Source organism: Neoarius graeffei, chromosome 18 (genome assembly GCF_027579695.1).
Source record: "Neoarius graeffei isolate fNeoGra1 chromosome 18, fNeoGra1.pri, whole genome shotgun sequence".
NCBI classification, from domain to species: domain Eukaryota; kingdom Metazoa; phylum Chordata; class Actinopteri; order Siluriformes; family Ariidae; genus Neoarius; species Neoarius graeffei.
The window spans coordinates 53,045,936-53,190,114 of NC_083586.1; the positions used below are offsets into that span (position 1 = coordinate 53,045,936).

Below are 144,179 nucleotides of genomic sequence, written 5' to 3' on the forward strand. Positions count from 1 at the left end.
GCAGATAAAAGGCCTGGAGTTGATTTGAGGTGTGGTGCTTGCATTTGGAAGATTTTGCTGTGAAGAAAACATGCGGTCAAAGGAGCTCTCCATGCAGGTGAAACAAGCCATCCTCATCTCATCTCATTATCTGTAGCCGCTTTATCCTTCTACAGGGTCGCAGGCAAGCTGGAGCCTATCCCAGCTGACTACGGGCGAAAGGCGGGGTACACCCTGGACAAGTCGCCAGGTCATCACAGGGCTGACACATAGACACAGACAACCATTCACACTCACATTCACACCTACGGTCAATTTAGAGTCACCAGTTAACCTAACCTGCATGTCTTTGGACTGTGGGGGAAACCGGAGCACCCGGAGGAAACCCACGCGGACACGGGGAGAACATGCAAACTCCACACAGAAAGGCCCTCGCCGGCCCCGGGGCTCGAACCCAGGACCTTCTTGCTGTGAGGCGACAGCGCTAACCACTACACCACCGTGCCGCCCCACAAGCCATCCTTAAGCTGCAAAAACAGAAAAAAAAACATCCGAGAAATTCCTACAATATTAGGAATGGCAACATCTACAGTTTGGTACATCCTGAGAAAGAAAGAAAGAAAGCACTGGTGAACTCATCAATGCAAAAAGACCTGGACGCCCACAGAAGACAACAGTGGTGGATGATCGCAGAATAATTTCCATGGTGAAGAGAAATCCCTTCACAACAGCCAACCAAGTGAACAACACTCTCCAGGAGGTAGGCGTATCAATATCCAAATCTACCATAAAGAGAAGACTGCATGAAAGTAAATACAGAGGGTTCACTGCATGGTGCAAGCCACTCATAAGCCTCAAGAATAAAAAGGCTAGATTGGACTTTGCTAAAAAAAAAAACATCTAAAAAAGCCAGCACAGTTTTGGAAGAACATTCTTTGGACAGATGAAACCAAGATCAACCTCTACCAGAATGACGGAAAGAAAAAAGTATGGCGAAGGCATGGTACAGCTCATGATCCAAAGCATACCACATGATCTGTAAAACACGGCGGAGGCAGTGTGATGGCTTGGGCATGCATGGCTGCCAGTGGCACTGGGTCACTAGTGTTTATTGATGATGTGACACAGGACAGAAGCAGCCGGATGAATTCAGCCGGAGGTATTCAGAGACATACTGTGTGCTCAAATCCAGCCAAACTGATTGGTCGGCATTTCATAATACAGATGGACAATGACCCAAAACATAAAGCCAAAGCAACCCAGGAGTTTATTAAAGCAAAGAAGTGGAATATTCTTGAATGGCCAAGTCAGTCACCTGATCTCAACCCAATTGAGCATGCATTTCACTTGTTAAAGACTAAACTTCAGACAGAAAGGCCCACAAACAAACAGCAACTGAAAACCGCTGCAGTAAAGGCCTGGCAGAGCATTAAAAAGGAGGAAACACAGCGTCTGGTGATGTCCATGAGTTCAAGACTTCAGGCAGTCATCGCCAACAAAGGGTTTTCAACCAAGTATTAGAAATGAACATTTTATTGACAATTATTTAATTTGTCCAATTACTTTTGAGCCCCTGAAATGAAGGGATTGTGTTTAAAAAATGCTTTAGTTCCTCACATTTGTATGCAATCATTCTGTTCAACCCACTGAATTAAAGCTGAAAGTCTGAACTTCAACTGCATCTGAATTGTTTTGTTCAAAATTCATTGTGGTAATGTACAGAACCAAAATTAGAAAAATGTTGCCTCTGTCCAAATATTTATGGACCTAACTGTAGTTTATGTTATGAAATAACAGCACGTTTTTTTAATGTTTATTCGGCTTAGCTTATGTGGTGCAATCATCTGCTACACTCTGTCTCTGTTAGTATAGAAACAATAATATATTAGAACAAGCTCATTAATGCTATAAACCCACAAAAATGTAACATTTCACTTTTCACTTCATATTAAGGTTCAACATGTCAAAAGGTTTAATGGCTTTATTCAGTTTGTTCATTATTGACATCAACCGGGTGCATCAATCACAGACTACTGCTCAGATGTTAGTCCTCTTGGTAACAATTTGCACAATTAAAGCAATCATAATTGGTGACAAAAGCTAAAAGCTTATTATAACGTTTATACAAGACATGTTTAATATAAGAATTGTATACAGCTTTCTCTTTATAGTGTTTGTGCTGATTTTCAAATGATTCAAATTCAACTCAGTGTCATGGGGCCAATAATTAAAAGCACTTAAAGGCTCTTAAAGGCTCTTAAAGGCACTTAAGGCACTTTTGTATCCAAAAAAAAGGAAAAAATTGTAAAGAGAACTCCTTAAACAGCTTTCTTGAACCCTGTGTCATAAATCTGTCAAACATGTCATGACAATTTACGTCCTAATAATTGTCATGACGTAGTATTAATCATCACTCATAGTGCTCGAGTCAGGATATGCATTATGGCAAATGTCATGACAAGCATGTTGTGATACTGTCATTTGACACAATATACGTTCAAATAAACATGCGATCTTTAACAATTATTCCACAAAATCAAGTCGTACATGAGATGATAGGCATAAGTCATGTACTATGACATTGAGTGGAAAAACTGTTTTATTCTATCCACATTCACTGGATTTTGAGAAACGGAGCATTTTTATTTTTTGCATATTCGATAAATAAAAACTTTATACAAAACGTCCAACAAAATAATTTCCACTTCGGCGGACTTCTTAAAAACCTATCGACGGCTGCACAAATTGACTTTAGTGTTGTTTTTTTGTACAAAGTGCCGTCTTGCTGTCGTGCCGGGGTATAGAATAGCTTTAGACGTTTATTTAATTCTTCCTTGGTCATTTCAGTTCTGTAGCTTTCAAACTTCTTTGCGCTTTTTAACCTAAAATAATCCAACAAATTGTAATGCTTAAAGATAAGAATGTAAACAAACCGGCGAAATGACAGGAGCAATTTGTGAAAAATGCGATAATAATTCTTGAATTTTTTTAAAAAGATACGTTCTTACCATCAAATACTTTCATTCCATATTTTGTTGCTTTGTTTTTGTATTTTTGGGGTTTTGTTTTTGAGTAGAGTTTTTCTTTTCTCCTCGGTTGGTTCAGCAACACGCTCCGCCATTTTTTTTTCTCTACTCACGGTATATGAGCTGATATCCTAGTGGTAGAGTAGCCAATCAGAGTGCACGGTTGCTCATATCCAGTGAATGTGGATAGAATAATAGCAGTTATACGACAATGCTGTTGAATTCTCAAATCAGAAGCTGTTGATTAATTTTCTATAACAGCACAGCTCTAGCGGTAGTTCCTCCTTTAACATATTGTATTTGAAGAGTTTGGTTCCAAAACGCTATATATCCAATTCGATTGTTTCGAGAAAAATCACTTTTTCTGATTATGGGAAGTGATAAAAGGAAAATCACTGTATCCTGTTTTAAAATTTATTGACTAACTCCTTAATGATAATAAACTTCAAAAATGAAATCCAGAACTAATTAACAGCTTTTAACTGAACCAAGTAATTATTTTTTTGTCAAGTCGCTACATATCCACGCCACGGCATTTTCCCCCAAAATGCTACATCTCATCTCATTATCTCTAGCCGCTTTATCCTTCTACAGGGTCGCAGGCAAGCTGCAGCCTATCCCAGCTGACTACGGGCGAAAGGCGGGGTACACCCTGGACAAGTCGCCAGGTCATCACAGGGCTGACACATAGACACAGACAACCATTCACACCTACGGTCAATTTAGAGTCACCAGTTAACCTAACCTGCATGTCTTTGGACTGTGGGGGAAACCGGAGCACCCGGAGGAAACCCACGCGGACACGGGGAGAACATGCAAACTCCGCACAGAAAGGCCCTCGCCGGCCCCGGGGCTCGAACCCAGGACCTTCTTGCTGTGAGGCGACAGCGCTAACCACTACACCACCGTGCCGCCCAAAATGCTACATATCCCTTTCTATTTAAAGTGCATTTAACCGTGTTCTTTCATGACAGATTATATTATTTTATAGATTATTTTATTTTTTTAGATTATTTTATCAAAATTATTCATAATTCAGCGTGAAATTGTCCAATAAATGCGAGAAGCGATTTCCTACTTCATGAGTGCAGCCATCTTAGAAGACTTCACGCCAATGGCAGCCTCTGATTGGCCAAATGGATATGTCTGGTTTTGAGAAAAATCAGTGATGGCACTTGTTGCATTTTGGAATGAAAGGCCATAATGCAGTGTGTAAATCAATGGCAGATATTGTGTTTTAGCAAAAACTAAATACGGTACAGGGGTGGCATGGTGGTGTAGTGGTTAGCGCTGTCGCCTCACAGCAAGAAGGTCTGGGTTTGAGCCCCGTGGCCGGCGAGGGCCTTTCTGTGTAGAGTTTGCATGTTCTCCCTGTGGGTTTCCTCCGGGTGCTCTGGTTTCCCCCACAGTCCAAAGACATGCAGGTTAGGTTAACTGGTGACTCTAAATTGACCGTAGGTGTGAATGGTTGTCTGTGTCTATGTGTCAGCCCTGTGATGACCTGGCGACTTGTCCAGGGTGTACCCCGCCTTTCACCCGTAGTCAGCTGGGATAGGCTCCTGCGACCCTGTAGAACAGGATAAACCGGCTAGAGATAATGGGAATGGGGGGGAATATGATACGAGTAAGATATGATAATTGCTGATGGTCTGGTGGTGGGAGTTTCAATTTTTTAAATTTGGAGTTTTACACGTTTTATACGTTTAGATAGATAGATAGATAGATAGATAGATAGATTTGGGAGGGTTCCCTCAGGGAAATTAAAATTCCAGCAGCATTATTATAGGATAAACAGAGAATAGAAACTAGAGAAAACTTCTAGATAAATTAAGTATTAACATATACAAATATAAAAAAATAAAATATGAAAAAAGTCCAGCAGGAGAGGTATTGCACATTTATATTGCACATTTGGAACCAAACTCTTCATTTGTATTAATGTATTTGTTCTGATCCAGGGAGAAGAAAACATGTCCTTTATCGTTTCTGGAAAGAGTCTCTGGTGTCAACGTTATTTTTAACGGAAGGACTCGACCACAGTGCTGTTATTGAAAATTATTCAGGTTTGGATCTTATATTTCCAGTTGTAAAGTAGAAGCTGTCATGAAATCAGGTATAAAACGTATGATAATTAAGGACTGATTAGCCAAGAATGGTCATCGAGTATGTAATGTTTATCTTCGGATCATGTCTGTTTAATGATGCAGGGTTCAAGTAAAGAGTTACAGACAAATCAAAAAAACGTACTGACATCCATAGCAAAAAGTGATACAGTACTTTACACCAAGAAACATGAAATCCTTCCATATCAGGAAGAACGTCCGTAAAGTAAAGGCAGCATCCAGGCATCACACACTGTGTTAACAGGTATTATAAAACATATACACGCTCTCTCTCTCTCTCTCACTCTCTCTCACACACACTACTACTATACATAAAACAATCACTAATTTTTCTAATTTTCAATTTTTTTTTATAGATTTTAAATACCACCTACAGCTAGAAATAGTACTTGTAAAGCTGTCCAAGTGTTTAAATGATCAGAGTGTCGAAATGAAAAAGGAATGCTCCTTGAAACGAATCAGATTACTAAACGGATGGTTAGTGGAGTCGACTAAAATGTCTCGAATAGCAAAAAATAAGCGATGAAGTTCCCAGTGCACAGAAACCCTGTTTGATGAGAATGTAAATTCACCTGTATTACTGTAAGCTTACTGAGCAAATCTGTATTTCATATATATATATATATATATATATATATATATATATATATATATATATATAAACACATTTTTTTCTCCTTAAAGCTATAGTTAACTGATTTGTCTGCAACAAAATAATCCAAAGTCAAACCAAAAGTCATATGTGCTTGCTAGCAGGTGACAATAGAGCACTTCATGTTTTAAAGCAAATTCTGCAATATACACATTCTTCGACGAAGAAACACGAGTTGGACCAATTTACACAACTAACAAGCAAAAAAAAACAGTCAAATAACACACTATAACACGTAAAAGAAGACTAGAATGATTAAACATGTCCTCTTGGGGCCTCAGCTGGTGTGTGCCGATCCATCAGGAGTTAGGACGATCGGAGGAGGTCGCTATAAGCTGCAGACAAAGCAGAGCCGTTAGAGCAGAATTAGCGTGGAAAGTCATTGTGTCGTGTGTGTGTGTATGTTTTTATGTACTACTGAGGACCAAATGTCCCCACAATGATAGTAAAATCTGATCATTTCAACCTTGTAAAGATTTCCAGATGGCCCCCATAAGGAAATTGCTGTTTTTTTTTTGTTTGGTTTTTTTTAAATTGAAAAAAATAAAAGAGCCAAAAAGTTTCCTTTTCATTACTGAGGTTAAAGGGCTGATGACACGAACATGACTCTATGCAATTTCTTAAATAAACTATACAACATGGCAAACATGTTAGATTTCTGCTATAATTATGTGAAAAGAAGCTGTTGTTACGCGAATATCCAACTTTTAATTGCACAGCGCAAGAAAACTGGGTCCGTGGCTCACGGCCATGTTGTGACGTCAGCGGGAGAACACGCTGCGGTTCACTGGCTGTTCTACTCTGGTTCTACTCAATGGAAATGGCGCATGAAAACGCCGGTGAACTCTCTAGTGCTAGCTCTTCCTCTTCTGGGAGTCTAAAATTGTGTTGATCTCTTCCGAATAGAATCTATGATAGCCTACCCTCTTTACCCTTTGCCTCTCGTTGCTAGGCGGCAGTTACATGAAAGCCGCAAGCTTTCACAAGCAAATACATGACTGATATCACACCGACTTTATGATTACATTTATGATTATCGTGTAGAATCTATAGCTCTACGTACCTTTATCTTATGTCGTTTCACAACACATGTTCTGACAGGAGGACTGTCTTTGGATCCGGCATAGCTACTAGTAGACCACCTCCGGAATACTGGCAGTGTTGCCAGATTGGGAGGTTTCCCGCCCCGTTGGGCGGTTTCAAGTGCATTTTGGTGGGTTTTGAACATATTTTGGGCTGGAAAACTTCAGCAGTATCTGGCAACAGATCTGGCAACAGATACTGCTGACGTTTTCCAGACCAAAATATGTTCAAAACCCACAAAAATGCACTTGAAACCTCCCAATCTGGCAACACTGTGTAGGCACTGCTGATGGTAGTAACACACGTTTGTGCTGAACTGAACACCCAAGAGATTCTTTAAAGCTGGGAAGGGGGTCAAAACAATCCAAATCGAAGTGTTCAGAGCACAGGACGGATGTTGGTGAGGGCTCCCACTTGTCACGAGTGCGCCTGACTTGCTTCACCCACTTCGCATGCAGCTCGGGATCTCTGGGAAACTTGAATAAACTTACCCCATCCTTGTGGGTTTTGGAGCAAAAGCCGGCAACACAACGCGAAGGCATAATAACTAATATATATATATATATATATATATATATATATATATATATATATATAAAATAATGTATAATAATAATACTAATAATGACAAACTGAACACCTGTCGCATCAACAACAAACTGGTAAGTTAGGAGGAAGATTCTTTCGCTGACGTCATATAGCTCCTCCTCCTCCTTCGTCTCCTGGGTGCTGCAGCCCCGTCAAATTTGCCCAAATAGCGTTTTTTATCATAACTTGTAAAATAGGCGCCTACGTGAATTAATATATGGATCATCGGGAATTACTTTTTATGTTATAAAACATCGCCAAAGATGTCAAAAACGTGTCATCAGCACTTTAAGGTGAGGATTAGGTTTCGGTGCAGGCACAGCATTAATTAACTGCAATAATAATTATGTCAGTGAAAGGTCTTCACAAGCATAGACATATAAACATAGACGCCGCCTTCTGCGTAGAATCATACGTCATCCTCGCCGCCATATTGGATGGGGCAAAGTGGAGATTCTTCAACCGTCTCTGGTATAGCGTCTAGACAGTAGCCGAGAATAAAGATGCCTCATTCATGTGCTGCGTTTAACTGTACCAACAGGTTTACCGTCCAAACGAGATCACATGGGATTACCTTTCACAGGTGAGACTGGAAAAATACTTTTCATTGTATTTGGTCATTATAACGTAATTTTACGAACAGATTTTTCTGACTTTGTGGCTAATGTTGCCGCTTTTCCACTACAAACGCGACTGAGCCGTGCCGTGCTGAGTCGAGCTGAGTCGAGCTGAGCAGGGCTGTTGGAGTTGCATTTCGACTACAACTGCGCTGAACCGTGCTGGCTGGAAGTGGGTGGACACATTGGGTGGAGTTAGCGAAAGTGGGTGGACGTCACGTGATGTCGTTAAGCAGCGCAAACAGTGACATCAGTGACCTTTTAAGCGGTAGTCTCACGACCCGGATACTAAACAATAAACATGGAGGACATGCAGTCGTTAGTGTTGCTGGTCTTGGTGCTGTGGCTTGTTGTCACCACCAACGCCAACAGATACTGGCAAGAGCGTATAGATGAGGCGAGGCGCATAAGGCTTCAGAAATTCTCGTAATTCTTCTTCTTCCGGGTTTGCGGTGTTTACAGATCCCAGCGTGCTCGCGGGGCGTGTGTGGGCATGTGAGGACACTCCTCCTCACCAATCAGTGCACAGGGGAGTGTCTCCTCACGCCTCCAGCCTCACTCGGCTCGGTTTGGCTCGCTTCAGCCCCACTCCAAAACGGTGCGAGTTTTAGGGGCTAAGCAGGGCTGAAGCGAGCTGAGTCGTGCTGTTCTTTGGTAGTCGAAACGCGAGCCGTGTCAGGCTGAAGTGAGCTGAAGTGAGCTGGAAAAGGGTAGTGGAAAAGGGCCATATGAAGTCTCGTGCATAATAGCCGCTCGGTGAAACCTGTCTCCAAACAACGAAGTATTTCCTTCGTAACTACGCTGATTGTTGTTAGTTGCTTAGCTAACTTTTCACATACTATGTAGGTTTCCCAAAAATAAAGACATGAAAAAGCAGTGGGAGACTAGCCTGGCAAGCCAGACTAAATGTGAATATTTAGTCTGGTCTCGGTCGTAGACATTTCCGAATTATTAATACTTATAATTACTAATACTATTATTTATTTATTTATTTATTTATTTATTTTTCCTTGTCTATAATTGTAAAGCGTCCTTGGGTTTCTTGAAAGGCTCTATATAAATTTAACTTATTATTATTATTATTATTATTATTAAATATGTAAATTAACATTTTTAATCGTTAAACTATTACACTGTCTTACATTTTAATAAAGAAACATTCGTTTGACATGCTTCTTGTACATTTCATTATTTCAGAACATTACAACAGCTTTCACAGTTAATACTAATATTTTAAAAAGTGCATTACTTTATCTGTAGAAAGTCACAGGATGACCACGTCCATTTATTTGAAGGGATTAAAACTGATTTTTTTTTTAAATAATATGAAAGAATCCGATTTATCTGATGATAAAAACAGTAAAGATTTGTGGGATAGCTTACCTTGTGGATCAGACTGATTGCCAGCTTGGTTTCTACCACTCTCAGGGTCGGTTCCTACACACATACACAAAGCAGGATTTCACAGCCTGCCACATGAGCCTTCACCTTCATTAACCCACAGTATTTTTAATTACTAACTTAATTAAAAACCTCGACTCTGGTGGGACTCAAACCCACAACCTTTGAATCACTCCCCCAAGTGTTACTTAGAAGTCCAATGCGCTATCCATTGCGCCACAGAGCCACTTGTTGAGGTTGTGGCTTTACATGCTTTTGTAACCCGACACCCCCTGGCAGATGGTGCTGTAATCACCCCTGGTTCCTGCCACTAGGGGCAGTGTAGCACCTCAACACCAACCCCACACACTTCACACTCAACTGCAGTGCTGAATATGGATTGCAAAAGGGCCATTATGACATTGTGTTCAAAAATAATTCATAATTCACTTCAAATTTGTTTCACTCGTAATATCTGAACATACACTACATGACCATTTTTGTTACTTGTGATAAAAGGATAAGATTGTGATCGGAAATATTTCTGAAAACTAGCATAAATGTAATGTAATGTCATGGTGTTACTGCGACCGGTTTTGAAATTTTGAACTCTCAAAAGGAAGAAGTGCAAAAGTTTCATTTGGGCCTAAAGGTGTGCAAACTTTTGCACTCAGCTCTTCCATTAATCTGTCTGGAATATTTGTACTGTCTGGTCAATCACTCACCTCCTTGCCCCTTAAAGCAGAGTTTCTTCTTCTGGTAAGCGAAATAGCTGGACGCGGCGCCAAATATGGCCACTGCCACAGCGCTAATGATGCCCGCCATCTGCCCGCCTTCGGCCGCTGTGTGTCAAACAAGGACAGAGTTAAAGAAAGTCATGAATTAGACCTTAGCAGAAGACTGAGGAGTTCTCCAGCTGAACTCTGAACATCGATCACTGCCCTCGGGTTCAAGCTAAAATCAATACAAATCATTTTCACAGCGGACTCACTGCCAGTTCAGTACAACTCAAACGCACAAATGTCCTGCTGGAAAACACGAATATTTAACTCATCAGGTAATTATGATGTTAATCAACACACCACTAGCTGAGTTGTCTATAAATCATGTACGATGAGATTGAGTGGAATAACTGTTTTATTCTATCCACATTCACTGGCTTTTGAGAAACGGAGCGTTTTTATTTTTATTGTTTGCAAATTTGATAAATAAAAACTTTCTACAAAAAGTCTGACAAAATAATTTCCGCTTAGAATGTAAACAAGCCGGCGAAATGACCGTAGAAATTTGTGAAAAACGCGATAATAATAGTTCTTGAAAAATAAAAAAAGATACGTTCTTACCATCAAATACTTTTATTCCATATTTTGTTGCTTTTTTTTGTATTTTTGGGGTTTTGTTTTCAAGTATTTCGTCCTTGGTTGGTTCAGCAAAACGCTCCGCCATTTTGTTTTTCTCTACTCATGGTATATGAGCTGATATCCTAGTAGTAGAGTAGCCAATCAGGGTGCACGATTGTTCATATCCAGTGAATGTGGATCCAGTAAACCAAAATATACCAAATACAGAAAATCTTGGCAAATCTGTTAGATTATGTTGTTTTAGAAACAAAGCAAAAGTCAACAGAACAAAAAGTTCAACATTGTGGTCGCCTTGCACTGACATCACACAAAATATTTGGGATCCACAAAAAATGCCAGGGACCCCAAATTGGCCAATCATGTGGGTCCCTGGACCCAGAATGAAAAATCCTACTGCCATCTCTTTCTTCTTCTTTTTTAGGGTTTTTTGGTGGTTGGCAAACCAACTTAAAGGTGCGTTACCACCACTGACTGGGCTGGAGTGTGGAACAGGAGATACTGGGGGAAAAAACAACCCCCCCCCCCCCCCCCCCCCAAAAAAAAAAAAAAAATTTATTTTAGCTATTTCTGTTTCTTTTAAATACTTGATAACAATTTTCTGGATTTTGTTTTCAAGTAGAGTTTTTATTTCGTCCTCGGTCCAGTAACATGCTCCACCAGTTTGTTTTTCTCTACTCATGGTATATGAGCTGATGTCCTAGTAGTAGAGTAGCCAATCAGAGCACACGATTGTTCATATCTAGTGAATGTGGATCCAGTAAACCAAAATATACCAAATACAGAAAAATCTAAATGTAGAATTTAAAAAGGAACCCAAGTGTACACTGCAAAAAAAAAGATATCTTGTTAAGAGAAAATATTTTTAATACGGGTGAATTTATCTAATATTTCTTATTAGAAGATTATTAGGAGTCATATTTAAGATTATTTAGCTGACTTTTAGACACTTTTAACTATTTCAAGCTTTAAACTTTCTTATTATATTGGCAGATAATTTTGCTAATTTTAAGCATTTAATTATAGAAAGAGCCAAAATTATTCTGCTCATAGAATAAGAAAATTTCAAGCTTGAAATGAGTAAAAGCATCCAAAATTAAGTACAGCAAACCTCACCCTTTTTCCTCCAAACACAATGTTGGTCATTATGGCCAAACAGTTCAATTTTAGTTTCATCAGACCACAGGAGAAGCTGTTTAAAGGCACAGTTAACTAAGTGTATGTAAACTTTTGACCGACGGAATTGTGACGTTGTCAATCAAAAGTGAAATAATTTGTCTGTAAACAACTGTTCGAAAATTATTCATGTTAGAGCCATTTTTATGTTTAAGTGAAAATTCATATTTGCATTGTAAGAGATGTAAAATAGATATAGACTGCATATATGTACATTTAGAATTTATATTTCCATTAATACTTTTTGTTATAATATTTCTGGTTAATTTGTAGAATAAGAAGAATAAGAATATAAATGCATCTTAGTAATGTTAAGAATTCATTTAGTAATGTAAGAACGTAGTTATTACGACGCTGTGATGCAATTTGACTTGCTGCGGAAGTAGTATAAAAACGTGATCACGCATTAAAGACGAGAGAACAGAAGCCTCGAGCCAAGGAGCACCACAGTCTTTTGACCAGCGCCATCGGCACCGTGCCTTGTTGTAGCACGTCAGATTTAGAAGTTAGGAATTCATCTTTTGTTTTGTATGATTTAAAGTTTTAGTAAAGAGACAGACAACTCAGAAAAGCTGCATTCAAGACTTTTTATTTCTGTTGTGTGCCGCGTCTGAAAGAACTTCGAGGTTCAAGGCTAGTGAGAGCGAACCTGCACTCACAATTCATGTCATGCACGAAGTAGATGTCCTGAACGACTTGTGCTAACGTGTGCTAACATGAAATCTGTGGAGTGGTTAAAAAAATGAGTTTTAATGACTTCAACAGATGTGTATGTAAACATTTGACTTCAGCTGTATATTATCCTAACCTAACGATGAGGTGACTGGATTGTTGAAGCTCATGATAATACACTTATTAATCAATGTTTAATTTTTTACTTTTTTTTTTAAACACTCCTTTTTGGGTGGCACGGTGGTGTAGTGGTTAGCGCTGTCGCCTCATATTTAGAGATTGGTATACAAATCTCTAAATGGTACAGGGCCCAATTACCTCTCTGATATGTTGCAGCGGCCGAACCCAATCAGATCTACCAGATCAAAACAGAAAAATTTACTATTAAAACCAGTTGTTAAAACAAAGTGTGGTGAAGCAGCTTTTAGCTACTATGCAGTACAGCTATGGAACCAACTGCCAGAGGACATTAAAAATGCTCCTGCTGTTGGCAGCTTCAAATCTAGGTTAAAGACCAAGCTGTTTTCAGATGCTTTCTGTTAAATAATTAATATTGTCTTCTTTTTTAATAATGTTTTAAATTTACTTTAATGTTTTAAATTTACTTTAATTTTAACTTTATTCTATTTTATTCTTTATTCTATTCTGCTGGTTTCTTTTTTTTCTCCTCCTATTTCTACTTCATTTTATTATTTTATTTCTACTATTGTTTAATTCTTATTATTTTCTTTTAATTCTTTTAATTAATTGTTTTAGAATAAAAATAAAATTATTTTATGTAATTTTATTTCTCTATTGTTTACTGTTTTTGTTTTTACTTCTGTAAAGCACATTGAACTGCCATTGTGTATGAAATGTGCTATATAAATAAACTTGCCTTGCCTCACAGCAAGAAGGTCCGGGTTCGAGCCCCGTGGCCGACATGGCCGACTCATCTGATAACTAATTATCAGAAAAATAATTAAGAACTAAAGCAAAAACAAAAACTCATCTGACTTTTGTTATGTAAATAATTCAGTGTTTACATTACAACCCCGATTCCAAAAAAGCTGGGACAAAGTACAAATTGTAAATAAAAACGGAATGCAATGATGTGGAAGTTTCAAAATTCCATATTTTATTCAGAATAGAACATAGATGACATATCAAATGTTTAAACTGAGGGAATGTATCATTTAAAGAGAAAAATTAGGTGATTTTAAATTTCATGACAACAACACATCTCAAAAAAGTTGGGACAAGGCCATGTTTCCCACTGTGAGACATCCCCTTTTCTCTTTACAACAGTCTGTAAACGTCTGGGGACTGAGGAGACAAGTTGCTCAAGTTTAGGGATAGGAATGTTAACCCATTCTTGTCTAATGTAGGATTCTAGTTGCTCAACTGTCTGAGGTCTTTTTTGTCGTATATTTCGTTTTATGATGCGCCAAATGTTTTCTATGGGTGAAAGATCTGGACTGCAGGCTGGCCAGTTCAGTACCCGGACCCTTCTTCTACGCAGCCATGATGCTGTAATTGATGCAGTATGTGGTTTGGCATTGTCATGTTGGAAAATGCAAGGTCTTCCCTGAAAGAGACGTCGTCTGGATGGGAGCATATGTTGCTCTAGAACCTGGATATACCTTTCAGCATTGATGGTGTCTTTCCAGATGTGTAAGCTGCCCATGCCACACGCACTAATGCAACCCCATACCATCAGAGATGCAGGCTTCTGAACTGAGTGCTGATAACAACTCGGGTTGTCCTTCTCCTCTTTAGTCCGAATGACACGGCGTCCCTGATTTCCATAAAGACCTTCAAATTTTGATTCGTCTGACCACAGAACAGTTTTCCACTTTGCCACAGTCCATTTTAAATGAGCCTTGGCCCAGAGAAGACGTCTGCGCTTCTGGATCATGTTTAGATACGCCTTCTTCTTTGAACTATAGAGTTTTAGCTGGCAACGGCGGATGGCACGGTGAATTGTGTTCACAGATAATGTTCTCTGGAAATATTCCTGAGCCCATTTTGTGATTTCCAATACAGAAGCATGCCTGTATGTGATGCAGTGCCGTCTAAGGGCCCGAAGATCACGGGCACCCAGTATGGTTTTCCGGCCTTGACCCTTACGCACAGAGATTCTTCCAGATTCTCTGAATCTTTTGATGATATTATGCACTGTAGATGATGATATGTTCAAACTCTTTGCAATTTTACACTGTCGAACTCCTTTCTGATATTGCTCCACTATTTGTCAGCGCAGAATTAGGGGGATTGGTGATCCTCTTCCCATCTTTACTTCTGAGAGCCGCTGCCACTCCAAGATGCTCTTTTTATACCCAGTCATGTTAATGACCTACTGCCAATTGACCTAATGAGTTCCAATTTGGTCCTCCAGCTGTTCCTTTTTTGTACCTTTAACTTTTCCAGCCTCTTATTGCCCCTGTCCCAACTTTTTTGAGATGTGTTGCTGTCATGAAATTTCAAATGAGCCGATATTTGGCATGAAATTTCAAAATGTCTCACTTTCGACATTTGATATGTTGTCTATGTTCTATTGTGAATACAATATCAGTTTTTGAGATTTGTAAATTATTGCATTCCGTTTTTATTTACAATTTGTACTTTGTCCCAACTTTTTTGGAATCGGGGTTGTACATAATCTCACAACAGAAAGAAAACCGGTGGCATGGTGGTGTAGTGGTTAGCGTTGTCGCCTCACAGCAAGAAGGTCCGGGTTCGAGCCCCGTGGCCGGCGAGGGCCTTTCTGTGTGGAGTTTGCATGTTCTCCCCGTGTCCGCGTGGGTTTCCTCCGGGTGCTCCGGTTTCCCCCACAGTCCAAAGACATGCAGGTTAGGTTAACTGGTGACTCTAAATTGACCGTAGGTGTGAATGGTTGTCTGTGTCTATGTGTCAGCCCTGTGATGACCTGGCGACTTGTCCAGGGTGTACCCCGCCTTTCGCCCGTAGTCAGCTGGGATAGGCTCCAGCTTGCCTGCGACCCTGTAGAACAGGATAAAGCGGCTACAGATAATGAGATGAGACACTCCTTTTTACAAGTCCAAATCTGGCCCTTTATAAGGCCAAAATAATTTGATCAGATTTAAATACAAGTCAAATATGGACTTTGCTAGTACAGCTGATGAACGGCTCCGAAACTTGCTTATAGTTTTAAAAAACACTTATTCTATTAAAAAAAAATTCTGGGGGGAAAAAATCCAACAAAAAAGAATCTCACACAGACATCTAGACTTCATCTTCTTAATGAATCCTTTTAATTACAAGTTAAATTCAATGCAAAATACCATCTCTGGTGGGACTTAAACCCACAGCCTTTGAATCGCTCCAACAAGTGCTGCTTAGAAGGCCAGTGCACTAGCTAGTGCACCACAGAGCCACACATAACTTAAACAAACATATTCAAACTGTAATAATACATTTTATTTTTTTCGCGGTCCAAATCCTGCGCTCAGATTGGCTGGCGAGCGGGTCCGTATCCTATGGTACGGACCCCGGTTACGGACCCCGGTTAGGGATCTCTGGCGACTCGCTCGTTCACAACAACAACAAACATAGTAGCATTTTTTGTCAACATTTATCTTTTTTTTTATAAGATTTATTTATAAGATTTTTATCAAAAATCTTATAAATTTTTGCTAGCATTTCTCAGGAGAATAGCATTAATTTTACAGCATGGATAGCGATAACGACAGTGTTCACAGCGAAAGTAAGTTTTACTACCCTGAGGAAGAAGAGATAAAAGAAAACATTTCAGGAGAAAGCTAAAAACCTGTAACTTGCTAACGCTGAGCAAAAACATGGCTGAATCCTGAATGACTCCTATTTGTATAAATAGGGGACTACATACACTACCGTTCAAAAGTTTGGGGTCACTTTGAAATGTCCTTATTTTTGAAAGAAAAGCACTGTTCTTTTCAATGAAGATCACTTTAAACTAATCAGAAATACACTCTATACATTGCTAATGTGGTAAATGACTATTCTAGCTGCAAATGTCTGGTTTTTGGTGCAATATCTCCATAGGTGTATAGAGGCCCATTTCCAGCAACTCTCACTCCAGTGTTCTAATGGTGCAATGTGTTTGCTCATTGCCTCAGAAGGCTAATGGATGATTAGAAAACCCTTGTACAATCATGTTAGCACAGCTGAAAACAGTTTAGCTCTTTAGAGAAGCTATAAAACGGACCTTCCTTTGAGCAGATTGAGTTTCTGGAGCATCACATTTGTGGGGTCGATTAAATGCTCAAAATGGCCAGAAAAATGTCTCGACTATATTTTCTATTCATTTTACAACTTATGGTGGTAAATAAAAGTGTGACTTTTCATGGAAAACACAAAATTGTTTGGGTGACCCCAAACTTTTGAATGGTAATGGTAGGCGGCAAAATGTAGTTTTTTTTCCTGCCATGGAAGTGCACTTGTATACCGAGAAGGAAGCAATTTGTATTACAGCCGTGAATGAGGATTCAAAATGGCGGCTCGGCTGGGTTTTCCCTTTCGGGTGCTCTCGTTTTCTGTTAGAATTTGGTAAGGAAAAAAATAAATATATTATTTACCAGCTTAAGGTTGGTCCATATGGTGAAATACCGTGACCTCGGCCTTGAATACTGACCTCGGCCCAGAGGGCCTCGCTCAGTACTTTCAAGACCTCGGTCACGGTATTTCACGATACGGACCTCCCAGCTGGTAAATAACATGTGTATATATATATATATATATATATATATATATATATATATGCGCCCAAAATAATTAAATCAGACTTATACACAAATCTGATATTGACTTTGTTTTTGTAGCTGATAAAGAACTCAGAAGCTTCCTGTTTCTCCTGAACTTTCATTTAACTTTTACTTCACCTGTCTATCAACAGAGAACACAACTAACAAATTTGAAAAGCACTAATTGCAGAAAAAACAATTGGGGGAAGCTTGACAAAATGTAAAATAAAAGAGATCTTCTTGCAGTCCTTTAAGGTCCTGGAATCATCTTTTTAATCTCAACTTAACACCTTGACTCTGGTGGGACTTGAACCCACAACCTTTGAATCACTTCACCAAGTGTTACTTAGAAGTCTAATGCGCTATCCATTGCGCCACAAAGCCACTTGCTAGCTTCTAGATGGACATGAAGGACACTTGTAAAAACTTTACTAGCCGTGATCATGAACATTATATAATCTCAGTCTGAGGTGGAGGCTGTGGATTCCTACAAGTACCTCGGACTGTGGCTGGACAGCAAGCTGGACTGGAGTTGCAACACCAACCACCTGTACAGGAAGGGACAGAGCAGGCTGTACTTCCTGAGGAGGCTGCGGTCCTTTAACATCTGCAGGAAACTCCTGTGGATGTTCTATCAGTCTGTGGTCGCCAGTGTCCTGTTTTACACCGTGGTGTGCTGGGGGGACAGCACATCCAAGAAGGACACATCCAGGCTGGACAAACTGATCAGGCAGGCCGGCTCTGTGGTCGGCATGAAGCTGGACTCTCTGGTGACGGTGGCAGAGAAGAGGTCTATGGACAAACTATTGAACATCATGGACGATGCCAGTCACCCTCTGCACACCGTCATCAGCAACCAGAGGAGCCTGTTCAGTGACAGAATGCTCTTTCCCAAGTGCAGGACGAACAGACTTAAAAACTCCTTTGTCCCTCACGCCATCAGACTGTACAACTCCTCTCTGGGGGGGAGGAGGGGGAACAGGAGGACAGAGGACAGGAAGGAGCAGTAGCCTCATCTCATTATCTCTAGCCGCTTTATCCTGTTCTACAGGGTCGCAGGCAAGCTGGAGCCTATCCCAGCTGACTACAGGGAAAAGGCAGGGTACACTCTGGACAAGTCGCCAGGTCATCACAGGGCTGACACATAGACAACCATTCACACTCACTTTAGAGTCACCAGTTAACCTAACCTAACGAGGAAACCCACGCGGACACAGGGAGAACATGCAAACTCTACAAAGAACCTGGCTCTTCTTGCTGTGAGGCGACAGCGCTAACCACTACACCCCCATGCCGCCCCGGAGCAGTAGCCTAGCCTGACAAAAAGCAATACTGGACAATGTGCAATACCTCTCCTGCTGGACTTTTTTCTCTTTTCCCATATCTTATTCTTTTTTATATTTGTATATGTAAATACTTAATTTAATTTATCTAGAAGTTTTCTCTATTTTCGATTCTCTGTTTATCCTCTAATGATGCTGCTGGAATTTTAATTTCCCTGAGGGAACCCTCCCAAACGGATCAATAAAGCTCTATCTCATCTAATCTAATCTAATCAAAGTAGCATTTTTAAACAAGGGAGGCACGGTGGTGTAGTGGTTAGCGCTGTCGCCTCACAGCAAGAAGGTCCGGGTTTGAGCCCCGTGGCCAGCGAGGGCCTTTCTGTGTGGAGTTTGCATGTTCTCCCAGTGTCCGTGTGGGTTTCCTCCGGGTGCTCCGGTTTCCCCCACAGTCCAAAGACATGCAGGTTAGGTTAACTGGTGACTCTAAATTGACCGTAGGTGTGAATGTGAGTGTGAATGGTTGCCTGTGTCTATGTGTCGGCCCTGTGATGACCTGGCGACTTGTCCAGGGTGTACCCCGCCTTTCGCCCGTAGTCAGCTGGGATAGGCTCCAGCTTGCCTGCGACCCTGTAGAACAGGATAAAGTGGCTAGAGATGAGATTCTATTTTGTGCTGGAAACCAAATGCTTGGAACTCACCAAGTTCGTAAGGGGAAAAAGGGGGTGCCAAGACTTTTGCACATATACTGTGTATTTGAGATATATCTAGAATATATCTCAAAGATGAAATGTTGTATCACTTCATGAGCGCAAAACGTAAACAAACATTTGAAAGTGAAGTAATTTAATCCATTTCTGGATATGAACAAATGGAAAAAAAACCAGGATGCGGTGTGTATTTCTAACACTAGGTGGCGATTAATGAGGCCCTGTACAGGAACTTATACTCTGCTAAAGTTACTGCTATCAAGCATTACATTACATTAGAACTGTGGTGATAGAAAAAGTTACGGCGACAAACATAAATGCATCGTGACTACAGTTTTAACTGCCTGGATATGAAAGCTCATTCATTTGGGGAAGTATTATTCAACTGCACATGAGTCATTCTGTTGTCACGAATCGGAAAAACAAAACCACAGAGTAATGAAAAGGTGGAGTCTGCTACTCCACAATGAGTCAGAGATGTATTGCTCAGTAATTACACAGCAGATCCAGATGTTTCGACCCTGTAACAAGTGAGTGTGTTTACATGGCCGACTCATCTGATAACTAATTATCAGAAAAATAATTAAGAACTAAAGCAAAAACAAAAACTCATCTGACTTTTGTTATGTAAATAATTCAGTGTTTACATTACATAATCTCACAACAGAAAGAAAACCAGTGGCGTAGTGGTTAGCGCTGTCGCCTCACAGCAAGAAGGTCCTGGGTTCGAGCCCCGGGGCCGGCGAGGGCCTTTCTGTGTGGAGTTTGCATGTTCTCCCCGTGTCCGTGTGGGTTTCCTCCGGGTGCTCCGGTTTCCCCCACAGTTCAAAGACATGCAGGTTAGGTTAACTGGCCATCTCATCTCATCTCATTATCTGTAGCTGCTTTATCCTGTTCTGCAGGCAAGCTGGAGCCTATCCCAGCTGACTACGGGCGAAAGGCGGGGTACACCCTGGACAAGTCGCCAGGTCATCACAGGGCTGACACATAGACACAGACAACCACTCACATTCACACCTACGGTCAATTTAGAGTCACCAGTTAACCTAACCTGCATGTCTTTGGACTGTGGGGGAAACCGGAGCACCCGGAGGAAACCCACGCGAACAACATGCAAACTCACACACACACACAAGTTATTAGTTTAATGAACTAACGAGACCGTCAATAGCTCACTCCGGCCCCGTCTAGTCCGGAAGGAACAATCTAAAGTGGGCCACCTTGCGCAATGAATGCTGCAAGCTATATACACTATATACAAGCTATATATAGAAGCGATATCCACCCTAGGAATACCGACCTATTTGGCAGAAAGAATCCAAAACGGCGAGGAATTGACCAAGAAGAAGCGATTTTTGTTGAACTGCTTATTAAGGCTTAATTAGTCTATTATTAACTTCATTAATAATTGTAATTAAGCAAATCTGGGTAGAAGTTATATGCACCCTAGGTCCCCTACCTTCATGCCAGAAAGAATCAAAATCAGTGAAGAATTGAGGGAGAAGAAGCGATTTGTGTGGAAACTGCTCATTAGGGATTGATTAATTACTCCATATCTTCATTATTAATTGCAATTATGCAAATTTGCGTAGACGCTATGTATATGCACCCCAGGCAGGCCTACCTTCCTGCCGAAAAGAATAAAAATCGGTGAAGAACTGAGAGAGAAGAAGCAATTTTCGTTAAATATGGACGATGCCGGACAACACACGATGGCATAAACTCATCGCCTGTCAGCCAGATGAGCTAATAATCAATATATTTTCATGTACAACTAATCTGATCACAAAATCAATTTGATTTCGTTGTGTAAATAATTCAGCTGTTTTATAAAAAATTCAATGTTTTTATATTATTTAAGTAATTTTATACCAGGCTTGTAGTACTCGAGTCCGACTCGGGCCCTAATTTTAAGGACTCGTGACTTGATTTGAACTTGAGCACTGATGACTCGGACTCGTGTATTAACTGCATTCGGACTCGTAAATTGGAGATGAGGACCCGGATTTTTTAAGAGAAAGCACATTCACCTGTTCATACGTCATGTTCAGGAACAAACTAACGTTAATGGTGCTACAATGCCTGGAGAGAAGGCCGCTAGGATTGTCCACTTTGCTTATACAGACTTCTCGTGCAGTGGGAAAAAAATGCACTGCTATGTGTTCCATATGTAGAAGAACTATCGAGGACACGACGGGGACGACCTCGAACTTCAATTGTCATTTGGTAAGACTCCACCCAGAGAAGGAAGTGACACGCTATGGTCATTGCTCTGTTGATAGCGAGGCTTGCTGAGCGATGAACTAGCTAGTGTTAACCCTCTCTCATTAGTCTGGCTAACACGACTTCAAAGCTCTGCAAGCATTTGGTCTGGCAAAGATATTAAGCCCAACCGTTTCCCAAAGTGCGTGGTTGACCCACCTCCCTGAAATGCCTCAGTTTGCTACTGGTCGAAGCCAGAAAAGGCTGTGACGAAGCTTAAACCAATCACATCACTCTTTCCTCTGACGTATGTGACGCAACGGGGCTAACTGGTGGATTAAACTCTTACCGAAGCCGGTCGGGAGCAAGGCGAAAACGTCCTTCCTTTCAATAAATACCTCCAGGGCTACTCTTTGCTCCGTTTTCAATGAGAACTTGCTCCATGTTCGTAATGTTTCTAGTGAATGAAGCGCTTCCGGCATAGATTCTGTAAACAATCTATGGCTTCCGGTCGCAGTTCTACTACGTCACTGCTTTGAACACGCCTCTACCCAGGGCCGTTGGAGATGCTCAAAGTTGACTGGCTCCCGATTTTTCGGGAGCTTGGAAGAGCTGTAGATAGCTTGCCTGGCCAGACTAAGCTCGCAACAGGCCCTCATGTTGCGTCACGCTTAGGATGGGCGGGCCCAGGCTACTCTCTCATGGCATTTTCCCTGTTAATAGTGGGCGGGGCTTGTGTCGGACTCAACTCAGTGGACTCAATTCGAAATTTTCTTTAATGACTTGGACTTGAATGCTGGGGACTGGAGCGAGCCTGGACTCGGACTCGAGGTTTATTGACTCGACTACAACGCTGCCTTATACCAAGAAAACTCAATTTTTTACGTGTTGTTACTATCAAAGTATGCAAACATCTTACAAAGTCATTTATGATCTTACGTAATATTAACCTCCAAAAAACTGCCACCTTCAAACTCATGACATCCGTTTGTGCTGATTTTTTTGTCATAAAAATATTCCTGGTCTTCATTTGGTGTTTTAGATATTGGTATTTTTTTTGTAACGGTGATATTTCAGTATAAGTCTATGGCCAAGAATGATGTCACAGTGCATTAAACTGTAATCAGCTCACACCCGGAAGCATAAATCTAACCTAATTAGTGTCATTAGTTTGTAGTGATTTATGCTGTACGAAAATAGTTTGCATCTGTGATTTTATTTTTGACAAATTACACTTTCATTTCACTGGGATGTCACATTCAGCCACTATTATGGACTATTATGCACCACTGTAATATATAGTGTACTATAATATCTCAAAAAACAAACCAATGATTTTTACAGCATAAACACAAAACAAAACAAAAAAAATCTGTGGTCGCATTTAATATCTTTAACTATGGAAATACAATTTCATAGAGGTATAATGTCATCCATGTTTGATCTATGAGTTTAAAAGGTTCTGCCTGGCTGGCTAGTCGCTTTGCTGCTGAATATTCATTTGCATTTAGTTTTGCATGTTTGCAAATTGTTAAAGGTGCTGACTGCAAAGTCATCTGAAATTTTCTAGGGTTTTTATCATCATATTTTCCTATGTCTCACAAGAACAATATCATGCGGACGAGATGTGATCATTTTGATATCCTAATGGCCCTTTTCCACTACCCTTTTTCAGCTCACTTCAGCCTGACACGGCTCGCGTTTCGACTACCAAAGAACAGCACGACTCAGCTCGCTTCAGCCCTGCTTAGCCCCTAAAACTCGCACCGTTTTGGAGTGGGGCTGAAGCGAGCCAAACCGAGCCGAGTGAGGCTGGGGGCGTGAGCAGACACTCCCCTGTGCACTGATTGGTGAGGAGGAGTGTCCTCACATGCCCACACACGCCCCGCGAGCACGCTGGGATCTGTAAACACCGTAAACCCGGAAGAAGAAGAATTACGAATTACGAGAATTATGAAGCCTTATGCGCCTCGCCTCATCTATACGCTCTTGCCAGTATCTGTTGGCGTTGTCGGTGACAACAAGCCACAGAACCAAGACCAGCAAAACTAATGACTCCATGTCCTCCATGTTTATTGTTTACTATCCGGGTCGTGAGACTACCGCTTAAAAGGTCACTGATGTCACTGTTTGCGCTGCTTAACGACATCACGTGACGTCCACCCACTTTCGCTAACTCCACCCAATGTGTCCACCCACTTCCAGCCAGCACGGTTCAGCAGGGTTGTAGTCGAAATGCAACTCCAACAGCCCCACTCAGCACGGCACGGCTCAGCCCAACTCAGCACGGCATGGCTCAACCCAACTCAGCCGCGTTTGTAGTGGAAAAGCGGCATAAGGGTCGCTTTTCTCCATTACGGGACTGTTTTCCTCCCTCCTAAGGTAAACAGTATGGCGCTACGGAAACAGCTGAACGTTTGAACTAATTATCATAACTATAGAACTGCATCAGACCAAAATGGCGACGTGGGGAAAACATCGTGACTCTGCATCGACCTCGGAGACTTTTGAGTCGCAGGGATGTACGCTACCGTTCAAAAGTTTGGGGTCACCCAGACAATTTTGTGTTTTCCATGAAAAGTCACACTTTTATTTACCACCATAAGTTGTAAAATGAATAGAAAATACAGTCAAGACATTTTTCTGGCCATTTTGAGCATTTAATCGACCCCACAAATGTGATGCTCCAGAAACTCAATCTGCTCAAAGGAAGGTCAGTTTTATAGCTTCTCTAAAGAGCTCAACTGTTTTCAGCTGTGCTAACATGATTGTACAAGGGTTTTCTAATCATCCATTAGCCTTCTGAGGCAATGAGCAAACACATTGTACCATTAGAACACTGGAGTGAGAGTTGCTGGAAATGGGCCTCTATACACCTATGGAGATATTGCACCAAAAACCAGACATTTGCAGCTAGAATAGTCATTTACCACATTAGCAATGTATAGAGTGGATTTCTGATTAGTTTAAAGTGATCTTCATTGAAAAGAACAGTGCTTTTCTTTCAAAAATAAGGACATTTCAAAGTGACCCCAAACTTTTGAACGGTAGTGTAATTTGTGGTTGACATTCGCAAATAGATCCATGAAACAAAAGACAAATATATATTTTCTTTGCTCCTGCTTTTAAGTTTATTTCTCTGTAAGATCAAAACATTAGGTGTATAACTCCATAGTTGCTACCCCGGAGTCAAGGCCATGCACTGTAAGGCTAAGATAGCGAAGCGCTAGCTAGAATGATTTAGTTATCTGTCCAGAAAAAAAAAAAAACGTCATCTAATCTTGCTCTATCTTGCAGTGACACTCACTAGGCAGGCTTTTCTTTTCTTTTCCACTGGCGGGAGAGCCGAGTCCGCCATGTTTGCCCACACCAACTTGTTTTGGTTAAAAGTAGGTCAGACACGCCCCACGGTGGTCATATGATATTGTTGCTCGCTTGCTTTGGCAATCTTCAGAATCATAAAATGCAGGACGCCTTTTATCTCGGCAAAACATACACACAGTATACACAGTGTGTAGCAACGAAACATCTCGAAACTCCAACAGCTATAGACATAGAACAGGTTGCCCAGAATTCAACTTTGCAGTCAGAAACTTTAAAAACAAATATTGTAAAAAAAAAAAAAATAGTAACAGAAGAAGAAGAAAAATAGACCGGTACCAAAATCCAGAATTGTGACACCCAAAGGCATTTTTGAGACAAAGTCGGCAAACAGTCTTATTTTGTCAATTTGGGTGTGCCGAATTCAAATCTGCAATATGCCGAGCTCTATCTGACCTCTGTTGACCTCTAGAGGTCATTGAACTTTGGGCCTGTAAACGTCTCAGCTGAACCCAGTTTCTCAGCTTTCTAAGGAATGAAATGCACTAAAATGATTAATGAAGTTAGCAAATGGCCTTGTTTGTTAAATGTTTGGGTGCTGAATTCATTTTTCATTTGTAAAACGACATATGACCTCTGATAACCTCAAGGTCATTAAACTTGGCCTACAGGCCTATGCATTTAACGGCATTTTTAAACTGACTTTACTCCCCCAAAAAGAATATGAACAGACAAAAAACAAATAGAAAGGAACAAATACAACATTAAATGCCAGTCCATGTACATGTGACTTACTTTTCACAATGAGAATGCCGAGGCGATCACCTTACATAACATTGCATTACATTTAGCGGTTATTGTTTATACAAAGCTACTGAAAAAAGGACAGATTCAGCAGCATACAAAATGTGGGGGCATACAGGGCATACAGGTTAATCAGGGTTAGTATATATGAGAGTTTTTTTCTTTGTTGTTTGTTTTTTGTAAAGGCTTTACCCCGTTTAAAACAAAACAAAAAACAAACAACAAAGAAAAAAACTCTCATATATACTAACCCTGATTAACCTGTATGCCCTGTATGCCCCCACATTTTGTATGCTGCTGAATCTGTCCTTTTTTCAGTAGCTTTGTATAAACAATAACCGCTAAATGTAATGCAATGTTATGTAAGGTGATCGCCGAGGCATTCTCATTGTGAAAAGTAAGTCACATGTACATGGACTGGCATTTAATGTTGTATTTGTTCCTTTCTATTTGTTTTTTGTCTGTTCATATTCTTTTTGGGGGAGTAAAGTCAGTTTAAAAATGCCGTTAAATGCATAGGCCTGTAGGCCAAGTTTAATGACCTTGAGGTTATCAGAGGTCATATGTCGTTTTACAAATGAAAAATGAATTCAGCACCCAAACATTTAACAAACAAGGCCATTTGCTAACTTCATTAATCATTTTCGTACATTTCATTCCTTAGAAAGCTGAGAAACTGGGTTCAGCTGAGACGTTTACAGGCCCAAAGTTCAATGACCTCTAGAGGTCAACAGAGGTCAGATAGAGCTCGGCATATTGCAGATTTGAATTCGGCACACCCAAATTGACAAAATAAGACTGTTTGCCGACTTTGTCTCAAAAATGCCTTTAACTCCTTAAATAAGCACTTTTTTGAATTTTGGTACCAGTCTAAAAGAAGAGGAAGCCAAAACTAACAAAATTCATAAATTCAGTGTGCGGATGAACCCAGTGATTGAGCTAAATTCATGATTTCTATATCAAATAACTTGAAATCTGATAATGTGTTTCATCCAAACTTAAGAAATTGCTCAGGGAAAAATAACGCAGATTAAACCTTGCAGAAAGACTGCAATTATTCATATGGATATTTCGAACAGTTTTGGAAGTTATGCTCATTCTGAATCCATAAATATTCTGATCATGTACACAGTTTTAAGGACGCGGCCTCCTGGCTGAAACCAAGTTCCTAAATATTTGAGCGATTATTTCACTAGGAACTCAAGTATTCATAGTTATAACACTCGACGTAAATCTGACCTGCATTTACCAAAACCTAAGCTTACGCTCGGTAATCAAACTTTTAGATATTCAGATTCTATACTTTTTAATTCACTGCCAGCAAATATTAAATCAGCTTCATCTCTAAAACAATTTAAAAGGCTCGTTAGATCATATTTTTCGTAGTCTTATTTATATTAAATAATTATTATGACATTTTTGTTAGTTTCATATATGTTAACAATCTAGCATTTAGACGGTTGCACTGATTGACTTCAAATTTTCAGGGTAAGCGGGCAATGGTCCGTAGATTACCTGATTAAATTTTAGGGGTAATTGGGTCAAGGTCACCAGAAAGGTCAACCTTTCGGTCAAAATAACATATTTTCCATTATAACTCAAAAACAATTGCCGATAGACAGATATTATGAACATATAGGAACTCCCATATGGGCTTTCATTTGGCACCATGATCTTTGACCTTCAGTGACCTTGAAAGGTCAACCTGAAGGTCACGGATTTTCAGAGGGCTGTAACTTGAAAACAGTTGATGGTAGACAGATATTTACCATTATCAGCTTATAAGAAGTCCCATATGGGCTTTCATTTGGCACCATGACTTTTGACCTTGAATGACTTTGAAATGTTAAACTCAAGGTCATGGATTTTCATAGGACTATAACGTGACAGCTAATGATTGAGAAATATTACCATTATCAACATATAGGTATAAAATAAGTGCTGCCGGGCGAGGTTTGTTTTGCCTGGCAACACTTGTTTTCACTGTATTTATTTCCTCTTAAGACCATAATGGTAGTTTTAATTAAATTTTTAGATTAATCGAATCGTATTAATGAGATTATTAAAGATTATTGTTGTCGACAGGAAGCCAGACTGGATGGATGCTATACCAGAATGCTGCGAATGGTCTTGAATGTGAGGGACTTCATCAAAAACGTGGACCTATACGGAAACCTACCCATGCTCTCGGCTGAAACTGGCTGGCCATTGCGTGTGACACGACGACCTCCCAGGAAATCCATTTCCTCTGGGAGGTCTGGGAACCAAAGCATGGCCAGGCCTCGCAGGGGGGGTCAATTTCTAACACCAGCTTAAGTCGGACACCGGTCTCGAGGCCACTCTGGAATTGAGGGCATGCATGCTGGACAGCAGCGTGTGGCAAGAGCTCCCAGTTGGCCGAGGAAACCCAAGATGATGATGATGATGATAGATTCTTGCATCGTATTTTTGAAATTGCAAATTAGTACAGTTTTATACTGTATTTTTGAAATTGTAAATTAGTATAGTTTTGCAGGGCCCCTATGGATACCAACTGTGCTGAATGGGCCACCCTGTTGAAATAAAGTTGATCTACACTATATTGCCAAAAGTATTTGCTCACCCATCCAAATTATCGGAATCAGGTGTTCCAATCACTTCCATGGCCGCAGGTGTATAAAATCAAGCACCTAGGCATGCAGACTGTTTTTACAGTTTGGAGCTGGCCCCTTCCTCTTCCAACATGACTGTGCACCAGTGCACAAAGCAAGGTCCAGAAAGACATGGATGACAGAGTCTGGTGTGGATGAACTTGACTGGCCTGCACAGAGTCCTGACCTCAACCCGATAGGACACCTTTGGGATGAATTACAGCAGAGACTGAGAGCCAGGCCTTCTCGTCCAACATCAGTGTGTGACCTCACAAATGCGCTTCTGGAAGAATGGTCAAAAATTCCCACAAACACACTCCTAAACCTTGTGGACAGCTTTCCCAGAAGAGTTGAAGCTGTTCTAGCTGCAAAGGGTGGACTGACATCATATTGAACCCTATGGATTAGGAATGGGATGTCACTTAAGCTCATATGTGAGTCAAGGTAGGTGAGCAAATACTTTTGGCAATATAGTGTATCTCTCTATCTACCAAGAAATATTGAAGAACTCCTTAGGAACTGTTGTGTACTGAGCTAACTCGTTTTTTTCTTCCTAGCCAATAACAAAAATGGGCAAATCAAGTATAAATGCAGGGGTGGCATGGTGGTGTAGTGGTTAGCGCTGTCGCCTCACAGCAAGAAGGTCTGGGTTCGAACCCTGTGGCCGGCGAGGGGAGTTTGCATGTTCTTCCCGTGTCCATGTGGGCCCTCTCCGGGTGCTCTGGTTTCCCCCACAGTCCAAAGACTTGCAGGTTAGGTTAACTGGTGACTCTAAATTGACCGTGAGTGTGAATGGTTGTCTGTGTCTATGTGTCAGCCCTGTGATGACCTGGCGACTTGTCCAGGGTGTACCCCGCCTTTCGCCCGTAGTCAGCTGGGATAGGCTCCGGCTTGCCTGTGACCCTGTAGAACAGGATAAAGCGGCTAGAGATAATGAGATGAGAAGTACAAATGCAGTAAAGCAACTGTACATTTGCACTGATCTTAGACCATCTTTCATATTTTAATGAAAGAAAACTTATTTTAAAGCCACAAGCAATCAGCCAGCTGTCGGCTCATTTCCGAACACACAGAAAGGCAGCAGAGGTCACACACATTAACACACACACCATTCTGAAAATGTCAGTGAGGATGCCATGTTACAGACGAGTTCTGCTCAGAGATTTAATAATAGCTGTTGCTTCACTAGTGAAGGAATTCAAAATGGTTTCACCTTTCATATAAAGTTTATTTCAGGAAACACAGAGCCTTGGGCAGTTAGACACTGGAAGAGGGGAAATGGACACCGTGAATGGACAGTAATACACCGTAATCAACAACGCAATGTTGTAACAAGATTGTTCATTCAGTAGAAAAAAAACAAAACAAAAAACCCAGAGAAAATAGTAAAAGTCTACAATAAGGAACACGTGCAGTGCTGGCTTCCTCTCTCATTTCTTCACATCTCTCTCGGAGCATAATGCGTGTCTGATCTGCGCTCTTCTGACTAATGAACACGTGCTATGTGTGGTATGTGTTATGACTCATGCTCTCTCAGGCCTACTGAAATGTCAGGAACAGCGAAGGTCAGCTTGTTATGACAACATGTTTCAAGGAATAAAGAGATTACACCAGAGAGAAGGCTCTTAATTAATAAGGTGTCTCGCTTAGGACAGGCGGGTTTACTACAAACACGAACTAGACGGCAACGGTTTTGACTACAGACAGAAAGACAGATGATCTCATCTCATTATCTGTAGCTGCTTTATCCTTCTACAGGGTCGCAGGCAAGCTGGAGCCTATCCCAGCTGACTACGGACGAAAGGTGGGGTACACCCTGGACAAGTCGCCAGGTCATCACAGGGCTGACACATAGACACAGACAACCATTCACACTCACATTCACACCTACGCTCAATTTAGAGTCACCAGTTAACCTAACCTGCATGTCTTTGGACTGTGGGGGAAACCGGAGCACCCGGAGGAAACCCACGCGGACACGGGGAGAACATGCAAACTCCACACAGAAAGGCCCTCGCCGGCCACGGGGCTCGAACCCGGACCTTCTTACTGTGAGGCGACAGCGCTAACCACTACACCACCGTGCCGCCCAAGACAGATGATAAGGAGACAAAACAATGTCCATATCAAAAAGACTGGAAGGCAAAACAAGAAGATTTTAGTTTTCAGCTGTACTCTGTTTTTATAACTAAAGAGCTATAGGTAGCAAGGTCATCAATTTAAGTTGGTTATAATTTCTGTTGTTTGTTTTTTACAGTGAGCAAGAGATTTCTGGGAGGAAGATGGAGAAAACAATGAGATAAATACTGTAGCTTTATCATATGACCCGTACAAATCCGCGTGTGCTCTTAAAGTGCATATCACGGGTAAATTCAGGAGCAAGATCAATGTAATTCTCCTATTTTATATTAAACTTTGGTCAAATCTCTGTAACATTCTGCATTCTCTGCAATTTCTTTACCTTGTGCAATACCAGAAAAATTCAGTTGAAATCAAGCCATTTGAGGCGAATTGGTCTGCCTTTGAAAAAACTTGGCATTTGGATTTCCCGGGAAACACTGATTTTCGTGACGTCGCGTGCGGGACGCCTCCCTCTGAATCCTACGTCAGCGCTGGTTTGTTTATGAGAAAACGACCTGGCGGTTTTCTGCAAATTTCTTCAACGTTGGTGTAGCAACGTTGGTGTAGGGTGTAGCAACACCAATCTTGATGGGATTAATACTCATCGTTTCCCAAAAGACCGGACAATGAGAGAGAAATGGGAGCGCTTGGTCTACACAGGCTGTGCACTGAAACCGTGCAAAGCTCGCGCAGCCTGCTGGCGCTTCCGCAGGTAACGTCACGAATCTGGCTCCAGACTCCCTTGGGATTTTTCCAGACGCGTTTTGTTATTTTATTTTTTTCTGCTGTAGACAGATGGCCTTGTGCAAAATTACCCTTCTGGATGAGTGTGTCTAGGGACATTCTTTCATATAAAAAAACACAAAATTGGTCCAGAATATGCACTTTAATAAAACCATTGGAAAAAGTCACATGACTAGGCAGATACGAATTTTTGAATCCGGTCCGGGAAAAGCCGTACACGGCTTCCATTTCCTCGCCTCTGCCGTTTCCATTTTGCTCCAAATTGTTACTTTGAAAAATGAGTGACACAACTGAGCACAGTGAAAATGAATTTTATTCTCCATCCCTTATTGAACAAGCTAAAATTGCTGAAGAAAATGAAAAACAGTACTTCCAAGTGAAGAAATTAACTTGTACAAAGACAACAACAAGAAAACACCATTAAAAAAAAAAAAAAAAAGTACGACATGAACCTTTTCAAAAAGATTTCTTGCTGAAGTTAAGGAGGAAAGAGACATAACAGTCGTCCCTGCTATGGAGCTCAACAGGTTGCTATGTAGTTTCTACTGTATATACCGTACAAACGAAGAAAAAATTTAATTTAGACTACGAACCTGACACTTTGTCTTCCTTTTCGCAAAGTATTCAACGCTACCTTGACAACAACAACAACAACAACAACAGTACGATAAATATCCTGAAAGATGAAGACTTTAAAAAGTCCAGGGAAGTCCTGAAGTCCAAGCACAGAAACCTCAGAAAAAAATGGAAAAGGCAACTGTGTATGTTAGTTAAAAAAGCTCATATGATAAAATGCTTATTGACTGAGTTTGGTCGGGCTGGATGGGAAAATATTTGGGTCTTGGTCATTTGTATGGCATGGCATGACCTCGAGTCAAATATTTTCCCGTCCAGCCCACCTACTCAATCAATAAGTACATAATATTTTTCAGCATGACCCTGATTTGTGGAGACCATGGCCTAATGGTTAGAGAAGCAGCTTTGGGACCGAAAGGTTACTGGGTTGATTCCCTGGACCAGCAAGAATAGCTGAAGTGCTCTTAAGCAAGGCACCGAACCCCCAACTGCTCCCCAGGCTACTCTGGGTATGTTGCTCTAGATAAGATTGTCTGCTAAATGCCTGTAATGTAATGACTTGCTATTGTTCTGCTGAGTTACTTGAAAAGTTAGCACTAGATTGACTTTGGATATTGCAGGCCAAGCTGGAATTGTTTAAATACCCAAATATTCGTTCACTCCATTGGGATTCACGTCTGTATTTAATATTCAGAAGCGTTGTCTTTACCTTCTTATGTCTTATACAAGCGCACCCCATGGACAATGAAAGAAGGTTTCTCCATGCAATATTGTGCACAATATTTTCAATTATTAAACATACAGGACATCTTTTCAATGGAATAAAAATGTGTTCTATTCCCTTCTAGCGGGTTTCACTCATTTGGTTTGACAGCATGAAAAATTGTCAGCATATCGCTTATCCTACACGACTGTTCAAAAGTTCGGGGTCACTTTGAAATGTCCTTATTTTTGAAAGAAAAGCACTGTTCTTTTCAATGAAGATCACTTTAAACTAATCAGAAATCCACTCTATACATTGCTAATGTGGTAAATGACTATTCTAGCTGCAAATGTCTGGTTTTTGGTGCAATATCTCCATAGGTGTATAGAGGCCCATTTCCAGCAACTCTCACTCCAGTGTTCTAATGGTACAATGTGTTTGCTCATTGCCTCAGAAGGCTAATGGATGATTAGAAAACCCTTGTACAATCATGTTAGCACAGCTGAAAACAGTTGAGCTCTTTAGAGAAGCTATAAAACTGACCTTCCTTTGAGCAGATTGAGTTTCTGGAGCATCACATTTGTGGGGTCGATTAAATGCTCAAAATGGCCAGAAAAATGTCTTGACTATATTTTCTATTCATTTTACGACTTATGGTGGTAAATAAAAGTGTGACTTTTCATGGAAAACACAAAATTGTCTGGGTGACCCCAAACTTTTGAACGGTAGTGTACCGGTATGTGTATTATGTCACTCTACCCAATGGAGAATGAGCATGCAATATTGTTACGATATTGCATGTTTTCAAGACAACATGATGTCACATGCCGGAGCTGATGCGAATATCCAACGAGAAAGTTTGCTGCTGCACATGCGCAGAAGCATTTCTTTGTTCGCTGGGAAAGAGAAAGACATACTGAACACCTGAAAGGCTACCAAAACTTCATTAGATATTCTTCATGCATATTTACAAGAGCCGAACCTATCAACGGGCATCGAAAAACTGGAAAAGAGGCACGTCAGAGATGTAAAACTTCCGTGCTAGTGAGCGACTGTGAGAATTTGTAAATAAACATGGCTGCCAGGTTTGCATCCTTAAAAACGGAAGATTTGGAGAGAATTTTGGCTGCCAGGTCGCTCCGTTGTGTACCATTGGGTAGCTGTCGATGTTGATTTTAAAAGTAACGAAGTAAATTTCACAGGGAAATGAATCTTTAAGTCTGAGCGAAAAATACTTTGGCGAGCGTGTGTGGAAAAAGAGTCTGGAGACAGAAATCTTAGTTTCTCAGTAGTTAGTCTGTGCTACTTGCTCTGAGTAGCACTGACCTCATCTCATCTCATTATCTCTAGCCGCTTTATCCTGTTCTACAGGGTCGCAGGCAAGCTGGAGCCTATCCCAGCTGACTACGGGCAAAAGGCGGGGTACACCCTGGACGAGTCGCCAGGTCATCACAGGGCTGACACATAGACACAGACAACCATTCACACCTACGGTCAATTTAGAGTCACCAGTTAACCTAACCTGCATGTCTTTGGACTGTGGAGGAAACCCATGCAGACACGGGGAGAACATGCAAACTCCGCACAGAAAGGCTCTCGCCGGCCACGGGGCTCGAACCCAGGACCTTCTTGCTGTGAGGCGACAGCGCTAACCACTACACCACCGACCTGACTCCTTTATTAGCATTCACTAACACTACTGATGAACGCTATACCGGCTGGAAGGCGACTTCACTGCTGACAGCGCTGACTCGCAGGTAAGCTAGCGTTGGCCTTCGAGAATGCTGATATGAAGAGAGTGTGGATGTATAATACTACTACTAATAATAATATTGGCTAGCTTTTTTTTCATGGTCTATCAGATATATTCCATTCAGCTTCTCATCTTCGACTCGTTCAATATCATGCTAGCTGAATGGAATATAGCTGATATACCACTCAACGCCAGCCAATATTATTTAAATATTTTGGCATTCATTTTGGGATTCGCCAAGTGCAGAATAAAAAAGTCATGTGACCAAAATTATGTCTTAATTTACTGACATATAAATATTGATGGCGGCACGGTGGTGTAGTGGTTAGCGCTGTCGCCGCACAGCAAGAAGGTCCGGGTTCGAGCCCCGGGGCCGGCGAGGGCCTTTTTGTGTGGAGTTTGCATGTTCTCCCCGTGTCCGCGTGGGTTTCCTCCGGGTGCTCCGGTTTCCCCCACAGTCCAAAGACATGCAGGTTAGGTTAACTGGTGACTCTAAATTGACCGTAGGTGTGAATGTGAGTGTGAATGGTTGTCTGTGTCTATGTATCAGCCCTGTGATGACCTGGCGACTTGTCCAGGGTGTACCCCGCCTTTCGCCCGTAGTCAGCTGGGATAGGCTCCAGCTTGCCTGCGACCCTGTAGGACAGGATAAAGCGGCTAGAGATAATGAGATGAGATAAATATTGATCATATGCAACATGACATGTCAATACGTATCCTTGAACCACAGTCAGTCAGTATAATAGAAAAAGTATACTGTATAAAATAACAGCAAATTATCGCTTAAAAAAGCCATTGATGTGCGGAACATTAACCAAAGAAATTGTGAAGTTGTGGAAATGAAATCAGACACCCAAAGTGAACAACTTCAACACTTATTTTTTAATCTGTTCCTTATTTTATTGTCCATGAAATTAAACAGGGTGTTGCTGATACGGATTTGGCTTTTTTGACTAATTATTTGCATAGACTCATTAACTTTCTGTTTGTATAATATTAAAATAAAATAGTTGCAAGACTAGCTCATATGCACGGCTGGTTTCAGTTCGTGTTATTAATACACCTTTGCTGCTTTGCCAGATTTATTTTGAATTGCTGTAATGAACAGGCTTGTGGTTAATTAGGAAAAGTAAGTCTTATTTTTAAGCAAGGTTTTCAGAATCAGTATTTAGTTACTCATCCAGAAAGACCAACATTACTCAAAGTCTGTAAAATGCTGTTTGGGTTGAAGAAAGAAATCTATTTGGGGCTAAGAAAATCTTACGAGTTACAATTTTCTAATACCTAATGTACTAGAAATTCAGTTGAAGGGCCCGGTCCCACAACACTGATAACTATGACTATACCTATAACTATAACTCTGACTGTCCCTCTGCCTGAATTTAGTTGCAGTCTGGAACAGAAACACCACAACTATAATATCGCTTGGTCCTGACACTCGGGGAAATAAATGCATGCAACTTAGGAATAGTCATGGAAGTTTTTTCCAAGTAGTAGCACATTATTCCAGGTCATACTGTACAGCTTGGACTTCAAAACAACCCATGTACACACTCCAGTGGCTGACATAATACGGACAGGTCATGGATTATGGAAATATAATAAATAAAAAAGTATACAAAATACGGAGTGGTTACGGATTTTAATACCGATGCATCACAGATGCTAATCATTTACGGACTGGTCGCGGACGTTTCAGTATGTTACAGACTGGTTACCGATTTCATACGGATGATGCATCACAGATAAAAAAAATAAAGAAGTCTGAAACAATTAAATGTTTGGACGGCCAAAGTTCATAATGAAAATATCTTACCTGCATTTATATGTGTATTAATTTACTATTGATATTTCACGGAAAATATCATATATCCATGAATAAAAGATCCGTACTTTGTATTATATTTTTATTTTCCGTGAATCCGTATTCTGTGACTTCATGATGCAACAAGGATGTACAAAGATGCCCGGGGAAAATGGGATGTGCTCAGACAACGTCACATGTAAACAATTACCTGATTGATCAGATGTTTTATCGGATCAAGTCCAGGCCTGGAAAAATCGCTCCAGAAGCAATTTCACCGATACGGATAAACCCAAGCCTGGGCTATAGGCATCGTTATCGGTCTGGTGTGAGCACCGACCACATAAACTGCAGGGGGCCAATTTATTTACAGTTATCGTTATAGTTATAGCTATACTTACAGATATCGGTATTGTAGGACCGGGCCTTAAATGTAAACAATTTATTCAATCTAGTGAAATTTGAGAAGGTTTTGCTAATTATATTAATTAGAATATTTTTTAAAATATTTTTTTAATATTGGAAAATCTCTTGCAGAATTATTTCTAATGTACCTGTGTGGTGTGACGTTTTTAATTCTGAATGGATGAAACAAAAACAAAGTACAGTACATGTGAGCTTTAAAGAGTTGGGAGTTTTGGGAGAACGTAAGTAGCTCGGCTACTTTTGGAGAGGAATGTACCATTAACAGCCCTCAGGGGATGACTTCATACCAGAAAACCTCAGAGGAGGAGCTGGTTTGGTTTGCAACTCGAGCCAATTACAAACATTACTAAAACCACCACGAGTGGATTGTGAGCAGGGATTCAGTGAGTTCAAGGAAGAAGGGTCGTTGTGAATGTGGGAAAAAGGCTGAAATTGTGTAGGAAGGGAAATACAAAGAAGGATATGTCCATTAAAAATAATGAAAGGAAGGAAGGGACGGTTGAAAAGTGGCTCCTGGTTCAGATAAAAGAACAATTTCAGATCTAGTAGCTTCTCGTACGTCAGAGTTCAAGAAAGACAAAACAATTACGAACACATCCCATATCCCAACGCAAAGACTGAGCAACTCCAGACAGACAAAGCTTCATATTAAAAGAAATACCGACAACAATCACACCACCAAACCACCTTTCGTAACTTGCTCAAACACGCCTCTTGCTTTTAATGAAACCAGACAAAGAGACTCGCTGCCTATTGGATCATCAAGACTGCTTCTCTGCTTCTGCTGAGTCCAGGAGCTCCAGCAGAGTTTCTAGAAGGGACATTACAACTTGTTTCAAGTTGGCAATCCAGGCATGGAGGCCTTCTGGCAAGTTATCTCCTACCCGTAGCAACGTCAGGAGCTTCAGCCACTGCGGGTATGGTTCTGCAACGACAGGATATCGAAGCAGAGATTTTAGGGCACTGTCTCTCACATAATGGACAGCCAAAGAAAACCAAGCAAACCATGCTTTCTATTATGTTTTAAAACAACCAAAAACGCTCCATTAGTGACACAACCAAGAACTGCCAATATCATGTGTGATCAAAATGAAGAATGAAGCCAGATGAAATCAAGGCATCCACACAGAAATACAGTATTAGACCGATACCTAAAACATCATCAGATTTTCACACAAGTCCTAAAAGTAGATAAAGAGAACCCAGTTAAACAAATGAGACAAAAATATTATACTTGGTCATTTATTTATTGAGGAAAATGATCCAATATTACATATCTGTGAGTGGCAAAAGTATGTGAACCTCTAAGATTAGCAGTTAATTTGAAGGTGAAATTAGAGTCAGGTGTTTTCAATCAATGGGATGAGAGTCAGGTGTGAGTGGGCACCCTGTTTTATTTCAAGAACAGGGATCTATCAAAGTCTGATCTTCACAACACATGTTTGTGGAAGTGTATCATGGCACGAACAAAGGAGATTTCTGAGGACCTCAGAAAAAGCGCTGTTGACGTTCATCGGGCTGGAAAAGGTTACAAAACCATCTCTAAAGAGTTTGGACTCCACCAATCCACAGTAAGAAAGATTGTGTACAAATGGAGGAAATTCAAGACCATTGTTACCCTCCCCAGGAGTGGTCGACTAACAAAGATCACTCCAACAGCAAGGTGTGTAATAGTCGGCGAGGTCACAAAGGGACCCCAGGGTAACTTCTAAGCAACTGAAGGCCTCTCTCACATTGGCTAATGTTAATGTTCATGAGTCCACCATCAGGAGAACACTGAACAACAATGGTGTGCATGACAGGGTTGCAAGGAGAAAGCCACTGCTCTCCAAAAATAACATTGCTGCTCGTCTGCAGTTTGCTAAAGATCACGTGGACAAGCCAGAAGGCTATTGGAAAAATGTTTTGTGGACGGATGAGACCAAAATAGAACTTTTTGGTTGAAATGAGAAGCGTTATGCTTGGAGAAAGGAAAACACTGCATTCCAGCATAAGAACCTTATCCCATCTGTGAAACATGGTGGTGGCAGTATCATGGTTTGCTGTTTTGCTGCATCTAGGCCAGGACGGCTTGCCAACATTGATGGAACAATGAATTCTGAATTATACCAGCGAATTCTAAAGGAAAATATCAGGACATCTGTCCATGAACTGAATCTCAAGAGAAGGTGGGTCATGCAGCAAGACAACGACCCTAAGCACACAAGTCGTTCTACCAAAGAATGGTTAAAGAAGAATAAAGTGAATGTTTCGGAATGGCCAAGTCAAAGTCCTGACCTTAATCCAATGGAAATGTTGTGGAAGGACCTGAAGCGAGCAGTTCATGTGAGGAAACCCACCAACATCCCAGAGTTAAAGCTGTTCTGTACGGAGGAACGGGCTAAAATTCCTCCAAGCCGGTGTGCAGGACTGATCAACAGTTACCGCAAACGTTTAGTCGCAGTTATTGCTGCACAAGGGGGTCACACCAGATACTGAAAGCAAAGGTTCACATACTTTTGCCACTCACAGATATGTAATATTGGGTCATTTTCCTCAATAAATAAATGACCAAGTATAATATTTTTGTCTCATTTGTTTAACTGGGTTCTCTTTATCTACTTTTAGGACTTGTGTAAAAATCTGATGATGTTTTAGGTCATATTTATGCAGAAATATAGAAAATTCTAAAGGGTTCACAAACTTTCAAGCACCACTGTAGAAGTGTGTTTGCAAAATGTTCTACAAATGGCTTTAAAAATACCATCTGAGATCACCAAGCACTGGATCACAAGACCACCGCAGTAATTGCTTCCGTGTGCTGGACTGTCTGACGCTTATGTAAGAGTTATGGGGTATTTTATTCATCAGAACTGCAGCGTTTCTGAATTGCACGCTTGTTAAAAACACACGGAAAGTCCCACAGGGATTTCATGATACGAGGAGCAAACAAAGACCAAAATAAAGCACACAAGCTTTCATAAACTAATACTACCCGAGACGCTATGGTCATACTGCTATGACTTATTTACATAAGTGCATGTATTTTACTACGTGTCCTTTCTGTTACGATGTGCTGGGACTTCTTTCGTTCATATTCAGATTTCCATATCCTAACTGTGCGAGTCTGAATCCAACCAGGAATACTTATAGGTCACTATTCATCAGCAAATATCCAAAACTTTCCAGATTGTCCTTAAAAATGTTTGTCACACCTGAGAAGCACAGTAGACAGTTGCGTTACCAGTGACATGGGTGTCATTAGTTCTGACAATGAAAAATTAAGTTAGAGAGAAGGGAAGGAAAAGATAATAAATGGAACCAGAGTGTCAAGGACAGAGTCGCTCATCTGGCCTGCCATCAAAACAACCATGACTACCAAAATATCAAACAGAACTGAAATGTGACAATGTGAGAGAGGACCAACCTCCACGACTAATTGTTTACGACAGGAAAATCAACAAAGGATTAAATTTTGTTCCCCAAAGGGAAGATCGACCCAAAACATTGATCAGAACTGAATTCGCATGATAAATGAGAGAGGAGATACAATTCAAGTCAGAAGAAAATGTGTTAAGTTGACCTAATTACTAATTTCCATCACAGTATCGGTACTGTTGCGCTTCGCTGTAGTGTGGACAGATGAAGCGGCTCTGTCTCATCTCATCTCAGCTCATTATCTCTAGCCGCTTTATCCTTCTACAGGGTCGCAGGCAAGCTGGAGCGTATCCCAGCTGACTACGGGTGAAAGGCGGGGTACACCCTGGACAAGTCGCCAGGTCATCACAGGGCTGACACATAGACACAGACAACCATTCACACTCCCATTCACACCTACGGTCAATTTAGAGTCACCAGTTAACCTAACCTGCATGTCTTTGGACTGTGGGGGAAACCGGAGCACCCGGAGGAAACCCACGCGGACACGGGGAGAACATGCAAACTCCGCACAGAAAGGCCCTCGCCGGCCCCGGGGCTCGAACCCGGACCTTCTTGCTGTGAGGCGACAGCGCTAACCACTACACCACCGTGCCGCCAAGTGACTCTGTATCGATACAAATATAATGCGCATGCGCAAAGTCACACACCTCAATCGATGTCTTCGCTGAATAAAATAGTGAAGAACGGAGATTCGTTTGTTTCTTTCTCAACTGCCGCGCGCGTTTTATACGATTCGACTGAATAAATGACCACCAGAAATACAGACTGTACATTGACAACAAAAAGCACACACACGTTGTTTCATCCGTACGGAAGCCGAGAGAGGCCCTTCATATAATCCTTTTTTTTAATTCACCTTGTTATCCCGAGATAACGACATAAATAATTCAGGATCTCGATAAAACAACACAACTAATTCGAGATCTCGAGAAAACAAAACAATTATTTCATGATCTCGAGTAAACAGCTGAGAAATGGTTCATTCAGGTGCGCCAAGAGACTTGTGATATGCTGACTTTGGGGCTATTTCTCATTCTGTATAGACGCAACTTTGGTCATTAGAATGTCTGGAATAATCGATCACCTAATAAGGCGATATTTTGATCAGGGGTTGACACAGGGAGAGATTGCATTAAGTCTTTTAATAAGGGATCATTTCAAAATTAGTCCGCGGCACCTCCGCAGAAGACTGGCCCGGCTTCGTCTCTACCGACAGAGATACAGTGATCCAGCTGAGATCATGGAATAATTGTTTTGTTTTCTCAAGATCTCGAAATAACGGATGCCATATATTCTCAGAAGGAAGTTACTCGGTAACCACGGAAACATTTCACGTACGCGCATTTCAACTACCGTGAAAGAAAACCGCAAACATTTCTCGCTAGTGTGGACAGATGCACTAAACTGTACCGGTATACTTTGTATCGATACAGTTATACCACTTTCGTACCGGTATAAGTGTGAACACAGCAATAGAGACAAACAACCATTCACACCTACGGTCAATTTAGAGTCACCAGTTAACCTAACCTGCATGTCTTTGGACTGTGGGGGAAACCAGAGCACCTGGAGGAAACCCACGCGGACACAGGGAGAACATGCAAACTCTACACAGAAAGGCCCCTGTCGGCTACTAGGCTCGAACCCAGAACCTTCTTGCTGTGACACGACAGTGCTAACCACTACACCACCCTGATTACCAACTTCTTAGCAAAAAAACTGACAGTACAATGACCAAGTGTTGTACAGAAGGTCTAGTTCTTTCAAATAAAACAATCAGAACTAAAATCCATTGAGAACTGAGGGAGGAGACACGATTTAACTGAAAATAAACAAAGCTGTAAACAAATGGTTTACAACAAGAAAATCAAAAAACAAACGACCAAGTTTTGTTCCCCGAGGAAAGATCTACCCAAAACATCAACCGGTTCTGAAACCAGGTACGAACTGCGAGAAGAGATACAATTCTGATGAGAAGTCCCAAAATTCGTTAAGTTGACCTAATTAGCAGTTCGTCAGCAAAAATTTGACAATGCAATGATCAAGTTTTGTGCAGAAGGACTAGTTCTTTCAAACGAAACAATCAGAACTGAAATCTATTGAGAACTGAAGGAGGGAGGAGACATGATTTAACTGAAAATAAACAAATTGTTTACAACAGGAAAATCAAGAAACAAACGACCGAGTTTTTGAGTGTATTCAGACCAGGATAGTTCGATAGTTCACTTGCTTTGGTCTGAACCAAATGTTTTTTTTATTTTTTCATTTTGGTGTGGTTCGCTTTCACACTGTACATTTTAGTAAGCGGACCAAAATCTGTCAACAAAGCCACGCGCCCTGAGGTCGTTCAGCTATTGGTCAGAGACGACACGCGCACAAAGCGTTAAGTTCAAAAGTAGTCATGGAGGCTTTCCGTGCTCTTATTCTTTTTAATGTCATCAAAGCTATATGTTTTTTCCAGTTTTTACTGTTTTCACAATTGTGCGATTACTATGCTGTTGTACAAGTAATTTATCAACGACGACGACAAAGGGCAAGGCGGCTACGGAGGATAGCGCTGATGAGCACACATCATGTTGTGACAGTTCTGGCTCTTCACGCAATAGATGAATTTCTTTTTTGCGTCGCTAGTACCGCCACTTTTTGAAAAAATGTCCCTGATTTTAATGTAGGTCTGACGGAGTTTCTTCACTTTTAGCCGACATTGTTCTGGGGAGCGCGTGAACCCCTTCTCCTTCATTTTCTCACTGAATACAGCAAACACGTCGGCATTTTTGTGTGTTCTCTCCAAAAGCTCAGATATGTGGACATCTGCCCATATATCCACAAGGGTACGCGTTTCTTCCTCGGCCCACGTTTGCCCCCTACTCATTTTTTGTACTCTGTAGTCTAGCCTACCACTGGTCTGAATGACTGAACGACTGTTGTAAGGTTCCCTTGACAACCGAAACAGTGTTTGCACTTTGCGGTGGAGTGTCAAGACTCTGTTTCCCATAATGCTCGACAAACGACGGAAGCTCCCGAGGTACAAAAAAGCAAAACTGTCGGATTAGGTCCGGTCTGCTTTCACACCTCCAAAAGATCCGCACCAGGGTTCCTTTGGTCCGGACCGAGTCTGACCTTGCAGCTCGGTCTCGGTCCGCTTGTTTGGTCCGGACCAGAGTTCGGTGGTTTGTATTCAGACCAACCCAAAAGGTCCGGACCAAGGGAAATTTGGTTCGTTTGGTCATTTGGTCCGGACCAAACAACGTAGGTGTGAATACGCCCTTTGTTCCTCAAAGGAAGATCTACCCAAAACATCGATCAGAACTGGAATCGGATGAGAAATGAGAGAGGAGATACAATTCGAGTGACAGACCTGGAAAATGCGTTACTTTGGCCTAATTAGTAACTCGTTAGCAAAGAATCTGACAAAACAACGAACAAGTTTTGTGTGAAGTGATGAGTTCTTTCAGACAAAACAATCAGAACAGAAATCCATGGAGAACTGACGGAGGAGATACCGTACGATTTAACTGAATTGTAGACGACGGACGCCACGCCATGGGAATAACTCATCGGCCTTATGGCCAGATGAGCTAAAGATAATAAATGGAAGGGAAGGACGGTTAGAAAGTGCCTCATGTTTTAGACAAAAGAACAACAAAAGGACACAAAATATCCACATATTTCCAGACTGTACATGAAAAAGTTTCTAGTCACACCTCAGAAGAACAGTCGACAGTAATGGTGCCATTACCAAGGAACACTCTTGTGCCAGAAACACTGTAATCATCCACAATGGCAAAAATATAAGCCGAGGCAAGAGCGACTACGTGATAGTGCAAGAGGTGGAGCTTTCCAAGTTGACCGATGTTTTTCCTGTTTTCAGAGCACGGAGTACCACAAAGACCAGCTTTTTTTTTTTCTCTTGAGCAGATATTTTATTCATGTTAAAAATCAGACATTAAAAAGCCACGAGTCCACATTTAAAAATGCTTCCTGATCTGGCAAGTGATTAATGATCCATTAGTGTTTCAGTGTTTCCTGAACAGATACAATCCTACAGGGCTCGACATTAACGGTTGTCTGGGACAAGTGATCCTTTATGTTGGACAAGTTCATCGTCTCAGTTAAATACGCCGATATTCGGGTTACATATCAAATTTATCAGTTTATTCACATGATTTCCGAAGCATCTCACTCGACATACTGTTTTGATGAATCGCCGGATGTTTCTACTCGGAAAGAGCGATGTGCGCATGCACAATATTCCGCTTGCGAAACCGGCCAATACCGCTTCGTGTATTTGAGCTGAAAAGGAAACGGTCGTTTATCAGACCCTCCAGGATTTCGCGATGTTGCGATTTGCAACTTCAACGCAAATTCGACCAATCCCCGCGAATTCAGGGTGGTGTTGCAATTATATCCAATCACCGCAACTTTCCCGCAAATTTGACCAATCGTTGGCATCGTCTTGAGGTGACGTCGACAAACTACCTTCCGCCTTACTTCCGAGAAGCAGCATGTGCGAGTCAGTGTTTATGTAGGCTTAAATTGTTACTGAAAGTGTGTTATGTTTACAGTGAAGGACTGTGCGCACTTTACATTATTTTTTTACTTAATACAAGAAATTAATGGATGCCAACATTTTTGCCAAAATGGTATTTTATTTTCCATTGTTTAGGCAGCTTCAGCATCATACTGTGAGATTCTGTTCAAATTGTTTTTTTTCTTCTATGAAGCCTGAGCCATTTATTTTATTAGTTTATAATTGTTTAATTTAGTCTTCAGGAGAGACTGCCTGCACACAGTACTAGTATTAATAGTTTTTTTTTTTTTCTTACATGAAAGCTGAGGCATTTATATTATATTTTAAGGTAACTTCATGTTGTGCTGTGAGGTTCTCTGCACTTTAACTGTTGAACCAACAGGTGCATTTGGATAAGTAAAGCCTATTTTTCTGCATTTTTGTAGTCCTGGTAATCTTTTATATTGGTAAAGTTGTTTATAGGACCATTTCTCAGTGTCTTTGTTTTTTTAATCAATAGTTTTTCAGTAATAACTTAATATTTAACATATCACTCAATTTTAATCACAAAAAGAGAAAATCGCAACAATTTCTCGCAACTTTCACTTCCTCCCGCAATGTAATCGCAACAAAAACCTAAAACACCGCAACTTTCATCGCAACCATTAAATACCATACAGGAGCCACAATGAATAATTAGACAACAACAATTAATCAGTGGAGGATATATATTCAAAGTTAATAATTTAAAAATGAAAATATATATAATTTTAATTTTCTGGTTTTCAATTTCTCATAAATAAATTAATGATTGATGGAGTCCAATTTTTTTCTGCAGTGAATAGATTTTTGTGTTAAAGTAATTCTGGTGAAATTAGTTTATTACAAATAGTTTATTTGTGGGGGGGGTTTCTCAAATTTTTCTTCGGACAAGTCAACTTCACATTCGGACAAGTAAATTTCCTTTCAACTTGCCCGACAGGACAAGTGGTTTCAAAAGTTACTGTAGAGCCCTGTCCTACTGGGAAAGGAACTCTGGACATACTGTATTTCAGAGCGCAGCATTTCCTATGGAGATATTTTCCTTGAAAAAGCAACGGCTCCTGTGAGCTTCTGTGGGCCACACAGTTTCATGACTCACTCTGAAGTTATGAACACACTCTTAGTAAGAAAGACTCTAACTTGTACCCTTAAAGTGCATATTCTAGACCAATTTCATTTTTTTTAATATGAAAGTATGTCCCTTTACACACTCATCCAGAAGGGTAATTTTGCACAAGGTCATCTGTCTACAGCAGAAAAAAATAAAATAACAAAACGCGTCTGGAAAAATCCCAAGGGAGTCTGGAGCCAGATTCGTGACGTTACCTGCGGAAGCGCCAGCAGGCTGCGAGAGCTTTGCACGGTTTCAGTGCACAGCCTGTGTAGACCAAGCGCTCCCATTTCTCTCTCATTGTCCGGTCTTTTGGGAAACGATGAGTATTAATCCCATCAAGATTGGTGTTGCTACACCCTCCTACGATACATCTGTTAACCATTTTAATAATTACGCAATAACGTTGAAGAAATTTGCAGAAAACCACCAGGTCGTTTTCTCACAAACAAACCAGCACTGACGTAGGATTCAGAAGGAGGCGTCCCGCACGCGACGTCACGAAAATCAATGTTTGCCGGGAAATCCAAATGCCAAGTATTTTCAGAGGCGGACCAATTCACCTCAAATGGCTTGATTTCAACTGAATTTTTCTGGTATTGCACAAGGTAAAAAAATTGCACAAAATGCAAAATGTGACAAATATTTGACCAAAGTTTAATATAAAATAGGAGAATTACATTGATCTTGCTCCTGAATTTACCCGTGATATTCACTTTAAAGCTTTTTCAGTTTCTTTATCATTATCCACATATTTGATCTGGCATAGGGTTGTTGTTTTTGTTTTTAATACCAAATGTCCTTCCTGATATCCCTCCCCAATCTATCCAGGCTTGGGACTGACACTAAGTATGCACTGGCTTGTGCAACACCATTGGCAGAGTATTTTACCTACAGTAACCTGCATGTCTTTGAACTGTCTGGGAAACCAGAGCACCTGGAAGAAACTCACACAAGCTCCACACAGACAGGCCCCCGTCAGCCGTGAGGTTCAAACCCAGACCCTTCTTACTATCCCTTACAAAAAAGAAGTTTATTCAAGTGTGCTTCTAGTATACTTCTTTTAAACTAAAAATAAGAGAGTATGCTTTCAGTTGACTTTTTATTGACTTATCAGAGATATACTTAATAAAGTTATACATAAGTATACTTGGCTTATACTGAAAAGTATATAGAAAAGTCTAAGTATATTAAGCTTACTGTATACTGAAACTTTTGATCAAGACATCTCATTATCTGTAGCCGCTTTATCCTGTTCTACAGGGTCGCAGGCAAGCTGGAGCCTATCCCAGCTGACTACGGGCGAAAGGTGGGGTACACCCTGGACAAGTCGCCAGGTCACCACAGGGCTGACACATAGACACAGACAACCATTCACACTCACATTCACACCTACGGTCAATTTAGAGTCACCAGTTAACCTAACCTGCATGTCTTTGGACTGTGGGGGAAACCGGAGCACCCGGAGGAAACCCACGCGGACACGGGGAGAACATGCAAACTCCACACAGAAAGGCCCTCGCCGGCCCCGGGGCTCGAACCCAGACCTTCTTGCTGTGAGGCGACAGCGCTAACCACTACACCACCGTGCCGCACTGATCAAGACATACTTAACAAAAGTGTAATAAAGTATTAAAATATTCGTGCCTTATGTTTAAGTGTACTCGCCCTGTAGTTTTGCTTATCCTTTTGATAGTAGCCTATAAAATACTGCTTTTTCACACATATTGGCTTCTTTGTGATCTACAGCAGGATGTTTTAAATCCCATCTTTTAAACCTACATGTACCATAAGTTTGTGGTCAACTCAAAACACTTCGGTTGTCTCCTGGTAGTGTGCATGAGGTAAGGGTTCGGGCTAGAAAACTAATAGTATACACTACCGTTCAAAAGTTTGGGGTCACTCTGAAATGTCCTTATTTTTGAAAGAAAAGCACTGTTCTTTTCAATGAAGATCACTTTAAACTAATCAGAAATCCACTCTATACATTGCTAATGTGGTAAATGACTATTCTAGCTGCAAATGTCTGGTTTTTGGTGCAATATCTCCATAGGTGTATAGAGGCCCATTTCCAGCAACTCTCACTCCAGTGTTCTAATGGTACAATGTGTTTGCTCATTGCCTCAGAAGGCTAATGGATGATTAGAAAACCCTTGTACAATCATGTTAGCACAGCTGAAAACAGTTGAGCTCTTTAGAGAAGCTATAAAACTGACCTTCCTTTGAGCAGATTGAGTTTCTGGAGCATCACATTTGTGGGGTCGATTAAATGCTCAAAATGGCCAGAAAAATGTCTTGACTATATTTTCTATTCATTTTACAACTTATGGTGGTAAATAAAAGGGTGACTTTTCGTGGAAAACACAAAATTGTCTGGGTGACCCCAAACTTTTGAACAGTAGTGTACCTAGAAGGGTAATTGCAGTATACTTCAAAACTAAAAAGTGGACTAGAAGTGTGTAACGAGTAAACCAGTAGTATATTTCCAGTATACTACAAAGTATACTTTAGTAAACTAAAAAGTGGACTAGAAGTATAAAACAAGTAAACTCATAGTATATTTCCAGTATACTATGAAGTACGCTTTTGTAAACTAAAGAGTGGACTACAAGTACAAAACTAGTAAACTATTAGTATATAAGTTTACTTGTGGTATACTTGCAGTACAAAATAAAAAAATACTAGTTGTATACTCAGAGTTTACTTCTCTTAGACATAAAGTAGACTTTTTATAAACTAAAAGTGGGCCAATTTAGTCCCAAGAAGTATTAGATTAGTTTACTTACAAGTAAGTACATTGATATCAGTATACTCAGTACACAAAAGTATACTTAAGGAAATATACCTTAGCTTTACTGAAGTAAACTTAATAAAATGAACCTGAAGTATACTTCTTTTTGATAAAGGATGAGGCGGCAGTGCTAACCATGGCACCGTCATGCCACCTTTCAGTATTTCCCTTTCAGAAAATGTTCCAAGTAGAACCATACAAGACATCAGAACGCCTGAATCGATCAAAGAAACCTCAAGAAACCCTAAAAGAAATAGATCCATGGCGAAGGAGGCATAAAGAGTTTGTTAGATCCTTAAAGTGACGAAGGTTCAGGAATCATTTAATCCACTCCCCTTTCTGAATTGTTCGAGCTGATACCCATCCCCATAGCTGGTATGCATCATCTTGTTTCAATACATTTTATTTCCTAATGCCGGACGCCCTAATCACGTGTTAGTCTGTTTACAAATCGCTCGCTCGGCTCGGCAGCCAGTTCGGATAAACTTCGGCTGTTTCCGTACCCAAGTGTATACATTAGCATGCAGTGTTTTTCCAGCTCATTCTCCTTCACAGGCATGAGGCAGCGGGCAATACAGCGTGTGATTCAAGTACCGTACTTAGGGGTTATTCCAGCTCCACGGGGTACTATTCGTCTTTTTAATACATCGACCTGTGTCACTTTAAAGGTTTTATGAAGAACCCGAGAGTTTTGTGACTGGAACTGTTTAGGAAACCAAGACGATCTTTGGAGAGCTGTTTTTCTAAGAGTGTCAACATGTATTTCAAATACACTGTTCTTTCACTGTGTAGACGATTACCCCTTTTCCACCAAATCAGTTCCAGGGCTGGTTCGGGGCCAGTGCCGGTGCTGGTTCACAACTCGTTCAACTTGCGAGCCAGCTGAGAACCAGTTTGCTTTTCCATAGCTCGCGGTGCTAAGCGAAGCCACATCATTACGTCGCTGTATACGTTAGTTACGTCACTACGTTTGCATAAACCTTGGCGCGAATATCGAAGCAACAACAACACGGAGAATAACCAGCAACTACAACAATAATGGATGACTTCGCGTTTGTACAGCTGCTGCTTCTCGTCGCTTAAAAATGGCGATCTTTCACGGTCTTGTTATTGTTGTTGGTCTTAACAACTCCGCCCCCCGCTGACGTAAGCGGTTCTTTCCTCTGGCCCAGCAGAGAGTTGGTGCTAGCCTGGAACCGGTTTTTCTGGCCCCAGAGCCAGTTCTTTGTCAGTGGAAACAGAAAACCCGGTTCCAAACTAAGCACTGGCCCCGAACCAGCCCTGGAACTGCTTTGGTGGAAAAGGGGCAGATGTTACTGTACTGCTGTAAATTAGTGAGAAAAAAGTTCCCTTACAAAACTGTTTCTGTACCTTCCATACACACAAAAACGTATAAGATTTGTGCGAAGCTGGCTTTAACAACATGAACCCAAAAGACGCCTTTAGGGCATGTGTCCACCAGATGCTTTTTTTTTTTTTTTTGTGCTGGCAGTGCAAAAAAAAATTTCAGAGTGCTTCTAGAGCATTCATTCATTCTCTGTAGCCACTTTATCCTTCTACAGGGTCGCAGGCAAGCTGGAGCCTATCCCAGCTGACTACGGGCGAAAGGCGGGGTACACCCTGGACAAGTCGCCAGGTCATCACAGGGCTGACACATAGACACAGACAACCATTCACACTCACATTCACACCTACGCTCAATTTAGAGTCACCAGTTAACCTAACCTGCATGTCTTTGGACTGTGGGGGAAACCGGAGCACCCGGAGGAAACCCACGCGGACACGGGGAGAACATGCAAACTCCACACAGAAAGGCCCTCGCCGGCCACGGGGCTCGAACCCAGGACCTTCTTGCTGTGAGGCGACAGCGCTAACCACTACACCACCGTGCCACCCGCTTCTAGAGCACTTCTCTCAAAAGTTTCTGGTTACAAAAAACATCAAGCACTTCTGTATTCCTTTGCTGTGAACGTCAAGTTTCTATTTACTTTCGAAAGGTTCGCTCAAACGATGGATAGAAATCACTTCCTGGTCTTGGCACCAGTTCTCAACATGGGAATTCAATGTGCGGTGTTAGATCATAAATAACTGGGTTGTCAGTAACAACCTGGATCAGTTTCTCCTCCAGGATTGATATTGTAAGTCCCGCCCCCTTCTTGATTTTGATTGGTCGATGAGAGAGACGTGACGGTGACGAGGTCAGCACTGTTCCAAAAGTTGAACTATAGTACTTTCAACTGAAAGCTGAGCTCAGTGTAAAAAACATTTGTACGCTGAGGGTGATTTAGCGCCGTCACTGCTGGACTTCATAGGATTTGTATAGGAAACAAACACTGTCAGTGCAAAAAAACACATTTCTGGATTCAGGCCCTTACTGTTTTGTTTACCCTGAAAAGACTATCACTATTAACAAGATCTAGGTAAGACTGTAAGTCCTAAATATAAATGAAAGAAAGTGAATTTACCTTTAGGTTGGTCATCTTGAAAATCTAAACAGACAAACATAACAAACAAATGTAAGATATCAAACATTTTTGACATGCAGTCTGGTATCTGATATAAATATCTGTATTTATTCTATCCACATTCACTGGATATGAGCAATCGTGTGCTCTGATTGGCTACTCTACTACTAGGATATCAGCTCATATACCGTGAGTAGAGAAAAACAAAATGGCAGAGCACATCAACTCAGATATACCACTTTGTTATCAAGTATTTAAAAGAAACAGAAATAGCTAAAACAATACAGTTTTTGTTTGGGTTTTTTTCCTCCCAATATCTCCTGTTCCACACTCCAGCCTAGTCGGTGGCGGTAAAGCACCTTCAAGTTGGTTTGCCAACCACCAAAAAAAAAAAAAACCCTAAAGAAGAATCAGAAGAAGAAGAAGAAGAAGAAAATGGCGGCACGTGTTGCTGAACCAACCGAGGATGAAATAAAAGCAATAAAATATGGAATGAAAGTATTTGATGGTAAGAACGTATCTTTTTTTTATTTTTCAAGAATTATTATTATCGCATTTTTCACAAATTGCTAATGTAATTTCACCGGTTTGTTTACATTCTAAACGGAAATGATTTTGTCAGACGTTTTATTTATTGAATTTGCAAAAAATAAATATACAAATGCTCCGTTTCTTAAAACCCAGTGAATGTGGAGAGAATAAGTTATTCCACTCAATCTCGTCGGACATGCCTTAAAGACGACTCAGTACTACGTGCCTCGTCAGCTATCAGCTCATGTACGACTTGATTTTGTGGAATAACTTAAGTATACTAGGGAAGTAAGCAAATGTGAACACATTATTCTGAACAAATAGATAGTGTGTGCAAAACACTTTTTTGTTTAACACACACTGTAATTCCATTTATTTTTTTCACAGTCCGGTTTCCATTAAATCCTGCACTCTGATTGGCTGGCGAGCAGGTCCATATCCTACGATACGGACCACAGTTACGGACCCTGGTTACAGACCTCTGGCGACTCGCTCGTTCACAACAACAATAAACATAGTAGCATTTTTTTGTCAACATTTATCTTTTTTTATAAGATTTATTTATAAGATTATCAAAAATCTTATAAATTTTGCCAGCATTTCTCAGGAGAATAGCATTAATTTTACAGCATGGATAGCGATAACGACAGTTTTCACAGCGAAAGCGAGTTTTACTACCCTGAGGAAGAAGAAATAAAAGAAAACATTTCAGGAGAAAGCCAAAAACCTGTAACTGTTGCTAACGCCGAGCAAAAACATGGCTGAATCCTGAATGACTCCTATTAGTATAAATAGGGGACTACATAGGCGGCAAAATGTAGTTGTTTTTTTTTTCCTGACATGGAAGTGCACTTGTATACCGAGGAGGAAGCCATTTGCATTACAGCCATGAATGAGGATTCAAAATGGCGGCTCGGCTCGGTTTTCCCTTTCGGGTGCTCTCGTTTTCTGTTAGAATTTGGTAAAGAAAAAAATAAATATATTATTTACCAGTTTAAGGTCGGCCTTGAATACTGACCTTGGCCCAGAGGGCCTCGGTCAGTACTTTCAAGACCTCGGTCACGGTATTTCACAATACGGACCTTCCAGCTGGTAAATAACATATATATATATATATATATATATATATATATATATATATATATATATAGTATACTGTATGTTCCATATGTTATTTCATAGTTTTGATGTCTTCAGTATTGTTCTACAATGTAGAAAATACAGAATTAAAATACAGAAAAACCTATGAATGAGTAGAGAAGGGGTGTACAAACTTTTTAAAGAAAAGAAACCTTTATTCGTCACCTGCACACTTCAAGCACAGTGAAATTCATCCTCTGCATTTAACCCATCTGAAGCAGTGAACACACGCACACACTCAGAGCAGTGGGCAGCCACACCAGAGCGCCCGGGGAGCAGTCAGGGGTTCGGTACCTTGCTCAAGGGCACCTCAGCCCAAGGCCGCCCCACGTTAACCTAACTGCATGTCTTTTTGGACTGTGGGGGAAACCGGAGCACCCAGAGGAAACCCACGCAGACACGGGGAGAACATGCAAACTCCACACAGAAAGGCCCCCGCCGGCCACTGGGTTCGAACCCGGAACCTTCTTGCTGTGAGGCGACAGCGCTAACCACTACACCTGTATAAAAATTCTCATATCTCTGCATTTAACCAGAATCCTCCCTCATGCCTCTCTGACTAAGTGTGCCCTCACCCCACAACAGCACAACTTCCTGCCTTTTTATACTTCCTTCCTCTACCAACAAACATCACAGCTTTCAAGTGTTTTTCATTGTATTGAAACCATGAAAAGCCTTTACTTTTGAACCATCACATTTCATCTACTTAATTCATCCCAGATCATGTTATTTTAAACCTTTAAAAACGTCTGTGTAGAATAATAACTTGTAATATGTTATATGAGTGATTCCACGCTTATGGGTACTGAAATGGGGACATGAACTTATTTTTAAAAATTCACCTAAAACCATTTCTTTTTTTTTACCATCAGGTCACAAAACATGTAATCTTTAATGAATGATATGTTAAAAGATAACTTTAATTTTCTGAGATGTAATAAAAACATATTTATGTGCCAAAGTCAGAACGTAACAGAAGTGTTGTGGACATATATATTCTCAATTTTAACAATGAAGAATTACTTTTTGAAACATAGGAAGGTGATGTTTTAGCAAATATAATTAATAAACATGTGTAGTAGAATAAACATACACATTCTTTCAATAAGATTAACATGGTATAGAGCTAGATTGTAATTAATTTGTAATACACGCGAGATGGACAATCGTAACAGAAGTAATGGAACAGACATCATTTTGGAACTCATAGGCTTGACTTTGGCATATAAATATGTTTTTATTACATCTCAGAAAATTACAGTTATCTTTTAACATATCATTCATTAAAGATTACATGTTTTGTGACCTGATGGTAAAAAAAGAAATGGTTTTAGGTGAATAAGTTCATGTCCCCATTTCAGTACCCATAAGCGTGGAATCACTCATAAAAGAAATCCAACTAATAAAGTCCACAGACATCTTTCTATCTTTATTCTCATAAGAAGTGCCAGGATTTATGACTATGCATGCGAAGATGTTTTGAGAACGTTTTCAAATATGACTGAAGTGCGAGTAACCAGCGAGTATCTGTCAAGTGGGATTCCAGCACGAATCTCAACCTCTCATCTCATCTCATTATCTGTAGCCGCTTTATCCTTCTACAGGGTCACAGGCAAGCTGGAGCCTATCCCAGCTGACTACGGGCGAAAGGCGGGGTACACCCTGGACAAGTCGCCAGGTCATCACAGGGCTGACACATAGACACAGACAACCATTCACACTCACATTCACACCTACGCTCAATTTAGAGTCACCAGTTAACCTAACCTGCATGTCTTTGGGCTGTGGGGGAAACCGGAGCACCCGGAGGAAACCCACGCGGACACGGGGAGAACATGCAAACTCCACACAGAAAGGCCCTCGCCGGCCACGGGGCTCGAACCCGGACCTTCTTGCTGTGAGGCGACAGCGCTAACCACTACACCACCGTGCCGCCCCGAATCTCAACCTGTATAGTCATTTTCTTAACCATTTATTTAATAGCAGATAAACTAGTAAATTAGCTACTGAGCTTAAAATGAAGGTTCCGTGCCGAAAAGTTTATGCAATGGGTCCAGACTCGGTTTTAAATGGAAAAATGAGATAAAAACTAAAATGTTTAGGATTATACGAACAAATTCAACACGAAGAGGAATCAGTTAATAGGAGTTTACAAATCATCTTTGAATTTCAGGGACAATTAGAAAAGCTTTGCAAATTCTTATCAAATTTCCCATGTGCTGTATTGTTGTTGAAAAAAAAAAAAAAACTTACCTGTGGTGTCCCCAGAATTGGCTACAACCAGAAACAGAAACATCAAGAAAAAAGAAAGACATAAATAACAGTACTTCAGTCTTGAATGCACTGAAAAACACATTTACAAATTGAAACCATAACAATAAAATAACTGTTTTAGGATGCTTTCACGCACGGTAACCATAACAACACCCTAAGCAATCCTAGCTAGCATTGGCTAACTAACTCGTCTAGTTTGCTATCTAGATTAGGTAAAATTACATCAGGGTAGAAATGTTTAAAGCTAGACGGCCTTTCGATTTCATAAAATCGGTGAAATTTAGTTCCCTCTGAAATTTGGTCATTGTGAGAGATGTTTATTTCTGTAATATCTCACAAAATACCAGGCCATTCTGTAACTGGGAAGTTATTTAATTTGAGGGGATTAAAGCAAATAATGTGCATGAAATAGCTCGCTTCATGCAGTCAAGCAGACAGATGAAGTCCATGTGTGTCTGCGCATGCGCAGGTTTACCTTTGAGCGTGCGCTGACAGTTCCATCATTCTGTCGCTAAACGAACAGCTGATCACTCCGAGGTGCTCGCTGAGCGCCGATATTTATTAGTTTGGTCCTGCGTTTCCTTTCCTTCGTATATAACATAATGTCTTTTCTTCTTGCTTTCTTTCCGTTCCTGTAGTCAGTCTTTCACGTTTCATTCGCACACTCACGTCCTCCATTTTTCTCTCCTGTTTCAAATTTGTATCCCACAATGCCTTGCGCGAACGGGGAAAGCCCACCACGTCATGCATGATGTAGTACAGACCTGGGCATTTTACGGCCCGCGGGCCGCATCCGGCCCTTTGGTTCATTCTGACCGGCCCGCGTAAGGTTAATTAGAAATTACAAAATAAACGTATTTTCTAATTTTACCTCATGCATGGACTGAATGTGCATTGCTTTTATTCTGAAGTTGTGTTCAACAAAAACGCAATGCGCGCGACATGAACATGACATGAAATCCGACGAACCCTAATCTCGTGATAACTACACTACCGTTCAAAAGTTTGGGGTCACCCAGACAATTTTGTGTTTTCCATGAAAAGTCACACTTTTATTTACCACCATAAGTTGTAAAATGAATAGAAAATATAGTCAAGACATTTTTCTGGCCATTTTGAGCATTTAATCGAGCCCACAAATGTGATGCTCCAGAAACTCAATCTGCTCAAAGGAAGGTCAGTTTTATAGCTTCTCTAAAGAGCTCAACTGTTTTCAGCTGTGCTAACATGATTGTACAAGGGTTTTCTAATCATCCATTAGCCTTCTGAGGCAATGAGCAAACACATTGTACCATTAGAACACTGGAGTGAGAGTTGCTGGAAATGGGCCTCTATACACCTATGGAGATATTGCACCAAAAACCAGACATTTGCAGCTAGAATAGTCATTTACCACATTAGCAATGTATAGAGTGGATTTCTGATTAGTTTAAAGTGATCTTCATTGAAAAGAACAGTGCTTTTCTTTCAAAAATAAGGACATTTCAAAGTGACCCCAAACTTTTGAACGGTAGTGTACTTCCGTAATTTGTCCAGACCAACCACAAACTTGTATGTCATCCTTCAAACGGTCCAGCCAATCACATAGTGTGACGTCACCAGCAGGCGCCGGAGCCCGAGCCGATCTGTAGATCTGATCCCTACACCGAATCGACTGATGATCATCTGTCAGCTGTGCTTCGCATCTCCACCTCAGACATTCAACCTGACTCTGATGCACTCGTTAAAGACCAACAGAGACTAGAGTTCTCTCACTGAACAAATAAAAAACTGAAAAACACCAAATGAGGTGATTAGACTACAAATGTGGGCATCATTATTATAATATGATGCGTCTTGCTTGATATTTGGAGTAGAAAGACAATATTGTGATGTCTTTATTGTGTTTTGGGGTGAATGTGACTGAAAAAAAATGGTACAAACGTTGACATTTTGTTAACCGTTGTTTTGGGAAATTTGATTGAATAAATGACATTTTTTGTAAGGCAGCCTCGTTTTTTCCATACTCTTACCAGTCTTAGCAGCTTGTAAAAACAATGTTATTTATTGCTTTATATAAAGAAATACAATTAATATTATGCAGAATTTAGTTCAGCCTTTTGGTCCGGCCCTCCACAAAATTTTCTGTTTCTCATGCGGCCCCATGGAAAAAATAATTGCCCACCCCGATGTAGTATCTTATACTGGGTCATGGTGAAGCAGGAAAAAATAGCGGAAAATTTAGGGCCGCGTGGCTCTAAATTCATTAATTGTTCTATTTTTAAAAAACTAATAAAATTGGAAGTCTGTGATTCGAATTCAGTAGCTTTCAGTCCACTAAACAAGAATAATTTGTTGTCGGGGAAAATTTATGACCTAAACCTGAAAAATCTGAAAGGCAGTCTAGCTTTAAGATATTCTTAAAGTACCCTAAAAGTTTACGAAATAACTTTAAGTGGCTTTCCCTGACTTCTTACAGGCAACGAAATGCTGTTAAAAAGAGCGTTTAAGACATCACTTAGTTAAAGTTACTAAATTTAACATTTAAATGTACTTAAAGTCATGAATACTTTTAAGAATACCAATAAAGGGTCTTAAAGTTACTAGTATGTTTAATTAACTTAAAAAGTTCAGTAAAGTTGCTTAAATTTCCTCCGAAATTTAAGGGCTGGTCTTAAAGGTAACTCAAATACACGACAAAATTTAAGTTTCCTTTAAGGTTTAGATTAAATGCAATTAAATTCACATTTCACAAAGTGAGTGACTCAATTTTGTGACTCATGGCACACAGTTATAATTATAGTATAACAAATAACAAACAATGCAAGTAACCAAAACATGAGCTTAAAGAGATAATGATGCTACTGCGCCGTCATGCCATCACCGAGACACAGACGAGTGATTAGACACATACATGTCAACCTATACGGAATGTCCGTATTTTATACAGATTTGATTCAATAAATGTAGTATACGGGCGTATAAATAAAGTTATACGGATTCTTTAAAAAAAACTTCAATATTTATTTAGAGCTATAATCAATTCCCACGATGATAAAAGAGCGCATAACATTTACAAGCGTACTGTACGCCACAGACAGCCAGTAAAGAGTCTTATGAAATCGCGCGTTATCTTGTGGTAGCGAGACTTCGTTCCACTTTTGATCATGCGCACACCGCATTGCGAGAATCCCGCCAACCGGGAAGTCATAGACATATAAACATAGACGCCACCTTCTGCGTAGAATCATACGTCATCCTCGCCGCCATATTGGATGTGGCAAAGTGGAGATTGTTCAGCCGTCTCTGGTACAGCGTCTAGACAGTAGCCGAGAATAAAGATGCCTCATTCATGTGCTGCGTTTAACTGTACCAACAGGTTTACCGTCCAAACGAGATCACATGGGATTACCTTTCACAGGTGAGACTGGAAAAATACTTTTCATTGTATTTGGTCATTATAACGTAATTTTACGAACAGATTTTCCTGACTTTGTGGCTAATATGAAGTCTCGCGCATAATAGCCGCTCGGTGAAACCTGTCTCCAAACAACGAAGTATTTCCTTCGTAACTACACTGATAACACTTTGTGTTTTTGTCAAACATTGGAGCTTTGTATTCATTCTGACGGTTTATTGTTATTAATATTGAATAAAAAGTAACTGGGATATATCATTGTTAATTATCATTCAAATTTTAGGTAAATTATTTTAATTTGCATCTTATACAGATTTTATAAGGGAAATACGGATTTTGGAGGTTGGTTATACAGGTTTGATTGACCAAAGGTTGACATGTATGTAGACACTCTGTACAGACAGAACAGATGGGGAATAATCCACAACGATACAGGGACTAAACATGCGGGCAACATTTTAGTGACATTGCTCGCTGAATTATTAATGTGCACAGAGTTCAACAATACATTTATAGTCCTGCAGTCAATTCTATACTCTTGATACTCTATAAGTTGCCTCTGGTGTATATGCAGGATGTACAGCTGTGTAGAACACGTCGTCTGTATATGGAATCTCAAAGATTCCTTCCTGTGTCTTTAAAAGGTTATTTAACAGATCAATAGACGACAATTTTCACTTTGGTAATCACAGATAACATATTTGGCTCGGCTTCGTAAAAGAAAGCTCAAGGTTTGGTTTTTTTTTATTATTATTTCACTAATACTATATTATATTTTATTCTATCCCATGGTCATGGCCATGGTTCTCGACCGGAAAAGGGTGGCTTGCCCTCTCCAGGTTGGTGGAGAAGTCCTGCCTCAAGTGGAGGAGTTTAAGTATCTCGGGATCTTGTTCACGAGTGAGGGAAGGATGGAGCGCGAGATCGACAGGCGGATCGGTGCAGCCTCCGCAGTGATACGGTCGCTTTACCGGTCCGTTGTGGTGAAGAAGGAGCTGAGCCAAAAGGCGAAGCTCTCAATTTAACGGTCGATCTACGTTCCGACTCTCACCTATGGTCATGAGCTTTGGGTAATGACCGAAAGAACAAGATACAAGCGGCCGAAATGAGTTTCCTTCGCAGGGTGGCTGGGCGCTCCCTTAGAGATAGGGTGAGAAGCACAGTCACTTGGGAGGAGCTCGGAGTAGAGCCGCTGCTCCTCCACATTGAGAGGAATCAGCTGAGGTGGCTCAGGCATCTTTTTCGGATGCCTCCTGGACGCCTCCCTGGGGAGGTGTTCCAGGCATGTCCCCCCGGGGGGAGGCCCCGGGGAAGACCCAGGACACGCTGGAGGGACTATGTCTCTCGGCTGGCCTGGGAACGCCTCGGTGTTCTTCCCGAGGAGCTGGCCGAGGTGTCTGGGGAAAGGGAAGTTTGGGCTTCCCTGCTTAGACTGCTGCCTCCGCGACCCGGTCCCGGATAAAGCGGAAGAAGACGAGACGAGATTTTATTCTATCCACATTCACTGGATATGAGTAATTGTGCGCTCTGATTGGCTACTCAACTACTAGGATATCAGCTCATATACCGTGAGTAGAGAAAAACAAAACGGCGGCGCGTGTTGCTGAACCAACCGAGGACGAAATAAAAACTACTCGAAAACAAAATCACGAAAAATACAAAAAGAGCAACAAAATGTGGAATAAAAGTATTTGATGGTAAGAACACAACTTTTTTTCCTCATCTCATCTCATTATCTGTAGCCGCTTTATCCTGTTCTACAGGGTCGCAGGCAAGCTGGAGCCTATCCCAGCTGACTACGGGTGAAAGGCGGGGTACACCCTGGACAAGTCGCCAGGTCATCACAGGGCTGACACATAGACACAGACAACCATTCACACTCACATTCACACCTACGCTCAATTCAGAGTCACCAGTTAACCTAACCTGCATGTCTTTGGACTGTGGGGGAAACCGGAGCACCCGGAGGAAATTTACGCGGACACGGGGAGAACATGCAAACTCCACACAGAAAGGCCCTCGCCGGCCACGGGGCTCGAACCCGGACCTTCTTGCTGTGAGGCAACAGCGCTAACCACTACACCACCGTGCCGCCCAAAAATTATTATTATTATTATTACTATCATCGCATTTTTCACAAATTGCTCCTGTCATTTCGCCAGAAATGATTTTGTCGGACGTTTCGTATAAAGTTTTTATGTATCAAATTTGCAAAAAGTAAAAATAAAAATGCCCCATTTCTGAAAATCCAGTGAATGTGGATAGAATAAAACAGTTATTCCACTCAATCTTGTCGTACACGGCTATCAGCTCATGTACGACTCGATATCGTGGAATATTTTGCACTGAAGTGTAAACAGTTTATTGTCTTTTTTTTTTATTATTCACTGCTCATGTTCTGGTTATGAAAATGAAATAATGTTCAGTTCTGATTTGATCAATGGAGAATACAGAGCAAAAAAAAAGAACCAGAGAGATGAGCACATACCTCTAGACCGACCCCCTTGGCCAGGATCAGGTTTGTGTCCATCAATATTAAGATCTGAATCACTAAAGGCACCTATAAACATAAAGAACGTTAACAGGATTGACAACACAGAAACAAACACACACACATATACGGTATATCATAGGGTCCTTACCTCCATCATTTGGTGGAATGACAGGTTGCTTTGGAGCTGCAGAAACATACAATGTCAAAGTCTTAATATTTGGAAAAAAAAAAACCTCACCCCAACTAGAAGAGAAACGTTATTGCATTGCTGCTTAAAGGGGAACAGAGGGCAATATATAGAGTAAATATAACAATAAAACACACATTAACGAACCTTATTCAAGACCTAGAAAAGTTTTTTGTTCTAAGGTTGGAAAGTTATAGTGTTTTGAAAGTAGCTCGAGCAAACTATTTCCGCAGTTTGAACAGCCCGCCATGATATTAATTTTATCCAATCAGAATGCACGTTCATTTTCTCTGCGTAACGCTCATGACGTATGTATGTGCCCAGTTGTGTTGGCTCATTGAGGTTGGGAATAGCACGTGTGAAATACCTGTTTCTGCCTCTTGCGACGATTTCGCAAGTCCACGGGTGGCGCCTATCTCATTGCAGCAAATAAATTCTGCTGGACTCGTGAGCAACTCCACGTTACATTTTCCGCACGAGCACCACGCCGTGTCACCTGCACGCAGACGCTCTGCCCCACGCTCGCCATGCCCATGGTCAGCATCAGTCTCAGCTTTCTTCTCTTATTTCATCACCGGAGTCGAGAGTACCTCTCCTAGGTTCAAACTGATACCCTTCTAAGCCATAGCCTGCTTGCAGTGTGTCTTGCGGGATCTCTTCGTATGATTCGACAGAGCTGTCGCTTTCACTTGATGCGCCCGACGCCATGATTACACGCTTATCTCCTCTATTTCAGAGAGTTCCGCTAGTGCAGTGGGTAGCGCTGACGTCACGGTCTTTTAAAAATGGCGACTCTTGTGCGGTTTAGCGTACCGACTATTATATTTACAATTACCAAGATATTTCGTTGTTTTCTAGTCTATAAATTTGATAGAATACTTAAGAATACGTTACTTTGTCACATCAGCAACTGTATATATTATATCTGGTACCCCGTTAAAGGGGCAGTCTGTAAAGTTTAGAGCCCTCTGCTGCCTGTAAGGTGAATCACATCTACAAGAAATAGACTGCCAAGACTTCGCACAATTGACAAACCCTCTCTGTAGATATGCTGTACTCATCACAGGTTGCTTTTTGAAGAAAAGACGGAGAACTGAGCAATTGTGTTAAGGCTGGGCGTGGAGCCAGAAAAACGTAAAGAGAAACCTGAAATGAAGAAACTAGCCCCAGATTCGTGACCTACAAACAAAGCGATTGCAAAGTTTTTCCTTAAAAAGGTGCCTTTATGAATGCTACAATTCTGGAGGTCAACAAAATCTTTTATAAAACAGCAAACTGCACCTTTAAGTTGCAATAATAATAACATTAGAATCATCACTAGTAAGAATTCATACAGTCCTAAGTTACCCCTTTTCCACCAAATCAGTTCCAGGGCTGGTTCGGGGCTGGTGCTGGTTCACAACTCGTTCAACTTGCGAGCCAGCTGAGAACCAGTTTGCTTTTCCATAGCTCGCGGTGCTAAGGGAAGCCACGTCATTACGTCGCTGTATACGTCAGTTACGTCGCTACGTTTGCATAAACCTTGGCACGAATATCAAAGCAAAAACAACACGGAAGCAGCAGCAGCAGCAACAACAATAATAATAATAACAATAATGGATGACTTCGCGTTTGTACAGCTGCTGCTTCTCGTCGCTTAAAAATGGCGATCTTTCGCGGTCTTGTTATTGTTGGTCTTAACAACTCCGCCCCCCCGCTGACGTAAGCGGTTCTTTCCTCTGGCCCAGCAGAGAGTTGGTGCTAGCCTGGAACCGGTTTTTCTGGCCCCAGAGCCAGTTCTTTGTCAGTGGAAACAGAAAACCCGGTTCCAAACTAAGCACTGGCCCCGAACCAGCCCTGGTGGAAAAGGGGCAAGTGTCGCTGAATTTGCAGACATGGAGTGTGTTGACTGGTTAAACGCAGCCAAATCAAAGAACGTGATACCGTAGATGATAACATTAGAGATTTATTTGAGAGAAATTATGAAATTATTTGTGTGTGTGCACATGTTTGCGTGTGTGTATTCTTACCTTCAGTTACTGGGTCTTCGAGGTCTATTAAAAAAAAAAAAGAAATTTTAACGTGCAATCGTGAGAAGGAAGCAATGAAGCAGATTTCTGAGATAGTTTCACAGCTAAAGGAAAGACCTTTGCTTCATAACAACTTGCTTTTAACTGGTTTGAGACGTAGCAGTGATTAAAATTATACCTGGAAGGAGAGCATCTTCAAGGTCAAGGCCTGGGAACAGAAAAAAAAACAGAGAAACTCAGAGTTTTCTATAGAAACGCTCACATAGTGTGTGGCAGCCTGTGAAAACCCTTCACACGGTCAGAGTTTGAGACTAAATATATCTCATCTCATCTCATTAGCCGCTTTATCCTGTTCTACAGGGTCGCAGGCAAGCTGGAGCCTATCCCAGCTGACTACGGGCGAAAGGCGGGGTACACCCTGGACAAGTCGCCAGGTCATCACAGGGCTGACACATAGACACAGACAACCATTCACACTCACATTCACACCTACGGTCAATTTAGAGTCACCAGTTAACCTAACCTGCATGTCTTTGGACTGTGGGGGAAACCGGAGCACCCGGAGGAAACCCACGCGGACAACATGCAAACTCCACACAGAAAGGCCCTCGCCGGCCACGGGGCTCGAACCCAGACCTTTTTGCTGTGAGGCAACAGCGCTAACCACTACACCACCATGCCACCCGACTAAATATATATATTTACCTTTTTTTTGGAAATGTTGTCCACCATCTCCGTTTTGATGATGATGATGATGATGGTTTGACAGCACAGGATCATTTCAGATATTCTGATGAGCTGTATAGTCATGTATACATTTCGCAATCCAGCAACGATCGAATCATAAAATATAGTGCACTTCAGTAGCAAGGTTTTAGACGTATTAAGGTAAACGGACTGAATTAATACAGTCAGTTAAATAGTTAATGTCTATAACGGAGGTTCAATATACCGTACCAGCATGCAGACTGCGTGAAACAGGAATGATCCATAATCAAACCGAGAGAAACAGGCGAGGGTCGGAAAAAACCAAACAGAATTCTGAAAGCAAGGCTAAGAAACAATCACACAATAACAATAAACAAGATTTTGCCAAGAGCAATAATACACAGAGGATAGAAGAAGGAAAACTAATCATGAATCAGACACAGAACAGGTGAACACAGGACTCGTGACTTGACTTGTATTTGAGCACTCGGGCATTAACTGCATTCGGACTCGTAATTTGGAGACTCTGATTTTCTTCTTTATTTTTTTTGTAACATGCCATAATAATTTGGCATAAGATATTTATGTCTACGTTAAATTTTGTACTAATTTTGTGCAAGCATGTCACACCTGCGTACCTTGGCGCGTGCATCGGACAGACTCTCAGGCACGCTCCAGACAGCACGCGCCTTAAACGACTCACACCTGCACAGGATTAAAGTGCATATCACGGAAAATTCAGGAGCAAGATCAATGTAATTCTCCTATTTTATATTAAACTTTGGTCAAATATCTGTCACATTTTGCATTTTGTGCAATTTTTTTTAACCTTGCGCAATACCAGAAAAATTCAGTTGAAATCAAGCCATTTGAGGCGAATTGGTCCGCCTCTGAAAAAACTTGGCGTTTGGATTTCCCGGCAAACATTGATTTTCGTGACGTCGCGTGCGGGACGCCTCCCTCTGAATCCTACGTCAGCGCTGGTTTGTTTATGAGAAAACGACCTGGTGGTTTTCTGCAAATTTCTTCAACGTTATTGCGTAATTATTAAAATGGTTAACAGATGTGTCGTAGGAGGGTGTAGCAACACCAATCTTGATGGGATTAGTACTCATCGTTTCCCAAAAGACCGGACAATGAGAGAGAAATGGGAGCGCTTGGTCTACACAGGCTGTGCACTGAAACCGTGCAAAGCTCTCGCAGCCTGCTGGCGCTTCCGCAGGTGACGTCACGAATCTGGCTCCAGACTCCCTTGGGATTTTTCCAGACACGTTTTATTTTTTTCTGCTGTAGACAGATGGCCTTGTGCAAAATTACCCTTCTGGATGAGTGTGTAAAGGGACATACTTTCATATAAAAAAAACACGAAATTGGTCCAGAATATGGCCTTTAAGGTGCAATCAGCGCACCTATATAAAAACTGTGGAAACACACTTACTTTGCGAAGTATTGAGTTGTGTTGCTGACATCTTATCGAGCCTTATTTCCTTGTTTGGTTTCCTGATCCCTGATTTCCTGTTTCTCGTCTTTGATTCTGCCTGCTTGTGCCTCGATGGACCGTTTCACCGTTTTACGATTTTGCCTGCCGTTCTGGATTGTTTACCGTCATCACTTGTATTAATAAACACACCTCCTGCACTTACATCTGTCTCCCAACCATCTCTGACAGAATACTTCACACTCCCTGATAAAGAGAAGCACATTCACCTGTTCATACGTCACGTTCAGGAATAAACTAATGTTAATGGTGCTGAAACAGCCGCCGTCAAATGGTGCGGTTGGAGTGTTGGACTCGGACTCGACTCGGATCAATAGTGGACTCGACTTGAAGTTTTCTTTAATGACTCGGACTTGAACGCTGGGGACTCAAGACTGGACTCGGACTCGAGGTTTACTGACTCACTACAATACCGGGGCACCATACATTGAGAGGTGGAATTCATGGCAACAAAAAATAAGATTTGGGCCCACTTTACACGGGGACGGTCTGAAACAAAAACGCAAAAGTCCGTTTTCGTTCTCACTTTTTTCCGCGTCTACACGACCGTTTTCAAGGAGGAAATCTGCGTCTATACGGTGACACATAAATGTGTGGAATTCAATTGGATGTCATAGAGTGTGCCGAGCGGATGGAGTAGTCAGTCAGAATGATGAGCAAAACAAGGAAAATTCTTGTACAAAAATAGTTTTCTTTTTATTCTTAAGCCGGCAGTTAACACAAACAGGACAAACAAAAAAAACACTGATGACAAAACCAAACAAACAAACAAAAAAATTCTGGGACAAAATGCCCACGCAAGCTAGGCTACTCTGGCATTACTCACACAGAGCTCAAGTCACGCGTCCTCTCCCTGCCGAGGCCATCCCCCCAATGAACAGTGCAGCGCATATTTAAAAGACTACGGCACAGTCTTAACACAATTAAAATCAATCAACACATCTAGACAGATTTTAACAGTTCTAAACATTTTCACTGCATGCATTACACTCCTACAACAATGTGCAGACCTTAAATATTACAACAAACACTTACGTAAGATTTTTAGACCATTTCTCTCCGCTCTAATGAGCTGCTTTCCCGCGCATCGCGGAAGAAACCTTGAAAAGCGCTTTCAGACCTGCATTCTGGTTTGGTCCCGCACCCGGAAGACTACAGCAGGTAAATGGCTACAAACATTTCTGGCTGATGTTAGATAAACTCTAGCAGAAAAGGATTCAGATGTTAAACGTGCGCACTTAATGAATCTTTACACGCTATTGTTTATAGTGAAAACTAATAAATGCTTGCGCTGTTTAAACCTGTGTCGCGTCTTTTACTATGAACACATGTACCAAACATTTCAGGTTTACATATCTAAAAGTTGTAACAAATGTACCCGTAACAAAACATACTTGTAAAGCCCCCATTACCAAACCCACAACAGACATACAACACAGATTGTATTTGGAATGTCTTTGCAACTGTGGTTTAGTCCATTGCACTTGACCATTGAAACATGACCAGCGGGAGGAACCGCTGTTTAGTGACAGACGCATTGCGCTCTGTCACAGATGTGCATGCCAGGCGGCTAGGCGGTGCTGTGAAAGACCTCCGCTATGTCTGCACGCATGCGCAACGTCTTCCGTCTTGTCTGATCTGCACATCTGCGCCGCGAAAGCTTTGACTACTCTGGCTATGGTAAGTAAGAAAGTAAGTAAAAAGTAAGAGCATACTATACCCGCCTCTGTTCATTAACGGTATATGTGCAGATTCGGTATAGATGTTCGAAGGACTCCTGGACGTTTATTAAAGCTGCCAGAGCAGCTTGAAGGTCCGTTGGATCGATGTAATCAGACATGCTCTTACTTTTTTACTTACTTTCTTACTTCCCGGGCTGGCATGTACAGTATATGACATATGTATGACGTAAACACGTACCCGACGTGAGCAGATCCGAGCAGAGTTTCGCGTATTGGGTAGTTTAGACGGATATGCAACGGGAGCTGTTTTTAACATATCCACTTTGGAAGGCGTTTTCAATTTTTTCCGTTTTTCAGCCTCGGAAACGCCGTCCCCGTGTAGACGAAAGGCACTTCCGATAAAATATTTAGTCGTTTTTACCCGACAGCGTCCTCGTGTAAACGGGCCCTTGGAGACAAAAGCCAAGGCAAGTTTCAAAAGAGTGCAAAATAGAAATCATTTTGGTAAAATATTTTACTGTTTTCTGTTAGTGAAAACCTGATTTTATACCAAAGTCAGAGTCCCTCCTGTGTCAGGACCTGGTCTGCCCAGGGAGTTTCCTATCCCAGTACTAACTAGGCTCTTAAGGCGGCACCGATCTTCATCTCTACAGCCCTCAGACTCTCGCCAATTATACAGCTAGGGTTACAGTTTGGGGGGGTCCTCTGGTAACCACAAGAGTTTGACTCCCCACTCACATCTGTATTGCGGCACCTCGCCAGATGGCAGTAGGTACCATTTTTATGATGGTCTTTGGTATGACCTGACCGCAAGTAGAACTCGCAATCGCCCAGTCGAGAGGTGGACACGCTAACCACTCGGCCAGCTTTAGGATGATTTTACATATAATACAGTACGTAGACAGGTGTGTTTTACTGGGAAATACGCCACTCGTATTTTTCATACGAGCTACATCTAGGACATGTAGAACCAAAACCGTGTCATAAATCTCTATATGTCACTCGTGAGGAAATCGATGAATTGTTTTGATAAATTTGGGAATTTTTGTTTGTGAATGTGTCGATATAATAAAAAGTAAATCCCACGTTGGCTTTAAGATATGAAGTTTATCTCCTCATGTTGAAAAATGCGCATTTTTCACATGAAATACATCACGGATCTGAGTGACATATTCAAATAATACTGACTGGCGTTGAGTGGTATATCAGATATATTCCATTCAGCAAACATGATATTGAACGCGTCGAAGACGAGTCGCTGAATGGAATATATCTGATATACAATGAAAAAGGCCAGCCAATATTATTATTATTATTGTTATTATTATACATACTCATTCCTTTCATGTGTTCATGGCGTCTTTCTCTTTCAAAATTCTCTCAAAATCTTCTGTATTTAACGAAGCAAACCTGGCGGCCATGTCTGTTTACAAATTGTCACAGTCGCTCGGTAGCGCGGAAGTTTTACGTCTCTGACATGTGACGTCATGTTGTCTTGACAACCATGCAATATCGTAAACCATATTCAACGCTCGTTCTCTATTGTGTAGAGTGACGTAATACACGTAGGATAAGCGATATGCTAACAATATCGTGTGCTATCAAACCAAATGAATGAAACCCGCTAGAAGGGAATAGTTTTTATTCCATTGAAAAAGTGTCCTGTATGTATAATAATTCCAGATATTTCACTCCGATGACGTCACTCCCAGTGTTTTCCCGCTGACTAGACGCACGTTGTCAAAATGGCGAACCGGTTCAAAATTAAAATTCTTCTGATTAACTTGCAAATTTTTTTTTGTGTGTGTGTGTATGTGTCCATATAATATAAAGAACATTTCACGGTGGTGAGAAGATATGAAGTTTATCTTCTCGTGCTGTAAAATATATCACTCGTTTGCTTCGCTCACTCATGATATATACATTCAGCACTTGAAGATAAATTTCATCTCTTTGTGTAACTGTGTAATACGGAAGCCGAGAGAGGCCCTTCATGTAATCTTTTTTTATTCGCCTTGTTATCCCGAGATAACGACATAATTAATTCAGGATCTCGAGAAAACAACACAACTAATTCGAGATCTCGAGAAAACAAAAGCGTTATTTCATGATCTCAGCTGGATCACTGTATCTCCGTCGGTAGAGACGAAGCCGGGCCAGTCTTCTGCGGAGGTGCCGCGGACTAATTTTGAAATTATCCCTTATTAAAAGACTTAATGCAATCTCTCCCTGTGTCAACCCCTGATCAAAATATCGCCTTATTAGGTGATCGATTATTCCAGACATTCCAATGAGCAAAGTTGTGTCTATACAGAATGAGAAATAGCCCCAAAGTCAGCATATCACAAGTCTCTTGGCGTACCTGAATGAACCATTTCTCAGCTGTTTACTCGAGATCATGAAATAATTGTTTTGTTTTCTTGAGATCTCGAATTAGTTGTGTTGTTTTCTCGAGATCCTGAATTAATTATGTCGTTATCTCGGGATAACAAGGTGAATAAAAAATTATATGGATTATATGAAGGGCCTCTCTCGGCTTCCGTAGTGTAATATCCTCTATTTACATATATAATTTTTGTCTGTTTCCCAGAATTCAGCTGCAGAGACATGTGATGGGTTTTCCTCAGACACCTCACATTTACAATGTGTATTAAAAGACTTTTTTTTTTTTTTTTTTGTGTGTGTGTGTGTGTGTGTGTGTGTGTGTGTGTGTGTGTGTGTGTGTGAGAGAAACCTCACCGCCTCCTCCTGTCTTGGGTGGTTCAGCTGTATGAAAATGAAAACAGTAAGCAAAATCATACAATCACATGATCCCAGTTCCTGCTCTTAGATCATGTAATGCCATATAATTACGTATTACAGAGTTCATTTTTAGACAATTATCTGTTCTACATATCGTAAAGGTTCCTATTACGTCAAGTTGCATATCTAAGTCTATCACCAAACTATAATATGCCTTGAAATGTTAAAAAACTAAATTCTGTAATTTATTGCAACCATTTGAGTATATTCAGCACGATAACACATTTGGAACGTTTTTAGAAATTCCTAATATGAGACATTTGTTGTAATATCAAGAGTGTACCAATAAAAATAAATAAATTAAATACAGTATATAAGAATTTTACCTGGTTTAGGTGTAGGTTCATCATCCCCTTTAAAAGAGAGCATAATAATTAATAATAATTATAAAAGCCGCTCCGTGATAAGTGAAATAAACAATTACAAAAAATACAAACCGTCTTCGGGATATTTAAGAAATGAAATTATTATTACGAGTATACATTTTAAAACATGTTTCAAGTTGACATATAAGTGTTAATTTACCTCCGAAGGCATCTCCAAGATCCAACTCTGCAAAAGCAGAAAAACTTTATTATTAATATCAAACATTTATATTTCTGTGCTATCCCAGCTGACTATGGGCGAGAGGCGGGGTACACCCTGGACAAATCACCAGATCGTCGCACGGCTGACACTAATGGCCCTTTTCCACTACCCTTTTTCAGCTCACTTCAGCCCGACACGGCTCGCGTTTCGACTACCTCAAAGCAGCACGACTCAGCTCGCTTCAGCCCTGGTCAGCGCCCAAAACTCGCACGGTTTTGGAGTGGGGCTGAAGCGAGCCAAACCGAGCCGAGTGAGGCTAGGGGCGTGAGGAGACACGCCCCTGTGCACTGATTGGTGAGGAGGAGTGTCCTCACATGCCCACACACGCCCCGCGAGCACGCTGGGATCTGTAAACACCGTAAACCCGGAAGAAGAAGAATTACGAATTACGAGAATTTCTGAAGCCTTATGCGCCTCGCCTCATCTATACGCTCTTGCCAGTATCTGTTGGCGTTGTCGGTGACAACAAGCCACAGCACCAAGACCAGCAACACTAACGACTCCATGTCCTCCATGTTTATTGTTTACTATTCGGGTCGTGAGACTACCGCTTAAAAGGTCACTGATGTCACTGTTTGCGCCGCCTAACGACATCACGTGACGTCCACCCACTTTCGCTAACTCCACCCAGTGTGTCCACCCACTTCCAGCCAGCACGGTTCAGCGCGGTTGTAGTCGAAATGCAACTCCAACAGCCCCACTCAGCCCGACTCAGCACGGCACGGCTCAGCCCGACTCAGCCGCGTTGGTAGTGGAAAAGCGGCAGTAGAGACAAACAACCATTCACACCTACGGTCAATTTAGAGTCACCAGTTAACCTAACCTGCATGTCTTTGGACTGTGGGGGAAACCGGAGCACCCGGAGGAAACCCACGCAGACACGGGAAGAACATGCAAACTCCGCACAGAAAGGCTCGAATGCTGGGCTCGAACCCGGACCTTCTTGCTGTGAGGCGACAGCACTAACCACTACACCACCCTCGAAAAAGAAATCATTTTGGTAAAATATTTTACTGTTTTCTGTTAGTGAAAACCTGATTTTATACCAAAGTCAGAGTCCCTCCCGTGTCAGGATCTGGTCTGCCCAGGGAGTTTCCTATCCCAGTACTAACCAGGCCATTAAGATGGCACCGATCTCCATCTCTACAGCCCTCAGACTCTTATAGCACTAGGGTTACAGTTTGGGGGGTCCTCTGGTAACCACAAGAGTCTGACTCCCCACTCACATCTGTATTGCGGCGCCTCGCCAGATGGCAGTAGGTACCATTTTTATGATGGTCTTTGGTATGACCCGACCGCAAGTAGAACTCGCAATCGCCCAGTCGAGAGGTGGACACGCTAAGCACTCGGCCAGCTTGAGTTTGATTTTACATATAATACATAGACAGGTGTGTTTTACTGGGAAATACGGCACTCGTATTTTTCATACGAGCTACAGCTGGGACATGGAGAACCAAAACCGTGTCATAAATCTCTGTGTCATTCGTGAGGAAATCGATGAATTGTTTTGATAAATTTGGAGACTTTTTGTTAAAAAGTAAATCCCACGTTGGCTTTAAGATATGAAGTTTATCTCCTCATGTTGAAAAATGCGCATTTTTCATATGAAATACCTCACGGATCTGAGTGACATATTCAAATAATATTGACTGGCATTGAGTGGTATATCAGATATATTCCATTCAGCGAGCATGATATTGAACGCGTCGAAGACGAGTCGCTGAATGGAATATATCTGATATACAATGAAAAAAGCCAGCCAATATTATTATTATTATTATTGTTATTATTATTATACATACTCATTCCTTTCATGTGTTCATGGCGTCTTTCTCTTTCAAAATTCTCTCAAAATCTTCCGTATTTAATGAAGCAAACCTGGCGGCCATGTCTGTTTACAAATTGTCACAGTCGCTCGCTAGCGCAGAAGTTTTACGTCTCTGACGTGTGACATCATGTTGTCTTGACAACCATGCAATATCGTAATCCATATTCAACGCTTGTTCTCTATTGTGTAGAGTGACGTAATACACGTAGGATAAGCGATTATGCTAACAATATCACGTGCTATCAAACCAAATGAATGAAACCCGCTAGAAGGGAATAGAACATGTTTTTATTCCATTGAAAAAGTGTCCTGTATGTATAATAATTCCAGATATTTCACTCCGATGACGTCACTCCCAGTGTTTTCCCGCTGACTAGACGCACGTTGTCAAAATGGCGAACCGGTTCAAAATTAAAATTCTTCTGATTAACTTGCAAATTTTTTTTTTTGTGTGTGTATGTGTCCATATAATATAAAGAACATTTCACGGTGGTGAGAAGATATGAAGTTTACCTTCTCGTGCTGTAAAATATATCACTTGTTTGCTTCGCTCACTCATGATATATACATTCAGCACTTGAAGATTAATTTCATCTCTTTGTGTAACTGTGTAATATCCTCTATTTACATATGTGTCAGATAACATTATCCAGGGATAAATGTCGGCCCGGGGGCATTTTGAGTTATTGACAGATTCAGAAAGTACAGTTTCTAAGCTTTCCAATGATGCCTTCCATGTGGAGATCTGACAATATTTGAAGAATGTGTGGCCTTTTGAAAGTGCATACTTCTTAAAACAGGAAAGGGAGAAAATCGCCCTCAAAGTTTTCCATCTCAGCTACTCTGGGTGTAGGGTGGGCACATAATGGTGCTCATCTGCATGACATTAAGGAAAGCCCTACCCCCTACGAGCTAGCACGATGCTATTTTCATGTAAACAAAGATCACCACGTCAATTTTCCTTCCATGCAAAGTATGCCCAAAACAATTATGAAGTACAAAAATAAGTCCTAAAGTATACTTTAACGTTTTGTGGCTGAAAAATTACTCACACCGTAAGAAAGAAAGATAGCACGATGATGACACAACTAACACAACGCTAGTTTCATGTAACCAAACCACAACACTCTCCGTTACATGCAAAAATAACCACACAGCCTTAGATTAATAAACTCACCCCATCAGAAAGAGAAACGGCGCCTTGCACACACCAATGCCTCCGATGGAATGTAGTCCTAGAACACTTCCTTTTGGTTGCGTTTTTTTTGCTAGAAATGGTTATCTCCGATGTAAATACCGTGTGTCTGTTTGCTTCACGGTGTTTCAGCTCCTCTGAGCTCTGTTTAGCTTGCTCATTCCATAGTGAAATTACATGCCTGTATGCAGCTTAAGTAGCCACGAGCTCTGCTCGTATCATACAGCTGATTCGCGAAAAAAAAAAAAACACAAGACTTAAATCATCATGTGAATGGCCCATATGGTAATTTACCCACACCCCCCAGCAGGCTACAGTCCTGACAAAAACGAGACAATTTGCAACAAAAAATGTATGCTTTTCCAACAAAACAATCTATTATCTGAAATACTGATTGCATTCTTCAAGATCTCAACTTGCACATGATGGAAAAAAACGAAAATCACAAATTTCGAAAAAAAAATGCTTCTTTTGCAATTATCTCGGATTCGTTTCGGCCGACATGCGTCCCTGGATTCGGTGAGGGGTCACATATATAATTTTTGTCTGTTTCCCAGAATTCAGCTGCAGAGACATGTGATGGGTTTTCCTCAGACACCTCACATTTACAATGTGTATTAAAAGACTTTTTTTTTTTTTTGTGTGTGTGTGTGTGTGTGTGTGTGTGTGTGTGTGTGTGTGTGTGAGAGAAACCTCACCGCCTCCTCCTGTCTTGGGTGGTTCAGCTGTATGAAAATGAAAACAGTAAGCAAAATCATACAATCACAGGATCCCAGTTCCTGCTCTTAGATCATGTAATGCCATATAATTACGTATTACAGAGTTCATTTTTAGACAATTATCTGTTCTACATATCGTAAAGGTTCCTATTACGTCAAGTAGCATATCTAAGTCTATCACCAAACTAGAATATGCCTTGGAACGTTTTTAGAAATTCCTAATATGAGACATTTGTTGTAATATCAAGAGTGTACCAATAAAAAATAAATAAATTAAATACAGTATATAAGAATTTTACCTGGTTTAGGTGTAGGTTCATCATCCCCTTTAAAAGAGAGCATAATAATTAATAATAATTATAAAAGCCGCTCCATGATAAGTGAAATAAACAATTACAAAAAATACAAACCGTCTTCAGGATATTTAAGAAATGAAATTATTATTACGAGTATACATTTTAAAACATGTTTCAAGTTGACATATAAGTGTTAACTTACCTCCTAAGGCATCTCCAAGATCCAACTCTGCAAAAGCAGAAAAACTTTATTATTAATATCAAACATTTATATTTCTGTGTTATATACAGTTCAAACAAGAAAAAGTCTCCGAATTTTCTAAATTTGTAACGTTCCAGATATCAAATAAACTTTGAATAATCAAACATGGTTTCAACAAGACACTTGCAATTATTCTGGTCATTATCTATAATCAATTTGACAGCACTATGCAATGAATAGTACTGTAATTAGCAAATAATAGGTTGTAGGTGAGGTTTTGGGGGTTTCTTTGTAGCGAATGATCAGATTACGGTATTAAATCTCTGGTTTTCCAGTCATTTCTGTGGAAACCGAAAGAAATGCTTTGTATACAACCTACATCTTTATTTTCCCTGAGACCTAACAAACATGGCGGCCGACTAAACAAAAGCAGACAAGTTAAACCTCTTCGTCCAATTTTTGTCAACATTTATCTTTTTATTATAAGATTTATTTATAAGATTATCAAAAATCTTATAAATTTTTGCCAGCATTTCTCAGGAGAATAGCATTAATTTTACAGCATGGATAGCGATAACGACAGTGTTCACAACAAAAGCGAGTTTTACTACCCTGAGGAAGAAGAAATAAAAGAAAACATGTCAGGAGAAAGCTAAAAACCTGTAACTGTTGCTAACGCCGAGCAAAAACATGGCTGAATCCTGAATGACTCAATTTTGTATAAATAGGGGACTACATAGGCAACAAAATGTAGTTTTTTTCCTGCCATGGAAGTGCACTTGTATACCGAGGAGGAAGCAATTTGCATTACAGCCGTGAATGAGGATTCAAAATGGCGGCTCGGCTGTTTTCCCTTTCGGGCGCTCTCGTTTTCTGTTAGAATTTGGTAAAGAAAAAAATAAATATATTATTTACCAGCTTAAGGTCGGTCCGTATGGTGAAATACCGTGACCTCGGCCTTGAATGCTGACCTCGGCCCAGAGGGCCTCGCTCAGTACTTTCAAGACCTCGGTCACGGTATTTCATGATACGGATCTCCCAGCTGGTAAATAATATATATATATATTTACCCACAACTGTAAAGTTTGGAGTAAAATATAACAGCCTATTAACTGAAATATTACTTTAATTAAAAATGAAATAAGTTAATACCAAATAGGCCTTTTCTTAATAAACTTTTATGAACATTTCTACTTCCTCCATTTGCTTCACTTTTCTTTATCTTTCAGCAGTCTGTAAAAACAGAGCTCTGATTTCTTGTTAAATCTATTTGTACATTCAATCACACAACAGCTCTTTCACATTTCAGATTTGTTTTTTGAGCGTTTTTGCAGCATTAGAGCTGTGTTACTTCCACCTCGTGTGAAGTCAAGTCTTCCACCTTCTGCTGTCTAGACAAAGAAATTACAGCTAAGAAAAACTAAGAAATTACACAGCCTGATAATATCATAATTTTTATCGCGATTTATCACTGCATGATATATCTTTACATACCTAATGCTTGACTAATGCTGGTCAGGGTATGCAAAGAAAGTACATGCATATCACAACAAAGTTAAAACCACATCCTGTGCACTGGGTTGCCCTACTTAAATTAACAACTTAACCTTATACAGTACAGTATTCTTGCCCTTTTATTCGTGAATTAAATTCAGACCTTTTGAAAACTTTGGCAGATTGCTTTGTTTTTTCTTTCCAGACTTTCTGTGTTCCACTGAAACATTATGTTCCCGTTTTAAAGGTCATTAACGGTATCAAAAAAAAAGAAAAAAGAAAGGTGATATATTTTACAGAGGCTGTGTGGAGAAAATGGGATTTCTAACAGACTTAGGACTTTATAACAGACACCAGAATATTCCAAATACATCCATGCTGTTTCCAAGCAGGGGTTGAAATTAAGCATGTACCGATGGACATGGGCAAGTCATTCTCATACTCAGGCAACAATAAAATTATCACTAGTTGTCTGTCGGACAACTGTGATTGAATGTCTATTTTACCAAGAAAAAATTAAGTTGTTGTGATTCCTAACAGAAACAGAACGAAAGCTTTATTTTTCCCGTCTTCTCTTTCGTTTGTCCTTGACTTTGGTTCGTTGCGGTAGTTGACGCTTCCATTCACGAGATGGCGCTACATGATATTATGATTATTCACACAAGGCGCCACTGTCACGTAGGCTAGAACGAATGAAGCGTCTTTTTGGACTGATTTTTAGTTCTGATTTGATCAGTTACACTTGACCATGATGACATGATGTTTTCTGACTGTTTAACATGTTTAATAGAAGATACTGGTAGTTATACCTAGTTGTTTTACTGTTCATCATGATGAAATAAACACCAAACACATATGAGTGTTATAACTTTATTTCTATCAATCAGTAATCAAACAATGGCAAAACAAGTTGAAATATTTTATTGCATACTCCAGGGCTTTTCAAAGTGTGGGGCGTGCCTCCCCTAGGGGGCGCCAGAGTTCTTCAGGGGGGGCGCAACGTGAGGAAAAACAAACCAGAATAAGTTACTATTGCGGACATTTAGCGAACTTCAGCTAGCCTTTGCCAAAGACAAAATGGATCGATTTTTAGTACCTAAAGCTACAGTGAGTGAGGAGGCAGAGTCTGGGCCAAGCAAAAAAAGAAGGAAGTCTGACCACGATTATTTAAAGTTTGGATTTTCATGGACTGGATCTGAAGATGCTCCACTGCCACAGTGTGTTGTCTGCCAAGAGGTGCTAGATAACGATGCTATGAGATGTTTAAAATGTGTAAAACAAGATGTTTTAAATGTGTAAAAAAAAAAAAAGATGTTTTAAAAAAGCACAGACGTTTAAAATGTGTAAAAAAATGTTTAAAAAAAGCACAGATGTTTAAAATGTGTAAAAAAAAAGATGTTTTAAAAAAGCACAGATGTTTAAATGTGTAAAAAAGAGGTTTTAAAAAGCACAGATGTTTAAAATGTGTAAAAAAAGAGGTTTTAAAAAAGCACAGATGTTTAAAATGCAGGCTTTTGTCTAAACGGGGGAACAGGGGCGCTGCGCCCTCTTACTCTCGGCGTGCGCCCCCTCACCGACTCCGTGAAAACATCCCAGCAACACCACGTGACAATGTGTCTGATCATCAAATACGTTATAATTGCTCCAAAAATATTCCAATCATAGTAGATACACCGCCAGACGGTGCAAAAACAATCCGAATTGCCGTTTTCCAGACTGAGGCGCCATGTTGTTTAGTTGTTTACTTGTCGCGGCTGCTCTTGCGAGATTTGACATGGGTTACATACAAGGTCAGCTGACTTGTAGAGCGAGATTTCTCGAGACCGAATGACCTTTCACCCACCGGCGCGGGAGCTTTTGACAGAAGTAGTTCGCGAGTTGTTTTTGTTGACACTTGGGCATTTAAAGATGTCATCCCGCGGCACGAAACGGAAGAAAGCCAAAGACTGTCCGGGGCAGAAGAAGATTACTTCTTTCTTTTTCAATGTTGACAGACAATTTGTTACAATTTCCCTCTCAGATACTCAGAATGTCCCATTGGAGCATTTTTCAACCAGCGCCATCCCCCCCCCCGCTTCGCTCCCTTGCCATGGTGAGCGCCCTCATACTAAATTTTTCTAGAAAAAATCCTGAAAATGGGTAAAAAAAAAAAGATGTTTTAAAAAGCACAGATGTTTAAAATGTGTAAAAAAGAGGTTTTAAAAAAGCTCATATATTTAAAATGTGTAAAATAAATACAAGAACCATTTTTTTTAAATACGAATGGAACATTAAGTATAGCAACAACAAAAATTGTAAGGGGGGGGCGCTGTTGTTTATTTGCTCTCTGAGGGGGGGACGGACTCTCCCACACTTTGAAAACCCCTGGCATACTCTATAATATACATCCAGATTGCTTTTTATGCAAATTACTTACCCAGTCAGCCTGCAAAAAAGTAGGGCAACTGATACATGCATGCGAGCAAGTAAATTTTGGGGGTTGGTTGCCCTGAGAGCAAGTACATTCTAAAGTTAATTTCGACCCCTGCCAAGACTTGAAATGAGTGCCTTTAAATTCGATCCTTTTCTTGAACTTTCCATACCTGTAAAAAGAACCTTGAAAACAGCGAAACTTTGGGAAGACTGCCAGTGAAGGAGATTTGAGAACCAATCGGAGTTAGTACTTCACCTTGACTTGTGTACTCGTACACAACTGACCCACATCCTGCACTACAAATGTCAACCATCGTGTCTCAAACATGCTCCTCGAAGTCTCCACAAACACAACCCTGTTTCCAAAAAAAAAGTTGGTATGCTGCGTAAAATGTAAATGAAAACATATTTATTTTGATTTATATTTGACACAGCATGTCAATTTTTTTTTTCCAAAATGAATTTAATGTTTTAAAATGCAGTCTAGAACGTTTTAGATCTGCATTCGTGTCTTGTATCGTGACACTGCTGAGGAGTGCAACTGTCTGAGTGACTCATTTATGAAACCTAAAACCAACAGGCACCGTACTGTATGGTATATCCTGTTGGTTGCCATGGTGACGTTTGGAGGTTATTATGGCTTGTTTATACCCCATCCCGTGATGATTAATGGTGACTCACTCCTGAAACTAAAGAACGTTTCATCGGATAGGGCGAGGCTTTCCTGTCAATCGGCTGAATAGCATAGAATGAGCACAGATAAATATGAATTTTAAGTCAACAATGCTAAGAATAAAAGTCAGCTAGCATTCTGTAAAGCTAATGTAGCTTTTACTGAATACTAGCTATGTTAGCGTTGTGTGGTCGGGCTAGTCCAAATTTGGGGAAATTTAACACACTGTGAGCTTTTCTTACATTTATCTCAACACATTTGACTGTGAGAGTCGGAACTCTCACAGTCAAATGTGTTGAGACTCTCACCTATGGTCATGAGCTTTGGGTAATGACCGAAAGAACAAGATCGCGGATACAAGCGGCCGAAATGAGTTTCCTTCGCAGGGTGGCTGGGCGCTCCCTTAGAGATAGGGTGAGAAGCACAGTCACTCGGGAGGAGCTCGGAGTAGAGCCGCTGCTCCTCCACATCGAGAGGAATCAGCTGAGGTGGCTCAGGCATCTTTTTCGGATGCCTCCTGGACGCCTCCCTGGGGAAGTGTTCCAGGCATGTCCCCCCGGGAGGAGGCCCCGGGGAAGACCCAGGACACGCTGGAGGGACTATGTCTCTCGGCTGGCCTGGGAACGCCTCGGTGTTCTTCCTGAGGAGCTGGCTGAGGTGTCTGGGGAAAGGGAAGTTTGGGCTTCCATGCTTAGACTGCTGCCTCCGCGACCCGGTCCCGGATAAAGCGGAAGAAGAAGACGAGACATTTGACTGTTTTTGCTTTCTCATCTCATCTCATTATCTGTAGCCGCTTTATTCTGTTCTACAGGGTCGCAGGCGAGCTGGAGCCTATCCCAGCTGACTACGGGCGAAAGGCGGGGTACACCCTGGACAAGTCGCCAGGTCATCACAGGGCTGACACATAGACAACCATTCACACTCACATTCACACCTACGCTCAATTTAGAGTCACCAGTTAACCTAACCTGCATGTCTTTGGACTGTGGGGGAAACCGGAGCACCCGGAGGAAACCCACGCGGACACGGGGAGAACATGCAAACTCCACACAGAAAGGCCCTCGCCGGCCACGGGGCTCGAACCCGGACCTTCTTGCTGTGAGGCGACAGCGCTAACCACTACACCACCGTGCCGCCCTGTTTTTGCTTTTTTTAAGTAAAATACACAGAGATACTCTGTAGAGCTAAAATCAGGAATGCTAAGCAGGCTAGTTAATGAAAGCTAATTTTAGACTTGCTAACTTTAGGACTGCAGTTGACTTGCTGACTTTGGGACTGCGGTTGTCGTGAACGGTTTTAGAAGAAACCTTTATTCGTCACATGCACACTTCAAGCAGAGTGAAATTCATCCTCTGCATTTAACCCATCTGAAGCAGTGAACACACGCACCCAGAGCAGCAGGCAGCCACACCAGAACGCCTGGAGAGCAGTCAGGGGTTAGGTACCTTGCTCAACGGCACCTCAGCCCAAGGTCAACCTAACTGCATGTCTTTGGACTGTGGGGGAAAACAGAGCACCCTTAGGAAACCCATGCAGACACAGGGAGAACATGCAAACTCTACACAGAAAGGCCCTCGCTGGCCACTGGGTTCAAACCCAGAACCTTCTTGCTGTGAGGTGACAGTGCTAACCACTACACCACCGGGCCACCCAAGGTTTTTTGCACTCGGGTTTCTGTCGGTGGGGGGTTTATAGCATCAACGAAGCTGACTTTATGTTCGGACTGTTAATGTTATAGTCATGCTATCTGTTGTTGCCTGGATGAGGATGGGTTCCCTTTTGAGTCTGGTTCCTCTCGAGGTTTCTTCCTCATGTCGTCTGAGGGAGTTTTTCCTTGCCACCGTCACCACAGGCTTGCTCATTGGGAATAGATTAGGGATAAATTAGCTCATGTTTTAAGTCGTTCAAATTCTGTAAAGCTGCTTTGTGACAATGTTGATTGTTAAAAGCGCTATACAAATAAACTTGACTTGACTTGACTTGACTTGACTACTGTTGGTTTGGAGTACAAACGAAAATGTTTTAAGGAAAGCCAGGGCCACTAAGCAGACAATTGCTTAATGATGAAGTGCTAGGGAAAAGATTTTATCACAGACAGTTAGCATTTATATCTATTTTAATCTCAAGTGGAAACGTCTAGCCATTTTCTCTTCATCTTCTCAGGATGAGGCTAACAACCGAATGCTAACATTTACCATTCGCGACAGCATTTCTTCAACTGAATTGCACCTCATACCGTATGTAATTCACTTTGGATCAAAGCGCTTGTCAAAATAAATAAATGTAAATGTTGGGTGCGTATAAATCTGATTCAATTCGTAACGTTATTCTCCATCCTGCATATTTTTGACGGTTTAAAAATGACATGTTCCGAAGTCATTTATGACACAAAGCTCTAATAGATCTCATCTTGTGCCGTGTAAAAACGAATCGTCTCTGCGATTAAAGTAAAAAGCATTGCAAAACCTCTACAGGCAGTCATCAGGTTAAAAAAAAAGGAGAACTTGGTTCATTCGTTCATCTAAAAGCGAACAGTGCACATCCTTGTTTTTGTTGTTTGGTGCTCATGGGCACCAAGTTACAGTCATGACATTCCAGGAAGTACAAGGCTTCGAGTCACGCAAAAGCAAAATATAGAGCGCGATGTGTCACTTCAGAGCGTCTCCTTTAATGGTTAAACGTTGATTCATGTTAGGACTGTAATGGACCAGAACAGGGGTATCAGGCTCAAATTCTGTCCGGGGTAATGTTAGTATTTTTGTGAGTCTTTAACTAACAAACTAACGCGAATAATATTTTGCATATTATTATTAATGTCTGTTTGGACGATATTACCATAATCTAAAAGCAGAACTGGACGTTTCTCAGAGAAAAAGAAGGGATGATATAAAATATTCAACTCTATGGAGTATTAGGTGATAACATTTATCAAAAATACACTAATGGCCCTTTTCCACGACCCTTTTTCAGCTCACTTCAGCCCGACACGGCTCGCGTTTCGACTACCAAAAACCAGCACGACTCAGCTCGTTTCAGCCCTGCTTAGCCCCTAAAACTCGCACCGTTTTGGAGTGGGGCTGAAGCGAGCCAAGCCGTGCCGAGTGAGGTTGGGGGCGTGAGCAGACACTCCCCTGTGCACTGATTGGTGAGGAGGAGTGTCCTCACACGCCCACACACGCCCCGCGAGCACGCTGGGATCTGTAAACACCGCAAACCCGGAAGAAGAAGAATTACGAATTACGAGAATTTCTGAAGCCTTATGCGCCTCGCCTCATCTATACGCTCTTGCCAGTATCTGTTGGCGTTGTCGGTGACAACAAGCCACAGCACCAAGACCAGCAACACTAACGACTCCATGTCCTCCATGTTTATTGTTTACTATCCGGGTCGTGAGACTACCGCTTAAAAGATCACTGATGTCACTGTTTGCGCTGCTTAACGACATCACCTGACGTCCACCCACTTTCGCTAACTCCACCCAATGTGTCCACCCACTTCCAGCCAGCACGGTTCAGCGCGGTTGTAGTCAAAATGCAACTCCAACAGCCCCACTCAGCTCGACTCAGCACGGCACGGCTCAGCCGCGTTTGTAGTGGAAAAGCGGCATATGTAACTTTAAAAACGCACATTGATAAAACTTGCTGAATTCGTGCTGAGTTTATCTCAAGAAGAAAAGAAATATATCACAATGGAAAAATAACTTCGTTCCGCCCGAATAAGTTCCAAATCTGTGCTCAAATCAGAATTTAAGGGAGTTGTACTCAATAACGTACAATATGACTCGGGTAGTCAATGACATGGACAGGCTGTAATTTTCAAACAAATTTTGCATACACTGTACACACACAATCTTGCCTATAAATACCCGGGGGAAATGATGGGAAAATTGTCATTATTGAAGATGCCACGCCTAAGCCAAAATCAACGTGAACAGGCCATCGGGATGTTGCGTGCCGGAAGTACACAGACAGAGGTCGCCCGGCACTTCGGTGTTCATCATTCGACCATTTCCCGTTTGAGTCAGCGTTACAGACAGACAGGGAGCACCAGGGATCGTCCACGCCCTGGTCAGCCTCGAGTCACGACGCCAGTTCAGGATCAGCACATCAGGCTAGCTCACCTCCGTGACAGATTCCTGACACCCTCAGTCACTGCTGCTGAGACCCCTGGACGACACAGACCCAGAATCTCCAGCATGACGGTCCGAACATGGACCAACTGTCACTTTGAATTTTTTTATTGTGAATTAATTCTTGAGTTTGACAATAAATGTCCTTTATCGATGTTTCAAGATGTGTGTGCATTACATACAATATCATAAATTTCAAATATATGCATGGATCTAAAGTGATATCGTGTTGAATTCCATTGTGCGTTTTTAAAGTTACTTAGTATATTAACATGTTATTTTAATATACAGTACAAGTCAAAAGTTTCTACACCCCTAATCTACTCATTCATAGGTTTTTGTTTATTTCGTATTTTTCTATGTTGCAGAACAATACTGAAGACATCAAAACTATGCAATAACATCTGGAACATAAATGGAATTATGTGGTAAACATAACTGAAAGTGCGTTTCAATTAACCGGTGTGCCTTGTCTAAAGTTAATTAGAGGACGAGTTTCTTGCCTTCTTAATGCATTTGAGATCAAACAGTAAACAGCTGTAGTAATTCGTATTAAGGCTCAACTAAGTAAAGAGAAACAACATCTATCATTACTTTAAGACATGAAGAAGTGTCTTTTAATTAATAAAAAATAAAGAAAAACTATTGAATGAGTCGGTGTGTCTAAATTTCTGACTAGTACTGGATATAGAGCAGCGGCTACAATTATTGACAGTCCATAATTATCAACACGTTTTCAGATTTACCAATAAACAATTTTACAAAGGTGAGTTTCAGTTACAACAGTTATTATTGGTTAATTAATCAACCCGAAGATCTTGTCGTCTGATGACGTAGCTCGTTACCCGAGATGGAATTTTTTAAGCACGATCAGCAATTTGATGAAAACCCGGACGTTATCATCGCAGGTAAGCATGGTGGAAAGATCATGGACATGTTTTTACTGATCAAATTCACCGATATTTCATGATCTCCTTGTCGAAACCTACTTTTTTTCTTAGTCTTTCATTTGACAGTCGCCATTTTGTATCTAAACATGTGTTTGAGAAGTCACGTGAGGTGTTAATAATGGTGATTTCACCGGTGTCCACCATTATCGACACCCTGGATTTTCATGTGGTTACAATATCAATTGCCTGTTGACATTTATTGGTAAGCTACAAAACTAGAAATTAATACAAACAACAACGGATGATAAAAAAATGTGATCTACGAAAATACTTAGAAAGCGGGTAGAAAGTGGAACAAAAAGATTTTCTGACGCAGGTTAAACATTATCAGTTCATTTGTTTGCAAACATTAGAATGACTTCCTCATTTACGTAAACACCGACATCCATATATTTATATAAAAGATATTTTGTACTAAATATGAGTCTATGTAAAACATATTTTAAATAAACACTGTTTTGTTAATACCACATACCAATTTTTTTTTTAATAAATCATCTGGATGTCGATAATTGTGGAACGGCATCACGTGATCTGATAGGCTGATACCCCTTTTCCACCAAATCAGTTCCAGGGCTGGTTCGGAGCCAGTGCTGGTGCTGGTTCACAACTCGTTTAACTTGCGAGCCAGCTGAGAACCAGCTTGCTTTTCCATAGCTTGCGAAGCTACGTCATTACGTCGCTGTATACATCAGTTACGTCGCTGTATACGTCATTATGTCGCTGTATACGTCAGTTACGTCGCTACGTTTGCATAAACCTTGGCGCGAATATCGAAGCAAAAACAACATAGAAGCAGCAGCAGCAGCAACAACAACATCAATAATAATAATAATAATGGATGACTTCGCGTTTGTACAGCTGCTGCTTCTCGTCGCTTAAAAATGGCGATCTTTCGCGGTCTTGTTATTGTTGTTGGTCTTAACAACTCCGCCCCCCCCGCTGACGTAAGCGGTTCTTTCCTCTGGCCCAGCAGAGAGTTGGTGCTAGCCTGGAACCGGTTTTTCTGGCCCCAGAGCCAGTTCTTTGTCAGTGGAAACAGAAAACCCGGTTCCAAACTAAGCACTGGCCCCGAACCAGCCCTGGAACTGCTTTGGTAGAAAAGGGTCATTAGTCAGCCTTTCTCAACCGGGGTGCCGTCTGGCTTCGTTAGGGGTGCCATCAAAAAATTATATATTCTAACACTGAAATAAATAAAATGAATTAAAATTCAAAAAAGCGATAGTTACACTAATGCAGATCATTGCCGCCTCATGCATCATCAAAATTTGTCTCACAGCCCCCTTTCCGGGCGGCACGGTGGTGTAGTGGTTAGCACTGTCGCCTCACAGCAAGAAGGTCTGGGTTCGAGCCCCGTGGCCGGCGAGAGCCTTTCTGTGTGGAGTTTGCATGTTCTCCCCGTGTCTGCGTGGGTTTCCTCCGGGTGCTCCGGTTTCCCCCACAGTCCAAAGACATGCAGGTTAGGTTAACTGGTGACCCTAAATTGACCGTAGGTGTGAATGTGAGTGTGAATGGTTGTCTGTGTCTATGTGTCAGCCCTGTGATGACCTGGCGACTTGTCCAGGGTGTACCCCGCCTTTCGCCCGTAGTCAGCTGGGATAGGCTCCAGCTTGCCTGCGACCCTGTAGGACAGGATAAAGCGGCTAGAGATAATGAGATGAGATGAGAATGAGCCCCCTTTCCCATGTCACAACGTCACTGCCGGGGTCAGCGTATGGTCAGCGTGACTGCGTATATTTTATATGGGGGTGCCTTGAGAATTTGCATACTTCTGAAGGGTGCCGTGACTGAAAAAAGGTTGAGAAACGCTGGGCTAAGTAATCGGGAATCAACTCATTTTTTCACAGTGGAAGTTTGAGTAATTATTGATGCACAATTTACGTCTTTTCTACTTTCGCAACGGCCAGAAGATCATTAAGGTGTCGATAATTGTAGCCACTGATATTCACGAGTCGTGGCTGTGGGTGGAGACAGTGGAAGCAACAGTGAAGCAGATGATTAAAAAAATATTACAATGTGTAAATGCAGTATTTCAGACTAGATGAATTTTAGTTCATGTTCATTCATTCCAGTTCATTCAGACTTAACTGCATATTCTGTAAAACTGTGCTGGAAAACATTTTCCTTTTTAATGGAATGTGATTTACTGAAATGATTCACTCATATCACTATTATCAATCTGGACAAAGTGTATTGCATTCATCTGTTTTTGCTTTCACTATGGGAACGATGACTAGTCAACTAGTCCACTACTTTATTTCAGTAGCCCCTTATGTAGGCTATTGGCCCTTTTCCACTACCCTTTTTCAGCTCACTTCAGCCCAACACGGCTCGCATTTCGACTACCTCAGAGCAGCACGACTCAGCTCGCTTCAGCCCTACTCAGCACCCAAAACTCGCACGGTTTTGGAGTGGGGCTGAAGCGAGCCAAACCGAGCCGAGTGGGGCTAGGGGCGTGAGGAGACACTCCCCTGTGCACTGATTGGTGAGGAGGAGTGTCCTCACATGCCCACACACGCCCCGCGAGCACGCTGGGATCTGTAAACACCGTAAACCCGGAAGAAGAAGAATTACGACAAATTATGCGCCTTGCCTCATCTATACGCTCTTGCCAGTATCTGTTGGCGTTGTCGGTGACAACAAGCCACAGAACCAAGACCAGCAACACTAACGACTCCATGTCCTCCATGTTTATTGTTTACTATCCGGGTCGTGAGACTACCGCTTAAAAGGTCACTGATGTCACTGTTTGCGCCGCCTAACGACATCACGTGACGTCCACCCACTTTCGCTAACTCCGCTCAATGTGTCCACCCACTTCCAGCCAGCACGGTTCAGCGCGGTTGTAGTCGAAATGCAACTCCAACAGCCCCACTCAGCCCGACTCAGCCCAACTCAGCACCGCACGGCTCAGCCCAACTCAGCCGCGTTGGTAGTGGAAAAGCCCCATATGTCTGTCTTCCCACGGGTTATGAAATTTCAGGCAGGGGCGGAGCTAAGGGGTGGCCGGGGGGAGGGGGCGTGGCCACCCCAGGGCACGCCTTGGCCCCGCCCTGGCCACCCCAGGGCCGGACAATAAAATTTATAAAACCGATATGTCCCACGAAATGTTAGTTCCGCCTATGTGGTTTCTGCGGGGATGCATACCGGTATTACCGTAGCACATAAACATTTTGCACGTTCAAGCAGCAGGTGGTATCAGATAGTCATGCTCTCGTCCGACAACACAACAACCTATGAACTACATGAACGTGCGATTAATTTGGGATGTATGTTATTCATCTCTTATACTCTCTTCAAGTTCTCACTTTGTAGACATACAGTTACAATTCTGTCCTCAGACAATTCAGAGTTTCCAGAAATCTCCACTCTGCCCGGGGTTTTCAAAAGTATCCGTTTTCAGCAGGGCTTTGAACCAGAATTTTTTTCCTATTGGTTCGTTCTGAACAGAAACAGAATTTTAACATTTCCGGTTTTGGGTTCCACCATTAAATAGACGTTCCCGAACCGGTTAGAACAAAAAAATTTAGTTCCCGGAACGGTTAATTACGTTCCCTGTCAGCTGTTTAACAAATGGCTATAAAATTATGTCTCTGTCTCATCCAGCTTAAGCCAAATGTAGGCTAATTCTATTACAACCTTCATTAAATAAGACAAGAAATAATTCAAAACAATTATTATTTCAAATGTTGGCGATTTGGATTCTCAGTATGTCTTCCCATCTACACAAACAGAAAAAGTGCCAAAAATGAAAGATAATTCGTTTAGTGTGTTACCAAAGGCTAGTCAGGCCCTATGCATTGATAGGCTAACAGAGGTTAACGTCATTTAATGTTCGCGAGCCTCTCATTAACGTGGACAAATATATTGATATCGTGTTTGAAACTGACGTTTTCGAATAACGATAGACTGCAATATTTACCTCTTATTTAAGATGTGGAGACGTGATAGTAGTCCACCCTCCCGCTCTCTCCATTCAGTCAGCGAACGTCACACAGGAAGTGAACCCCAGCGGGTCATAGAAACTTGCGCAGGAGAAGAATGACTTTTTTATTTGTAGGCTACGAAAACTTTGAGGAACGAAATAAAAACCGGTATTAACCGGTTACCGTTATTTTTAATAAGTGTTTCTGTTCCGGAACATAAAAAATAATAAAGTTTCTGGTTTCGTTTCTGTTCCATGTGAAATAGAAAAAGGTTCCGGTTTTTGTTTTCGTTCCTTGAACCGGTTCAAAGCCCTGGTTTTCAGTGACTGAAACCTTCGTTTACATCTAAATGCAACCGTATAGATAAATATGCGTCTTTATAGATATCCGGCTACAGTGGGATTTGTGCTGTGTGCACACATGGATAGATACTAGATAGATAGAAAGCAAAACGTCAGTGGTTTTCGATTGTACGACTCAAAAGAGAAAATTAGCTGTCTGTGAATCACTTTGCTCACTCTAACCACAGAATACGACTTTTAAAGTTAATGTTTGTCTGTTACATGAAAATATAGAGATGTTGTGTGTTACTGGTGGGAGTAGACATTGATTAATAATTGTCGCACTCATACACACACACACAACACTCATGCATTCTCTCCACACACTCTCCCCCTACCCCTCTCATGCACCACATTTCTATATTTACATGTAACACACTCACTCATACACAACACTTATGCACTCTCTGAACACACTGTCTATCTCACTCTCAGACACACACAATTTGTGCACGACATTTCTATATTTACATGTAACATTCATACACTCTCAACTAGGGCTGAACGATTTTAAGAAAAAATTGAATTGCGATTTTTCTGGCAGATATTGTGATTTCGATTTCAACCACGATTTTTTTTTTCTTTAAATCGAGTTTCAGTGCAAATTAATTAATACAATGAATTCCATAAAGCTAATGCAAGAATGAAAACTGAGGTCAACAGATTTCAAATGTAGGCCTGTTTATTAACATTGAGTGCCTGAGGAACAAGTTATAATAACTTAAAATAAAAATAAAGAGAGCCATCTTTCTTAAGTAAACTTTTGCTTCTTTTACTTTTCCCATCTACAACATATCAGACATAAAAAAAGGTTGATCAATGGCTCAGCAGCATCAAAATATTGCACTTTTGTAAAAGAATGTACATAAGCATTATAAATTATAACGAGAGCCAACAATTCCTCTGTGGGAAATAAGAGTGATGCAGTGGCTGTAGCAGTCACTATTGCAGGGCCCCTCCCTCCTGTGTGTGTGAGAGAGCGCGCAGCCCCTCCCTCACCCGTGCGCTCAGACACAGACAGAGATGTTGCGTTCATGTGCTATGGGAATTATGGTAAATACCAAACGCCGAGGGGCGGCACGGTGGTGTAGTGGTTAGCGCTGTTGCCTCACAGCAAGAAGGTCCGGGTTCGAGCCCCGTGGCCGGCGAGGGCCTTTCTGTGTGGAGTTTGCATGTTCTCCCCGTGTCCGCGTGGGTTTCCTCCGGGTGCTCCGGTTTCCCCCACAGTCCAAAGACATGCAGGTTAGGTTAACTGGTGACTCTAAATTGACCGTAGGTGTGAATGAGAGTGTGAATGGTTGTCTGTGTCTATGTGTCAGCCCTGTGATGACCTGGCGACTTGTCCAGGGTGTACCCCGCCTTTCGCCCGTAGTCAGCTGGGATAGGCTCCAGCTTGCCTGCGACCCTGTAGAAGGATAAAGCGGCTAGAGATAATGAGATGAGATGAGATGACCAAACGCCGACATGGAAAGCACACATGAACGCCCCCTCTTGTGGTATTTTCCACTGGGCAACTCGTAGAAAATTTTGATACACGAGTTGCCGAGATGAGATGAACTTTAACCTTTTCAACATGGCGGCGAGCGGTACAAGACACTTGAATGTTAAGCATTGTACGCTACTAAAGTTTTTTTTTTACTAGTACTAGCGGGTAGTTTTTTGTGTCTATGCAATGTTGCGTCATTAACAAGTGTAATATAATACGTTAGAAATCCGTTTCCTTTAAAAATGTGTTATGGTTTGTTTTTACCTATCCAGAGCAGATGCTATTGCTAACGATAGCTAACTAACTATTGCTAACTTGAATCTGGTCCACCATCTTTAATTTGTCAACAACAACAAAAGCATGTGAACACAACACACTGGTAAATACCACTTCCCAACTGGAAAATATCATCTTCCCATAGCACATGAACACAGCAAGAAAGCGCAGTTTCTCCTCACAGTGCTCCCTCCAAACAACGGGGATTTACACGAAACCGGAAGGAGATATTCACAAAATTCTTTCACACTGAGCGCCACAAGGCTTTCCCGAACGTAATTTTTTTGTCTGTAGTGTAAAAAATGAGGACAATTTATTGACGAAACAAAACATGGGTCAGTTTAGGAGCACTGAGAAAAAACGCGGCTTTGACGATCCCAAAATCGTGTTGTCTGAGATCGCGATTTTCGGTCGAAAACGATAGATCGTTCAGCCCTACTCTCAACACAGACACACAACTCATGCACTAAATTTTTATATTTAAATGTAACACTCATGCACTGTCTTAACACTCTCTCTCCCTCTCACTCATATATGAACACATACTTCACTCTCTTAACACACACTATTGCCGCTTTTCCACTACAAACGCGGCTGAGTCGGGCTGAGCCGTGCCGTGCTGAGTCGGGCTGAGTGGGGCTGTTGGAGTTGCATTTCGACTACAACCGCGCTGAACCGTGCTGGCTGGAAGTGGGTGGACACATTGGGTGGAGTTAGCGAAAGTGGGTGGACGTCACGTGATGTCGTTAAGCAGCGCAAACAGTGACATCAGTGATCTTTTAAGCGGCAGTCTCACGACCCGGATAGTAAACAATAAACATGGAGGACATGGAGTCGTTAGTGTTGCTGGTCTTGGTGCTGTGGCTTGTTGTCACCGACAACGCCAACAGATACTGGCAAGAGCGTATAGATGAGGCGAGGCGCATAAGGCTTCAGAAATTCTCGTAATTCGTAATTCTTCTCCTTCTTCCGGGTTTGCGGTGTTTACAGATCCCAGCGCGCTCGCGGGGCGTGTGTGGGCATGTAAGGACACTCCTCCTCACCAATCAGTGCACAGGGGAGTGTCTCCTCACGCCCCCAGCCTCACTCAGCTCGCTTTGGCTCGCTTCAGCCCCACTCCAAAACGGTGCGAGTTTTAGGGGCTAAGCAGGGCTGAAGCGAGCTGAGTCGTGCTGGTTTTTGGTAGTCGAAACGCGAGCCGTGTCGGGCTGAAGTGAGCTGAAGCGAGCTGAAGTGAGCTGAAAAAGGGTAGTGGAAAAGGGCCATATGTCTTTCTCTCACTCACTACATGCACTCTCTCACACACCCTCTCTTACACACACCACTCATGCATGATGCACTACATTTCTATATTTACATGTAACACACTCACTGGTATACACAACACTCGTGCACTCTCAACACACACACACCACTCATGCACTCTGAACACACACTCATCCACACACCACCCATGCACTACATTTCTATATTCACATATAACACACACAACACTCATGCACTCTGAACATACACTCTCTCTCTCTCTCTCTCTCTCACACACACACACACACAACTTACGCACTTCATTTTTGTATTTACATGTAACATATCTTCACACACACACTTCGTATACTACAGCTCATCTATATCTACATGCAGTGCACATACTTTCCCCTTCTCTCTCTCACACACACACACACCACTCATGCACTACACTTCCTCTATGTCATGTGTTACATCAGTGTAACACCTTCACTCACACACACACAAACACATTTTGTAACTCAACACATTTAGTTTGTACAGTACTTACAACATGTTGTGTTTACATGTGTTGTATGTATGAGTTAAGTATACAAGTATTTTCCTTTTCCTGAGCAAAGCACTCTTTATTCAAGCCTGACTAATATCCTTACTACTTCCCAGGTGGGGCGGCACGGTGGTGTAGTGGTTAGCGCTGTCGCCTCACAGCAAGAAGGTCCGGGTTCGAGCCCCGTGGCCGGCGAGGGCCTTTCTGTGCGAAGTTTGCATGTTCTCCCCGTGTCCGCGTGGGTTTCCTCCGGGTGCTCCGGTTTCCCCCACAGTCCAAAGACATGCAGGTTAGGTTAACTGGTGACTCTAGATTGAGCGTAGGTGTGAATGTGAGTGTGAATGGTTGTCTGTGTCTATGTTTCAGCCCTGTGATGACCTGGCGACTTGTCCAGGGTGTACCCCGCCTTTCGCCCGTAGTCAGCTGGGATAGGCTCCAGCTTGCCTGCGACCCTGTAGAACAGGATAAAGCGGCTAGAGATAATGAGATGAGATATGTTAACTTTTTTGCAAATTAAATTCATTCTCAATTCATTTTCATAACCTTGTAATGACAGGGTTGTGTTGCTAGTGTTTTAAAGACGGATGAAAATCATATATTTTCCCCATATCTGGCTGGTAGACTACATGCCTCGATGTGATCTCCCTTTGTAATGAATTTGCGCATTTACCGTGTTGCAACGTTTTAAAACTGTTACATTTCAATCAAATTCTATCTAATTCAAATACGAGAGCGCATAATATGTTAATGTGATTCGATGTTCTCATTCGAGCACGACGTGCTGCCTTTCTAAGAAAGCTTTGTTTTTTTTCTCACTTTTGTGGTTTCCTGCAGGTGTGGCAAACGATGTTTATCATCATTTTAGCACGATTAAAGATGCTGCCTTTTTAAGAAAGCGTGTGTTTTTTGAAACTGGGGAACTGGGGGTGCGTCAGCCTGGTTGGAGTATAGAAGGGGGTGCGCGGCCAAAAAAGTTTGGGAACCACTGCTGTAGAAGGATAAAGTGGCTAGAGATAATGAAATGAGATGAGATGAGACTCGCCTGGGACAGGTGATCTTTTAGTTTTTACTTTTGCATTTTAGTCGTGATCGTTAAAATCCTGATGCTTAACTAGAGTAAACAAGTTGGATGGTTTCTTTGTTTTGCAGATGCTTTATGTTACATAAATAAATTAATACATTACTTTCTGACCTCTTGGCTCACATGGGTTTTGTTCATGAGTTAGGTACCAGATATTCCACCAGATACATCAGAATACAGGAAATCAAATCTAGCTAATTCAAAATTTCCTGGGGGAGGACCCCCGGAACCCCGCCCCCTTTATTTAGTCACAGCAATGGCCACCCCTTGTATATCCTTGGCCCCCCTTTGGCCACCCCATGCAAAAAATCCTGGCTACGCCACTGATTTCAGGCACTGAAAATCAGGGGATTCGATCATTTTTTGGGGCCAAGTCATGGAATATCAGAGAACATTGTGTTGTATATCAGGAAATATTACATTAAACAAAATGTAATATTTAATCATGCAGTATTTTTCTTTATGGGGTTATTTCACTATGTTTAACCAGTGAAAACTTTAAAGGTTTTTTTTTTTTTTTTTAAGAAAAACGTTTGTGATCTAATAAATAAAGCTTGCAAATTGATGGGTGGCTGGTTTTTGTCTGCCCAGCATTATAGCTCATTATAGATGATGGGAATTTTTATTTATTTATTTATTTATTTATTTATTTATTTAACAAATTTAGAATTTTATCACTAAAAGTCAGGGAATTTGACATTTGACTTAGAGTGCGAACACCAGTAAGAAAAGAATTTTAAGAATTAACACAGGATCATCTCTGTTACATTACATTACAGGCATTTAGCAGATGCTCTTATCCAGAGCAACATAAAACATAACCAGAGCAGCCTGGGGATAGGTGCCTTGCTCGAGGGTACGTCAGCCATCCCTGCTGGCCCAGGGAATCAAACCAGCAACCTTCTGATCCCAAAGCTGCTTCTCTAACCTTTAGGTCATGGCTTCTCTCATTAGGCCCCCATATTAATTTTTGGTGTAGTCGGGAACTGCTTGTTGGCAGTGGCAATCATGAAAACTCAGTTCGATGGTGATTTATTAAGAGCATGTCCTTAGTTTCCCATTTGTCTCATCTTTGTGCCCCTTCAAATGTTATTGTTTTTTATTTTTTGGTAATGCATTTCAAGATTTAGAGTCAATCACTAATTCACGCTAAAGGCCGATATCTGATATGTTTCTTTCTATGAGTCTTTTAGATATAGGTCTGTCATGTATCAGACGCAGCACATAGGTGTTGATTTTAAGTTTTCTAATACACTGTGTACTATACTGATACTGTACTATACTGATACTGTACTATACTGATACTGTACTATACTGATATGTTGCACGTTAAACTGGGTAGTGATGCACTGGATGCTGATATGAATTTTATTGATAGGCATAAAGACTGACTCGCTAAAATTGCAAAAATTTCCTTTACCCCTGACCACATACCGGATCAAAAATGACTATTACCTATATGCGAAGCCATTTTAACAACGTCACCAAACAAAATATGTGTTATTACCTCACCCGTGACGGAGTAAGTGGGGCGAGGTATTATAATCAGTGCTGTTTGTTTGTTTGTTTGTCTGCTAACAATCTAGCATCTAGACAGTTGCACCGATTGACTTCAAATGTTTAGGGTAGGTGGGCAATGGTCCGTAGATTACCTGATTAAATTTTGGGGGTAATCAGGTCAAGGTGAAGGTTAAGGTCAGCGGAAAGGTCAACCTTTTGGTCAAAATAACATATTTTCCATTATAACTCAAACGGTTGCCGATAGACAAATGTGCATATAGGAACTCTCATATAGCCTTTCATTTGGCACCATGATCTTTGACCTTGAAAGGTCAAACTCAAGCTCATGGATTTTCAGAGGGCTGTAACTTGAAAACGGTTGATGGTAGACAGATATTTACAGTACCCTCATCAACTTACAGGAAGTGCCATATGGGCTTCCATTTGGCACCATGATCTTTGACCTTGAGTGACAGCGAAAGGTCAAACTGAAGGTCATGGGTTTTCAAAGGGCTATAACTTTAAAATGGTTCATGATAGCCAGATGTTTACCGTTATCAACATATAAGAAGTCCCATATGGGCTTTCAGTTGCCACCATGACCTTTGACCTTGAATGACTTTGAAACGTCAAACTCAAGGTCATGGATTTTCATAGGACCATAACCTGACAGCCGATGATTGAGAAATATTACCATTATCAACATATACACTACCGTTCAAAAGTTTGGGGTCACTTTGAAATGTCCTTATTTTTGAAAGAAAAGCACTGTTCTTTTCAATGAAGATCACTTTTAAGGAACAGTCCACCGTACTTCCATAATGAAATATGCTCTTATCTGAATTGAGACGAGCTGCTCCGTACCTCTCCGAGCTTTGCGCGACCTCCCAGTCAGTCAGACGCAGTCAGACGCGCTGTCACTCCTGTTAGCAATGTAGCTAGGCTCAGCATGGCCAATGGTATTTTTGGGGGCTGTAGTTAGATGCGACCAAACTCTTCCACGTTTTTCCTGTTTACATAGGTTTATATGACCAGTGATATGAAACAAGTTCAGTTACACAAATTGAAACATAGCAATTTTCTATGCTATGGAAAGTCCGCACTATAATGACAGGCGTACTAACACCTTCTGCGCGCTTCGGCAGCGCATTGATACGGAGCTCAGATATCAATGCGCTGCCGAAGCGCGCAGAAGGTGTTAGTACGCCTGTCATTATAGTGCGGACTTTCCATAGCATAGAAAATTGCTATGTTTCAATTTGTGTAACTGAACTTGTTTCATATCACTGGTTATATAAACCTATGTAAACAGGAAAAACGCGGAAGAGTTTGGTCGCATCTAACTACAGCCCCAAAAAATACCATTGGCCATACTGAGCCTAGCTACATTGCTAACAGGAGTGACAGCGCGTCGGACTGTGTCTGACTGACTGGGAGGTCGCGCAAAGCTCGGATAGGTACAGAGCAGCTCGTCTCAATTCAGGTAAGAGCATATTTCATTATGGAAATACGGTGGACTGTTCCTTTAAGGCCTTTCGTTTAAAAAAATTAACCTCATACTCAAAAGTGAATCCGTGCACAAACAGCCACAGTTTCCTGTTTTCAGCTGACAGGAATGCAAACCTGAAGGAATGAACTGCTGCTGTTTTGGCTCATGCACTGCAACATTCAACATGCTGTGACTTCTGGGACGCTTTTCTGCTCAGCACGGATGCAAAGAGCGGCTAATTGAGTTGCCGTATCCTTCCTGTCAGCTTGAACCAGTGTGGTGATTCTTCTGAGTTCTCTCATAAACGTGTTTACACTCGCAAAACAGCTGCTCACTCCATGTTCTTTGTTTTTCCACACCATTCTGTACTGTATAAACTCTAGAACCGGTTGTGTGTGAAAATCCCAGAGGATCATCGGTTTCGGAAATACTCAAACCGGCACCAACAACCATGGCACAGTCAAAGTCATCGAGATCACATTTTCCAGCTGAGTCTGATATCTGTCTGATTCAAACGTTAACTGAAGCTCTTGACTTCCAGTGAGTGTATAATGGGAGCCGTAATTATTTTTTTACATCATGATCATACAAAGACCAGACAGAATACTAATATAAGCATTATTTTTTTTTTCTTTCAAAGGTTTTTAAGGGTTTTTAGTGGCATCTATAAAATCTAAAACTATGTTTAGTACACTATGTTTATTTATTTCATGGTGCAAGTACATTTCATTTCTCAGAATAATCAACTTCACCTTAAAATGAAGCCAAATAAAGACACAGATCCATTTGCTTGGACTGGAAATGCTGGGTTTTGTTGTTGTTGTTTTGTCTTAGTCTGGTTAACACAAGACTATATCACAAGTGAAATATGGTCTGGAATCCGCCTATTGAATTTCTCGTAGGGGAGGTGTGGTTTACGATTGTCAACGGCCGTTTATTGGACGTTGCGAATGTCTATCATTTGGCGTATACGTAGCCCATGGCCAATCATGGCAGTTGTACCCGGTGACGTAGTTAGAGCGATGAAGAAGACAAAGAGGCAACTCTTGATAGCATTTTCCTGCTCTGGATCAAGCTGTGCCACAGAAATCCCAAGATCGCCTGCCTCCTTTACCTGGTCTTCCACCAAGGCAGTCAGTGGCGAGACTACCGCAACGACCGAGGTTTGGCTAAACCCCATCTGCTGAGCCACTAAGGGGGCTAGTTGGTAAATGAGACTTTTACCAAACCCTGTCGGGAGCAAGGCAAAGGCATCTGTCTTCGTGTCAACGAAAGACTGTAACGCCAAACGCTGTTCTTTTTTTTAAAACAAACTTTCGCTCTAAACTATTCAGAACAGTGTCTAAAGCTTGATCGAAAGTTTGGTTCGTATCGCTCGCCGCCATGTTAAATGTGATCCGTAAACAGTCCCAAATAAACTACAAGCTTCCGTTTGTCGAGTAGTACGCATCACCGTCTTTCCACCCCTCCCCACTCTCTGATTGGCTCCCTAACTCAGGCGAGCATTTAGACCATAGTTTCCATGCTGTCTTTTCAGACCGGAACGATTGTGCAAAGCAGCATGGGATTTCCCAGGCTAGTTTTGTCTGCTTTTAATTAATGGATATTAATTGCTGCGAACTCTGGGTTTGGAGAGATGGAGGGATGCATTGGAACGAAGAGGAATGAAGGTGAGCAGGAGCAAAACAGAATACATGTGCATCAATGAGAATGGGGATGAGAGTGTAGTGAAGATGCAAGGAGTAGACGTAAAGAAAGTTGGTGAATTTAAGTACCTGGGGTCAACTGTGCAGGAAAATGGGGGCTGCGATAGTGAGGTGAGGAAGAGAGTGCAGGCAGGGTGGAGCAGTTGGAGAAGGATTTTGGGAGTCATTTGTGATAGGAAAGTCCCAGCAAAAGTGAAAGGTAAGATGTATAAGACAGTAGTGAGACCAGCTGTGATGTATGGATTGGAGATGGTACGCTTAACGAAGAGACAGGAGGCAAAGTTGGAGGTGGCGGAGTTGAGGATGTTAAGGTTTGCGATGGGAGGTTGGACAGGATAAGGAACGAGCACATCAGAGGGACAGCACATTTGGAGAGCTTGGGAATTAAGCTAAGAGAGATGAGTCTGAGATGGTACGGGCACATCCTGAGAAGAGATGCAGAGAATGTTGGAAGGAGAACGTTGAGGATGGAGCTGCCAGGCACACGGAAACAAGGAAGGCCAAAGAGGAGATACCTGGATGTGGTGAGAGAGGACATGAAAGTGGCAGGTGTGGTAGAGAAGGATGCGGAAGACAGGGAGCAATGGAGACGAAAGATCCGCTGTGGCGACCCCTAATCAGGAGCAGCCAAAAGAAGTAGAAAGAAGAAGAATTGCTGCGAACTTGACAATACCATTTCTGAATCTTCAGCTCTAAGTTTCCCTAAAACTGCTGCATGACTGAGCATCTATTCATCTTCTTTCCATTTTATTTTTAATGTGCTTTATCTCAGGATTATTACTTATGAGAATACCACAAGGCAAAATAACCCCTGGGCTGAAACTATTAAAAGACAATATAATTTTCTAATATTATATACTATTGATATGCTGAAGAAAATTTGTCCAAAAGTAACTATAAACTGGACTTTCTTTGGTGTACAGAACCTTTTATCAGCATTAAAAGCGTCAGTCATTTAGTAAGAGTGGGGCAACAAAGCAAAAATATATCACAATACTTGAGGTCATCTTCACACATATATATGTATGAAAAAAAAGGGGTGCCTAAGACTTTTGCACAGTACTGTATACAGTGTCTTGCAAAAGTATTCATCCCCCTTGGTGTTTATCCTGTTTTGTCGCATTACAAGCTGAAATTAAAATGGATTTTTGGAGGGTTAGTGCCATTTGATTTGCACAACATGCCGACCACTTTAAAGGTGAAAATTGTTGCTGTTATTGTGACACAAACAATAATTAAGATGAAAAAAAACAGAAATCTGGAGTGTGCATAGGTATTCATCTCCAAAAAGTCAATACTTTGTAGAGCCACCTTTTGCTGCAATTCTCTTAGGGTATGTCTCTATTAGCTTAGCACATCTAGCCACTGGGATTTTTGCCCATTCCTCAAGGCAAATCTGCTCCATCTCCTTCAAGTTAGATAGGTTGTGTTGGTGTACAGAAATCTTCAAGTTGTGCCACAGATTCTCAGACCCCGTCCACATGTAGCCGGGTATCTGCTAAATCGAAGATATTTTTCTACGTTTTGGCCTGTCATCCACATGAAAACACATCAAAAACGAATATTTAAAAAAACTCCGGGCAAAGTGAAGATTTTTGAAAACTCCGTGTATGCCTTTTCGTGTAGACAGAGATAACCGGAGTTTTGCGTTTTAGAACGTCACAATCTGCGCCAAAAAAATGACAACAAATCTGCCCTGACGTCAAACGTGCGACCTTTGTTTACTGCAGAAGCCAGATTAAGCATGGACAAAGAGTAATGGATCGGAGGAGTGCCTTGAAAGCGTTAATTATTGTGCAGGTGCTATTTACATGTTTAATTTTAGAAGCCCAACTACTGCTGATGTGATTAGGGGGTAGGATTTGGGGAAATAATGCCATCTACAGGTTTGGAATGCTTATGAATGTGATTGAAAACGCAGATGCTCGGTTATGTGTGGAAGGGATTTTTTTCAAAGATGAGGTGGTGTGGATAAAACATTTTTATAAACGGAGGGGGGGAAAATGTTCGGTTTTAAAAATACCCGGCTACGTGTGTACATGGCCTCAGTTGGATTGAGGTCTGGGCTTTGATTAGGCCCTTCCAAGACATTTAAATGTTTCCCTTTAAATCACTCCAGTGTAGCTTTAGCAGTATGTTTAGGGTCATTGTCTTGCTGGAACGTGATCCTTCGTCCCAGTCTCAAACCTCTAGCTGACTCAAACAGGTTTTCCTCCAGAACTGTCCTGTGTTTAGTGTCATCCATCTTTCCTTCAGTCCTGACCAGCTTTCCTGTCCATGCAGATGAAAAATATCCCCACAGCATGATGCTGCCACCACCATGCTTCACTGTAGGAATGGTGTTCTCAGGGTGTTGGGTTTGCACCACACATGGCATTTCCCATGATGGCCAAAATGATCAATTTTAGTCTGATTTGACCAGAGAATCTTCTTCCATATGTTTGGGGAGTCTGCCACATGCTGTTGGGTAAACTCCAAACATGTTTTCTTAAGCAGTGGCTTTTTTCTGGCCACACTTCCATCAAGCCCCGCTCTGTGGCGTGTACGGCTTAAAGTGGTCCCATGGACAGATACTCCCATCTCCACTGTGGATCTTTGCAGCTCCTTCAGTGTTATCTTTGGTATCTTTGTTGTATCTCTGATTAATGCCCTCCTTGCCCGGTCTGTGAGTTTGGGTGGGTGGCCTTCTCTCGTCAGGTTTGTAGTGGTGACATATTCTTTCTGTTTTGCTATAATGGATTTAATGGTGCTCCGTGGGATATTCAAAGTTTGGGATATTTTTTATAACCCAACCCTGATCTATACTTCTCTACAACTTTGTCTCTGACCTGTTTGGAGGCTCCTTGGTTTTCATGTTGCTTGCTTAGTAGTGTTGCAGAGTCAGGGTCCTTCCAGAACAGGTTGATTTATACAGACATCATGTGACAGATCATGTGACACTTTGATTGCACACAGGTGGAGCTTAATCAACTAATTATGCGACTTATAAAGTGGATTGGTTGGATCAACTCTTATTTACGAGTTTCATACGAAAGGGGTGAATACTTATGCACACTCCAGATTTCTGGGGGGGGGGGGGGGGGGGGGGGGGGGGGGGGGGGGGTTTCTTCCATTTTAATTATTGTTTGTGTCAAAATAAAGAAACAATGTGCACCTTTAAAGTGGTAGGCATGTTGTGTAAATCAAACGGTGCTAACCTTCCAAAAATACATTTTAATTCCAGCTTGTAATGCGACAAAACAGGACAAACACCAAGGGGGATGAATACTTTTGCAAGACACTGTAGGTATATAGAACATCTGTACACCTGCAATTTTCCAATCAGTCGAGTATTTCAGAAACTGTTCATCTCCTGGGGTTTTCACACACAGCAGTCTCTAGAGTTTACACAGGATGGTGTAGAAAATAAAAAAAAGATAATGATAATAATAATAATAATAATAATATAAATTTCCAGTGAGTTGGCATAAACACTTTGAAGATGAGAGAGTTTAGAGGAGGTTGGCCAGACTGGTTCTAGCTGACACACAGTCTACAGTAACTCAAATAAGCACTCTTTATAACCGTTGGTACTTTCGGACCAGGGAACTGTTGGAGGATGATATATGATTATATGATTATATAATGACTATAGTTCTTAGAACACTGTTTTGAGGGACTTTTTTAGCTCCTACGTCAGGGAAGGTTCTCTCTCAGCACAAGAGGAACCATGAGTGATGTCAGTGTACGGTGATTGGGCCTGACGATGGGTCAAACATGTGAACCAATGCAGGCTCCATTATGCAGCACCAGCAACCGACTGTTTAAAAATTTGTCAGCCAACAGCTCTTAACGTTAAGAAATGTATTGAAAATGAAATCCAAGCTTTATTGAGTCTACATGCGACGGAGGAAATACAAGCAAGGCCATTATTAAAAAATGTTCTGTTTCCGGTCCACCGGCCGGGTGAGTGCCGTTTGTGCGGTTGAAATTTTTTTTTTTTAACGCCGGTTTTTCGACATTTTTTTCGGGTTCGTAAATCTAAAATCGAACTTGACATTTACGCATTCCCAGGGCTTTCCACTAAGGCTCATACTAGCCAGCCATGACAGCTGGGGGGGGAGTAAACACAAAATAAACTCCTGTGCACGCAGTTCCCAGGATTAAATGTATTTTCCACAGACCATTTATTTATTCACTTTACTCAAATACAAAGTAAAATGGCAGTAAATCTTCTTTCTTTTCTTGCGTATTGCATCATGAGGCGTTCCTGGCTTGTAAATCTCTTATTTTCGGTGCATGACACATTCACGCAGCTGAGCATGCTATGAATTAACAACGACAACGGTCTGCAGTGGGGCTACATAATTAAACACTCAGTGAACATTTCTCCATTTGTGTATGAAAATACACTCCAACCACTCAGTTTGGGTTCATTTACAACCAACGGTGTCTTTTGATGCCAGCACGTAATTGAACGAGAGAAGACTGGTTTACCGGAGACAAAATAAGCGTTATCTCTGCTTCTGTTCCCTCCGACGGCCCCGACACACTACTGCCTCCGCCGAGTGCGCGCACACACTGCATGTTGGGGCCGCGGATGAGTTACTCTCCCTTGATCAACGAAGTCTGTGAGGAATTTGTGGTTATTATCGGTACAAACGGCGCGAATCACAACTTAAATGAGTGCGGTTCAGTTTGACATTATTGTCAGCCCGTTAGATAAACATTTGATTTTATTAAAATCAAAAATTAATATTTAGAGCCTGTGGGCTACAAAAATAATAGTCATTAAAGTAGCCGGCTGGACTTAATTGTGTAGTCGGCTGTATGGCCGGCAGCCGGCGCTTGTGGAAAGCCCTGCATTCCGCGCAGAATATAGAACTGAATCAGCTCTGCGCATGCGCCGTGCGGCACAAAAAAATGGCAGCCACCATGAAGGAAGCAGATCCGGAGTTTTCAAACATTTGCTGAAGTGTGAAATCGCAAAATGGTATTCTAGCGAACAACAAAATAGTAAAGATTCAGAAAAACAAATCATTCAGTGATCATTTTAATAGTGTAATTTCATCCGAACTAGGCCTAACGCTCGATTTAGAACTACAAAAAGTCCGTGTGTCGGACATTTTAAGTACGAAGGGGGGATGGTTTTTTTTTAAATCATGAAAGGTCACAAAATTAAGGTAACAATAGGCTAACAGCTCAATAACATCCGATGATATCAAATGAATAACACTAAATGAAAACGAACACTAAACCAGAGATAGTAAATTCATCCTCCTATCTCTCTGACTAAATACACGAACACTAACACACAACAAAGTTCGCATTGCTTGTCGCGTTGCTGTGATGTTTCTCTCCCTCTGGATTAAATGGACAGTGACTCGAAAATCACTAAAATACATGAATACTAAATGAACAGTTTGCTCTGATGGCGCAGTTCACATTGTGCGCAGCTTTCCGATTTAAACTGTTTTTTTTTCTCATCCTTATACTTCCTGTTTCATGGACTGTAACGGATTTGCTTATTTAGTAATTTTAATACAGAATTTACTTTGAAATTATAATCAGACACTCCAACGCCCCCCCTAAAAAAAAAAAAATCGGCCGTGAAAAAGGCGGCATCCGCTAAAAGGCGTGCTGTTTGCATCCCTGCAGATACATTGATACATTGTAGATAATAACAATATCTTTGCGTTCTATGAGAACGCAAAGATATTGTTATTATCTACAATGTATCTATTTGCCGGGGACGTTCGAACATCAAAGCTGCCACTTCGGGTCATTTTGAAAGTGAGTGCAATGTAGACCATAGAAAACTGTGTCACAACATGCCTGTCATGTCAACTTTTTTTTTTTGGTTTGTTTGTTTGTTTGTTTGTTTGTGTGTTTGTTTGTTTGTTTGTGTGTTTGTTTGTTTGTTTGTTTGTTTGTTTGTTTTATTGACGGGGTTGTCCCCGAGGATTTTTTTTCAGCAGAGATAAAAACCAGAGGGGGGGATGATCCCCACCATCCCTCCCAGCAAATCGCACCCAGTATATATATATATATATATATATATATATATATATATATATATATATATAAAATTAAAAAAAAAAATCCCTCCCTCCCTACTGAAAATTTTTTTGCTCACCCGGTGGACAGGAAACTGATTTTTTTTTAAGGATGACCCAAAACATAGCACTTTTGATGCGTCTTAATTCAACTAAATGTTCTTGTCCATGGTTTTTTTTTTTGCTAAACCCTCAGCTTATAAAATAAAATAATAATCCACACTAACATGTTAGTTTAACATATTTTAAGCAATCACAAACTCACCAAGAACTCGATCTTTATAACATAAAATAAAGAACTTAATGTCAGCCTGGAGCACTTCCTGGTCTCCCCTATTCTACGGAGCAATGGAACGATCCGTTTCCATAGAAACATGCCACCGAAACACGACACATGAAAGTGGTCAGGTTTAAATCCTAATGTTGCTCGTTTGCTGTTTTCAAAGCAAAACAAGAACTTCGGTGGACAAGCCAGACATTCATGCGAAAACAATAAATGAGTGATGTCGCTATGGCAGCCAGGGTCAGCTCGGCTTACGTCAGCTCGGCGTTCTTACTGGCGGCACGAATGCAAATAGAAAAAAAAGTCGTTGAACGTATTTAGTTCTTAGGTGAGCTCCACAGGGAATGGGTAGTTCCTCTCAATGAGGCCCTAGACCTGTGTGGTTTAAAAGGAGAAAAGCATCACAGAAAGCATGACACGTTAAACTTTAAGGGGGATGGGCTACAAAGGCAGAAGACCACATCAAGTTCCACTCCTTTAAGCCAAGAACTGGAATGTGATGCGAAAGTGAGCACAGGCTCCCAGAAAGTGGACTGTTCGAACATGGAAAAGTACTAGGTGTCTATTTGCAAATGAGTTATAACAAGGTTATAACACAGCACTGACGGTAAAAACTGTATTACGACATTGTTATATCACGATATTGAGCTCACTATGACATCATTACCTTTCTTAATCCTACTCTTTCGCCGTATATAAACGCTATATTTTGTGTTTACAGCCAGAACATATATGTAGTCAACTGCAGAATAAATACACGTTGAAAATTTGTCCTTTTCCTGCAGAATTCTCAAAACAGGCAGCATTCCGACAACAATAGTTGTGCTGCCTGTTTTTTCCACGCTGTATTCAAACCAGATTGTGATTCAAGTGACTCACAGAACGAGCATGCTTGAGGTTTTCCAAATATGTCATGCTCATCTATGAACTTATCCCTCAGCGCTCATAATTCCACCGATCTCATCATAAACGTATTCAGTCTTCGACTTTTTTTGAAAGGCGTGGTAGGTTTAAGGTTTAGGTTGTACGACTGCAATGTTTTAATACTTGGAAACTTAGGCATGACAATTTCACTTGACAAGATTTTCTGCATGCCTTGTTGATCCAGAACCACTGTAGAAAACAAACCTAACCTTTTTTGTTCTCGAATGCAGGATACAGCGTAAAAAATAGCCTCAGTGGTCCCTGATGGGTCCTTAATGAGGTTCAGAAGGTACTTTTAAAATCTGAAACAAGCAAAACTGAACAATCAGGTTGGTTGGTTGATGCATTTTGACCACTTTGGTGCTTCTGTCAGTGGAATAACATCTGTTCAACCTGCCACTGAGTTAAATGTGTGCACTGGGGGCGCACAAACTTTTGCACTATGCTGGAAATAAACTGGAGCCACCCCAGTGAAAGGTGCTACTTTTCTGCTCTAAGGTCAATATAAATAGACTTAGTGTTATACTGCCAGTAATGTGCAGGTTGGAACCTGGTAAAGAAAACAACTCACATTCAAACAGTGGATTTACTCTCTGACATCTGCAAAGCTTCAAACTGAAGTGCACACACCAAAACATCTGGATCAGAAGAAGTATAAAACAAATAACACCTACCCTGAGCTTTGGTTATCACAAGCACTCCAAAAAGTAAAATCCACAGATAGGAAGTCATTTTTTTTCTGAGCACAGGACACTAACTGCAGGATCCACCGAGTTCTTTGATTTGTTTCCACATGCAAAAAGAGTAAATGCTTCTGAAATGGGTGTGTCAAAAAAAGAAATGACCCACCCAGCCAGAGAAACGGTTAACCCAAAGCCCTCTCTACACTCCACCTCCCTGTGTTCAGAACTGACTCAGGGAAAATATGGAAGGCCACAAGGTTCAAAACCAGAGTACAAAGTTGCAACTTACAGTGGTGCTTGAAAGTTTGTGAACCCTTTAGAATTTTCTATATTTCTGCATAAATATGACCTAAAACATCATCAGATTTTCAACACAAGTCCTAAAAGTAGATAAAGAGAACCCAGTTAAACAAATGAGACAAAAATATTATACTTGGTCATTTATTTATTGAGGAAAATGATCCAATGTTACATATCTGTGAGTGGCAAAAGTATGTGAACCTCTAGGATTAGCAGTTAATTTGAAGGTGAAATCAGAGTCAGGTGTTTTCAATCAATGGGACGACAATCAGGTGTGAGTGGGCACCCTGTTTTATTTAAAGAACAGGGATCTATCAAAGTCTGATCTTCACAACACATGTTTGTGGAAGTGTATCATGGCACGAACAAAGGAGATTTCTGAGGACCTCAGAAAAAGCGTTGTTGATGCTCATCAGGCTGGAAAAGGTTACAAAACCATCTCTAAAGAGTTTGGACTCCACCAATCCACAGTCAGACAGATTGTGTACAAATGGAGGAAATTCAAGACCATTGTTACCCTCCCCAGGACCAACAAAGATCACTCCAAGAGCAAGGCGTGTAATAGTCGGTGAGGTCACAAAGGACCCCAGGGTAACTTCTAAGCAACTGAAGGCCTCTCTCACATTGGCTAATGTTAATGTTCATGAGTCCACCATCAGGACAACACTGAACAACAATGGTGTGCATGGCAGGGTTGCAAGGAGAAAGCCACTGCTCTCCAAAAAGAGCATTGCTGCTCATCTGCAGTTTGCTAAAGATCGTATGGACAAGCCAGAAGGCTATTGGAAAAATGTTTTGTGGGTGGATGAGACCAAAATAGAACTTTTTGGTTTAAATGAGAAGTGTTCTGTTTGGTGAAAGGAAAACACTGCATTCCAGCATAAGAACCTTATCCCATCTGTGAAATATGGTGGTGGTAGTATCATGGTTTGGGCCTGTTTTGCTGCATCTGGGCCAGGACGGCTTGCCATCATTGATGGAACAATGAATTCTGAATTATACCAGCAAATTCTAAAGGAAAATGTCAGGACATCTGCCCATGAACTGAATCTCAAGAGAAGGTGGGTCATGCAGCAAGACAACCACCCTAAACACACAAGTCGTTCTACCAAAGAATGGTTAAAGAAGAATAAAGTTAATGTTTTGGAATGGCCAAGTCAAAGTCCTGACCTTAATCCAATCGAAATGTTGTGGAAGGACCTGAAGCGAGCAGTTCATGTGAGGAAACCCACCAACATCCCAGAGTTGAAGCTGTTCTGTACGGAGGAATGGGCTAAAATTCCTCCAAGCCGGTGTGCAGGACTGATCAACAGTTACCGGAAACGTTTAGTTGCAGTTATTGCTGCACAAGGGGGTCACACCAGATACTGAAAGCAAAGGTTCACATACTTTTGCCACTCACAGATATGTAATATTGGATCATTTTCCTCAATAAATAAATGACCAAGTATAATATTTTTGTCTCATTTGTTTAACTGGGTTCTCTTTATCTACTTTTAGGACTTGTGTGAAAATCTGATGATGTTTTAGGTCATATTTATGCAGAAATATAGAAAATTTTAAAGGGTTCACAAACTTTCAGGCACCACTGTACACTACGTTCACACTGCAGGCTGAAGTGACTCAAATCCGATTTTTTCGCCCATATGTAACCTGTATCCGATCTTTTATTGACAATATGAACGACACAGATCCGATTTTTTCAAATCCGACCCAGGCCGTTTGGATATGTGGTCCTAATTCCGATTCCTATCCGATCTTTTCATATGCGACTTCAGTCTGAACCGCCAGGTCGCATTCATCCGACTTACACGTCATCAGCAAGCCACAAAAGTCACTATTCTGCGCTGAAGTAGGCGGCGGGTCTCTCAAAAAAAGTTACAACAACATGGCGCATGACATCAATGCGACTCCGCACCCACACGTTCCTTTGAACGGAGGTTGCAGTCACTACCCCGCAGAACGCCTGAGCCAAAACCCTTGCCCTCTTCCTTCTCAACCTCCTCCTTAACATCAGGCTATTGTGCATGTTCTGGCTCCGTCGCAACAACAACTGCATCATCGCCAGGTACTCCATGCTGGCTACTGTCATACACAGGAAACTTTAGGTTACTTCCGTAAACACTGGCCATGCTCACTGCGTGTGACGTCATCGTATCCTGCAATGCGCATGCGGAAGACTTTTAGGTCGCTTTTCGTTCATACTGAGGATCACATACAAGTCGCATATATTTGTTAATGTGAACGACCTCACAAAAAAATCGGATTTCACAAAAAAATCGGAATTGATAATTAAGCCTTGCAGTGTGAACGTAGTGTCTGAGGTGAACAAGGATGGGCTTCATGGGCAGCTGCCACTAGGGGGCCTCGGAGGTAGCGAGATGGGAAAATATGAAACGATATTTTCAGAAGTTTTGATCATATTGATAACATTTTTGATGCATTTCGCCACCCGTAAGGAAGCCCACCTTGTCCCGTCGCATAAATCACCCGTCATTGTCAATACGATAACTGTCCACCATGTCTTCACACGCTACGCCAGCTTGAGTTCAATGATTGAATTAATGACTTCGCTTTCCAGAAAAGTAGGAAAGTGCCCTTGTAAGTTGACCCATGGCTGTCAAACTGAATGCGCAAAGCTGCGTGCCACTGCTGTTTGGGACATTACATGTGTGAAAGGATGAAATGTTTCACATAGCCGAACATTTTGAGATTTATTTCTGAGAAGCAAGATATTTTTCTTTCTTTGTTGAAAAAAACTTTATAAATGCCAGTGTCTTTTTTTTTTCTTTCAGAGTTCAAAAGAATTTGGTATTTTGCATTGTCTCATCTCATCTCATTATCTCAAGCCGCTTTATCCTTCTACAGGGTCGCAGGCAAGCTGGAGCCTATCCCAGCTGACTACGGGCGAAAGGCGGGGTACACCCTGGACAAGTCGCCAGGTCATCACAGGGCTGACATATAGACACAGACAACCATTCACACTCACATTCACACCTACGGTCAATTTAGAGTCACCAGTTAACCTAACCTGCATGTCTTTGGACTGTGGGGGAAACCGGAGCACCCGGAGGAAACCCACACAGACACGGGGAGAACATGCAAACTCCACACAGAAAGGCCCTCGCCGGCCACAGGGTTCGAACCCGGACCTTCTTGCTGTGAGGCGACAGCGCTAACCACTACACCACCGTGCCGCCCTAGTTGTTTTCTGTTTATAGTTTATTTCATAAAAGCAACACACTATAGTTCATATATGAAGCATAACTTTAAGGAAAGTATATACCGTATGGAGTGTTACCTTCAATTTAGTGGTCAAATAAGTTTTGTGGCTCAGAGTGGCTTTTAATTTGGTGGGAAGCGGGCCCAAATGGCTCTTTTAATGCTAAAGGTTGCCGACCCCTGGTTTAGTATAAATATGAAGGTGATTAGAGGACATCGCGCGTACTGATCGGTCGAGAAATTCAGCCTATTTCTCGATAATCACCTCGAGCGACTCGGCAAAACAGTGGCCGATCAATTTGTCACTGTAAGTGAGGAAGGATTACAAATGATGAAAGAAAATGCTGTTCCTAAAAGCACTAAAGATGCAACGAAGTTTGGTCTAAAAGTATTCGAAGGTAAAGTGGAATTGAGATTTATTTTATCGATTTCAAAATAAGTATTTTATGTGACTCTGTTAAGGGTGGCGAGCAGGGCCGTCGACAGGGGGGAACAACCGGGTATTTTGTCCCGGGCCCAGGCATGAGGGGGGGCCCAGAACTGGTCCCTCATGAAGATGCCATTAATCATTCTGGTTTTTTTTCTTTTTTTATCTACTCCTACTACCAACAGTAATGTCATTGTCCAATCAGGTTAAGGTCGCGCCTGGTGTAGCCACGCCCTTTTGGGGCGATTTCTGTCAGGTTCAGATTTGCCCCAAAATCTCCCATTGACACTAATGGTACGTACGTTTTTTTCGAAAATCATGCTCCCAATGCATTTTCTATTGGGTTTTATGTGCTCGCACAAGCAGCGTGCTTACGTCATACGCCTGTTGCGCCGCGCAAGTGTTGCCAGATTGGTTTTAAGTGCATTTTGGCGGGTTTTGAACATAATTTTGGGCTGGAAAACACAACTTGCGCGGGAAATGTGTGAACATTCTATGAAGATGGCGGCGAGTGTTGAGTGCAACAATACGATAGTGTCTCTGAAAGAAGTTCCCTTTAGTCGTCGTACCAATGAGGAGAAAACGGCAATCAAACAGCTAGGACCTCCTAGACCGAATTTAAACATCAAGCAAGTGTCTACGAAGGGGGAGAAGACCTACTCAAGAGGTTTTAACAAGAACTGGTACCACCAGAAAACTTGGCTAGCTGGCTGTGATGTAGTCAATGCTCTTTTTTGCTACCCTTGCGTTCTCTTCCACCCTGGAAGTAGCACAGCAGACGGTACAGTGATATCTGATATTTGAATTTACTAGGCAAAAGTTGTTTTTGTGTGTGTGTGTGTGTGTGTGTGTGTGTTTTACCAATGGCAGTTTAACATTGCCATGTTTTTGTTTTACCAATGGCAGTTTAACATTGCCATGCTTGGAATATTTCAGTAGCTTCAAGTTCTCTCTGACTTGGTGTAAATTAAGCATATTTTCAGTTTTTATATATTGTACAGTATCTGTGTTCATTGGAGCCAGCAGCACCTTACCTTTTTTCCAACTTGTTAAGCCAAGTTGCACTGACTACAAAACCTTGTGTAACCTTGTGTGTATATAGCTAAATAACTAAAGCCTTTTGTGTTCATCGGCATACTTGTAATACTTTAAATTTCCTCTTAAGGCATGGCTTTCTGGAGGAATTCTTGGGGAAAAAAACTGCAGAATTTATTTAGAATTATTTGTTGTTAAAATGGTGCAATTCCATATAAAAAAACACATAATTAAGCTGCACATGTTTGATGGTTATTCTTTTCTTCATCTTTTTCAAAACTTAAATAAACACTTGTTTTGGATTTATATCCTGCCACTTTAATTGCATTCTTTAGAATTGAAGAAATTAGAATATGTTTATAATTAAGAATTTGTGTCTACTTATTATAGAATACTGGAATAATATGAGAAAATAAATGAGTAATGTAATATTAATTGATTGTGATGCCAGATGTTTTGCTTTGAAGGCTTCACAATGAATCTTCCTTAGTTTTAGCCTGGCAAGCCAGACTAAATGTGAATATTTGCCACTCGTAGGCAAAAATATTTTTGGCCGCTAGGCGGGTGGGTCTAGTTTACTAGGCTACCTTAGTTTGCCACCTTTAACTTGTTCAGTGTTGCCGCCTAGTGGAGAGAAGAGATATTGTCTATATTGATATCTGAATTTACCAGGCAAAAACAAGTTCGGCCAATTGATTTGCTACCTAGGTCAATTTACTTCAGTCCTGTGGACATTTACGGTCCGTGTAGACATAACGGGGGAAAATTGCCCCCCCTGAAAAAAAATTCAGGAGCCGCCACTGCAGGAGAGGCTCAATGGGCTGGCTATGCTCTCTATAGAGCGCGAACTTGCAAAGAAGCTGGACTTCAATGACCTTATTGACGACTTTGCCACAGCAAAAGTCCAGCGCATTGCATTTCGCACCTGAATAGTTGCAGACTAAGGAAATGTTCAAACTGTAAATATGTTGAAATGTTGAAATAAAATGGTTGACTGTTATAATGGGCTTGGAATACCTGTTATTTAAGGGTTGGAGTGAATGGAGACTGTGAAAAGAGGGGTTGGGTGTGGGTGGTTGCTGTGTGGCGATGTGCGTGCGCGCGTATGTGTGTGTGTGTGGGGGGGGGCACTCAGATTATTTGGGGGAGGCCCACTCAGATTATTTTGTCCCGGGCCCAGCCAAAGCTGTCAATGGCCCTGGTGGCGAGATGTGGTGAGGATCCAAGAGCAGAACACAAACCAGAAAATCCAATGAATAAAAAAACGATTTACAACCCCGATTCCAAAAAAGTTGGGACAAAGTACAAATTGTAAATAAAAACGGAATGCAATGACGTGGAAGTTTCAAAATTCCATATTTTATTCAGAATAGAACATAGATGACATATCAAATGTTTAAACTGAGAAAATGTATCATTTAAAGAGAAAAATTAGGTGATTTTAAATTTCATGACAACAACACATCTCAAAAAAGTTGGGACAAGGCCATGTTTACCACTGTGAGACATTCCCTTTTCTCTTTACAACAGTCTGTAAACGTCTGGGGACTGAGGAGACAAGTTGCTCAAGTTTAGGGATAGGAATGTTAACCCATTCTTGTCTAATGTAGGATTCTAGTTGCTCAACTGTCTTAGGTCTTTTTTGTCGTATCTTCCGTTTTATGATGCACCAAATGTTTTCTATGGGTGAAAGATCTGGACTGCAGGCTGGCCAGTTCAGTACCCGGACCCTTCTTCTACACAGCTATGATGCTGTAATTGATGCAGTATGTGGTTTGGCATTGTCATATTGGAAAATGCAAGGTCTTCCCTGAAAGAGACGTCGTCTGGATGGGAGCATATGTTGCTCTAGAACCTGGATATACCTTTCAGCATTGATGGTGTCTTTCCAGATGTGTAAGCTGCCCATGCCACACGCACTAATGCAACCCCATACCATCAGAGATGCAGGCTTCTGAACTGAGCGCTGATAACAACTTGGGTCGTCCTTCTCCTCTTTAGTCCGAATGACACGGCGTCCCTGATTTCCATAAAGAACTTCACATTTTGATTCGTCTGACCACAGAACAGTTTTCCACTTTGCCACAGTCCATTTTAAATGAGCCTTGGCCCAGAGAAGACGTCTGCGCTTCTGGATCATGTTTAGATACGGCTTCTTCTTTGAACTATAGAGTTTTAGCTGGCAATGGCGGATGGCGCGATGAATTGTGTTCACAGATAATGTTCTCTGGAAATATTCCTGAGCCCATTTTGTGATTTCCAATACAGAAGCATGCCTGTTTGTGATGCAGTGCCGTCTAAGGGCCCGAAGATCACGGGCACCCAGTATGGTTTTCCGGCCTTGACCCTTACGCACAGAGATTCTTCCAGATTCTCTGAATCTTTTGATGATATTATGCACTATAGATGATGATATGCTCAAACTCTTTGCAATTTTACACTGTCGAACTCCTTTCTGATATTGCTCCACTATTTGTTGGCGCAGAATTAGGGGGATTGGTGATCCTCTTCCCATCTTTACTTCTGAGAGCCGCTGCCACTCCAAGATGCTCTTTTTATACCCAGTCATGTTAATGACCTATTGCCAATTGACCTAATGAGTTGCAATTTGGTCCTCCAGCTGTTCCTTTTTTGTACCTTTAACTTTTCCAGCCTCTTATTGCCCCTGTCCCAACTTTTTTGAGATGTGTTGCTGTCATGAAATTTCAAATGAGCCAATATTTGGCATGAAATTTCAAAATGTCTCACTTTCGACATTTGATATGTTGTCTATGTTCTATTGTGAATACAATATCAGTTTTTGAGATTTGTAAATTATTGCATTCCGTTTTTATTTACAATTTGTACTTTGTCCCAACTTTTTTGGAATCGGGGTTGTAATTAAAGTCCAAAAAGAGTTAACGAATAAAAATAATCCAGACGACAATGACGTAGACCAAGACAAGGTGCTAATAACGAGGCTGACTTTGTGTTAGGACTGTTGAAAAAGAAAGAAAAAAAAGAAAGCACAACTTTATTCATCACATACTTGTGAAATTTCCTCTCTGCATTTAACTCATCTGAAGCAGTGAACACACACGTGAGCAATGAGCACACACACATACCCAGAGCAGTGGGCAGCCATGCTAACAGCGCCCGGGGAGCAGTTGGGAGTTACCATAGGTGCCTCGCTCAAGGGCACCTCAGCCCAAGGCCGTCCCATATTAACCTAACCTGCATGTCTTTGGACTGTGGGGGAAACCCACGCAGACACGGGGAGAACATGCAAACTCTACACAGAAAGGCCCTTGCCGGCCACTGGATTCGAACCCAGAACCTTCTTGCTGTGAGGCGACCGTGCTAACCACACGATGATGTTGTGGTCGTGTTGTCTGTTGTTGCCCAGGTGAGGATGGGTCCCCTTTTGGGTCTGGTTCCTCTCGAGGTTTCTTCCTCATGTCGTCTGGGGGGGTTTCCTTGCTGCCGTCACCACGGGCGTGCTCACTGGGGATGAAATTGGCTCATATTTTGGATCGTTCAAATTCTGTAAAACTGCTTTGCGACAATGTTTATTCTTAAAAGCGCTATACAAATAAACTTGACGTGACTTGAATATGAAAAAAACATGAAAAATAGTTCTGACAAAAACTGGAGACAAAAAACGTAGTGCAAAAAACATGAAAAACTGACAAAACGTGAGTACAAAAGAACTGTGGCGAAGACTAGGCAAAACAGAGAGCAAAAATCCAGGAAGCAAAAATGGCACAGCAACAACGTGAGAAACAGACAAGATGTTCTGGCAAAGACCCCGTCTGAGAACGGCCTATTTATACACAGCAGAGCAGACCAGGAAGTGAATGCCGGCAAGATGGAAGTACCGCCCCGGATCCGGATTGCGCTGAACTGGGAGATAGTAAATCTCCGGAGTGGAAGTCCGGGGTGGATCATGACAGACTCGGTGTAGATAAGTGACACAAGTCTGCGTTGTTACATTTGCATGCCCTTTTTGAAGATTGAAATAGATTTCCTTGCCTTCGTCTCAGTTATTATTTAACAATTATTCCACGAAATCGAGCAGAACGTGAGCTGATAGCCAACGAGGCGTGGCGCGCCGTGTTGTCTGTAAACCATGTACGATGAGATTGAGTACTGTTTTATTCGATCCACATTCACTGGATTTTGAGAAACAGAGCATTTTTATTTTTTGCAACATTGATAAATAAAAACTTAATACAAAACGTCTGACAAAATCATTTCCGCTTCGAATGTAAGCAAACCGGCGAAATGACAGGAGCAATTTGTGAAAAATGCTATAATAATAATAATTATTGAACAATTAAAAAAGATGTATTCTTACCATCAAATACTTTTATTCCAGATTTTGTTGCTTTTTTTGTATTTTGGGGGTCTTTTTCTTCTTCTTCTTCTTTGGGGTTTTTTTGGTGGTTGGCAAATGAACTTGAAGGTGCATTACCGCCACTGACTGGGCTGGAGTACGGAACAGGAGATACTGGGAAAAAAAAACATATTCTTTTAGCTATTTCTGTTTCTTTTAAATATTTGATAACAGTTTTTGGGGTTTTGATTTCAAGTAAATTTTTTTCCCATCCTCAGTTGTTTCAGCAACACGCGCCGCCATTTTGTTTTTCTCTACTCACAGTATTGCTGGGTTTCACGTGACGTCGCATCCGTCTCATTAGTTATTCAAACCTTTAGCTGGTGGTCTACCAAAGCTCAGTTGACAAAGCGTTTGTACGGAGAAGGTGCATTGCTCGCATGAAAAATGCCTTACGCTTGTGGTGTTTTAGGTTGTTCGAATCGATCAAACCGTGAAACTGATAAAAGGTTCTATAGGGATCCTTGTGAACGAATAAAAAAGGGTGAACGAACACAGGATTTCACAAAAAGACGTCGAGAAAGGTGGCTTTTGAACCTTTGACTGAAATCGAAGCGAGCCGAGTTGAAGCATGCTCGAGTTTGCAGTGATCACTTGGTGAAAGGTTTGTATTTCCCTCTCAGCTCTGTCCTTAGTGTTTTCCAAGTACTTTTCTTGCTATGTGTCGTTATTTTACGGTACTTTTTTTAGTCCCGAAGCGCTAAAGTCCCCAGCTGTTTCTTTGTTTCCTCCTCACAAAGTCCATATGCATGAAGGTCACGACAAAATTCTTCCCCAGCCGTACAGTTCCAATGCGCCGTGATCACTTCTCCGTCTTGTTTAACTAAGTTCCAGGTCTTTAAAGGGGTTTCTGATGATCTTTGTGAATGATTTAGCTGAGAGATAAGAGCCAACACAAGTGAGAATCAAGCCAACTGTTGCTTGTTTACACTTCAACTTGCAGCGCTTCGTTGTAAAGACGTGAAAGAAAAGCTTAAAAAAAAAACATACTTACACGGGCAAAAACAATACAGGATTCATTGGGCAGCGATTTGATAGCGAGGTCCTTTACCCAGCCACGTACAAAAAAGTTGTAAGCCTCCATACTCTTCCATGCTTTCATGTGTTTTGTGGTGTAGAAGGACGTCTGAAACACCAGATAGTTCGAGATGTCGGGGAACTCGACTGAAGGGTAGTTTTCAAGATCGTATGACAAATCCTTCTTTCCCAGACTGTAGGGGTCGATTCCATTGCACATAGCAACCTTCTGAATATATCTAAAGCCAGCAGTGGCTTCTAGAATCCGAGCGTACTCTGATAAGTTATCGCTAGGTGCTTTCAGCTGTTTAGACCACCAGCTATTTCACTTCCGGTAAAACTGCTAAGAAAAATCATGTGACTGAAACCCAGCAATATGATCTGATAGCCTAGTAGTAGAGTAGCCAATCAGAGCACATGATTGCTCATATCCAGTGAATGTGGATAGAATAATCACCAATATTCACTGAGCCTGAGGCAAATACAGGTACATGAGATTGGATTTGTGGGATATTTCCACCTGAAAATAAATGTCTAGCATAATAAATGTAATAAGCATCATAAACCCTTCTGAGCAGCAGAAACAATATACGAAATCCAATCACAAGTGATCACTGGAGATGCATTCATAACATCAGGTGGTATGTCCACTGTCCACTTGTAATCTGATGACTGGAGACAGATGGAGACAGAGTTATGTTGTCCCTGTATGTCTGGTGCTCCCAGTGGTGAATGAAAAGAGGAACATCATCAGATATGTAGGAGAACTTGCAAAGCTACTTCAAGCAAGCTGGACAAGGGCTTAAAACTCTTTGCTTCATCATGCATATGCAACTCATCTCATCTCATTATCTGTAGCCGCTTTATCCTGTTCTACAGGGTCGCAGGCAAGCTGGAGCCTATCCCAGCTGACTACGGGCGAAAGGCGGGGTACACCCTGGACAAGTCGCCAGGTCATCACAGGGCTGACACATAGACAACCATTCACACTCACATTCACACCTACGGTCAATTTAGAGTCACCAGTTAACCTAACCTGCATGTCTTTGGACTGTGGGGGAAACCGGAGCACCCGGAGGAAACCCACGCGGACACGGGGAGAACATGCAAACTCCACACAGAAAGGCCCTCGCCGGCCCCAGGGCTCGAACCCGGACCTTCTTGCTGTGAGGCGACAGCGCTAACCACTACACCACCGTGCCGCCCCTGTGATATATGTTTATTTCTGTAATATCTTAAAAAAACCAGGCCATTCTGTGGCTGGGAAGTTATTTAATTTGAGGGGATTCCCGAGCAAATAATGTGCATGAAATCACTCGCTTCTTTGCACAGTCAAGCAGACAGAGGAAGTCCATGTGTGTGCGCATGCGCAGGTTTACCTTCTTCTTCTTTTCCTCCTTCTTTAGGGTTTTACAGCAGCTGGCATCCACAGTGCTGCATTACTGCCACCTACAGGTTTACCTTTGACCGTGCACTGACAGTTCCATCGTTCTGTCGCTAAACGAACAGCTGATCGCACCGAGGTGCTCACTGACCGCCGATATTTATTAGTTTGGTCTTGCGTTTCCTTTCCTTCGTATATAACGTAACGTCTTTTCTTCTCGCTTTCCGTTACTGTAGTCGGTCTTTCACGTTTCATTCACGTCCTCCATTTTTCTCTCCTGTTTCAAATTTGTATCCCACAATGCTTTGCGTGAACGGGGAAGGCCCACCATGTGATGCATGACGTACGGTAAAGTAGTATCTTGTATTGCATCATGGTGAAGCAAGAAATAATAACAGACAATTTAGGGCCATGTGGCCTTAAATTAATTAGTGATACTAAACCTTTAAATCTGGAACTAAAATGAATCAAGAATCTGGAATTATAATATGCACAGCTCTGATATTGTGTGTTGACAAATAAAGACTTGAAAGTCTTTGATTCCTACATGGACAAAACTCAAGCAGTTTTGTATGGAATCAATTTTGTGCCAAAATGTTCATACAATACTTTTGAAATATCAAACAAAAACGATAAATCAAAATTCAAAAAAAAATTTTTTTAAGTCAATTTTTTTTAGACTGGCAAACAAATTATTCGTGTAATCGTGCAAAATATCAGTCTATTACTCTTCAGAAACCTTTTATTTTTGTTCCGCGTCTTTCTCAGTTTTGTTTGATGTAATTTATTTTGGTTGCGATTCCAGCTTTCTCGTTTGCGCTCCCTGACTTTTTGCTTGCAGTTTTGGCACAAACTTCCCGTGTGGGTGGGCTGTCCAGGAATGCATTCCCATTGGCTAACTTGTGTTTGACTGACAGCTACGCTCAGCCATTCCCCCGGAGGCTGTTGCGGCCATTTCCTACTCGGATTTTGGCGGACTGTTTGACGAGTGACCGATCCATTGACGGTAAACAAGGATCAAGTGGACTTCAGTGGCGACTATGATATTGAATTAATTCAACAAAGTGTACGTGCGGGACAAATGTGTTGTATGTGTTGCAGTAGTACACATTATGCAGGTGTGTTTAACGTTAGCAAGACAGCTATTATATTGGGTAGTGGAGCTAAGGCTAACATTTGACTTGCCATGAAACACCTGTATAACGTGCACTACTGCAACACGTACAACACATTTGTCCCGCACTTACACTTTGTTGAATTAATTCAATATCATAGTCGCCACTGAAGTCCACTCGATCCTTGTTTACCGTCAATGGATCGGTCACTCGTCAAACAGTCCGCCAGAATCAGAGTAGGAAATGGCTGAGCGTAGCTGTCAGTCAAACACAAGTTAGCCAATGGGAATGCATTCCTGGACAGCCCACCCACACGGGAAGTTTGTGCCAAAACTGCAAGCAAAAAGTCAGGGAGCGCAAACGAGAAAGCTGGAATCGCAACCGAAATAAATTACGCCAAACAAAACTGAGAAAGACGCGGAACAAAAATAAAAGGTTTCTGAAGAGTAATAGACTGATATTTTGCACGATTACATGAATAATTTGTTTGCCAGTCTAAAAAAAAATTGACTTTTTTTTTATTTTGATTTATCGTTTTTGTTTGATATTTCAAAAGTATTGTATGAACATTTTGGCACAAAATTGATTCCATAGTTTTGGAGCTTATGGCCTTCCATATCATATAGCCTCTGGCCTGTTTAGGTGTGTCATGTGAAAGTTTATTTCATCTCTCATCTCATTATCTGTAGCCGCTTTATCCTGTTCTACAGGGTCGCAGGCAAGCTGGAGCCTATCCCAGCTGACTACGAGCGAAAGGCGGGGTACACCCTGGACAAGTCGCCAGGTCATCACAGGGCTGAAAGTTTATTTATTTACTTTATTCAGATCTTTCCATAATTCCATTGCAACCTACATGCAAGGCATAAGAAGTCTGTTTTTATGTTATGAATGAGCACTTCTGTCCTTTTCATTCCCTCCACCCACGCTACACTCATGCCCTGGTTTGCGTCCTGTTAGAAGCAGGGGTTAAAACTAGAAGGAAGCACAAGAGTCGAAAGTGACTCAACTCAGTCACTATCATTCAGCGAAACAATACCTTGGTCATTTACCTTGAGGCATCATGCACACACATGTTCACACACCTGTTTACACACCTGGGGTGATTTAGAGTAACCGGCTCTTCTGCTTGCTTTTCTATTTTGGGAAGGTAGGATGAAACCACATAACCTGCATGAATTAATTAATTACCACCCTCGTTATTTTAGTCGAAGTCATGTGCTCAGATACATTCATGACAAGACACGTCAGACAGCATCCTGATTCTGATCACAATTTGGATTGAACATTATTATAGACCCCTTTCACATGACGTCACCGCGCCGCGAGATTTTGTTAGGCGCCATATTGGAAGACCAAGTACATGCACTCACAATATAAAACAAAATACGAGCGAGAGTAAAGTGACACGATGGATGATAATTCGGGTTATGTGAGTACATTACCAGCTGCAGAAAGGGCACGGTATGTGGAGAAACTGGCTGTGATTGATGGGTTTGACCCATATGATAAGACTCGCGGCAAGGGAGAATGGAAACATAAGGAGGACCGGACACCAATTCTGCCGTCTGTTTGCTACCCAGACATTGTAAACTATTTGTTGTTTACACCCAGTGCCTACACTCAGTGTTCGAACTATGCCGATATTTTCGGGGGGGTCCCTTTTTTTCCCTTGGGGGGGGTGCTTGCGCTTGTCTCGGAGCGCGGATCTCCAAACACATGAGAAGCCTATCTTACGCACATATCACGCGGACTCCACACCTCCACACACGCATCGCGTCTGAAGTCATAACTCATCAGGGGAAATCGTGTCCGCATTGGCATGTTCAAAAAACAACCTCGCGTCAACAATGATACCACACGCAAGAAAAAAAAAAAGTCAGGCTACTCAACAACCAACCTGGCAGCAGCGAGCAAGCCCCAAACCATCCTAAATTATTGTTATTATTAAATTGTAGAAGTCTGGGAGGCTTGCTCCTCATACAGTTATCAACTTGGGGCCACTTTAGCATGTTTTAAATCTGAATTTCTTGCGTTTGCTTACCTCAAAGTGTCCGCAGATCATGCACAGACTTATCCATTATATCCACAGTTTTTTGCCAAGTCTCACACAGGTTTCTTTCAAGTCTACTGTTGGGCCAATAAATCATAAATAAAACAGCTCAGATTTGTTTGTTTAAGTCGTTTGCCACTCCACTTTATTCTCGTGGGTTCACATACCGCTGCCGTTATTTCCCCCTAATCACGAGTTTGTTGGTCTTCCAAAATGGCGCAGGGTCTGTTTACCTCCGGTTTCGGGTGACGTCAGTGAAAGGGGTCTATACGTACAGGACACTTTTTTCTATGGAATAAAAACGTGTTCTATTCTCTTCTAGCAGGTTTCATTCATTTGGTTTAATAGCATGCAATATTGTTAGCATATCGCTTATCCTGCATGTATTACGTCACTCTACACAATAGCGTGTGTAGAGTGTTGAATATAGTTAACGATATTGCACGGTTGTCAAGACAACATGACGTAAAACTTACGCACTAGCGAGCAACTGGGACAATTCTTGGGTTTCACGTAACGTCACATCCGCCTCATTAGTTATTCAAACCTTTAGCTGGTGGTCTACCAAAGCTCAGTTGACAAAGCGTTTGTACGGACAAGGTGCATTGCTCGCATGAAAAATGCCTTACGCTTGTGGTGCTCGAATTGATCAAACCATAAAACTGATAAAAGTTGCTTCAGGGCTTGCCATGAACTAATAAAAAAGGGTGAACGAACACAGGATTTCACAAAAAGACGCCGAGAAAGGTGGCTTTTGAACCTCTGACTGAAATCGAAGGGAGCCGAGTCGAAGCATGCTCGAGTTTGCAGTGATCACTTGGTGAAAGGTTTGTATTTCCCTCTCAGCTCTGTCCTTAGTGTTTTCCAAGTACTTTTCTTGCTATGTGTCATTATTTTACGGTACTTTTTTTAGTCCCGAAGCGCTAAAGTCCCCAGCTGTTTCTTTGTTTCCTCCTCACAAAGTCCATATGCATGAAGGTCGCGACAAAATTCTTCCCCAGCCGTACAGTTACAATGCGCCGTGATCACTTCTCCGTCTTGTTTAACTAAGATCCAGGTCTTTAAAGGGGTTTCTGATGATCTTTGTGAATGATTTAGCTGAGAGATAAGAGCCAACTCAAGTCAGAATCAAGCCAACTGTTGTTTGTTTACACTTCAACTTGCAGCGCTTCGTTGTAAAGACATGAATGAAAAGCTTAAAAAAAAACATACTTACACGGGCAAAAACAATACAGGATTCATTCAGCAGCGACTTGATAGCGAGGTCCTTTACCCAGCCACATACAAAAAAGTTGTAAGCCTCCATACTCTTCCACACTTTCATGTGTTTTGTGGTGTAGAAGGACGTCTGCAACACCAGATAGTTCGAGATGTCGGGGAACTCGACTGAAGGGTAGTTTTCGAGATCGTATGACAAATCCTTCTTTCCCAGACTGTAGGGGTCGATTCCATTGCACATAGCAACCTTCTGAATATATCTAAAGCCAGCAGTGGCTTCTAGATTACGAGCGTACTCTGATAAGTTATCGCTAGTTGTTTGCACTACGGCAAACAACTAGTTGTTTTGGTTTGCTTGACCACCAGCTGTTTTACCGGAAGTGAAAGCGCTCAGAAAAGTCATGTGACAAAGGTAGCACTTATGATGAATATGAAGGAAGATATTGTGAAAAAAACTAGGTACCCTATGGGTCCATGTGGTTACTGCTTATAAATAAAATTGTTTTCTGATCCCATGTCCATACAGTAAATATAGCATATATACTGTATTTACTCTATCATGCAGTAGCCACAAAAATTAAGCGTAATCCAAAAATGAGCAATTTAAAAATCCATCCATTCATTATCTCTAGCCGCTTTATCCTGTTCTACAGGGTCTCAGGCAAGCTGGAGCCTATTCCAGCTGACTACAGGCGAAAGGCGGGGTACACCCTGGACAAGTCGCCAGGTCATCACAGGGCTGACACATAGACACAGACAACCATTCACACTCACATTCACACCTACGGGCAATTTAGAGTCACCAGTTAACCTAACCTGCATGTCTTTGGACTGTGGGGGAAACCGGAGCACCCAGAGGAAACCCATGCAGAGAACATGCAAACTCCACACAGAAAGGCCCTCGCCAGCCGCTGGGATCGAACCCAGGACCTTCTTGCTGTGAGGCGGCAGTGCTAACCACTACACCACCATGCCGTCCCAATTTAAAAATCTCATCTCATCATATCATAATCTAGCCGCTTTATCCTGTTCTACAGGGTCGCAGGCAAGCTGGAGCCTATCCCAGCTGACTACGGGCGAAAGGCGGGGTACACCCTGGACAAGTCGCCAGGTCATCACAGGGCTGACACATAGACACAGACAACCATTCACACTCACATTCACACCTACGGTCAATTTAGAGTCACCAGTTAACCTAACCTGCATGTCTTTGGACTGTGGGGGAAACCGGAGCACACCCATGCAGACACGGGGACAACATGCAAACTCTACACAGAAGGGCCATCGCCGGCCACGGGGCCGCCCATATATCTGATATATTCTGTGAAAAAAAAGCCAATATTATGTAAATATTAGGAGGATCAGGCTAAAGTATAGACGTCTGGACTGAACACATTATAGTGGACATACCGTAATGCTAGTTACACACACAAAAAAAACCCAAAACAAAACCTGTTGATTAGCCCGGTTTCTTCTGCCCCCTAGTGCCTGGATGAAGAAAACACAGTCCAGTGCAGCAGAACAGTGCGCCAGATCTCCTGAAGAAGTGTGTATTGAGCATCGCATCAGCGCATCTCTCTCTCTCTCTCTCTCTGTGTGACCTTGCATGGGTGCAATCTCCTCAATCATTTAATCATCCACAAGCCAATACAGCATTGCACAGGATCTAAAGCTGAAGAACATTTCTTCATGTCCACAGAGACGAGAAGTTCTTTTTAAACCTCTCTCCTGGTTAGACTTTGGAATAGTTTCAAAAGGGGGAAAAACAAACAAACGCACGAGTTTTGGTTTGGTTTGGTTTTTATTGAGCTGACTGAGCTTCATGAGCCTATAGGGCACCTCGAACCCCTGCCGATGCGGTGAGCACCGGATGCGCAAGAGCGCAGAGGAATTTTTGGTCATTATTATTATTATTATTATTATTATTATTATTATTATTATTATCCTTTCCTGACGCGCGCGCGTTGTCTGTTCGTCTGCAGCAGCACGAGCATCTCCCATCCCACAGACGCGTCTCGGCGCGCGCTCATGCGGACGCCGCGGATTGGTTCCGAGCGACTCGGCGGCGACTCGCGTGCGTCCGGCTGTCGTGAACGTCTCGCGCCCGCGCTGCTGACATGCAGTCCTTAATCTCACCGGTGACCAAAGCGATCTTGGTTGCCTTGTTCATTTTCGCCATCTTGCTCATCCTCTACGTGATCCTGTGGTACATATGTCGTGACGTGGACTGCGACCACGGCATCTGATCGCGCACGGATTGCGCCTTGTTCTCCTTTTTTCTTCTCTTTTCCTGGAGCCACCTTGGGAACAGGGACGAGGATGGGGATGAGGATGAGGATGACCCCGCCGTGCATGGTGAGTGAGTGAGTGAGTGAGTGAGTGCACCGTTCACCTTCTAAGCACCAAATCAGAAAAAAAAACTATTGCATTGAGAGGGAAAAGAAAGATTTGATTATTATTTAATAATGCATGGTGCATCCTTTAGAGCTCGTGCAACATTTTTCCCACATGTTGCTGCAAGCCAGGAGCAAAAGGGTCAGCTAGAGATCTGTACTTTTATGTATATATATATATGAAATATATGAAATACAAATGCACTCTTGCGACATGCATTCATTTTTGCATCTGCATGACAGGAAGATGCGCCTCTGATGCAGCTTCACCATAAAGTTGTGCACCACGCACGAGCGTGCCAAGTGTGCGTTCCTACAGGTGACAAAAGGTCGTTGGGGGTAAAAGTGATGAATTATGGCACACTTTGGAACCCTGAGTGCGTTCCTCCCTGTATATTAGTATGCAAAGGTTCATGCATGCGCATTCTGCATGCATTTGGGCATTATTCTATAGCTGGATACTATTCCGCTTCTACACGTTGACTTATTTCCTCTTCATGCTGGAGAAAACCAACGTCGAGCGCTGTGACTCACCGAGTCTTAATCCTCGCGCTCGGAACGTGAGAAGAATCGCAAACGCGCTTTCTTTCGCACGCGCGAGCGCCTGGAACGGGCGCCAGTGCGGTACCGTGTACACCAGAACGCACCACAACGTGCACGTGCAAGCAGAAATGCGCATACTTTTTTTTTTTTTTGCGCGTGAAGGACGATTAGAGGGCAGGCAAAACTATTTGCACCCCTTTCTGCGCATTTCTGCTCATCTTCCTTGATCTGTGCAAAACGAATTTGTTGAGTTTGGTGTCTAAAAAAAGCAAGTGAATCAGCAGTTGTTTGTTTGTTTGTTTGTTTGTTTGTTTGTTCCTCAAGTACCCTGGAGTTTTGTTCCTTCTGTTAGTGCTTTTGAAAATGCGTTCTGACAGGAAGCCTGGAAGATGCAAGCAAACTCTGAGAGAGAGATGCGACAGCTGTTATGCCATATAGCACTGACAGTGTGTGTGTGTGTGTGTGTGTGTGTGATGTCTGGCAGGCATGCAGTTCTGAGAAACCCGACTCGTGAGTCATGACTCAGGCCAGCCTGAAAACCCACGCGTTCGTGGCATGGCCGAGGTTTCGTAAAGGTGGGATTTGTTCTAGAAGGCCAGTGAGGCGCGCAAACATTTACACCACTGCATGTCTGCACATCTTCACGATGATACAGCAGCACCATCAGGGCAAAGGGTTACCCCTGCTGTAAATAAAAACTCACGCATCCTTTCAGTTGGGCAATCATAAACCCGATAAAAGATCTCCCAGGTTTTTCAGCCGCCACTGTGACAACTTAAAACATCTGGTCTTCAGGTCACAGCCCCTTGTTATGGAGAGACCTGAGAGCAAGGTCAGAAGGAAAAGTCCTGTTTGCTAACCCCGAACGCCGCTCAGACACAAGGGGATCTCGCGGCTGCTGCTCCGGCTCCGAGGGCAGTGTGGGAATTTGATTTCCAGCCTGATCCTGCTGCTGGGTTTTCTTGAACGAAGCTCTTTATTAAGCACTTCTCATCTCATCTCATCTCATTATCTGTAGCCGCTTTATCCTGTTCTACAGGGTCACAGGCAAGCTGGAGCCTATTCCAGCTGACTACGGGCGAAAGGCGGGGTACACCCTGGACAAGTCGCCAGGTCATCACAGGGCTGACACATAGACACAGACAACCATTCACACTCACATTCACACCTACGCTCAATTTAGAGTCACCAGTTAACCTAACCTGCATGTCTTTGGACTGTGGGGGAAACCGGAGCACCCGGAGGAAACCCACGCGGACACGGGGAGAACATGCAAACTCCGCACAGAAAGGCCCTCGTCGGCCACGGGGCTCGAACCCGGACCTTCTTGCTGTGAGGCGACAGCACTAACCATTACACCACCGTGCCACCTTTGTTTTGTTTTTTTTAATCCATCCATCCATTATCCCTAACCGCTTATCCTGTGCAGGGCAAACTGGAGCCTATCCCAGCTGACTACAGGGTACGTCCTGGACAAGTCACCAGATCATTGCAGGGCTGACACATAGAGACAAACAACCATTTACACTTATGGTCAATTTAGAGCCACCAATTAGCCTAACCTGCATGTCTTTGGACTGTGTGGAAAACCGAAGCACCCGGAGGAAACCCACACAGACATGGGAAGAACATGCAAACTCCACACAGAAAGGTCCCCGTCAGCCACTGGGCTCAAACCCAGAACCTTCTTGCTGTGAGGCGGCAGTGCTAACCACTACACCACTGTGCCGCCAGTTTAACACCAGATCTCATGAAACCTACAGTACACTCCTGAATCACTTACTGCAGGTTCTTTGGTTGCCCTTCTATGTAAAACCTTATACCCAGGTCAGACGGCAGGCTGCAACTAGTTTTCAACTACTTGCGTCTACCTGCGATCAAAGAAATTGCAGGTAGACGTAAGACTGGTCTTGCGTCAACGCACGACGGCGCAGAGTGTTGCAGAGGGTCTTTAGTACGGGCAGGTTGACGCAAGTGGATCACGATCTGTTCACATTTCAACTGCGATTCGCTTCCAATCGGTGCAAATAGCAGGTTGGCGCATATAGAAGACAGGTCTTAATCCGGATGGTGGAGGAGTGGAGGGGAGGAGAGGGGAGGAGCCAACAGGAGTAATACAGGAACGGGTAATTAGGGAAAAAACGGAGATTAGAGGTCAGCTGCCAAATGAGGGCAAAAGGGAAGAAAGCATGATATGCCGCTTTTCCACTACCAACGCGGCTGAGCCGGGCTGAGCCGTGCCGTGCTGAGTCGGGCTGAGTGGGGCTGTTGGAGTTGCATTTCGACTACAACCGCGCTGAACCGTGCTGGCTGGAAGTGGGTGGACACATTGGGTGGAGTTAGCGAAAGTGGGTGGACGTCAGGTGATGTCGTTATGCAGCGCAAACAGTGACATCAGTGAGCTTTTAAGCGGTAGTCTCACAACCCGAATAGTAAACAATAAACATGGAGGACATGGAGTCGTTAGTGTTGCTGGTCTTGGTGCTGTGGCTTGTTGTCACCGACAACGCCAACAGATACTGGCAAGAGCGTATAGATGAGGCGAGGCGCATAAGGCTTCAGAAATTCTCGTAATTCGTAATTCTTCTCCTTCCGGGTTTACGGTGTTTACAGATCCCAGCGTGCTCGCGGGGCGTGTGTGGGCATGTGAGGACACTCCTCCTCACCAATCAGTGCACAGGGGAGTGTCTGCTCACGCCCCCAGCCTCACTCGGCTCGCTTTGGCTCGCTTCAGCCCCACTCCAGAACGGTGCGAGTTTTAGGGGCTAAGCAGGGCTGAAGCGAGCTGAGTCGTGCTGTTTTTTGGTAGCCGAAACGCGAGCCGTGTCGGGCTGAAGCGAGCTGAAGTGAGCTGAAAAAGGGTAGTGGAAAAGGGCCAATAGAGTCCAGAAATGCAACCCCGCAACAGGAAAGAGCTCCCAGTTCAAAGAACACAGTTCAGAAGTTCAAAAGTTCAAACTGCTTCCATGTCGGGAAAACAACGCACTCACAGTCCCAATAAAGATATTGACAGAAGAGTGAAATACTCCACAGCACGCAGCAAAGTAACAAAATAATACAACACAAAAACCAGGAGGAAAAAGGGGCGAAAACCATATCGTAAGGCAAAGACAATCCCTCACCGAATGAATATCCGAGCGGTATAACATAGAGTCGTGGATGAGCTGATGAGAGACAGCTCATATCGAGGATAACCAGGGAAAGGGATGAAGGATCGGATATGGACCTAGATGTTCCTGACTGGCTCGTGACAAGATTCAGTTTAAAATCTCTGCGTCTTGCAGTACGTCTGATCACAATGAAGGCTTTGACGCAAAACACCTGCATCCACCTGTGGTCGGTTGCCACCCGACCGATCGTAGGTCACAGCTTGCGTCTTTCTGCTGTCTGACCTGGGCATTACAACAGCTTGTTTCTCTAGAGCCCTTTTAGGATGCTAAGAACCTTTGATCCAGTGAAAAAGCCATTTTTTCAAAAAGCGTACCAATTACCAAGATTAGAGGTTCTGGGGATTAAGAAGAATTTAATTACCATTAATTTGAACCATACAGTCCACTCTTATAAAAGAGCCTATTATAAAGCCACATGATGAACATGATGTTTGCGGATGATATTGTGATATGTGGTGAAAGTAGAAAGGAGGTTGAGTTGGGTTTGGAGAGATGGAGGGATGCATTGGAACGAAGAGGAATGAAGGTGAGCAGGAGCAAAACAGAATGCATGTGCATCAGTGGGGATGGGGATGAGAGTGAGTGAAGATGCAAGGAGTAGACGTAAAGAAAGTTGGTGAATTCAAGTACCTGGGGTCAACTGTGCAGGAAAATGGGGGCTGCGATAGTGAGGTGAGAAAGAGAGTGCAGGCAGGGTGGAGCAGTTGGAGAAGGATTTTGGGAGTCATTTGTGATAGGAAAGTCCCAGCAAAAGTGAAAGATAAGGTGTATAAGACAGTAGTGAGACCAGCTGTGATGTACGGATTGGAGACCGTACCCTTAACGAAGAAACAGAAGGCAAAGTTGGAGGTGGCGGAGTTGAGGATGTTAAGGTTTGCGATGGGAATGACAAGGTTGGACAGTATAAGGAATGAGCGCATCAGAGGGACAGCGCATGTGGAGAGCTTGGGAATTAAGCTAAGAGAGATGAGACTGAGATGGTACGGGCACATCCTGAGAAGAGATGCAGAGCATGTTGGAAGGAGAATGCTGAGGATGGAGCTGCCAGGCACACGGAAACAAGGAAGGCCAAAGAGGAGATACATGGATGTGGTGAGAGAGGACATGAAAGTGGTAGGTGTGGTAGAGAAGGATGCGGAAGACAGGGAGCAATGGAGATGAAAGATCCGCTGTGGCAACCCCTAATTGGGAGCAGCCAAAAGAAGATGTCCACTCTTATTTTAAAAAAAAGGGTTCTTCAAGGGTTCATAGGTTAATTAAAGATTGTTAGTTTCCAAAAATGTGATTCTTCTTGGAAACCTTTCTGATAGTGAAACACTTGTTGTAGGAGTCTGTGTACAACCTTTAATGGGTTTCCCAAGAAAGACAATCGAAGAGCCCAATCATGTTCCCTATCGTCTTATAAAGGATCTATAGGCTTACTCCATACGGGTTATAGTTCTACATTCCTAGAGTTTAAAGCCACAACGTTCCCAAGACCAACTGGTTGGAACCAAAAGGTTGCTGGACCAACAGGAATGGCTGAAGTGCCCTTGAGCAAGGCACCTAACCCACAATTGCTTCCCAGGCTGCTCTGGGTATGTTGTATGTCGCTCTGGATAAGAGCGTCTGCTAAATGCCAGTAATGTAATGTAATGTAACTGGTTCCACCTTGGTTTTGTACATCCTCAATGGTTCCAGTGCTCCAGTGCTCTAACTCCAGCTTTGCTCCAAGATTGGTATATGTAGGAAAAAAAATGACTGGCATTTTGTGGATAAATAAAGTCAATTCAAAAAAGAAGTCAAGATCCTCAGGCAGCATGGTGCTCTGAAATAGAGGTGTGCATCAGAACTGGCAACCCACTCAGACCTGCATGAAAAGAAGGGCCAGAAATGAAACTCTTGGGACAAAAAAATCTTATACTGTACATCTTATAGCATTCGTTCGTCCTTAATAACTGCTCAGTCCTGTGGTGGTTTAATTTGTTAACTAATTTGTTTCTATTTGGGAAACATATCCAATTAAGTTCATTCAAAAATAGTGCAAACAAATCTCATCTCATTATCTCTAGCCGCTTTATCCTTCTACAGGGTCGCAGGTAAGCTGGAGCCTATCCCAGCTGACTATGGGCGAAAGGCGGGGTACACCCTGGACAAGTCGCCAGGTCATCACAGGGCTGACACATAGACACAGACAACCATTCACACTCACACCTACGGTCAATTTAGAGTCACCAGTTAACCTAACCTGCATGTCTTTGGACTGTGGTGGAAACCAGAGCACCCGGAGGAAACCCACACAGACACAACATGCAAACTCCACACAGAAAGGCCCTCGCCGGCCCCGGGGCTCGAACCCAGGACCTTCTTGCTGTGAGGCGACAGCGCTAACCACTACACCACCGTGCCGCCCGTGCAAACAAATAAAAACAAAAATAACTGAGTCAGGATTCCTTGGGGAGATGGAGTGGGGTTAAAAAACGGTCATCCAATCCAAAGGTTGTTGTTTTTCTTCTTCATTCCGCATTGTTTGGAGGGTGAATGGTAGCACCTGTTTGGTGCATGAACAAAAAACATTTTAATCTGTTCATCTTGAGTGGTGGAGCGGAATAGCAGTATGGCACTGTGTGCAGTGGCAGGGTCAAAGTTGCAGAGAAAAGTAATTGTTAGAAAATGGCAGCTCCTGGAGCTGATCTGTTGCTTAAGAAATTGGAATTGAGGTTTGTATTGCTACTTTTCAGGAGCACACAGAGTAGGAGATTGTCTTTTCAGTCAGGTAACAAAGAGAGGTAGGAGAAGGGAAGGTACACACCAACCCCGCTATAACGAATTCCTTAGGGGACGTCTAAATAGTTCGTTATACCGAAAAGTCCGTAATAATGAAATGAGCCCACTTGTCACACCAAATACACTTTATATGCAAAATTTCTTCATCTGTGATGGAAATGCCGAAGGTTACCGGTGCATCTTTGTCAATGTCCACCCACTGACTCACTATGTTTTCTAAATTTTCACCATTCAGTTCATTCATGTGTTGCAAATCACCGATGATGGTATTTATGTCATGCCGCAGGGCTGGGCAGGGCAGGGGGTATACAGTAAAAACACCACTAGTACGCTTTAACTAGGTGTTAAGTTTAGCGGTATCAGCAGTCATTTCATCCTTTTATCGATCTTTTGATCACCGTTCTCAATAATTATTCATGATCGATACCTAAGCAAGGCTCGTTAAGCCTTTGTTTTATGGCATTAACATGTATTGTTAACTTGACTGTGGACTTGATTCGTTATTGTTTGTCTCTGGTGGGAAGAGGAGCGCATGGCACAGTGTGTCATGTAAGCAGGTAAATGATAGATGTAATTGCAGGAAGTGTGTTTATTTACAGACAGGCAAACAGTTCAAAAATATAAGACAAAGAAAGACAGGGTCGTGAAACGGGTAATGGTCACGCGAGACACAAACAGGATGGCGGAGGCAAAGATGAAAGGCGGAGTCCAAATACACAAAACAAGGTCAAAACCAAAAAGGCAATCCACAGATAACAAGGATTGGTAATGTGAGACACTCGGTACAGAACATATATTTCACCAAGTCTGTGTGTTTAGAGAGTCCTTATAAGCGTGCGCTGTGATTGTGCTCTAATCTGGACCAGGTACATAGCACTGTAATTAGTCCTAATGGCACTGTGCATGCGCTCCAAGCACCAATGTGCATGGACGTGATGCAGTGATGTTTTTTATGAAGACTCCGACTCATTGTTTCTAAAGGCGGGGGAGACGAACTTAGTTAATTAATAATTAGTTCAACTTACTGTATATAGCGCCTTTCTCATACCCAAGGTTGCTTTACAATTACAAAAAAAAGTCCTCTAAAAAAGGGTCAGGATGTAATTCCAATGGCGTAGCTACCCGCAGTCCCACCAAAAGGCGCACGAAGGTATGTCCCACACTGCCTGCACAGCCGCCGCGACGCCACCAGGCAACATCGCTCAGAACACCGCAACAAGCACAGAAGCACCGCCACACAGAGCGCTGGACAACTCCAATGTTAAAATGTTATTTTTACACTGCAGTCCATAGCGAGGAGCACAGGCATCACCCACGGCACACCAAGGCCTGAAGGGAACCAACGCCCAAAACTGGGTCCGGAGCTACACAACAACTGGCGGACAAAACATTTAAAAAAAAGTTCAAACAAAGAACAAACATCAAACTGTACAAACACAAAAACAAGAGTCATCAGGAGATGATGTATCCCCCCCAGCCCCCACATGAAACCCCACTCCAAATTTTCCGAAATCGAACTGGTTGCCATGGAAATACGGGAAAAATAAAAATCACAGAAATCCCAAAATGTCAAAAGGCACAACTCTGGGCACTTAACATAACTGTGAAAAATTCCTCATAGTTTTTGAGTTATACTCCGGAAACTAAAATGTTTAAAGATGGATGGACGGAGAGACGGAGGGACAGATGGACAGAGTGATAGCTATATCCCCCTATATTATATGCCGGGGGATAAAAACAAAGGGGGGAAAAATAAAAATAAAAAGCTCTGGTGAGAAGCGGCAGCCAAAAATGTGCACAGCGTACTCTCAACCTGAAACGGAAAAACTAAGCTTATTATATGCGAATGTTCATAGTAAAAGAGTTTGTTACAGCAGGGTTGCAGTGTATAAACATCTTCCTTTTCTTTTTTCCTTGTTTTCATGATCTCTTTAGATTTATATTTCTCCCACCCACCAGCCTCTCTTCACAAGTCTTTTTAACTGATATACATGACAGAATTCATGATACAGTGGTGCTTGAAAGTTTGTGAACCCTTTAGAATTTTCTATATTTCTGCATAAATATGACCTAAAACATCATCAGATTTTCACACAAGTCCTAAAAGTAGATAAAGAGAACCCAGTTAAACAAATGAGACAAAAATATTATACTTGGTCATTTATTTATTGAGGAAAATGATCCAATATTACATATCTGTGAGTGGCAAAAGTATGTGAACCTCTAGGATTAGCAGTTAATTTGAAGGTGAAATTAGAGTCAGGTGTTTTCAATCAATGGGATGACAATCAGGTGTGAGTGGGCACCCTGTTTTATTTAAAGAACAGGGATCTATCAAAGTCTGATCTTCACAACACATGTTTGTGGAAGTGTATCATGGCACAAACAAAGGAGATTTCTGAGGACCTCAGAAAAAGCATTGCTGATGCTCATCAGGCCGGAAAAGGTTACAAAACCATCTCTAAAGAGTTTGGACTCCACCAATCCACAGTCAGACAGATCATGTCCAAGTGGAGGAAATTCAAGACCATAGTTACCCTCCCCAGGAGTGGTCGACCAACAAAGATCACTCCAAGAGCAAGGCATGTAATAGTCACCGAGGTAACAAAGGACCCCAGGGTAACTTCTAAGGCCCTGTCCACACGGCAATGGATTCAGGTGAATCCGATACAATTGTTTATCGTTTCGGCCTGGCGTCCACACGGCACCGGCGTTTTGGGTGCCCCAAAACGCAATCTTTTGAGAACGGGTTCCAGAGTGGAAAGATCTGGCAATGTTGCCGTTGCGAAGTCGTCTGGATGAGTAGAACAGATTTGTTTACAATGACGTCACAACCACATGACTGTGAGTGCTTCACGCCAGGTAGAAGTGTAATGAACTCGATGCGAGTTGTCAACAAATCCTATAACTTGGTTCATGAATCGCGCTTACAAAATATTTTCACTGTGAATATTTATTGTGTAATGGTGCAAAGTGAGAGAGAGAGAGAGAGAAAGAGAGAATAGCCCTTAGGGCAGAGTCAATCCTGCCAGCAAAAATAGGGAAAAAAAGGAGCGATCTCACCTCTTCAGATGTTGGTTTAAGTCCTACAATACATTCCTCAAAAAGGGCATAGAAGAACAAATTAATCCATCAACGTGTAGCATTCAATTTATTCCGGACCATTAAAGACGCCGCCTTCGCGTAGAATCATACGTCATCCTCACCGCCATATTGGATGGGTCAAAGCGGAGAATAAAGATGCCTCATTCATGTGCTGCGTTTAACTGTACCAACAGGTTTGCCGTCCAAACGAGATCACATGGGATTACCTTCCACAGGTGAGACTGGAAAAATACTTTTCATTGTATTTGATCATTATAACGTAATTTTACGAACAGATTTTTCTGACTTTGTGGCTAATATGAAGTCTCGCGCATAATAGTTTATGCGCATGCGTCCTTACTTCTTCTATTGTTCTGGTGTCTCCGAAGGGACCGTCTTACAGCGCCCCTAGAGGTGTGGCATGTGTATTGCATCGTTTTCAGCAAGCGTTGCGTTGCCATATGTACCTGATATTTTACTGATTGTTGCCCATTTGGACGAGATATTTTTTTAAATAACATCTCGTTGCCGTTGTCGTGTGGATGTAGCCTAAGCAACTGAAGGCCTCTCTCACATTGGCTAATGTTAATGTTCATGAGTCCACCATCAGAAGAACACTGAACAACAATGGTGTGCATGGCAGGGTTGCAAGGAGAAAGCCACTGCTCTCCAAAAAGAACATTTCTGCTTGTCTGCAGTTTGCTAAAGATCATGTGGACAAGCCAGAAGGCTATTGGAAAAATGTTTTGTGGACAGATGAGACCAAAATAGAACTTTTTGGTTTAAATGAGAAGCATTATGTTTGGAGAAAGGAAAACACTGCATTCCAGCAGAAGAACCTTATCCCATCTGTGTAGTATCATGGTTTGGGCCTGTTTTGCTGCATCTGGGCCAGGATGGCTTGCCATCATTGATGGAACAATGAATTCTGAATTATACCAGCGAATTCTAAAGGAAAATGTCAGGACATCTGTCCATAAACTGAATCTCAAGAGAAGGTGGGTCATGCAGCAAAACAACGACCCTAAACACACAAGTCGTTCTACCAAAGAATGGTTAAAGAATAAAGTTAATGTTTTGGAATGGCCAAGTCAAAGTCCTGGCCTTAATCCAATCAAAATGTTGTGGAAGGACCTGAAGCGAGCAGTTCATGTGAGGAAACCCACCAACATCCCAGAGTTGAAGCTGTTCTGTACGGAGGAATGGGCTAAAATTCCTCCAAGCCGGTGTGCAGGACTGATCAACAGTTAGCGGAAACGTTTAGTTGCAGTTATTGCTGCACAAGGGGGTCACACCAGATACTGAAAGCAAAGGTTCACATACTTTTGCCACTCACAGATATGTAATATTGGATCATTTTCCTCAATAAATAAATGACCAAGTATCATATTTTTGTCTCATTTGTTTAACTGGGTTCTCGTTATCTACTTTTAGGACTTGTGTGAAAATCTGATGATGTTTTAGGTCATATTTATGCAGAAATATAGAAAATTCTAAAGGGTTCACAAACTTTCAAGCACCACTGTAATTTTCTGATTTAACTGAATATAAAGCAACCATCCTGACACATCAGGTATGAACCAGGCATAAGCATTTACTCTATCCCTGTGAGGTCACAAATTCAAATTGATGCCACAGACATTGATGGCCAGGAGTCCAAGAGAGCATCGTTGGCTCTTCTCTGTGGGTGGGAATGGATGGAATTACTCTCATCCCTGTCAATCAGAGTGACATCAGCCAGTCACGCAATAACCTCATGCCATCTCATTTGGACTTTTCGTTCCATTTTTTTTCTGTGCCCTTGAGAGCTTCATTCGCTGTTTATGAAGACATGGAATTAGTATTTCCTTCAAGGGACTATCACCAACTGAAGGAACATGTCAGAGATAATTACTTAATCAGCATTTTATTGATTTCCTTATAAGACATGATCACAGCAGGTGGCGCTTGGAAAATGGGAAGTCTAGGGAATGAGTTTGGCTAATACAAATTAGGAAAACTTACTGACATTTCTTTCTTTCGGTGTTGGAGCCTGGACTGGGCTGAAAGTGTTTAACCTGGGATCGAGTCCAAAATCGTCAGGAGGATCTTGATGCTAATAATCACAGTAAATCATTCTCTCTGAAGATGTGTCTATTCCATCAGGAAAATATTAATACATGGATGAAATCAGTCTTTCTCTGGAGCATCAATCCTCCAAGTCGGGAAATGTATGGAACGAACATTTCTAATGGTTGTGTCAAATATCTCTTTGATGTAAGGAATAAAACACTTGTCGGAATGCAATTATAGGAAAATAATCAATGAGCAGAGTTACTCTTACCACACAAAGTTAATTACTTTCCAATAACAGCACCTCCTGAAAGGTTTTCCTCCTATCTTTTTTTTTTTTTTTGCTCCAGCAATTTCCCAAAATTAACATAAAGGTTTATTTATTAAGAAATGACGTCATACATTCTATCCAATTCTTGTTAATATTGTGTAACCTCTGCAACAAATCAGGGGTGGGTTTCCCAAAAGCATTGTAGCACAAAGATCATCGTTAAATGGTAGAGCGAGCATCGCAATGAACACTCTCTCCCCTAGTTAAGATGCTCTTAGCCAGAGGTCACCAAACTATGGCCCGCGGGCCAGATCCGGCCCGCCACCCCCCTTTGACCGGCCCCCCAGCCCCTCTGCCCCCCATCACTTGAACCGGCCCTATGAGGCAATCCCCAAAAGTGGTCATGGCTTATTTTTTTTAATTGCTTTTTGGCAAATAATAACATGTCTGCATCTTGTATTTTGTTGATTTTATCAATTAAAATTGATATTTAGTTATAAAATAAACTATTCATATTTTCCGAATTTTCGTCATATGCTCGCGATCAAGCAGTGACAGGCAGCGCACGCGCAGAGAACTGTCAGTGTTCAGGACAGCAAAATGGCGAGCGGTCAGCGAAAAGCTGACAGAGAGTGCAGAGTTTTTAAAGAACAGTGGACCACCGATTATTTTTTTCGTTCAGTGTAAGGACCGTGCAGTTTGTCTTGTATGTAAAGAAAGTGTGTCGGTTTTCAAAGAATATAATCTGCGTCGTCACTACGAAACCCGCCACAAAGAGTATGCTAGTTTGCGAGGGCAAACAAGAGAAGACAGGATTCGGAGGATGAAATGCGGACTGGCTGCACAACAGAATGTATTCCTTCACCAAACCCAGATCAACCAGGCTGCTGTCCGAGCTAGCTATAAGGTAGCTCACCTACTAGCTACCCATGGAAAGCCGTTTACTGATGGGGACTTTGTTAAAGTATGCATGCTTGCTGTGGCCGAGGAGGCGTGTCCCGACAAAAAGGATGCGCTCAATGCGGTGAGTCTCTCCGCACCTACTATGACCAGGCGAACCGAAGATTTGGGGGACAACGTGTATGACCAGCTGAATGAGAAAGCATCAGAATTCGAGTTTTTTGCTTTGGCCATGGATGAGAGCAATGACGTGCAGGACACAGAACAACTGCTGTGATCTATTGATCTATTGCTCATATTATTATAATTTCACTGTTTTTTAAAATGTATTTATTTTATAGGCCTCTTTATTTGACCTTTATTAAGTGCTGCATACAATTATTATTAATATTATTAATAATATCAACAGGCCTACCTACAATTTATAATTTTCCACTCACCTTTGCCAGTGTCAATCACCTCAACTAGGCAGATGTTTCTTACCTTGACAGCTTTGATATTATTTTTATTAGAAAATAAATAAATGGAATATCTGTGGTATTTCAAATTAAAACAAAGTGTGAAGACTTGATTACTACTTTTGCAAACCACTAGTAAAGATAAACAAATATGTGCCAGGAATCAAGTGTGGATATAGTAGTGGGGATAAAGTAGTGGGGATATAGTAGTGTGGGTATAGTAGTGTGGATATAGTACTGGGGATATAGTAGTGTGGGTATAGTAGTGTGGGTATAGTAGTGTGGATATAGTAGTGTGGATATAGTACTGGGGATATAGTAGTGTGGGTATAGTAGTGTGGGTATAGTAGTGTGGATATAGTACTGGGGGTATAGTAGTGTGGGTATAGTAGTGGGGATATAGTAGTGTGGATATAGTACTGGGGATATAGTAGTGTGGGTATAGTAGTGTGGGTATAGTAGTGTGGATATAGTAGTGTGGATATAGTAGTGGGGATATAGTAGTGTGGGTATAGTAGTGTGGATATAGTACTGGGGATGGCTGTGCCAGGCTAGTAATCTCTACTACACAATGAGGCCTGCTGGTGGTCATATTTGTCTGGGTCATACAATTCTATGTGATATAGCTGACCCGACCCCGGCCCCCCATCACAGTCAGGAACGACAATGTGGCCCCCAGAGAAAAAAGTTTGGTGACCCCTGCTCTTAGCGTTAAGAGGCTTTTGGGAAACCCACCCCAGTGCAGTGCATTAGCTCATGTTACATCTGTGACTTTTCTATGGTGGAAAACTTTAAATTGACAGCTTTACCTCTGACAGTTACAAAGCACTGACGCTGAAGACTCCTTCCAAAAATCCTAAATAAACCGCTCCTGAGAGAAAACTTCACTCTATCGACAATTTCATATATATATATTTTTTAATGATTTTATGTGGTGGTGTAGTGGTTAGCGCTGTCGCCTCACAGCAAGAAGGTCCGGGTTCGAGCCCCGTGGCCGACGAGGGCCTTTCTGTGCGGAGTTTGCATGTTCTCCCCGTGTCCGCGTGGGTTTCCTCCGGGTGCTCCGGTTTCCCCCACAGTCCAAAGACATGCAGGTTAGGTTAACTGGTGACTCTAAATTGAGCGTAGGTGTGAATGTGAGTGTGAATGGTTGTCTGTGTCTATGTGTCAGCCCTGTGATGACCTGGCGACTTGTCCAGGGTGTACCCCGCCTTTCGCCCGTAGTCAGCTGGGATAGGCTCCAGCTTGCCTGCGACCCTGTAGAACAGGAGAAAGCGGCTACAGATAATGAGATGAGATGAGATGAGATGATTGGTTGAGAAATTTGGATTATTTCTTGATCATCACCACGAGTGACTCAGCAAAATGGCGGCCGATCACTTCGTCACTGTACGTGAGGAAGGATTACAAATTATGAAAGAAAACGCTGTTCCTGAAAGCACTAAAGATGCGATGAAGTTTGGTCTAAAACTATTCAAAGGTAAAGTGGAATTATGATTTATTTTATCAGTTTCAAAACAAAGTATTTTATGTGACTCACCGTAGATAAGTGATACAAGTCTGTGCACATTATGTTTCCATACCGCTTTTGAAGATTGAAATAAATGGTTATTTTTTTATATGAATTTTTTTTATTATTATTTTCTTTAAATAACACCTGTGTATTTATATTAAAACAATTATCTGCCTCAGGCTCAGTGAATATCAGTGATTATTCTATTCACATTCGCTGGATATGAGCAATCGTGCGCTCTGATTGGCTACTCTACTACTAGGCTATCAGCTCATATACCGTGAGTAGAGGAAAAACAAAATGGCAGAGCACTTCAAGTCAGATATATCACTTTGTTATCAAGTATTTTAAAGAAATAGAAATAGCTAAAAGAATATACCGTAGCTCCTCCCCCCCAATCTCCTATTCCACACTCCAGTCCAGTGGGTGGCAGTAATTCACTTTTAAGTTGGTTCGCCAATTGTCAAAAAAAAAAACCTAAAGAAGAAGAAGAAAATGGCGGAGCGTATTGCTGAACCCATAGATTTACATAGAAGACTAGATGCCTCGTACGCATTGCCTGTCAACGAAGTCGAACGTCCGCACATGGCGGCCATCTTACCTCAGACAGCTGGCTTACCCATTACATTGTGTTGGTAGCGATATGTACTTTTCAGATGACCGTAACTTCCTCAAATTTCAATCGATATTCAAACAGTTTGGTTTGTTATATAAAAAAAACAAACGGAAGTATGTATTTATGATATTAATGATGAATAATCATTTTATGTTTTAAAAAAATACGCATAGCTTGGCGAAAATATTTCAGTATACTACAGACTGAGACAGGATGCATGCTGAAATTCCTATACTTATGGATAACTGCGGCCTTAGGACAAATAACCATACAATTTATTTCCAATTTTTAGTGAAAATATTTTTACATGTGATAGGGCCGTAGGGGAAGCTAAAGTTAAATAAACAGCTTACTCACTTCTGAAACTTCAGAAATACTTCATCCACCTCAAAAACCTAATGCACTCACATCATAGCATAATAACAAATGTAAACTCACATCATAGCATAATAACAAACGCAAACTCACATCATAGCATAATAACAAATGCACTGCCCGAGTAAGTAATAGTATAAAACAGTGACAGCGACTCACGGTAGTTTGTGACAAAAAAAAGCATTTAATTAATCACACGTGGTTATACTTCCAAGGATAAAAAGATATCTTTACATTTACAAAAAGAACATTCGAAGCTGATTATCATGTCAAAGTCAATATATGTTAGCACAGAAGATTGAAATTTCATTTGACTAGGCTCCAATGTGCAGTTAAAATAAAACTAAACATACTGATATAAACATCTACAATTAAAACACACACAGACACACACATCATCTTGTCATCAAAGTCAGTACTTTGATTTCCTGTCAATCATAATGTGAGTGCTGGGCTGTGCTGTGCTTGCGTAAGTCTTCATACCACTTGTCTGTGGTAAGATGGCCGCCCTGTGCGGACGTTCTGGAATACGCGGTGAGGAATCTAGTCTTCTATGTAAATCTATGGCTGAACCAACCAGGGATGAAATAAAAACTCTACTCAAAAACAACCCCCCCCAAAAAAAAAAATAAAAAAAAAAGGCAAGAAAATATGGAATGAAAGAATTTGATGGTAAGAGCTCATTAAAAAGGAAGTTTTATTACAGGTAGAAGAATTTTTAGACCCCCTGCAATTTGCTTATAGGCCAGGTATAGGTGTGGAGGATGCCACCGTCACACTGCTACATTTTCTGTATCGCCACCTTGAGGGATCCAAAGCTCAGGCAAGACTGTTGTTTGTAGATTTCTCATCTGCTTTTAACACTATCCAGCCACATCTGTTAGCAGAGAAGCTAATCAGTCTTTTTAAATCGGATTTGTTGGTCGGATACTTAGACTACGTTCAGACTGCAACCTGAAACGACCCATATCTGATTTGTTGTGAAATCCGATTTTTTTGTTAGGCCGTTCACATTACCAATTATATGAGACTTGTATGCGATCTCCAATATGAACGGAAAACGACCTAAAAGTGTCCCGCATGAGCAAATTGACACATAATAAGCACATCTACGTAATATGTAAACAAAAAAAAAGCGCACTCTTCAAGTTTGCAAGTAGAGGTCTGCGCGGGTCGGATTTTTCAGTCCCGCTCCCGCCCGCGCCCGCATTGTGCAGTCCCACTCCCGCCCGCGCCCGCAAAGAATTATGATTTTCAGTCCCGCTCCCGCCCGCGCCCACAAAAAAATTATGATTTTCAGTCCCGCTCCCGCCCGCGCCTGCCATATTTTGTCCCGCTCCCGCCCGCAAATCCCGCATGATGCAGACGTTCACGTTATTTCTCAGGAAAGTTCTTGTCTTGACAGCGTAATGGTGCCCCGCCCCCTAATTTGAGTGGATTTCAGCATAAATATCTACAGCTCACGTTATTATTTGCCTTGTTTCGGAATTCAGCATATACTGTCTCTAATAATAATAATTAGTGCTGCCAAATGATTAAAATATTTAATCACGAATCACACATTTTTATCATATGAGAAACCATTGTAATTCCCTGATAGTATAAAAAAGTGAATGGGCTTGTTTTGAACCAGTGGTGGTGGGTTTTTTTTTTTTTTTGTAAAGCAGAGCTAGTAAGAGAAATAAATTGTTTTACTGGTTGAGTTAGTCTACAACTTTAGTCAGAGAGACATGTTACACAGTGACGGTAGGCTTGACTCAATGCTATCCCAGAAATCCTTCCTGTAATATGCAAATTTGGCTGTCCAATCAGAGGCGGCCAAATTTGCATATTACAGGAAGGATTTCTGGGATAGCATTGAGTCAAGCCTACCATCACTGTGTAACATGTCTCTCTGACTAAAGTTGTAGACTAATGCAAGCCGTAAATCACTTCACTCATGGTTCTCTTGTTAGCTGGGTGTGACCTGCGAGTTATTAGAGTGATCAAATGATTTAAAATGCCATTCTTCTAGCAATCTAACTCTCTCTACAAATTTAGGCATCTTAAAATGTTTCTATTAATACCAAATAAAATATCCAGCACAACTTATGTATGATAGACATAAATTAATAATTTATATATTTTATTTCAAACACATTTTTACTTAGCGGGACTGCAGCTTATCACGGCCCGCGCGCGCATATGTGCACTTCCGGTCCCGCCCGCGTCCGCAATGAGCTTTCGAAATTTGTCCCGCGCCGCACTGCTTTGCGGCGGGTCCCGCGAGTCCCGCGGGAGTGCAGGGCTCTATTTGCAAGTAAAGCATGGAGATGAGGCGAGACCTGGCGATGTGGTTTTTGTGGCGGCGGCGGAACTCGCACAATAATCTGATTAATGTGGGCAGCAGACTAATGAGACCGAAGGTGTCAAATTACTGGAAATTTCTAGAACAATCTTATAATCTTGTAATACAGGATGGTTTAAGTTATAAATCAGTTATAGAAACTGTTTTATTTAATCAGGCTAACAGATCAACATCCAGGTCCCTACCAAATCCACCGTTAGCTTGATAAATTCTATAAAAGTCTATTTAAATTCTGAAAACTGTACAAATGTTGTTGCTTTCCACCAAAGAGGCGGGATTAGCCAACGCAGAATAGTGACGTTTGTCTCTTGTTGATGACGTGTAGGTGGCATGAATGCGACCTGTCCGGTCAGACTACAGTCGCATGTGAAAATAACGGATATGCATCGGAATTAGGACCACATATCCAAGCGGCCTGGGTCGCATGTGAAAAAAATCGGATCTGTGTCGTTCAGATTGTCAATAACAAATCGGATACAGGTCGCATATGGGCAAAAAAATCGGATATGGGTCGTTTCAGGGTGCAGTCTGAACGTAGCCTGGGAAATCCCATGCTGCTTTGCACAATCGTTCCGATCTGAAAAGACAGCATGGAAACTATGGTCTAAAGGCTCGCCTGAGTTAGGGAGCCAATCAGAGAGTGGGGAGGGGTGGAAAGACGGTGACGCGTACTACTCGACAAACGGAAGCTTGTAGTTTATTTGGGACTGTTTACGGATCACATTTAACATGGCGGCGAGCGATACGAACTAAACTTTCGATCAAGCTTTAGACACTGTTCTGAATAGTTTAGAGCGAAAATTTGTTTTAAAAAAAGAACAGCGTTTGGTGTTACAGTCTTTCTTCGCCTCTTCGTCTTCTTCATCGCTCTAACTACGTCACCGGGTACAACTGCCATGATTGGCCATGGGCTACGTATACGCCAAATGATAGACATTCGCAACGTCCAATAAACGGCCATTGACAATCGTAAACCACACCTCCCCTATGAGAAATTCAATAGGCGGAGTCCAGACCATATTTCACTTGTGATATGGTCTGGTGTTAACGAGACTAGTCTGAACGTAGTCCTAGTGTAGCAGATTAGGTCCAAATTTTACAGGAATACTTCACTTAATGATACAAGCACCAAAATTTGCACAGACTTAGTTTAGATACCCCTCCTTCAGAAAAGCCCAGTAGCCACCTGAAAATTTCAAGATGGCGGCCAAAATGGCGGCCGAAAAAGCGGGAAAGCATAATATCTATATTTTGACCTGCAATTAACATTTTACAGTTTATTACATCATATACACATAATTAAATGATGCATTTCACATGATTTTGTTTATTCTTCACCAAATTCACACATTTGATCAGTGTATATTTTATTTTAGGCAACAATAAATAAATGGTATTGATATTTAAAGAAAAATAAAATTACAGACTCCTCAAGGGCCCTCCCCCCACTTGGGGCCCTGGTAACTCCGTCCCCCTTTTCCCCCCACTATGACGCCCCTGGCTCTGCCTCTTGTACATGACAAGAAGATCTCTTGGTGGAAAAAGTGCATGTGTTATTTTTTTCTTTCCTTTATATAAAAGCAATAATACAGCGGGTGGCCCGGTGGTGTAGTGGTTAGCGCTGTCGCCTCACAGCAAGAAGGTCCTGGGTTCGAGCCCCGGGGCTGGCGAGGGCCTTTCTGTGCGGAGTTTGCATGTTCTCCCCGTGTCTGCGTGGGTTTCCTCCGGGTGCTCCAGTTTCCGGGTTCGAGCCCCGGGGCCGGCGAGGGCCTTTCTGTGCGGAGTTTGCATGTTGTCCGCGTGGGTTTCCTCCGGGTGCTCCGGTTTCCCCCACAGTCCAAAGACATGCAGGTTAGGTTAACTGGTGACTCTAAATTGACCGTGAGTGTGAATGGTTGTCTGTGTCAGCCCTGTGATGACCTGGGGACTTGTCCAGGGTGTACCCTGCCTTTTGCCCATAGTCAGCTGGGATAGGCTCCAGCTTGCCTGCGACCCTGTAGAAGGATAAAGCAGCTAGAGATAATGAGATG

General features: G+C 41.8%; 1 protein-coding gene and 2 non-coding genes across 4 annotated transcripts; all 3 read right to left on the minus strand.

The window, feature by feature from the left end:
- Window positions 1-5,173: 5,173 nt before the first annotated feature.
- On the minus strand, window positions 5,174-105,677 carry cd99 (CD99 molecule). 2 transcript variants are annotated; one of them, XM_060898993.1, is made up of 17 exons: window positions 105,510-105,677; window positions 74,339-74,365; window positions 74,140-74,166; window positions 73,820-73,846; window positions 70,036-70,062; window positions 69,837-69,863; window positions 69,448-69,474; window positions 62,999-63,028; window positions 62,821-62,844; window positions 60,773-60,808; window positions 60,619-60,690; window positions 54,713-54,733; window positions 50,789-50,812; window positions 37,334-37,374; window positions 10,174-10,290; window positions 9,452-9,505; window positions 5,174-6,115 (listed from the first exon to the last, which is right to left on the minus strand). In XM_060898993.1, exons 1-17 carry the CDS (start codon window positions 105,565-105,567, stop codon window positions 6,080-6,082), a joined length of 675 nt encoding a protein of 224 aa, XP_060754976.1. In that variant the 5' UTR covers window positions 105,568-105,677; the 3' UTR covers window positions 5,174-6,079. The 2 variants fall into 2 exon arrangements, with proteins under 2 accessions (XP_060754976.1, XP_060754977.1); XM_060898994.1 differs by lacking the exon at window positions 37,334-37,374 and having other exon boundaries at window positions 105,510-105,676.
- On the minus strand, window positions 9,604-9,695 carry trnar-ucu (transfer RNA arginine (anticodon UCU)). The gene is given in 2 exon segments: window positions 9,604-9,639; window positions 9,659-9,695. It is a non-coding gene; the product is annotated as a tRNA-Arg (tRNA).
- On the minus strand, window positions 17,668-17,759 carry trnar-ucu (transfer RNA arginine (anticodon UCU)). Its single transcript is given in 2 exon segments — window positions 17,668-17,703; window positions 17,723-17,759. It is a non-coding gene; the product is annotated as a tRNA-Arg (tRNA).
- Window positions 105,678-144,179: the final 38,502 nt, after the last annotated feature.

Bases quoted from the DNA above. Each gene is read 5' to 3' on its own strand.
- cd99 (XM_060898993.1), bottom strand. From the start codon at position 105,567: ATGACTTCCTATCTGTGGATTTTACTTTTTGGAGTGCTTGTGATAACC. The intron at 74,167-74,338 runs GTAAGTTAACAC...TCTCTTTTAAAG, and splicing joins TCTTGGAGATGCCTTAGGAG to GGGATGATGAACCTACACCT. The intron at 60,691-60,772 runs GTAAGGACCCTA...TTATGTTTATAG, and splicing joins CATTCCACCAAATGATGGAG to GTGCCTTTAGTGATTCAGAT.